Here is a 144179-nt window from a genome sequence, read left to right as displayed (position 1 = left end):
GATAAGCTACACCACTGGGACCTTATGTGCCAGCTGCCCATCCACAGAGCTGATCAGGTAGAGAAGAGAGAAAGTATTTCATGTTTAATTTAAGTGAGCATTTACACTCCTACTTGAGGGAACACAATTAGGGGATTGTTAAAGATCAGGTAGTCGGAACCTGGGTTTAAGATCTCAGCTGCAGGATGGTACCTAATACAGTTGTCCCCTGTCACCATACTGACACACTGGATTGGAAATACGGTCCACTATGCAGAGAGTTTTGACTGAATTTTTGTCACGTGTCCTCTGATTTCCCATGTGCAGGAAAGTCTGATTGCATTTCGAGTTTGTTGGTTCTTTGGCAGTCCTAGCTTCCTTCACACCCACCCATGACATTTGCATTTGGGCACAAGTGAAGTGACTTTCGATGGTCGGTCCCAAAACTACAGTCTTAATGTTATGCTTCCAGTCGTGATGGAATTTGGGGTCAAGTACTGGTGGGTTTACTGATAGAAGTTCTCTCACTTTACTCAGCACAATGACTCTGTGACTTAAGGTGGCTTAAATCACGCTACGGTTACAGCCCACAGAGAGCTTAATTAGGCCCATGTCATCCTGGAATCGCCGCAAAGCTTGATGGCAGGTACAGCTCTCCCTCTTGTTCATACAGAAGCTTGTGTTGCTAACGTTCAGGTTTAAAAATGCTGTGCTTGTTTTCGTAGCCTTTTAGGATGCTGTCGGGAGAATTCAGGCCACACGTCTACACAAATTTGGACAGACAACATGAATCCGCTGTGAGATGGGCGAACTTTGGCCTTGATCCTTTGATGCCCTGCTAGTTTAAAATGTTAAGATGTCCCAGATAATTTGTCTTCCCGCTCTTATACATATTTTATTTGGTTTTCCAGATCTGGGATATTGAATATTATTCTGCCCTTTTTTGTAGTTCATTTTCTAAGCATGCTACTCTTAAAGAAATCGAATGATAGCTTGCCACTATTTACATCTCGTTTTATTTTTTAATTGTTGGCGTCAATGTATACCAATACAATACATTATATTACTAACTGGCATTAAGCCCAGAAATGTCCTATTAGTTTTTAAAATGCAAACAAATCTACATTTGATTTTTTTTAGTAATCTTTGTAAAGTCGTGTCAAAGCAATTGTATATTTGTCTCAGATGTCATAATCTAATATACCCCATCCCCAAAAAGGCAACATCTGGATCTCAGGGATCAACCTGTGCTCCTCTGGGGTTAAGTTCTTGTCTTTGAGCATTGGCATGTTTCAATGCATTTTAAGTATGTTCGCATACCCATTCTCTGCTCTCAAGTGATAGAGAAGATAGTTTGAGCTGAAGAAAGCTACTCTTACTCAGCTTTGTATATAGTCCAGTGTTACCTGTATGTGTGTGTTAACTAGCTGGCAGGTGAGACACCTCATCACAGATCAAGTAGGTGGTTAAACCAGGGCGAGGCCCAGCCATTTCACTCTGGCTATGCTGAACCCTGTGCTTTCCCCAGCTGTGAGTGTCACAAACCGTTTTTCAGGACCCTATGCAGACGGCAGAATCTGGAGGGGAGTGAGATAAACATGGGGAAAAAAGACTAGGATCGGGGCTGGAAGAAGAACAGGGAGGCGTGTCCAAGGTGCGCTGGTGCTTGGGGGGCGTGCCCAAGGCAAACAAGTCCGAAGGGGGTCTGTATGGAAATCGCATGGGAAGGCAAATGTCCAGAACTGGGTGGTCCATCCGTGACGAAGACAAGACGAAGTTAAAAGCCAGAGTGGGATCCGGTGAATTGTCAAGTGAATAAAAAGGGTAACGGGGCCAGGCGCTCCAAGCCCCGGACCCAGATGGTCAGGACGCCGTTGCGAAGCCGATGCCATCGAGCCTCTCCTGGACTCGCTGGTAGGCAGGCTTCCGGGCATCCATCTCCCAAAGCTGAGCCCAGATTGGTAGGAACGTCTGGCTTTTGTAGGAAATCAGCTGGAACAGGAGGCAGGTGCAGGAAATCAGAGGTAAACAAGTATGGGGTGGAGCGTCCTTAAGAGGAGGGGTTTACGGTCGTGACACTGGGAATAGCAATGCTTAACATCTGGAGAGATTACACTGTCGCAACAGCATTGCTCCCATGTAGCTGTATGGTGATAGGAGACACTGTGGAGGTGCCATCGTTTGGATGACCTGACCACATGGTTGTTAAAGATTTCATGACGCTGTTCATAGAGTGTGTGCTCATCATAGGTGTGTTAATCTCCAGGCTCTGGCTAAATTTAACTCTGGGCTTGTGCACTCTGACCTACATTTCCCACTCAATTCAATTGGTAAATCAGTTTCTCACGTCACCACCTGATATGCTGTGTACCTAACTACCCAGGTAGGTGCTGTGTGCCTGTGTACAAAGCAGTTTGTAATCCACTGGCCCTAAACCGAGCTATTTAAATGTAAGCAGTTGTTACTCTTACAAACATCATTATCCACAGTGTGCTGAGAAAAAGTATTCCAATTAGAATCTGGTTTTAGTGCCTAATTCCATATAGTTTCACCATAATTGACAGCAAGTTCATTAAATATAATGAAAATACTAGGTTTAATATGACATTTCTCATAAATTTACAGTAAAAGAAATTAGGCTTTCCCTAAACAGGCTTGTTATATTGCATTAATTTGTTTGCGTAAGTGATTATTTTCAGTGCTTTTCAGTGAGTATTCTGGGCTGCCGATCTAGGATTATTAAAGAGGAAGTACTTTGGGGGCAAGTTTAATTAAGAAAGCCCAAGCTTCTTGTGCCTGTAATTAAGTGATTTATGCCCCATTTTTACAATTTTTCCACCTCAATTTCCAGTCACATCTTTAACTGTAAAGTGCTCTAAATGAAAGACTATAATGAAAATCTGGTCCTAGTTTAAGTATAAAGATTGAAAAAAAAAAAGCTCAGCTCCCACTGAGGGGCTAAATGTTTCCATGTGCTTGTGTGTCTTTGCTTTTTTTTTTCCCTCTGTGCCCCGCTGCTTCTTCTCGTTGCTAAATAGACTATAAAATAGTGCCTGTACAAGGGAGTGACTTAACAAGGTGCACCACTGGAAAAGACAACTTCGTGTTTTAGCATTCAGCTCTCTCACTCCGGCTGCCTCGAGCTCGACGGCTGCAGATGTTCTTCCTTTAATGATTTTTTACCCATTAGCTTAATAGTCGTTTATGGCTGTGAAACACAGGAATTTGGGCATTAAGGAAAGGGATGAAATGGAGGGGGATGGGGCTGTGAGGGGTGGGGGATAGTTTCAGGGGAGAGCCTGCTTAGAAGGTCACAGACACTTGGAACCCTGAAGCCTCTCCACTGAGGAAAATTCCTGTGTGTGCTGAAGCAGTGCTGTAGCTCCTGCAAGCGCAGCGCAGAGCAGACACTGCAGGCACCCGAACCATGATGTTTGGTTTCAGACCTAAGACAGTCCCACAGTAATTAGCGCAGTCAATGCTTGCTGTGTTCTTGCCAGTTTGGCGACCAGAGTGGAAGGAGCAGGGCCGTCAAAATTGCAGTGAAGATTTTCTAGCAAAGGTCAGGTGTGAGTTTTCAGGTGAAATGTTTTTTCAAGTTTCTGCAGTGGCAGAAGAAGACGAGGAGGGAAAAAGAGAAGAGAAGAAGGTGGGACACTGCTGGAAGAGACACACCCATACATACAGTTAATACACTAATTGGAGTTACTTTCAAATCTCCCTTCTCTCACGGAAAACGTTGAAAAAAGGTTTAAAGGATATGGTCTACTCAATGATTTAAAAGGCTGTAGTGATTTCCAAGTAAAGGACTTTGACAGCCACCCCTGTTGTCACTCAACATGTCAGTCCTGTCTGAGAGCCTTCCACATAAAGCTACACCTAAGAGAAAAAAATAAGATTAAATCAATAAAGTCTCCGGCAGACTACTCAAGATAGAATGTCAAAGGCATTACTGAACCTCTACATATTTAACCGAATTGTTCGTCTTAATGAAGAGCATGTGTTTGGAAGAAATGTGTGAAAACAAGAGGAGTTGGTAAGAAATATTGCAATGTAAGCGCAGTCATCCACCTTTTCAGTTGAAAAACCTGTTTTAGCTGTTTTGAAGTGCTGCTTCTGCATTTTATGCGTGTGGCTCTTTTTCTCTCCATGTGCAGACCTACACGTCAAAGAGCATTTTGTAAGCAGTGGGTTAGTCACAGACATGTGAGAGCAGGTCACTCTGAGGGGACTGGAAGTCTCAAGTGTACAGTTAGTAATAGAGCTAACACAAACCTCCTGTTTGAACCAAATTAAAAGGAGCTCCCAGTGGATTTCACGTGCCCCCATAAAACATCACGTACTGTATGATTTTTTAAAGGGTTGTTATCATTTTACCATAGCTAAGAGGGTGTTAATGGAGTCACTAACATCTAAAGGTACCTTTGGACCGATATCTGAAAAAATAGCTGGCACGAACGCGCCATAAAAGATTTCAAGTTCTTAAAGGATGCAGACGTACTTTCTGTGGTTGTGTGGACCTTGGATGCAATTATCTAAACACTGCCATTCAGAACACAGCTGACTTTGTAGCCTTACCTCTATCTCTTCATCTTCAGAAACTCACCTCAGGCTTGTTTTTATGTCTGATTTATTAAAAGTTCTGGTGCAAATTCGTGATCGTTTGAGATTATGTTTTGATCTCTGTTCTGATTGGGACCTGATGACGTTTGAGGTAAAATCTCATTCTGATTTGGAAAACATTCATCTCTAATGAATGAGGGAGCAATTTTTTGAGGATGTGTATTGGAAAATCCCAGCAAAATGATAGGTCCCTGTGGCCTTCAAGGGAATCATAATTTTGGTCAATAAATTACTTTCCTCCAGAAGAAACACTTACCTTGCTATACTAATGGTCAGCTGTCCAAACAATACAGTATTTCATGAGATTCATAATTTGAGAAAAAAGTAAACATACACATACATACACGTCTCTGTAAGCATTTACAATCATAATTTTCCAGGTCAGTAATAAAACAATTTAGTGTCCACAGCTTTTATCTTCATATCATGTTTGGGTACAATGAAGGTGTCAACTGTAGAAAAATAATCTATCACATTACTCATGGAAAGCTTTCTTTTAAACTCAGAATATTTACTTCAAATGTAAATCAGTTTGATACAAGAAACAAATACCAAAGAAAGAAACAAACATTTGTCTTGTGTTTCTGTTACAAAGTTATACTTTTTCCTACAAAGTACCCACAAAATGAAGTTCTTGAGTGTGGGAGGGATAGTGACATCCAAGTCCCTCTTTGCCTCAGCTGTTGTGAATCATAAATATTTCTGACTTCATTTCTCAAAACTCTATATGTCATACACAAACCCATTTTCCTTTCGCATTTTACCTCAAGCATCCCTCATCCATCCCGTCTCCACCTTTTCAGCTCCCCCTTGGTCACTCCTCACTCTGGATGGAGGTCTGACCCTAACTGTCGTATTTATATAAATATAAAAATATTTTTTAAAAACTTCCAGTTCTTGGTGGTGTTGTTCCTTGTGAAAACACAAGTAAACATAAATGATGCCTTGAAAGAAAAAAATAACATAAAATCTAACAAATACGTTCATTATAAAACCTAAAGAAAAATGCTACAGCCCACAACAAATGCCTTTTGAATGAAAACAAAGAGCAGACTTTACTGTATTCCTGCCTGATTATTTGCTAGTTGGTTGGCATGTGTAATGTGTTTTTAAAACAGTGTCTGCTTTCGTTGTCGAGAAGTATTTGAAGACAAAATTGTTCATCAAGCTCTTTCTGTCAGTCTGGCTTTCTTTTTTTTTTGCTGAGTTATGTTTCTCAATTTGGAGACAAGAGTTACACTAGAAAACCACAAATTATAAGGAATTGTAGAATTTTTCTTCACTGTTTCTCTTCTGTGGTATATAGAAGAATGGCACCAGTAGACTTTTTTTTGTTAAAAGTCTTCAGATTATTTTTAAGGAATACCACATTAACATTACAGATACAAAAATGTGCAATTACTGACTGTGAACATGAAAATGCATTTGAAAGAAATGCTGAAAATGTACATTACAATGCTCCTCATAGTTTGCTTTGCTGGTGACTATATTTGGCACTTACACCCACTTTTAGACCTTTCTTTTAGGTCTTTGTCTTTATACGTTCAATCATAGTCAGTAGCCATGTTGCTAAAAACTTTAGAACTAATCATTAGAAGTCATATTTCAATCTCCTTTCTCAAGCTAGTGAAATACCTGTTGAATGGATTGCTGCCATTTCTTCCAGAAGAACCCATGGTGAGAGATGCAGGAAACAGACCAAAGAAAAAAGAAAAAAGAAATTGTGATTGTAGGTATTTCTGGGGAGCACATCTCTGAAATACTATAACAAAATCCATGAACATAGGCTTTTACTCTGGTTGTCTTTTAGATCACAAATCTTGAACCATAAGAAGATTCCACGGAAATAAACAGAGGGGAATGGCGACAGAGTCAAAGACGCAGCTTGTAGAATCTACTGGTCATACAACTACTTCCCTTGCTGGGATTTCTCCCACTGATCAGACCTACTGAACAGCTGCTCGTTTGGCTGAGTGGAGTGTGTCTGAATGTGATCCCAATGCTATTACCCACGGCTTCATTAAATTGAAATCTACCAGAACTGTAAAATTTGATAGAAACATATACTGTATGAGGAACATACATTATTCAAGATTTTGTTTCTATAATGTCAGTCTAGACTGAATCGTGACTCTTATTAATCCTAAAAACAGAGATGGCTTTATTGTCACAAAGGCACCTTCTGGAAATTAAGTAATTTTGTCAGTTCATTGAAGTTTCACTCTCACTTTAAGCTTTTACCCGTTATTGCTTTTGGTTTGTTTCCACACCTGTCTTTCTGGCACGCTGCTCTATTCTTGAGCTTTTTCCAAACACTGTTAGGCCAATCCTACACTTCCTAAGTGTTTATTAAACAGCTAGAAACACTATGGAATAAATCCCTGCAAGAGTACTTGTGTCAAAACAATCAAGTGCTTTTTACAAAAGAGCCATAATGGACTAGAGAGTTAAGAAGACAGGCAAGATATAGCTTCTTTATCACTTTGGAAGGTGAGTGAGCGTGCGTCATCCTCTGAAAGAGGGGGGAAGATGCTAATAAACACAGAGCATATGATCCAGCTGGAAAATCAAATCAATATGAAACTGATGTAGAGGAAGCAAGGGTTAAAAATATAGGCAGGGGGAGGCACAAACACAGTAGTAAATGTGCTCCTGCAGACAGAGAGCAGATAACCAACTGCTTGCTAGTGGAAGTCTCTACTGCTACACTTCTTCCTCCTTCACCTGACAGAAATGACCGCCAGGGAAAAGTTTGTGTGTGTGTGGGAGGGAATGTCTACACCCCTCTGACAAGAGAAGTGGGGTGGTCCTTAGTTACCTGTTATGCACTGATTTATCACATTAATCTTGGGGGGGTCAATTATTAATTAGTTAGCATTAATTATTAATTTAATTAAGTATACTAATTATTAAACTAATTAAGTCTGAATCAATTCTGCTGATAATTAACTGGTAATTAAATAGTAATTAGTGGTAATTAATGGAGGGCTTTCGGGTAACGCATCATTTAACTATTTTATACAGCACGTTCTGGAAGGTCCCCTCCCCTGCCCTTGTGAACATCAGGTCCCCTGACAGCTGGGCGTTGATGAATGAGTTAGAAATCGTGCCCGGATTCTGCACAGCTTCAGCGCAAGCCAGATAAAAAATACCGACACCACGGCCCCCTCCCTCGCCAGCACCCTGCGCTCGTTCTTCCCCTGACACACAACGGTTACGAGAGCGGCAAAGTCTGCTTCAGAATTCTTAATGGTTTCCTCAGGAAAGATCCTGCCCTCAAAGGTAACCATAAACTAATTGTGGGTTTGGAATCCTCGGAGACACAAAGGAATCTAAATTAAACTAAACCTCCTTCCAACTACAGTATCCAAAAATAGCAAGTTCTCTTTAATGCTTAAGATTTATGTGTCACAGACCATATCTATTAGCTTTCCTTTTATGTACCAAAGAGAAACTTATGTATTTGATTTATTCATATAGCAGAGAAACTGCTAGTGTTTTCTGTAAGCTATTGATTTGCATAATTACAGTGTGGTGAATCTGCTGTTGACTGGCACTAGTTCATTCGGGTTTTACAATGAGGTGGTCAGGTTTTTGTGGACCTTATTTACATAACGCTTTACCCTGCTGATCATTGGCCCTGAACACCATGCCCAGGAGTTTGCTTTATTGTACAGTACACATGACTCTGTTTTATATACTGGAGTTCATGTTTTCAAAATAGCGTGTGTGAGGCAGCTCTCAATCTGCCTTTGCAGTTAAAAAAAAGGCCTGCCATCTGTTGCTTTTAAGGACCTGGATGGATAATAAGTAACTTTTCACTGAAATCTCTTTGCCGCACTTGTGCAGGACTGTTGAAACACTCGAGCTTTGGTGTTGTAAAGCTGACAATTTCTTCCAAGGAATTATCTTAAAATGCGACAATTCTATACACTTAAAACAATTTGCCTACTATTTTTTGTTTTACCAAATAATAGGCTTTGGGTTTCAGGTGTCCTGCCAACTTTGTGTGAGCTCTTCAATACCAAAATGTCTTTTACACAATTAGTCTTTTAAAAGACAGCATGCATACTAGACCAATTAAACCACGGAGAACCTTTCAAAGCTGCCAGGAAGATCACACAGCTCTCAATCTGGACTTCTAAACTGAAGTATCCGTTCTATAAATACCAAAGTCTGCTGTTAATCTGTTGCATAAGAGCTATGCTTATTTTTGAAAAAATGCGGGATTTTAAATAAAACCTGAGCTCTGACAACATCTCTTTCAAAGGCCTATCATTTTAAGTCCAGAGAACTATAGTCACTGAAGCTCTCTGCCGTAATCGTGTTTCCAGCGCTGAATAAATATGATACTTGAGAATATATATGTTAGAATTCAAATCTAGGAAGGAACACATTCTTATCATGAAGTGGTTCAAGTAGGTGGCTGCGTCAGCATGCGTCGGCTGCAAAGGAGAAAAAGTAAAGATGTATTCCAGGCTGAAAGAGAAGAAAAGAAACACAACGTTTCGGCTGTAGAACCTTCTTCGGGTGAGTCTGTGGAAGCCTTTTTCACACCCGAAGAAGGCTCCACAGCCGAAACGTTGTGTTTCTTTTCTTCTCTTTTCAGCATGGAATAAACCTTTACTTGTTCCTTTACATTCTTATCATGAAAAGTGGAGAATTCAAGCCATTTTTTATGAGTTTCTATTGCCACTGACCCGAGGACTACAGAGTTCCATTAGTTTATATGGTACTTGCACATATCCAATTGAAATTGCCCTGCTTACAGTTTCTTCTGAGCGACTGTAACAGTGTAAACCCTTTATTAATCACAAAAAGAGCCTAAAGTAGAATGATGACTTTCCTGCCTTTTCTGCTGCAGTCTTTTTATTTGTTTGCTTCCTTTTGTTTTTATTCTTTATTCCAGCTGCTTAAGATGTGATTTTAGGCTCAGGTGACAGTGAGAGCTCCTGTAGTTATAAAGTGGTGCGTCGGACATTTTCTGCCTCTCCCTTCAAGCTCTTTGTGTCGCACCGTGACTACAAGTGGGTGGCTGGTGGGAGAAATCGAGCGCGTCTCTCCTGCTGCAGCAGGGAGAAACAAAGAAAGGGGTGTCTGGTTTCAGAAGGACTTGAATCGCCGTCCAGACGTTTCGCGAAAAGTCTGCATTAGGAGCTGTGGCAGAGGAAGGATCGTGTTATCTGATTGAATATGACTGTGTGCTGTTGTGAGGTGATGAGTCTCTCACAGAGCTGGGGAAGAATGGGCCCGTCACGTGACACAGGCAATTTCCATACCTGCCGCATTTGTAATAGTGCTCTGCTTTCAGGAAGACACAACAGCTGGCATCTCCCATCAATACGGTGGTGATTAAACATAAGTGCAGGGTGGGACCAAAAAATGACACTGTGTTTCATTGCTTCAGGTGGGGAATTACTAGGATACTCCTCTACTAACTGAATAAAACAATCTGGCAGGACCCCATCAAAGATATGGGACATTGAACCTTATTATTCAGTCTAATGCATGTGTTTTTTTTTTACAACAAAAATGTTCCAGTGAAGAATGTTCTTTCACCTTGATCAGTACACATAAAACAGGACCTCAGTTCATAACGCCCAACAGTTCCCAGAGTAGTGTATCTTTATTATCAGCAGTCAAATATGAGTAATTGGTTTTGTATTTACAGTATATACAGTACTGCTATCTGTCCCAGAGATGTCACCTCACTTACCAATGTGACTGAACACTTGGAGAATGTAGAAATCTGTTTTTATGATATTTCTAACATAAAGCCAAGTAAATGTTTTATGTAATTTAATTTTAACACATCAAAGTGACTCTCACTACAACTAAATAACTTACATCTTCTACACACCTTAGCCAGTCCCAATCGAGGGTTAGTTGCCTCAGGTTATTGTTCTACAGAAAAAGGGAAAGGCAGGTGGGGATTCAATTAATTATAATAATTCCTTGGATTCTCATTGCATTTTTCATCCCAAAAGATCCCGAACCACTTCATTGCCCACTGAAATGCAGAACCAACTTCAGTGACGTGTGAAAGGTATTTGTGCACCTAGTATAATTCCCAATTACATAACATATCAGATGGAAAAAGTACTTCACCGATTCAATTTAAAGGGAGTTTTAAGTTATTTTTCCTCAAATGTGGAATTTAACGAGGACAGTGGTTAAAACACCTGGTCATCCGATCAGACCAGCTAGTCGGAACCTCAGTGTCACGTCAATGACAAAGTGGCACTTCCCACAACAGCTTGCTATTGACCTACTGGCATACAGGTTTAGAAATTCTGGTAAATAGGGAAGTATTGTATTTTCTGTAGTATTGCATTTCTTCTGGGATCTGACAAGATGACAATACAAGGTGATAATGCAGTTCTCATGATGTGGGATCTCAAACTCTCAGTGATTGCAAACAAGTATGAATCATCGAGTAAGTTCATTAATAGAGTTTGAGACCTTCAGACAAAGCAGTGATAAAAAATTCCCTGCAGATACGAATTTGGTTGGTGTAATGCCTGGATTTACACACACAAAAATAATTTAAAAAGAGAACCCTTTGGTGTGCTGTGATGGTTTTCTGCTTTAGAGTCACCACACTGGAATCTTACTTTCTGTATTCTGACTGAGCATGCTGTAAGTAGATAGCAGAGTCTAAATATAAACTGTGCAGCAAGAACAGCAACTGAAAATTAAAAAGCAGAGCGAATAGACGCTGTTATTGGTGTGGTGTAAATGCCCCTTCGCGTTTCCCGACTAGAGCTGTGAGGGGTCGAATAAGAAACATCTGGACTAGGCTGCAATGACAGGAGTGATGGCTGTAACACAAACTATTAAGGGCAAGAAGACAGGAACATTTTAAGGAGCATTTTAAGGTGGATGAGAAGCAGAAAATTGCTGAAATGGGATTAGAGAAGATTACCTGGCCAAAGGGAAACCTGTCAGGATGTGGAAGACATTTTCATGCGGCAGTAAAGATGGAGTAGCTGTAGATGATGTTTGTGGCTCCATCCGCTGTCACGCAGGATGCTGGATTAGGTGTAATCAGGGGCCCTGAAAATCGTTCATAATGCTAATGACCTGTGTTGGCAGAATTATCTACATCATCACAAAACACAGTGCTCCTCCAAGGCAAGAGGAGTGTTTACTAATCTCAAAAACAAGGACACAGCTGAAGTTCAGAACTGAAAAGGATAGAGCTTGGAGGTCACAGTGTTCCCCAGCTATTTGTAGTCTTTTTATACCCTTACAACTGTAATGATCATGAACCGTGAAACAAAGATGATGATTTGAAATCTGCAACATGAACATATACAATTTTTATCATCTGTCTCATTTTATTATCGGTGTTCACCACTGTTCACACTCTCCACCTCGTCTCAAATCTCAGTGATTTAAGTTACATATTAAACTGAAATGCTACATCCAGCAATACAAATGAAGGTGTATTGATGAAGGAAATACAATATTTTAAGTGTTTTAGTTTTGAAAGTTCAGCCACCTTAATTTCAGCTAATTATGTTATCTGTGCTTCTGCTGGATCTCACTGAAACAGCTCCAAACATTGTTATTTGGGAATTGTTTTCCAGCATGTAAAATATTATTATTATTATTATTGTTGTTGTTGTTGTTGGAGGTGGTGGTGGTGGTGTTCTAGACAAGACAAGAATCTAATACAGTTTAATTCTAAGTTTAGTCTTAAAAGATCCATTTTGGCTGAGATTCTGGCAAATCGTGTTACTATTCAGTTACAGGCTCACTTATCTGTAAATTCGCTGTTTTTAGCTGTTTTTAGCTTTAGTTCAGAAACAGCTCTTGTTACTGTTAATAATGATCTGCTGACTCTGCTTTTTGATTTACTCCAGTCATGTGTCCCACTGGAGCTCACTGCTGCTTTGGACACTGTTGATCATATCACATTACCAGCTGGATCAGAGAGGGTTATTAGTGTTACTGGGGCTGCTTTGTGTTGGTTTAATCTTATCAAACTGACAGAAAACAATATGTCAATCATACAATCAGTCTCCTCAACAAACCCTGCCACATCTGGTGTTCCACACGCCTTTTCTTGGTCCCATTCTTGGTCTCCATCTTCTTTTGCACCTATATGGTACTATCGGGTCATATTCTTTGTAGGTATGTCAGCAGTTTTAATTTTTATGCTGGTGACACCAACTTTTTTTTACACAAATTCTGACACTAACCAGGTACTGCCTGTTCACACTGCTTGGACTTTGTTAAAAATGGATGCAGCTAAACCTTTTTACGTCTGACTTTTGACAAGACCAGCATGATGCTGACTGACTTTCCGTATCAGCTATAACAAGTGAGATTAGCTCAATGCCATCTTTGATCTGAGCCTTCCAACTGAAGCTCAAGTTCAAAATGCTGTGCAAGTTTTTTGGGGAAAATTGCCCGTATCTGTTCACATTTCTCCCATTAGCAGGAAAGATAATACATGCTTTTGTCTTTTCCATTCTTTTGTCATTTTTAAGTCGTTGCAGCATGTTCAGAATAATCTGCTGAAGATTTCAGTAAAATTGAGTGCAATGTCATGCAACAACTGTTTTAGCTTCTTTGCATTGGTTCCTTATGGATTCTAGACTAAAGTTCATGACACTGCAGCTCACTGCTGCTGATGAGCTTGCGTGGTTTGATTTTGACTAGAAATTTGAACTGTTTAGACGTAGTTTCAGTTCCTAAAACATGGCTCCAAATGTTGGGAAACATTTGCTGTTGGTGCTGTTGCCCCAAGGCTATGGAATGATCTCCAAGCCCATATCTGCTCTTGCAGGTTAGCACTATGTAATCTTGTCTCAAAATTCACTTTTGCACTGAAGTTTAATTCTTTTCAATCAAATGTATTAATTAGTGTATACCTGTGTATCATATCCAAGTAGAATCCAGGACCAATGAAGAACACGTGAGGCAGCAAGTCTCCAACATTACTCCGGGCTTATTCATCTCTTCCTGGATACTAACACTTGCAAATTAATAAATAAATGTGATTTGCGATCATTTCAAGAGATTATGTCCATTTTGTACTATTGCCCTTCTGAGACAATAATCTTTTCAGAAAAAAAACAAGACACTGAAGATTTCAACAGTTCAACAGGCCAAGAGTGGAAGAACGTTTACTTTTTTCCTACATGATTTATTGATTTTTAGCCAATTTCACGTTTTTCATAAAAAGGTTAATTCCATATTATATATTACTCCAACTTAACTTTGCTTGGAAACGTTTTTACCCCAATGACCTCTTATTATTTTCCTAACAGCAAGCTTGCAAACTGAAAAAAACTATAGCATTGAGTTTGTAGAATCACAAACAGTTGGTTTACATTCAGTTTTAACACACTATGTCTTGTGGTTTTAAGCATTAAACCAATCCAGTAGATTATTAAATGGTAGTGTGAGTGGCCTGTCCTGAAGGGTGACCCATTTTCCACTTTATTTTCTAATTGCTGCTCTGTTTCAGCAATGTTCACCCAAGAAAATGGGCATTTTTTGTTCAGTTTTATATCACATATAATTTATTTGTTTTTAAGCAAAGACCTCATGAAAACTAAAAATAGTGAGAAAAAACGTTATTTTGCATTTGTATGCCAAGAATGAAATGGAAAGAGCAGATGAGGATTTTAAGAAATAGGATTGTATGACCATTCAAACCAACCCCTAAGTAACTGTTTGCTAGGAAACCCTTTCCTTATTTTTATATTTTAGATTTAGAAAGAATCAGCATTGATGTGAGCATTTAGTAAAATAAAAGTAATAGTAAAAGTAAAATTTACACAGTAACGTGTAAAACCTCTAATTTATATCACACAATATTCTGCGATACAGAACGAGGCAACAAAACTTGCAGTGAGGTGAAGTGGCCCTGTGACATTGTAAAGAAGCAGGCTTGTGAATACATCTTTTTAAATCCAATAGAAATATTGCTTTAGATTTCGAGATAGTTTTGCTGACTATACAACTTGCTGGTTAACTGCATGCACAGTCGATCATGTTGGAACATTTCTGCAGTGAAATGTCAGCTGCACAGCCTCTACTTATTTGCTCGTACATCGCATTACATCAGTCATTACAGTGACTAGGGAGCAGGAAAGGCTGCATCACATCACAGTTCACACAAATTCTCTCTCTCACCCGTGACGAGACCAGCGGTTTGTGGCAACATGGCAACCATACAGTACTTTTACAAAGTTCACGATGTTGTGCTTAATTTGGAATTTGTTAACATGTTGCGATCCTGTCAATTAATTTATTTTGATAGGGAGATTTAATAAACAGTCTGAGAAATTTGGACTGCAGTTACCTTTTAATTCACACATAGCCGGAGACTGAAACTGAATTCATTTAAGGTGACCAGCGGGAGAAAACCCGACAAGGAGCCAATTCCATTCTCCTTAAGACCACTTTTTGAAGAGGATATTGGCAGTTTCAGGTGGTTGTGTTGATCCCTTTCATATTTTTTGGATTGTTGTATGATCTTCCAATACCAATTGCTTGAAACACAGGAGTGGTGTGGGGTTTTAAAAGAGTTATTGTGCCATTGCAATGTTTAGGGCTCTGCAGTAGAGGTTCGGGCTGTCTGAGCACTCAGAGCTGCCAGAGGCCTTGTGGCAGTCTTCACCAGACCAGGCTTCCCTGCTCCTGACAGTCTGTGCTCTGAAAGAACTGTTTGAAGATAGGAGGGAAGGATGTAATGAAACCATATAGCGCAGAGCCGGCCCAGTAAAAAGGCCGGCTGCAATATGTTTCCTTAATTAAGAATTATCTCTGGATTAAATCAGACAGATCGGGTTACCAAAAATAAGAGCTTTGCTCTTTGAGACTTACAAAAAAAAAGTGAACTGCAATGACACATTTGGTCAAAATTAAAATCTGATTTACATCACTACTACTGCCACCACATTAACAAATAAAATACTATGTAGTTCAGGTGGGTGGCTGCGTCAGCATGTGTAGGCTGGAAAGGAACAAGAAATAGGTTTATTCCCTGCTGAAAAGAGAAGAAAGAAAACACAACATTTCGGCTGTGGAGCCTGACACCCGAAAAGAAGGCTCCACAGCCGAAACATTGTGTTTCCTTTCTTCTCTTTTAATAATAATAATAATTGCTTACACTTATATAGCGCTTTTCTGGACACTCCACTCAAAGAGCTTTACAGGTAATGGGGACTCCCCTCCACCACCACCAATGTGCAGCATCCACCTGGATGATGTGACAGCAGCCATAGTGCGCCAGAACGCTCACCACACACCACCTTTTCAGCAGGGAATAAACCTATTACTTTTTCCTAAAATACTATGTTCTTTACACTGCATTGGTATCTGTAAATGACCAGAAAGGGAGCTTCAAGCTCAGACATGTCCTGACAGGGATACCTCGCTGTTATCTGGTTTCCCTTTAGTGGCAGTGGCTGCTAGGGTAGTGGTCAGAACTATCCAGAGTTCCTACCCCTTACTACTGAACGGCCACTCAAGCAGCCTGCTTATCACTGTTATGCTTCTATTGTGGTGCCTTGTGATAAGAAGAGAATGATGGCACATTTTTGCACATTGTGGAGGAGGTTTACAGCCTCTCATGCACTGGTAAGAGGGTGGCAGCAGTGAAACTACTCCATCAGAAATAACTGAGTCACAAACCGGATGGGAGCATAAAAGAGAATTCTAGTTTTCTATCCCAATTGTTAAATTAAAAGATGAAAAAAGCAGAGGAGAAGCCAAAGACAAGCATGAGCTTAATCAAAACGATTAAAGTTGCCCAGTAAATCTGAAAAAAAAGACATTTTTTATTACCGATTCTGCAAATGCAGGGCTACCATGTAATAATATTACCCGTACCGTACCATAACCTTACCCGTACCATGTAATAATAAACTAGATTAGTCAAATATTGTATACTATTTACATTTTCCATTTTTTCACAAAAACAACTCCAGACCTTGGTGCTTAGATCCAACTAAAAACCGAACATAGGATTGACTACCAAAGTGATTGGTTCAGTAAACGTTTATCTGCACTGAAGGACAAGTCCCTCCGTCTTGAGATCGACAGACTGCTGTGATCTCCAGAGGATAGGAGTTCTTGTGAGCAGTACAAGCCAGTTATGGGTGGCTATGGAGAAGCCTGGGCATTATCAGGAGAGTCCTAAAATACACTAAATAAGAACGACAAAACACAGCCAGACACATTTAATTCACCCAATATGGAACTAACTGACCTTAATGACTTGCCACTCACTTCAACACAAGGTAGCTTATCTATCTGAAACTGCTATTTTGAGCCTTATACTCTGGGATCCTTCAAGGAATGAGTGGACAAGACTGTTAGATTAATAGTTTTCAAACAATCAGAAGCTACAGAATCAACTACTTTTGAACCTTTTTTTATGGTGTAATGATCTTAAGGCCCTAAGGGAGACATGGCTAATAATCTCCATTGTTTCTCACAAGGTGAAGTCAAAAGAGTTATTTAAATATGTCCAGTCCTGGGTCTGAGTCAGAGCTGGTGTTAGTCGTCAGTCATATGGGTTGACTTTTGTTGACAGCTGGCTATTTTCAGTGGGGCAAATGTAGGTTTTTAGCTGCTTTAGGGTCTTTAATCTTAGTAAAAGGGTCTAGCTAATGTAGCCTAGCAATGATGGACAAGTGTTGCCTAAGTGTCACCAGTTGTTTTAGAAATGTTCAAAAAAATTAGTGCCTCTAGCTTGAAATAGAGACGGTTGTGTGGGAACGGGATTTTTGAGTGCACAGTCCTGAAAGCCACTGGAAAGCTCAAACAAAACAAATGCTTTGAGCTCAGAATTGAAAACAAGGACCAGCAGACATAAATGAAAGTTAAGTGTGCATGTGATCAAAACAAAAGGTTTATGTATGTTTGGAAAAAGCTACCTACAGTAAAATGCCTTGTAGAAGGTGATTGTTCAATTGAAACTGATGGACCCACAAGACTCTAGTAACTAAGATGACCTCTCCTGTATTGTAATTATTATTATGTTCTATATTGTTATAGTTGTTTAGCAATACACAATAATTTTACTTTGGCAAATGTAATACTAAGGAGCAACAGCATTGATTCTAACCCGTTGCCCAGTAGGTGGTGATGCTGAGCCAAAAGTCAGACAATAAACACTTTTGTTCAGGAAATAAAACCAATAGCTCTGTATGAGATATGCTACATGTGTAAGCCATTCTGTATGCTGAATTTACAGCAGGATTATTAAAAAAGCAGGAAAACAAGAACTCTGAAATAGAAATCTTCTATTCTTCTATAAATTGTCTTAACAGTAATCTGTAAGGAATGAAGTTAGAAGGTTATCATTTAAAGTGTGTACAGATTCCTGTTAACTCTACACTTCCTGGTTGGCATGCTACGTCTCTGTCATTCCAACAGGTAAACCTGTCTTTTGTTTAAGGGACAGCTCCATGTAGCTGTGAACAAACATATATGTTGCATTTGCCTGACAGAAATGAAAAAAAAAAATCCCCAAAGTTTTTGCTGTAGGATTAGATGAAACATGTTTCTAAACATCCACTACAGCAGCAATATTTGTAGAATTAGCAAATACATTAACCAAGAAAATACAAGCAACAAATGAAAAGGAGAACAAAACAGTGGACTAAAGTAGCTATGTTGATAACAGCAACAGCCAAACCAGAAGAAAACTGACAAACCATTTTTTGGCGTTTTCAGAGACAGTCAACATGGATTTAGAAAGTGAAGATCTTGTTTAACTAGCTTACTTTCACAGAACAAGCAGTAAGGACAGTTAAAAAGCATATGACATGGTGCATTTAGATTCCCAGAAAATGTTGATAAGGTTCTTTCTAAATTTAATTTATAATTAACTTTAATTATTAAATTAAAAGGTGTAGGTGGTTAAAGTCATGTTTGCACTTGGATAAAGAACTTGTTAATGAACAAGAAGAGTCACTCTAAAGGGTAAAATGTCTGATAACAGGCCTTGTATAACCAGTGGTGTACCTCATGGATCTATCATAGTTCTATTCTTGATCAGTATGAATGATTTATATATTATAACTGTGTGTGTGAAATTCAGACCTGGTAAACCTCTAATTTCCTTCATTCAAATGTGAGAAAGATACATGTAATTATGTTCTCCACAATTTGGAAAATGTAGCCTCAAATTTTGATCTACTATGAAAAATATTGTTTGATCCAGGGCTCTGATTTGATACACAAATAAAAGTCATTTGTAAAGTTTCTTACCTTCACCTAAAAAACACTGCCTTTCTTCTTACTGCTACTGCAGGACCCCAGATTCAAGTCTTCATCACATTTCAGCTGGATTACAGTGGTCTCCCTACACGCTCCCTAAACAAACTTCAAATAGTCCTAAACTGCTCAAATTCTAATGGGTTCAAGGCTCAGTGACCACATCAACCCAAATTTGACACGTCCTCACTGGCTCCCCATTGCCACGCAAATTATTTTGAAAATTTTACTTTTAAAGCCCTACACACCAAATCCCTGCAATACTTAGCATAATTTCTCCCCAACAAGTAGGCTTTTACATTGACTAAACCCGCTTGGCTGAGGGCCGACCTCCTGGCCAGAGGACGAGGAGGCCGGGACCCCCCTGCAGAGAGGGGAGTGACCAGGAGTGACCAAGGGGCAACTGCAGGGGTGGAGATGGGGTGGAGGTGGGATGCAGAAAGACGTAGGGAGGGAGAGAAGGGGATCATGTACAGTATTTATAGTGTTTAGGAGAGGGAGTGACATCAGGAGTGATTGCTAACTACTGGCAGCCAAGTCTGATTGAACTTGGTTGTTGTCGTCCCTCCTGAACATTTGTGCAAAATCTGTTTAGTATTTGCCCTTTCTCTTTTTTCCACATTATTTATCATCATCTTTGTTTCTTTATTTCTGTTTAATGCTATTTTGATTTTATTTTTCTCTTTTTTTTTCACGTTTTTAACCTGTGAAGCGCTCCAAATGCTGTTTAGTGCCCATGGGCACTGAAATACATTCTTGTAAATCCTTATCAATATTCTTGTATAATTAATAAAGCAGTGGTTAACAACAAAAGACGTACAACGAGGTCTAGATGAATTCACGAACTGGGCAAACCTTTGGCCAATTTAATTTAACATTGATAAGTCCAAAATGATCCACGCAAGACACAGGACCACATAGTTCACATAGCTTCTGGTGAAAATCATGACCCCGCTCATGAAAGGAATTTGTGTATTTATGGAGATTCTTCTGTGTCCTCATCAAGACAATGTGGGAAAGCAATAAAAGTAGCCAACAGAATGCTTGGTATATAGTAAAAAAAAATGGAATTTAAATCAAGAAATGTTATGTTCAAGATTTACAATGCACAAATAATACCTCACAGTTTTGGTCACCACACAACAAAAAGCTTATTATAGGCCCAGGGAGAGTTCAAAGCAGAGGAAGAATGACTTGGTCTCAGGGGATTGGCATATTATAGACAGGTCAAACAAGCTTAATCACTTCAGTCAATAACAAAGGAAACTGAGAGGAGATTTGATCATGTACATTAAAACCTAATGAGTATAGACTGTATAGAGTCAAACTAGGGGACTATTTTACACTCATGAAACAAACACATGGGGTCACAACTGGCAAATTAAAGGACAGAGAGCTGAAAACACGTCTTTATAAAGAAACATGCATCTTCCCAGCTGGGTTATTGAACCCACCCTGTTCTCTTCTTTAGGAAATAACTAGATGAAATGTTAAATTTCTTATAACTCCAAAGCTACCAAATAACCAAGATAGTCTCCTCTCATTTGTCCATATGTTCAGTTCTTTCTTTTGCCCATGTTTTAAAAATTATTTGTAATTTCTGAAATGTACAGAAAACATATATTTACTCACTTATTACAGTACAATTATGCAGGAGGACTGCAACAGGAGTACAATTTAAGTTTCCTTTCATTTGAATGATTGCAATTCCTGGCAGATGCAGTATTTCCTCAAAGTAGAGCATGAAATGAAAAAATAGCAAAACCGTAGTCTAGAATTCCATATGAATTACTGTCATACAGAAGGTGTCGTCTTTAGACAAGGACTGAATCATGACTCTGATTTAAGTTGCAAACCCAGTCTTCCATGGCAACTGTGACTGTGCCAAAGGCAGCACTTCTAACCAACAGAAACCTACTATCAAGCACAAGGTCTATAGTTTGAACTGAGATTTTGTTATAATCTGGGTCTTGGTTAAGGATGCCATTTTTGGATAAAAGGAACACACAAAGTTGTATTTAAAGCTCTGCAGCCACCAAACCTTTTCCATCAGACTAAAGATTTAATGTATAGATTGTCATTACAGCAGAGACTAACTTTCCAGGCTACTTTTTTAACAGTATAAACAGTATAACCCGTGACCTCAACAATAATTTTTAGAGAAACACATGTGATCCCATTAAAATGTCTGCCCTTATCTGGAAACTGTTTACCACTGCATCTGTCTTGAAGCCTTGGTGTCATCTCCACATGAAATAGCTGACAGATGTACACACAGTCAATAAAAGAGGAACAAATTGTCCATATGGTGATGCTGGAAAGGCATTGTCATTGACCAAAACAAGGGTTTTGTTTTTATTCTTTTAGGGTAGCTAAATTTAAGAGACAGTTATCTCCAAAATGATCAAGGGTGGTTAAGTTCAAGTTATTCAATATCAACAAAAGATAAGAGATTGACTGTTACTCTTCTTCGTACGTCCACCATCCAGGTTCACTGACTGTACTACCTGTAAAGCCTGTTGTAATTCAAATAAGCCATTCAGACTAGCTGTACCATTAAATCACAAGGGAATACCAATTTCAAGGAAGATAAACTAATAGGAGTCACAAATGAGAGGGAGCTGTTTGACACATCAAGCTCGGTTGCGTCCATTTCTCTATAGTGCCAGAGTCAGTGCATGTTGTACTGGGAACAAACTTCCAAAGTATAAAATTCCCTTTGAACCCCATCCCGTAAAAGGACAATTTAGCAAAGGTAAACACACTTAACCTGCATGTCTGTGAGAGATGGACTGCATTTCTTGGCGAAACCCATGCAAACAGGGAAATAACACGCAAACTCCACACAGATAGGTGTTCCAATCCAGACACAAGCTCAGCACCCTGCAGCTGGTGGCAGCTGTGTTCCACTGTCCCAAAAAGAGAATGTAGTACTAGGAGCTGTATGTTTACCAGATCTTGTACACATTACTAACTGATCACTAGCATCTGTATGAGACGGTCTGATAATTACTTTCGTCTGGCACTTTGTGGTACTTTTTTATAGGTCAATTGATTGGGGATCCAAAAATATCAAGTATTTATCGTCACTTTTTTCCATCAGCTTTCTAAAAAAAAAACCCAGAATAAAACGTTCAGCCTTGCCAGTGAGCTGAAGAACGAAAAAGGAAAAAGTTCTAAAATTTCAATATTTGGTTTGTCCCCAAAGCTACACCTAGCACTAGGAGGGAAGAGAGGAGGGTTAATTCTAAACCTGGCAAAAAGCAGACTGTGTATCCAGTTACTCATTTCATAGCTGCAGTCGGAGAGCCATGGCTTCATGCAGTAGCAGATTCCTTGACAAAAACCTGGTGTCTGACCCATAATGTGACCCATGGAAAACTGGTTTTGATCACTACAGCCCTGAGGTAAAATGCATTTCTAGAGTCATTTCTCCATAGTGGCATACAGATAGAAATTACTAAGCCCTTCAGCGGCCTACTTCTCCATCTGAACTTTACACATTTTTTTTGTTTCTCGACTTTTACATGAAGAAAAATAAAATCCAAAGATTTGCTCATTTTCTCATCTTTAGAATTTGGACTCCAGTTGTTTGGCTGACATTATTCAAGCTGGGTACATTATTACAGTGCAGCGCTGTACTGTATGATGGCATCTCAGCAGACTCATTTATACAGTAGGTTTTATATTATTCCCAAGTAACATATAGATGATTTGTCAGTGTCTTTGTTGCCTTTGTTTTGTAGCAAAAGTTAGTTCCCAACAGTGGTTTTCTTGTTGCTGTCTCAACTATGATACTGGTTGAAGGGTAGCAAAATGGGACAAGATCTTAAAAGCATCAGCAAAAAACTAGACAAAAACGTGCAAAATATGGACTCTACTGTATTATTTTTCTTCGTTCCCATTTTACTGACTGCACATGCTGAACTGTAATCTTCGCCAGGTTCTAGGATCTGTTCAAACCCTACAATCTTCCTACACTATAATTATGTACATCAGTTTGAGAAGCCTTTAAATCACTCAAGGGTGGTTTGGCTTTTTAATAAAGTGCAGGAGTAGCTCCATTAGACCAGTCTGAAGGCGAAATTATAACTGTAGTGGTGTTTTGCTGAACCGTCTTTCGATATTTATCATCAGTTTGTGTTATTCCTATAACTCTACGAGAAAAGTTCTTTTTTGCAGTCCTTACAAAGAAAGTTTCTGTGTTTTACCTTTGTTTTGACTACATGGCTTCTACATAATTGCTTTCAGACAGAAAATTGAATAGTGCCGTACTATTATGTATGTGCCTTATGCTTTAAGCAGATCGGTTCGATTGGTGAAGTTTGTAAGATTAATGTGCATACTGATGGATATTTCTAACAGATATCTTTAACATATGATGTAATATGAAAATCCGTACAAACAACCTAAAAAGAGCCATTTGACTTCAAAAGAGGGATGTGAATCCTAAGCAGTTACCAGGAAACCTCATAATTGTCAATTATATCTCAGATAATTAATATGGCTTAAAAAGAACTCATTATTGTTGTTGCACTATGCTAAGATCACAAGAGAAAATGTGTGAAAGAAGATTTTGGTGTACATTTTACTCCTTTTGGTTATTTATTTTATCAATCTTTTGCTTCTTTCCTGGGTTCTATGAAAGTTATATACTGTTCTTGATCTTCCTTAGACAAATTAGCAAACTAGGTCCCCCTGATATGGGAAAAGGCATGTCTTGGAAGCAATGTAGGATTTCTATCCTTATTTTCCAGGCATATGAGCTGTGACTGGTACTGCTTCAGAGACTTCCTCGCATCTCTGATGTTTCATGTATGTGTTTCCATCCTGCTGTACATATTAACTGAATTCAAATGAAAACTATAACCTGCACATAAAACACATAAAAAGACAGAAAGATTGAACAATTTAAGTATTAATCTGAATAATGAAACTTTTTAGACTAGTATGTTTCTTTATTTGGCTTTAATAAGTGCATATTAGTTGGAAGACATGCTAGGAGTGACCAAGAAAAAAACAAGATTGATCCCAGTGGAGAATCAGACAGAATTTCTCACAGCTACAAACATATAAAAGTAACTTTGTTTCATATTTTTGAACTCCCTTTGACTGCCAAACACCAAACATTTGCATATATAATTACAACTCTTATGTCAAAATTCTAGACACCTGAGAAGCATATTGACAAGGCTTATCTTTGAAAATGTCTGTATTTTTTTAAATGCTAACAATAGCTATGTTAAGGAAGAAAACAACACATTTGAACTGTCAAAAAAGCTAAAATAAATATGACTAAAATAGAGGTGTTTTACAAAACAAATACATTAACTAGTTATTTTTTGATTGATTAGAACACATTCAATAGTTGTCACACTCATTGTAGCTGAATGTTACAATGCAATGTATTACAAAGGGTTTGGAGAGTCTTCTTTAGAGGATCACTGTTTCATCCAACCTGCTGGCTGCTCTTGGAAAACTGAGAACCATTTTTGTTTTACTTCAGAGGAAGCTGTAAAGTAGTCTTGGCATCATGAAACGCAACGTTAATGAGTCACATTGAAAGCTAGTTCTAAATCACATCCAGGTTTCTAAAATCCTTTTTATCTTCACTGACCTTTATTTGAATACATATATAAGAAATTAGAATTTAAAACAAAGGCAAAAAAAAACATCTTAAATTCTTTGCTTCTTTTGTTTAACCCATCTTCTTAATTTGAACCAAATGTGTGTACAGGGGAACATTTCGATTACTGAATGGTGAGCTTCTGACAGATCTGTTTAATAAATTCCAGGAAAACTGGCAGTCAATGAGTATGCAAAGCTTAGGCTGGCTGAATTAGTGGTTTTGCTTTAGGAATGAGTCTTGTAGCTGCTGTTGTGGGAGGGCACAACAGAAAGGAGATTTCCCACACTTGCTGAGCCAGGACATGTTTTCATTGTAGATGACACAGTTAAAAATAATATACATTGTGTTTACAGACATATTAATATATATCTCTGACAATACAGGCTGAATGCATCTAGTACTCACCAGCCGGAGAGTTCATTTTGGTGGTGTCTACAAATAATTAGAAAAGAACACAAAACACTGGTAAAAGTTTTAAAATATCAGTTTGAATGACCTTTAAGTGTTAATTAATTGATTAAATTTAATTGGAAAAAAATTATAGTCTTTCTGGCTTTTATCATTGTTATCACCTGAGTTTTGTTAGCTGTAAGGCCAAGAGGTGTCATTTTCAGCTCTAGACCCAAAGTGTCTTTTGGCCCCTGTGATGGCCAGAAAGTAGTACATGGTCTTTTTATCCAAACCTTCATGCTTAGAGTAATGCACAAGAGTTGAGACATGACATTCCAGTGGTCTAAAAGGACCAACTTGTCAAGATGTGTTGAGTGGGTGTGTTTGTAAGACAGGAAACATTTTTAAAATAATCCACGGTAATTATCAAGGTGAAGAACATACACAATATGACAAGGAGATTATATGACATGTCCTCTATAATCACACTGGAATTTTCTGCTGCCTGGGAACTTGTGTTCTGACACTTTATGGTCAACTCTGTGAAAATTGTCCTTGCCTGAGAAATTGATAATAATGGCAATCTGTTCTTTCATTGCTTCTCACAATGATATATGCATCCACATCTACCAGAAATATAAATACACATACTGAAAAATAAAAGCCATGCATGCAACTTTGCAATATCCACTTATTTTGATACCAGCTGCTGTGATTTGGGCCTTAAGAAATCATTCCACTGATCATGCTCCATTGATCTTGGATTTGTACCCCTGATGAGGCACTTACTTGTAATACACTCTTTGCGCCGTTTGGAAAGATACATCTTTGTGATAACAAGAAAAGCAAAAAGAGACACTGAATCTGGGCAAAATATTAACTGCACATTTCTGACATTACAGACGGAATGCATCGATCACCAGGCAAATAACAAGAAAAGAACTGAAAGCATGGAAAATTAAAAATATCAAGCAGTTTGAATGAGCACAAAGATAGATCTGTGATTTGGATGGAAAGAGCGCGGAAGTTGAAATGGCAGTGGGCTGCCTCACTGCGTGGAGATCAGGCAGCTGCAGAAGGGTAGAGTCTGTGGATGGATCCCAAGACATAAGAAATAGCAGAGCAGAAAAAGGGGAAGATGAGATCAACTGCATTGGCGGGAGCGACTCAGAAAAGGAGGAGAACAGATGAGTGTGGTTGTCAAAGGAAATGCCAGTTCCCAGCATATTGACATTTGAAAGAAACAGCTCAGCTCATAATCAAGTTTTACACCTGTGTTATTCAGAAGGACAGTGCCACACCTACCTAACGTTTGCCCTTAACACACTCCGACTGAGTACTATAGCACAAAAGACACTCCGTGACACAATCCATACGGACAGGAAAAAGCACTGCAATGTGCAGCATTTTTTCTGTGGCCTTCTGGTGCATCTGCCCCTAAGCAGTTAACCGAAGTCAGGCTCTTTGGGACCTCAGCAGAGACAGAGACAGGTGGATGGACAGACACACGGGAGGACACATCGCTAAGAACAAGACGAGACACGCTGTCATCAGGTGGCGAAACGCAGCAGCCATTCCTCTTCTGCTTCATGCGAATATTCTGCAGAAAGCGTATCCCTTTGTGACACGTCTGCCAAATTGCTTTTCGAAAAACAGAATTTTCCTCGGCCGGCCTGCAGACAGTATTTTGATTATAAACTCTAAACCCCACATGCTTGGCTTTGGCTCGGACGCACTTCAATCTAAACAGGAGTGGTAAGGCTTATGGTCAGTATAAGATTGCCTCGGAGGCTCTTCTGTAAAGCCCTCGGAGTTTGTGTACATAAAGAGGGAAAAATGAAGAAAGGGCAGGAACGCACATTCCGTCATGTCCTGGCTTCTTTTTACGACGTTTGTTTAAGCCTCCCCACTCGGTTTTCACGACATCTTCCCTATGAATGTGATCCCACTCCAGTGCGCAATCATGCTATTTACACAGCCACAGTATGTGGTACCTGGGGTGGTGAAAGAACTGGGCATAAACACAGTCCTGATCAAAGGGCAAGTAATTGCGGAGTCAGGGGGTTTACACGGCAAATTCTGAAATGGCTACAAGCGCCCCAGTGCATGTCAGTGGGCATGTCTAGCAGCGACCCAGCTAAGGAGAAACTACTGTTGGATGCGGGGATAACGGCATTATATTTTACAATGCCCATTCAAAAGCAGAAGAACAGAGGAGGCCAATGCAATGCGGATTCCATTCACGAGATTGCCAACACAATTTACGCTCTTAGCCAAGCGTTTAAGCACAGTGGGGCAGCTCAATTCCACGTTGAAAACAGACACCTTCGCACAATGTCTTGTAATAGACAAAACAAAGAGTCCGAAGCCTGCATTCTAAACATAATAGCCAGTAATCCATAAATAAACTGTGAATTAGTGAATAAACACTAATCCACAAATGTATAGAGAAATCGTGAAGGCCACAAGACAATTTGCGGAATGTAAAAGAACACCAAAAACAAACTATAATGCATTATAAGGAAGAATAAGAAGTATAATAGCAGATTAATATGACTTATTTCTTCCTCTTCTTATTACATTATTTCCCGGCAGTTTGTCCCAACATCATGAACAAAAAGGGATTTTTGCATCAGAGGCACAAAAAGTAAAGATGTTATAAGTCCAACTGTTCAAGCATTTATTTTTCGAAGAAAATCTACACCAAAAACATGACTGAGGTTCAGATTCAGGTTTACCTTGTCTTTTTATTGTCTTAGTGGCAAGGTGCTGTCAGATTTGTTTGGCTTCTCCTTTCTGCAGTTTGGTATTTTAAAAGGTGATATGTGTAGTCGAATTTAAGAGAGCTGAAGGTCCGAAGGATCTGAAGGAAGCAAGAAACAAATAAACGGGCCTCCCTCATTATTAAAGAAGGCAGCCATTACACATTAAAAGCAAAGAAACAAAAGCATCTTTGGTTAGAAAAATCAAAAATCCAGCCAGTTAGGCACCTGTAGCTTTTGTTTATCTCAGGTTTCTGTCTGCCTCGACCAGACTTAGGCAGCTACAAAATCATCTGACTGGCAGATTTGAGTCAGCCCCCCTGAAGAGCTGTGAGAAGAGTTTTAGCTCCTCAGTGGGACATGACAAACCGGTGTTACACTTGCAACTGCCTGCCCTATTATTAAGCGCACTCCTTCATAATTTCAGTCTTTCCACTGTAGCTGTAATGATAAGGGTCCTGCCGTGGAAATGGCCTTGGAGCGATGACTCGAGAGCACAAGAACGCCGTCAAGCCGGTGTTGTGGAGCCGCTGCCCGGAGTTACACGCACAGAAGGCTGAAGGGACGACCGCAACAATAATAAAAACGAAGCCTCCCCTTCAGCCCATACCCAGACCGTGGCACGGAAGCCTGACTAATTTAAAGTAACTTGCCGCGATGCATCCCACCAGGCATTGCACTTTCATGTCAGGGGGCACGGTCGGATCCGACAGTGCCATGCAATTATCGGGCATGACAGGACACGAGAGGAAACATCTGGTCTGAGGCTGCCGCTTGTCTGTTCAGGAGAGGCTGGCCTTTGATCTCCAGCTGGAGTTGTCTACAGTGCCTTTTGCGGATCAATTAGTTAATGGACCTTTCCTGCTAATAGTCTCATCAGCTGATGGCCTGGGATACTTGAGCAAGTTATATTTAGCAGGCACTTTTCTGCAGAGACCCCTCTACGGAAGCAGGCTCAGAAACTGACATCAGCACTATTGTAATGAGTTTGTTTTACTAACGGCAGAGCTTTAGTGCTCTTAGGACAGTTGTTATGTGACTTTTGCAGTTTCTTTAAAGCACAGGGTTGGCATGTTCACATATGTGGGGTTTTTTTCTATTGGCCTGTGGCCAGTTTGTACAGAGAAGCCTTTGGCATTGTAAATGAAAACAGGTTTAGGAACAGTATTCCATGTCCAAAAAACAACACATTTGACCCTGTTTAGTAGACTCGTCATTTAATTACTCTTCTCATGAAGAAAGGCATTTTCTCAAAAAAAGATTGAATCTATTTTCTAAAAGGCCTCTATGAATGAATGCGTCCAGAATCATTTTCAACTTTTATTTTTAAACTTTGAAGACTTAATTGAAAACAGACCACGTCTTTTAAAGTAAAGTAGTTGGTTCACATCCCTGTTTGTCCCAGTTGAATATCCAAAAGGCCTTATCCTTCTTAATTTTTTATCTGTTCTTGGTTAGCTGAAGTTCCTTACTGATTTAATTAGTTAAGTGGGACTGTTGAGGTACCTGAACAAGCTAATAAATAATACAACAGATGAGACCGACACAGCTTCTTAACAAGAATCGGCGATGTTCACTGCAATCCCTGTGTCAATGCAAAGCCCCAGCTTCTTACTTGGATTCACATGAAACTGGCAATAAGTATAGCAAGTGAAATGACATTGAATTAACAACGTCTATCCGGTGAATTTTACAACTGAAGAATGGAACTAGCATTTTATGCCACAGTTACGCAACTGGAGCTGCACAATTCCAAGTTATGGAATGTTCTCTGGAGGAAAGGCAATTTTCTGAATGGCATGAGCATTTTTATGAATGGTAGGAGGTATCTGTTGGTTGGATGAGGTCTGGGAAAGAATCTGGGATGTGCCAGCTACATAATACAATTCCAATTTTTTTAAGAAAACTGTTTTGATTGTGAAAATCAGTTGATTTACAAAAGCCAGGATCATTTGCATGAGCCAATTACAGTGTATCTGTAGTCATATACTGTATCTCCTTGTGTGCACTTGGAAGCATATCACATGACCGAGGATGGTTTGCTTTAATTTAGCTTAGTGTGCAGGATCGTACTGTATTGTAAACAGATGTTATACTTGCTTGTTGGGGGCACTTTGTTCATGAAAGCCCCTTTGGAAATGAAAAAAAATATATATATTTCTTTTAATAAGAATCACTGGCATGTTTTCAAAGGTTTTGACGGCAGAGGAAAATGAGAAAAAAAGGACAAGAAGGGGAAATTATAGCTTGTGAAATGCCAACCAACGTGCAGTGGCTAAGCAAAATCTTTCTCAATACTTATATTCTTTGAAACAGTCAGGATACTTGGGTTACATTTTCCATTGTAAGATATGAATAGCTCTACAAATACACAATTTTAATGTATTAATTCTACTGTACATAATTTTATTGGATATTGAAAAGACAGATTGTACTGGGCTGTGGGAAAATGTTCTTAATAAAACTCCTATTATTGTTTTGTATTTGTAGGTGGTGCAGTATGCAGTATATAATAATTAAATGTAATTGCCACTATACAGTAGTATGTAGGAAACAATTTGCACCTTTCAGAATACTAAAATGTACAATGTTTTAGAGTTTTAAAAAATGACAAACATTATAGTAACACCAATAATTATGCACAAATTGATACAAAAAAACAATTGCTGCCACAGCAAAATATAATTAGTAACCAGGCTACCAATACCCAACTGATATTATTGAATGTTAATGCAACAGCCCTTCACAGCTCTTTAGAGATTAACCTAATCATTTCGACTGCATTGGCCTGGTTTCCATTTCTGATATCCCCCGTGTGCTTGCATGGGGTTACTCCAGGTATTCTGGTTTCCTCTCATAGCCTCAAGACTTCTGGGAAAATTGGCCCTGGCGACTGGCGTCCGGACCAGAGTGTATCTCACCTTGCGTCCATTGCTTGGGATAGACTCTGGCTCCCCCACAGTGTACCCCCACCCCGAACAGGGTGGAGCAGTGAGACAATGGAGGGATGGATCACAGCTTCACTGGCGCCTGCGCCTTGCAGCACAGCTGGGTGTTTTTGCTCTCACAAGACTGCAAGTCGCTTGCGCAGCACCTGCCGTCTCTTCTCTACATAGTGGGACTTTGGCGCGTTTCATCTGTGACCCCATTCATTTTGAGTTCTGCTGGATTCCTGGAAGTGGCAGGGATCAACAGCCCCCTTTTTTCCACCTGGGCGAGGCTATCTCTGTCAAGAACTTCAGCCCAGCTCCTGCGGGTCTCAAGCTTGACCTTACTGGTATGTTACCTTTGCTGGCCTCAACGCTACTTAATCCTCATCAGCATCTGTCTTCATGATTTTGGGAATATTGTGTGCAGAGATCCTACTTAATAAGGTTCCCTTGGGGCTCACCGTCACCCCACTGACTTTTCAACTCTGCCAGCCAGGTTTGTCCATCAATTGACCATCTTCTGCAGCTTCTATAGCCTCGATCTGGACGGTCCTGAGAATTCTTACTTCATGAATGCCAGCTGTGGGCACATCTGTCCAAGCTGCCTCCCAGGAGTGACCGCTGCAGTGTGGAGCTGTGGTTTGGGTTTTGTACTCGTAACATGAAGGCTGTGTGTTCAAATCCCAGATGCGACACTGCTGTTGGTGCCCTTGAGCGAGTTACTTAACCCAAATTGCCACAGTAAAATACCCAGCTGTACAAAGGGGTGCAAATGTAAGTAGCTTTCGATTAAAGCATGAGCCAAATAAATCAGTAAATAAACTACTATTCCAAACAGCCTCTAAAAGAGAGGTGGAGGCTTTCAGGCTGGGCAGTTGGAGCCCTGTTCTTGTGAACCAGGGTACAGGAGGTCAAGTTCCTTTCCAGGAATCCTGGGTTCTCAAAGGCATCCCAGCATGATCAGTAAGATACTCTATGTGATATTTTTGACCAACATCAGTGTCTGAAAAGTTGCTTGATCTCACTGAAGCTTTGGCTCTCTCTGAAGTGATAGTTTGACAGGTGATAGTTGCAGCTAGACAGTACAGTTGTGAACACACTGGCAAATGATGAAGTTTCCAATGATGTACATTACATGATATTATTTGACTTCTAAATGAGCAGGACTAGTTTCTATATAGGGTATAGGAACAATTAATTTACAGCTTGTGAGCAAAAATAACAACTTGTGGCTCCTGTCTTGTTTAAAAAAACTCACTGTACTGTTCAGAAGATCTCCAGTGGCTTGACAACAAAGTGACACATATGTTGTTGATTTTCTGATTAAAAATCACTTTGCTTTCTCTTAATGTGCTTACTTTTACTGAGAGAAAAAAGAGCAGAGTAAAAAATAAGTATTCAAACTGTATATTTAATTTTTCTTTATAGAAAATTGTTCTAACTTAATATGCTTCTTTCTTCTGACATAGGGAGTGTTTCATGCACTTGTGTTTTCCTCTCTGAATTCAGAGCAGGCCTCTCCAGAGTGTAGCAGGGTTAAGAAGGTAATTGCTAAAGGAAACACAGTCCCTAATGCCTGGTTTATTCAGAGAATAATAGGCCCTCAAATTGCTTTTAATTGGATTTTCTGTCTTCTAAATTTATTGCATGTTTATTTTTCAATTTAGATCCCATTGAGTAGTGTGAGATTAACCCGAAATACAGAAATTTCTGTAGACACATAGAGTATACTGTACATTTGAGTTTTATGGTTGGCGAAACAAACCAAGATAAAAACTTCCACATTTTGAGCATGCTGTGTTTTGTGTTTTATAAACTCAGAACATCTAACAGGTTTTCTAAAGAATAAATATTTTTCAAGTGTAATTTATATGGTGCAGCTACAGTCATAAGTTTCTCTGTTTGATGAGGGCCGTCCACATTCCAAGATAGGAAGCTTTGACTCTCTTTACAGTTGCTCTTACTAAGTACTTCACAAGATGTAGTAATAAATATGCAAACAATATATTATATCTCCTTCTTTGGGAGTCTTCATAAATATTGCATAGTTTATAATCTATATAGTATAAAACCCCTACCCTATACTTAATCAGGTTTTCTGGGAAATTTCCTAGAATATTTTGGAAAACTAGATGCCAGCTTTCCCCAAGTCTTCTTTTGTTTCTGTTGACTGGGGTATTTCACATTCTTACAAATAAACATATTCTGCAATCTGTGAGGGTATTTCTGTGCTTTGCCATGACCGGAGCTTCCCATCAAAATGTAAAACAATACAGCCCCCAGAACCCAACCAAGACACGCTGAAGAGCCCTCAGTCGGGCAAAACTGGTCTCTAGAAGTTAAATGTTTTGACAGCTTGTTAGTTTACAAAGTTACCAAAACAATAAAACTGCTTATTGAAATTTAAATATATATATACACTCTAGCATTTTGAAAGTCAGCAGTGGGATTATTTTGAGCCCTGTCAAACATGGTATTCACATTAATTACAAGACATTGGCTTCAGTGGAAGTTTATCTTAAATGAGAGACATTAAGCTTGGCTTTCAAACAGAGTTAAGTGGCAGGGGCCTAAGGACCATTTGAAATTCTTTGCATTTCTGCTCCATTTTTCAGGTGGTAACTGCTGCAAGCTGAAATTTTGAGAATTCCCTTTCGTGGCATAGCTGAATATAGTATAGCTCTCATCCAGAGTTTCAAATCTGACAAAGTTCCAACAGGATTTTCTATAAGAATCGCCTTTAGAGCTGCATTGCACCCATGCACAGAAAGCGCTGGAAAAATCTGTTACAGTAACATAACAAGTGAAAGTTTGATAAAAGTGTCTCTTGCACGAATAAAGGTTGTTAAACTTTAAGACAGACATTATACAGCATAGAATGATCACACTGTGTTCCGTAAGGAAATATAACAACTTTTAGCTGTTTTCCTTTTTTAACGGGACCAAAGGTTTTATTCCAGAATATATTAACATAAATTCTTTTAATTGCACCTGCTAATCAAAAACAAGCGAATGAAACAATGACAAAAAAAATGTAACAAGCCGCTGAAAGCCCTTGTAATCATCAAATTTTCCTTCACACATTTTCTTTGCACTGCTGTTTCAATCATAGTAATTTCCTGCTCGTTGTATGACGAAGGGATTTTTTTTGTTTGTTTTTGGTTTCTGTCTTTACCTGTTGTTCATCGGTCTCAGACTTTCTGTCTCTTGGGGAAAAACAGGTTTTGCCTTATCTACACAGCACAGATCACAGAGATCAAATACGAAGAAGTCCTTGCAGTGACAGTGGAAACACGACATGTGGTGTCCTTCTTCACTTTGCAAGGTTACAGACATCAACTACGCGATAATGCTAACAGAACCAGCGCCAGAGATAATTCTGGGGGCATGTGCACATTTTCCTGTAATTCATTTATCTTTCAAGGACAGAATAAGTGTCTGGACATTTTCCAAAGTATTGAAGCAATGTTAAGCCATGTACTGTATGTGTGTATATATAAATTTGAAAATAACTTGATTTGGGGTATTTGGTATTGATCAGGTTATGCGTTTTGGCACCTTTTATTTACTATAGTCTTTCTCAGTTTTTCCTTGAAAAACAGGAATCTGCTTTTCTTTTCTATTGAACTGCAGATCCAGGTTAGTGAGAGGTCTGGTGAAGCTTTGCTTTAACAATAAGTTGATGGTTGCTGTCACTCAAAAATTGGGCATAGTTTTTTTTTATTTAAAAAAAAGGCCAACAAATGGAATTACTGGTCATTGCAGGATCAACGGCTAAGGACAGCCTTTGTAAAACCCTCAATCAGATGAAGTGGGCTGAGTAAGTCGTTGACATCTGTCAAATCCAGCACTCGGTTACACAAAAGGTGTTTATTGTTAGGGAACTGAAATGAAATGTTGTTGGGGAGCCAAAATATTTTTTGGCTCTGGAGATATCGGCACATTGTTCAGCCCAACTGAGATGCCTAGCCCCAAAATTAATAAAGACATTGGTATCCTTTTTTATTTGTGTAAATGTTTGCCTTGTTGCATTTTTAAACTGTAGAAAATGCCACATGTACATTCACTGAATGCAGAGTTAGGCAGGCTGGGGATTTTAGAAAGATTTCTGGGGTCTGCTGACAATGGAAACTTGGCTGTAATTACTAGACAGCCTACCGTTCAGCAACAGGTTAACAAGCAACTTACAGTGAAAACCTGAGAGACAACCAGTGGTTCTGGAACCGACTGTTTCCCCCCTTTTAGACTAAGTTGATGAATTAATTGTTTCTTTTTAAAAACAATTCTAAGCAGTTGTATTGTTTTGGTAACAATCTTTTCAATAGAGGAGATGAGTAAAACTTTCAGGGATGCACCAACATAATGTGACTTTATTTCTTACTTCAAAGCCTTCAATATTAACAGTAGAAATGTGTCCAGTTTTTAAAAATCTGCCACACAAATCTGGTCAGTCCCATGATGTACTAATAAACAAGATAGGAGTGATTAGTTTTCTTAAACACACACAAGTTTACATAACATTTTTTTCTGTTTACATTAACAAACAGAACAAAAAGTGGTTGAAAACAATGATTTTTGTTCACATAAGACTATAAAGGTTTCTTTGATTTGTCAAGTGTTCTCCTGGTTTTAATTGTAGAACTACTTGTTATGCAGGCAATATTTTACTGTTAGCTTAACATGGGTCTTAAAAATGTTGAAAGGAACACTTCAACACTTCAGGTGGTTTTGTTTGTTTTTATCATTTTTTTCTGTTTAATTGCTGTTTATTTTATGTTGGAAAATGCTATTTTTGTGGGGAGGGATTTTTTTTTTCTTTGCTAGGTATCTGGAGGGAAGCACATTTCTTTTTTTTCTGACTAAAGTAAAGTGAATTCAGCAAAATACAAGGTCACCGGGTTATATGAAAAGATCTGCCAGCCCCTTCACAAGCAATGAAAACTTTCGGTATGCATCATAGCAGTGAAAATTGTAGGTTGCACATTCTGTCCTGTTTGATCCATGGCACCCTGTGAAATCGTAGAAATATCACAACTGACCACTCCACTCCGGTGATCAAAAGAGATAAAACTCTATCAGCCTTCACAAAGCTACAGGCAGTCAAACACAACTGTGTCAAAAGATAAGGGGAGCGTCTTAAGCACAATTGTCAAAGAGTCAAAGATGCTTTTATAATCAGCAGCGTCCCCAACTCCAGACACCATCTTTCCTGACAAATCAATCATTTTCATATCTAGAAGCTCTTGCCGGTATCATGAGGGATCTGGGTTATATCACGACTGGCTTTCTTGAGAGCAGGAAGCTGGACAAATCAACATCAACTACTGTATGGGTGACATCCAGGCAGTGTGGAAGGCACAGTGCAAAGAGAGTTCTGCATGCTGCCAAAGGAGCATGAATGAGACCTCATCCAGGAATGAAATCCTTTTCTCAGTCACAATGTACTGTGTCTGGGCATACAGCTAACATCTGTTCACTAACCTTGAGTCTGCCACCCTGTTAAAGCTTCAGTGTCACTCACTAATGACACAAAACTGTTGTTGCTTGATAAAGAAAAGTATTTATTGAAAAAGAATTTACACTATCACTTAAAGACACTACGAAGGGGACCCTTTTCTTTCATGGAGGAGGATGAAGCACCCTTTGCAGCAGAAGTTTCACATTTTTTAAACAGAGTTCCTGAATAAGCACCTTGAAATGCCTGAGCAACTGACTGGACTTCACTGAGTATTTCTTGGCCACAGACATACTCTATACTGTAGTGCGAGCTTCAGGATATTGAGAGCTGATAAACCGGAGGAACTTTCAGAGGAGTGACTGAAGAGTACTTATCACCAGATGTGCGTATCCTCTTTTTGAGGGTCTTTATTTACATTCTTCTGTTTGCATTCGGAAGAGAATAAGACTGTTTGACTATTCATTTGAGAAAATATAACAGCACAGAGAATATGCATGTCCTGATGTATCAGTCCTGTTTAGATTGTCGCAGAATCGCTGTCCATCACTAGCGATGGAAAGTACTTCTCATCTTCAGTTTGTGGTCCTGTGTATATCTTCTGAGGTTTGTAAAGTTCATTATTCTATTTGTACAAAACAAGAGTTACCCAAGATTATTGAATCCTTTCAGCAGGTAGGATTTTAAATAAAATTATGGCCACATAACACTACATACCAGTTCAATATTAAATATACATTACACAGCTACAAGTGAAATTCTACAAAAAAAGAAGTTTGCCTTCCAGATTCCATTTTATCATGCACAGTATAGGACTACACAAAGAAAATATTGCTATTATCCAAGTTGTTTCTGAAAATCTGCTTGAAAGGCACATTTCTGCTCTGTAACATGCCAGTGATCCAGCCCTCTGGCAGACAGGTAACTAGATAATGTTCACTTTTCATGGCAAATACACATTAAAGTCTGCCAGCATTGTCAGCATTTAAACTTAACATTTATCATTGTAAAGACTGTTTCTTTTTCCTATAGCTGCCTTGCCTTGAGAATGGATAACTAAATTGTATGTCATTTAACAAACAACTTCACAATTTTTCTCTTGCAAATCACATTAAAAATGTTCAAGAACCTTTTCATTTTTTTCAGCATGCTAAGACACATATGGCTATCATAAATGTACAATCATTTTGAAACTTAACTGGGCTGTGTACTAGACACCAGTCATGATTCGAAAAAAGACTTCCATACATAAACTGGAATGTCATATTTGTCTGTGATCTATTGTACCCATCAAAACTGCCAGATGTTGGTGTTTCAAGGTCACTAGCCACATTGTTGGGTAATGGATCTGACTTTGTACTTCAAAGATTTTTCATACGCTAAAAAAAATATTATTATAAATATTTTCACAGCAATAAGGACCAATAAAGTGTATATCAATTGGGTTAGTTATTTTATGTTGTATATTAAATTGTATTTCTAATACACTCTAACATATGTCATTATATAGATTCCCATTTTGTTAATGAATAGCTGTCAGGCAGATAGTTTTCGAATATATTTTTCACTCACTGGACCATGATACACTTCAACAAATGGTTGTACACATTTATTGCCATTACTGTCCACACTTATTTGGTGAAAAGATGAAGATTTCAATAGCTGATATATTTAATCGTTGTAGCTGTAAGAGTGTGATTTGTGTAGTTAATAAAACAGTCAAAAGAATATAAGAACGGCTCTTTATTAAGATACACAACAACCGTTTTAAACTGAATATGTGAGAATTTCGTTTTTATATTTGCATTGTCCATTCCTCCCCCCAGTACCTGAAAGCCACTCTACCCAGTATGGGCTGAGGTAACCTGGAATGCCAATCCATAGCAGAATAAACACACGCAGAGACAGTGTGTCTGCAGAGTGCTCAAGGGAACCAGAGTGCTGGGAGATCACCCCCAGGAACACAGGGAGAGTAGGGCAATCTACACCCAGAAAACACCCCAGTCCAGAACACAACCCAGCACCCAGGAGCGGTGAAGCAACTGAGCTAAGTGCCACTCAGTAAATATCATGATTCACAGCTTTTGTACATATCTGTGTACTTTAGAGTATATCATTGTAATAGAACGTGTGTTTTATTATCAGATAACGATATGTCTGTAATGGGTATCAACTACAGGTTATGAAATATATTTATTGGACATCACAAAATACCTCTGCTCCTTTGAGCGTGTCCCCGAAATGTAAAATTGTTTTGCAAAGATGTAGGTCTTGGTGCCCGATATCTTTTTTGTGTGAGTGATGTTCGATGTTCATTTTTGGAGTACCGTTTCTTATACCAGGCCGTTCTCGTCTTCTATCAGCTGGCTTGGCTGTGCAACGTGACATGCAAAATGTAGAACATGCTCATAAAGAACGCATAGGAAGTTCATCCAACTTGCTTCAGAAGTAGAGTTATAAAAAACATGCAGGAAGACAAGCTGCACTTTTAGTCTTCAAAGGAGTCATTTTATTGCCTGTTAAACCCAAACAGATTTAGTGCATACAAAAAAAAGAGGGTATTAAAATAGTTGGAAGAGTTGTACACTGCATGCCACCACCAGTGATCTCCTCAGATAACACCAGCTGCAAGTCCCATCTTTTAACCAGATCACGTATTGCATTTCTTGCAGCATCGGAAACCTATTGTTAATGACAAATTTAGTTTTCACATATGTTTAAATTGGTGGACACAGTCTAAAATATGATTCATTTAATGTTGCAGCACAAGATATGGTCTCAAATTATCTATTTCTTGTGCTCTTCCATGATCTCTTGAAATTGAGAAGGATTTCGCCCACCGATCACTTACAGGACCTGATGCTGTTCTGAAGTCAAACCACAGAGCCGCAGATCTGCCCGTATACTATAAGTTGCAGGTGGGTTGTCTTCTGACCAGGGACTGGTTCTTTCTCCTCTTTGTTCTCAGTTTTGAAGGCAAGGCAGTTAGGCAAGGCACAAAGAGGGCATCCACACGACAGAGACTGTATTATCTTTGAGGTCAGTCAATGGCCTGCTCCTCCCTACCTGAGACATCCAGAACTGTTTTCTTTCCTGTACACCATCAACGTATCTCTCAGTCATCTCTTTTGATCACCTCACTCTATTAGCAGCAAGCAATATCATTGAAGAGTACTTGTTTCACGAGTCAAAAAGGCAGGCACTGGTACACAATGTCCAGTCCAAGGGATTTGGTGGTGTAGGATCACTGCCTCAACGCTATTTTTTTTCCAACAAAAATGCTGGTATTAGCACAGTCATTGCAGAGAAGCTTATAGAGGTGTCATTGGCCATGTTTCTGAAGTAATGCTGGTAGTTCACTCACGTTTGGGTCCCCTTACATAATGGCTTGTGTGTCTGAGCAGCTTCACAAATGAGACAGCTGCACACTGGATCCTGTGTCATGTCATTCTCTATCTTCACTTTCAAGAGAGGGGTGGCTACAAAGTCAAGACATCTGTAGACTTTTAGACTATTATCTAATGAAGATACGAGCTCTTTCTTGGTGTGTTTGAGGTCAACACAGTCACCAGCACCCTGAAGGTCAAAGAAGAATGCTTTGAGTACCATAGTGTTTAGAGACAGATGACCAAATTGAAGAGCCCTGCATCTATTCTGTTGGCACTCCATGTCAGTTCCACTGGGAAGGGGGTCTTTGATGAGAACTAGATAAGAAAATAGAAGTGGACAACATGATGTCCACGTGGGACTTGTTCCATGTGGATAACAAAACAGGTTCAGAATATGGCAACATTCACCTGATCATGAAAGAGCCTCATGATTCCAGTGATTTTTCAGGGAGCCTAAATTTGGCTGGCAGTATCCACAGGTCTTCAGCATTGACAGTCAAAGGTCTTTATCAGGTCAATTAACACCACAAATGGGTGCGATTTTATTCATAACACTTGACATTCTTGAGTCCGACTAGCAGTAGAAATTGTCAATTGTCCTATAGATGGTATGAAACCATGTTGAAATGTCCTCTTTACTCCAAAATTGGAGAATGGAATAGTGGAAAATCAGAATGTCTTCTTCACCTTTGACCTTGAAGGCTTGGGCCAACATATCATCCAGTCCTACAGCTTTGCCGTTCTTGAGCTCTTTGATGGAAGGGAGGGCTCAGCAAGTGACCTTTTTGAAAAGGTGGAATGAATTTGACTATGGCTTCCACCACAGTTGACTCGCAGTTCAGGATCATCTTGAAGTGCTTCTTCCATCTAGCTTGACAGACTTTTGGGAAACACAAATTTGTCGTGTGATCAGAGTGGAGTGTAACAGTAGGTGCCTGGCTTTGATGACCTACTAATAATTGATCCCTGCTAATGCTTATTAGCAAATCCCAGATTGTTCTCGTATGTAAAAGATTTATTAATTGACAGTTTAGTGTTAATTATTCGTCTGTTATAGAGCGACCAACTGACCTTGTCTCTTCTGGAACCATTCTTATATTCGTATGCATTTCTAGACTGTGACTCCTAAACTGTTCCTGAGCCTTGCATGATCTTGGTGCCATTTGAATCCCCCACACCAACTGGGAAACGTCCATCTGGCTCCTCTATCTACCCCATCTCCCTTTGAGGCAAAGGAAACACAGAGTGTCCTGGACGAAGACCCTGCATTCCCATATGGAGGACAGACATGGCTCAGATGGAGTCTGCTCCATCCTGCGGGCTTTCTGCCACAATGTCAGTATAACCTAACGGGTCAGGAATCCTGGTTTGAGTCAGAGCGTGATTCTGAGCAAATGATCACCAGGACTTCTCCTACACTCCGGGGGGAACAGATGCAAGAGCCCAACAAGACTTTTCATTCTTCCCACAGTCCCATCTTTTTTGTGGCACCACTCGCACTCCCTTATTGTGGTTGCTTTGGAGATTTTGTACTAAAGTGATGTATAACACATTTTTCGCACTGCTTTCAGGCGACATTTACTGGAAATAAGGGAAAGTGTGAAGGCAGTTTGTACTTAATAATAAAAGATTTTAGTGGCAAACAGCTACTAAGTTGTCAATACTGTCCTAACAGTTACATTTTTGCTTTCAGTGATTTTGTGCTAGTTTATTCATTTTCTCCCAATGCTGGCCCACAGCTTTTTACAATTGGCTTATTAATAGCCATCTCATTCATGTGGAAAATTCACAACAATATAATTGGTTCTTTACATTCATTTTATAGGTGACCAAAAATGAAATGCAATTGAAGAACATAGGCAGGGTGTTAATTTGGCTCTTCTGTGGTTACATGTCTATCAATCTCATTGAATTGTTACTTAAGGGTGAAAGGGATTGTATTAATGTTGCATATGAAAAAAAACCATAACATTCAACATGGCAACAAAGAGATGATTGTTGTGATATGTTTGACAGCATCTAGCTTTTATACTTTTAAAACTTTTTAGACAAGGAAAGGCACTATGTTAAATGTTATTGTTGTGGTTACAGTTGTGTAGACAGGTGCCACTTCCCTCTTTGAAGGTATCATAACAGATCTACATTTCTGTTCTGTTGTCTGTTGAAAAAATAAGAGTTTTTGGTATCCATGTACATACTGAATCCCAGTGACTTCCTGGAGAATTAGTTTGCCACACTTATATTTCTATGTTCTTCCAAATAGAATGAGTGATGACGTCTGCTGAATTTTCTGCATGTGAGGCGAGATGCCCAGTATTTTTCCTCACATCCAACACACTGCACTTTTCCCAGACACCTGTAAGAAATGTTGCTTTTCCAGCTGCTCTCCCAGATCTGTATAACATCAGAGACTGTTCGTCTCTCTGCCTGCCTCCACTGCATGTTGTCACAGTTGCCCCATATGACTGCAATCACCCTGCTGTGATTTCTGTCTATGGCATGAAAGCCTATCTTTTCCTAGACATTTTCAACTACATTCTCTTATTTATCACATATCCACCCAATTTGGAATTGCCAATTGATTTAAGTCTCGGTTCTCCTGCAACGAGTCCTGTACCTGCACAGGTGAAAATAAGAGATGTAGACGTGTTTCTTTGAGCAACTCTGGCATCTGACAGTCAAGTCAAATTAGAGCCCAGTCCATGAACAGTGAATCTCTCACTGATGCTCTTGTCATCCTGCTGCCACCTAAGAAGTGTCTCACTGAAAGCTGTCAGGATATTGGCCAGCTCATACCAGCCCTGCCCTGTCAGAACTCAAATAGTTCTCCAATTATTTCTTATTCTCCAAAAAGCTCTTGAGAAGCTCCTTTCACAGCCACCCACCTGAGGCAACTCTAGGGGGTTCGACTTCCGGATGTCTGGGCCACAGAGCACAATCTCCGCCCCTCAGTCCTGGAAAGCATGGGCATCAGTCCTCTTACCTGAAAATACTTTAGATGTCTCCCATTCAAAATACTGTACTTCCCAAGTGACTCAACTAGTAAAGACTCATGCTTGCCTGCAGCACCGAAGGGCTGGCCTGGGACATGTCATAAGCTGGCTTGTCCAGTGCGCAATTCAGAGGTCTGCCAGAGTGGGCATTGGTCAGCTGGGGCCTCCTTGGCATTTAGCAAAAGAGAGGCTCTGCTTGAAGCACGGAATGACTTCATCCCCATGATAAGCACTGGCCCGAAGCTTTTGGGTAAACAATGTAGGCCAACAAAAGGAGAATGAAAGCACTTCATAAAAAATGATTCAATAAAGAACAACATTAAAGAAATGGAGATTCAATAATTATAGACACAGGTAAATAAATATTACAGAAGTCATGAGAGAACTACATACATATTTGTACATTCTTAGCAATGTAGGCTCAATTAATTTAAAAAAAATCAGTTTTACAAAAGATAAAGAACAGGACAGGATGAAGAAATAATGGAAAACCTTTAAAGAGTGAAAGAGAAATAGCTGATATAAGAAATTAATATCTCACGCAGGCACTGACAGTATGACCCAGGTGGAGTAGGCAAAGGTCTGTATTAAATAATGCTGGTATAGAAGAGGCAGTGCTGAGAGATTCTACAGTTAGTAGATGCACTCTTTAGGATTTACTGGTGTTCTACCAATTGTACCTAAGGAAACAAAAGTTTTTATTCAGGCTGTTACCAAAACTCTTCCAGTAGTCACTCAACAGACAGGGGTAATATCTACTGACTGCTTAATTGCTGATGTATGGTAGCTCTGATCCATAACAGGGTGACAAAACTGTAATTACTGACCAGCGGTGCACAGCTTCACTCCTAATCCATGGATTTAGAAAGGGTAGGTTTAAACAAGTTGCTAGAATTCTTTGATGATCAGTAACGGAAAACAAAAAGAACACAAGATATGACATATTGAGATTTTCAGAAAATGTTTGATAAAATTCCTCAAAAAAGATTACCTCATAAATTTCTTATACAGTAGTAGACATACAGGTTTTGGATGTCTTTAGATTAACAACTGGTTCATGGATAGAAAACAGAGACTACAAATAAGAATTGAATGCTCAAAATTGGATCATGTAAATAGTGGAGTGGATGGATCTATACTAAAACCACTTCACTTCCAATATATCAATAGCCCTTATTTCTGGAATTGTCACCAAAATCGAAGAAAAATAATACACAAACAATGTTAAAGCCAGAGATGATTAGAAAAACAACTAAAGACTCTATCACAATTGAATAAAGTCTTCGTTAAACTGTCAACATCAGACAAAAAGCCTCCATCAAACTTTTCTCAACAGAGGCCAGAGGTCGTACATCACTGTACAATGAATATTCAGAAATGTGCTATTTGAGAAACAGACATTCCAATCAAGTGCTGAATAATATACTTTCAATTGTGAAATTGGACAGAAAGAACAAAGTATAAAAAAGCTGAATTCAGTGTTCATTCCAATTTTTTACATGGTATGTTTCTAATTTTTTTAGAAACTCAGTTTAAAAAATGATACCCAGTTAGGGCAGCAGTGTGGAGCAGAATTTACAGTGCTGGTCTTGTAGCTGGAGGATTGTGGGTTAATATCCCAGGTGAGTTACTGCTGTTGGTGCCCTTGAGCAAGGTACTTCACCTGAATCATTCCAGCAAAATACCCAGATGTGCAATTTGGTGCAAAGGTAAGTTGATTTGGATAAAAGTGCTTTATTCTTTAATGTAAAACAACAGAACCTGAAAAGGTGACACAGTGTGACCAGAGTTTGCTTTATGAGAGCAAATGCAGCTACACAAACATCCGAAACAATAGGAATCTTACTCCATCAGGACTAGTTAGGAATAGGAAGAAGACCTATAGTCTTATGAAAAATGGAAACCCACCAGATCGCAGAGGTTGTGTGTTATGTTTAACAGCATCCTGCATTACAATGTTTAACCCAAATCCCTGAATTGTTTCTAATGCAAGTAATGTCCATTTGAACAGAGGATCATAAAGAGCACAATTTGATATGGTACTACCCCAGATCACCTGTTACACTACATATGGAGTTGTGGAATATGTATCACCTCTGCCTTTTTGTCATAAAGGGAAAAAATGTTCCTCCCTCCACCCCTCCACCAAACTCTGGCATATTTCACTGCACAAAAATACAAGCCCAGAACCTTGTTCTGACACACAGCAACTTCAATGGAGCCCAGAGCCTGAGCAAGAAGGTAGAAAAAAAGGCAAACTCCAGAAAATGACAGGGTGACTGACCGACAGGCTCCATTCCCGATGCCATTAACTTTGCAGAGTTCCACTCAGCTACTCATTTGTGGTGAGTGTGCGACCATTTTAAGCATGGACGTCATTGTTTATATCTTGCCAAGAGATATTTTAAACTGCTGTTTTTGGCAATCAAAGAAAATACCAGTTTGGCTGTCTTTTTTTTTCCTTTAAACTTCAAGCCATAATACAAAAGACTAAGGAGATGATGATGATGATGATGGTGATGATGATGAGGGATTTCAATTGTTAAAAAAGCTGTATATAAACTCATAAAAAATGCTAAAAACAAAGCCAAGGCAGGAAAACAAAACGAATCAATTTAGATTTTGAGGTATGTAATCCTAAAATTCTTATTTTGTTCATCATCCGCACTTTCCTCAGAAAGAACTCCGTTCATAAAGCACTTCATTTCAGAGCTCTCCTGCTCAGTTGTGGATCTTGTGACATCAAGCTCTATGACAATATACAGATAATACTTTGTGAAACCCTGACTCCTCTCTTTTCTTTATGACTTGTGGAACTTTTGGATAGTTTGGCTCACAAAATATAAGACAGGAGGAGTCGAAGATTGTTCTGTATGACAGAAGAAGTAATGACTATTCTCTAAAAAAGGCCCAGCAATCTCATTGCTTTCCAACACATGCTCTCCTCCCTTGGATAAAAGTAGTACTAAGCTCACAGATACTGTATTTAATTAAATGTATCTCTGCAAATGAATTTACACTCGCAATTGTCAGATACATTGCTCCTCCCTCACATTCTATCTATTCTACCCTTAGCCCGTTTATGAGGTGAAGCGTACAGTATAACCTTTTTACAGAGCTCTGTTCCCATGCTGGCTTTGTCTGTAGATTAAACAACATTAATTATTGTTTTTGTAATTTTTCTACCCCCGGTCCTCACATGTAAGGTGTATGAATTATGAATGCGACAAAACACATGGTTGTATGAAGGATTTTTACTTTTTAAACAGATGTTGAAATTACACTCTTTATATAAGCATGTGGTATGATTTGTTTTGTTTTTGTCACAGAGTAACTTTAGTGTTGTGTTCAATACCCATTTTGGATTATTCTCTATGTGAAATAAACATTGCCTCACAACACCATAATTAAAAACTGTTGTTTATTTAATGTAATTGAAAAGCTCTGTGGATAAATTCTCTCCAGAAGCTGAAAAGGCTATCGAATGGGTTGATTCCCTGCATTGGTAGGCTGCTGGCTGTTGGGTTGGCCTAGAGAGCTAGGATGGTTTTTGTGAACTTTAGTTGCTCTCTTTGTAGCTAAGTATCGATTCCTCTCTCACACACCCCATCTTTCCCCTGAAGAAACACAAGAGTGCAGACTCCAATGGCTTTCACATTCCCAGTTTTTGTTCTTTCATTTATTTATTTTGTTTTTAACTGAGTATAAAAGAGCCTTTCATTTGGATGGACGCCCAAGACAAGAAAGAGAGGTCCAACAGCCTGCATGCTGAACTCACTTGCATGTTTCACGATACATCTCAGCCACCTACGGACACAAGGACTTGAGACTGCAGTACACAACAAGATTGATATAATGAAAGTTACCAAACTTTTTCAAATTTGATCAAATAATATTAAATATTATAGACTGGGACAGAAATTGACAGCAAGAAAACAGCAAGAGACAGCAAGTCTCTGTCTCTCTCCACCCAGTCCAGCACTGCACATTCAGTTAAAAACATCATTAAATAAACATAAGCAGAAAAGCTTCCTATGAAATAAAAAAAAAACACACACAAACTATAATTGCATAATTCTAGTCTGATCATCCATATGTGATCAATTTGGGTTTTTTTAAGGGAAAAACTGGAAGGATCTCCAGTGTGTTCTTTTCAAAACAGGGAAAAGGAGCAATTATGGTGATGCTGTTCAGTCAAGTATTAATGAAGGCACTTGTCCTGGTGAAGACTAGTATGTCAAAACACTGGCAACTGTGTTGTGCTCGGGTGACCAGTGTCCACTTACTGCTTCTTCTCCCCTGATGTAACTAGAAAAGGGCTGTATTGTCCCATTAAACATGTGGCTAAGATTAATTATCAAAGTTTTTTTGTGCTGTGTTCCAGCAAACAAAGTGTAAAAATAGTTCTCCTCGGTCTAGCGGAGTAAAGGTAGGATCACTGGATAACAGGTAAAAAGGTAACGGGGGAACATTCTAGAAGAAAACAGCTTGGTGTATGAATTTAAAATGCAGGAGTGAGACCTTCTAAAAAAAATTATGCATTCTTCTCCATCATGCCTTTAACGTGTTCTCAATATGGATTAAACATATTTTATGTTGTAAGGGAAAGTGTTTGAATGAACTGAATCACATTCAGTTGTAATTACAAAGCTGAAAATTGTATCATAGTAGTGGTATCCACCCTCAGATTAGAAAAAAAAGTGATGCAAGGCTCTAATTGAGAGGGTGGCAGATTGCTTTATAATTAAGGCTTCGCTACAGATCTCCAATTTGACAAATTCCACAGGGTTCTTTACAGGAGTCAGCTGTGGCCTGTGCCTCCTAAGGAGATGACATTTTTAAAATGAAAATAATGATTTGATTCAATTACACCCTGCTCTATTACATATAATTTAGTTGGAATTAAAGAAACAGGCAATTTTTGTTTTGTTCCGCTGAACGTAATCTCACAGTCTGCTAGTCTGCACTTCTCCAGACCTGGCTAACATTGCCTTAAATAGCCTTACCAAACACAAAATTAACATATCCAAAAAGTTCAATTCATTTTCTTGGAAAATTAACATTTGTTTTCAGTGTGTTCCACCCATTTTAAATTCCTGACACAATGTTTCTAAGGTATGTAATATATTTGATATATAATTATTTTAGCGATGGTAACAAGAAACTCCTGTGGGTTACTGCAAGGACATAAATCCAGTATTTAAATATTTGTGCTTGAGGATTATGTTAAAACCCAGAATGCCAAATGGATCATGCCAGCTATAATGGAATTAGTTTTTGTTCCTGGATTCGTCAGCAACTAATCCATAAAAGCTGATCAGCAGCACTTACATTCAACTCTAACAAAGCCAGCATAAGCCAAAAACTACAGCTGGGCAATTTATAAGTTACCCTATTTTCACATTCTTTTAAAAGTTTTGCCTTTTTCAGAATAACTATACATATAAGCATTTTATCTGACAGTTTTTTTCATTTTATGTGGTTTCATAAAATGGAGTTCTTAACAGAAGTTTGGGAGGGTGTGATGACAACCAAGACACTGTTCGGCCCAGCTGTTCCAAATTATAATCATTCCCAACGTCATTTCCTAAAAGTTATAGATATCATGAGTTAAGTACCATAATACCATAAGTATTTTCAAATTCCTCAAACGCATGACTCCTCCACCCCATATCCACTTTACAGCCACTCCTTGGTTAACTCTTCACTCGGCCAAGCAGGTTAAGACAAACCTTGCAACAGCTAAATACTCAGCAAACCTCAAACACACCAAGATCCTGGGTGTCATTATTCATTGTGAATTTTTCCTTGCCACTTTTTCTCCCTGAAGAAACTTCGTTGAAACACAAGGATTTTCATCTTCTGAATGGTGGCTCCAAGTACTTCCTGTCTCTTCCCAGTGGTTGTCCTGCTGAGCCAGTGGGTGTTAATGACAGGACGAGCAGAAGATTGCTCTCATTATCTGAAGTCTCCAGGCTCACATGGCAAAAACCTGCTTAACAGATAAAAGTCAACATTAATACTTCTTCCTTTTTCCTGAGTGCCTTTATCTCCCTCACATTTCTTTGAACCCCATTATATACCCCCATTTATTATTTGTTAATTTTCTTCCTCTCCTATTTTATCTTCTCATTATAAGCTGTCTCACTAGGTAGTCTTCATTCCAACAGGAATTAGTGTGAAAAAAAGAACAACAAGTATTTCTTTGGAAACCAGTCCTGTACTGTACAGCTCAAGACCTTTTAGAATAGGTCACATGCCATGTGTTATATATATGAATCACAGGATTGAACAGAAGTTGGTTTAGGTACATGTGTTTCCACACAAGAAGGACTTAAATAAAATCTCAGAATGATAAGAAGGAAACATGTAAATACAGAAATGGATAAACACAGACGAGAATATTATATTTATTTTCCTCATGTTTCAGAGTATCTGTAACATTTATCAAAACACTTGACATCAAAAGGAAAAAGAAAGCTTACATTAAAATGCAAATCACAAAGTTTCCATTTCTCTCCTTTCAGATTCCGGCGCAGAGCTGTGCTGGCACTGGTTGTGGGTTTCTTGTCTGTATAGACTTGACTGTGAAACTGAGTGAGTGAATGGAGCCCCCGGTTGTCTTTTGCAATGCCATTTGTGGAAAGGCTTTGAAACAATGCATCTCTCTTTGAATCTTTGACTGAATGCGTCAAACAAGCACGGTGCATAAACTTTAAAATAACAGAAAAATCCACTTTACAACGCACAGATACGTTTTTGAGAAAGAGGCAATTGTCTGCTTGCTCAAGGGTTGAAAAAGCACCGTCGCCCCAGCCGAAGCTCCCGGGTCAGAAGACTAGCCTGAAGAGTAATACAGTGTGTATCCCTTTCACTGTTCACTGTTAAACTATTGCCTTGAATAATGATTCATTCAGCAGGATCTTTGGCTGCCACTTTTGCCTACAGCTAGAAAGAGAAGTGGTGAAGGAACACGGTTTTATTTTTCTTTGTTCACCTTTAAATGCATTGAGTGAGGGGCAAAGACAGTTATTGTATCACATTTCCTCACCGGTGAATAGCCTGTGAAGACTGAAAAGTGACAAAATGGATTCGTTTCTAAGATAGAACATCAGTTTGTTCTGAAAAGGCTGGAGTTATACTTCAATTTTTTATTCAGTAAGGCCTAATTTACAGTAGGATATAGTGTACGTTTTCACCTTATTAGAGAAGAAAAATATTTCTGTTCTGGAATTCACCCAAAACAGAGCAACCAGATACATTAGGGGGTTCAAGGAATGTTCTACAGTGACAGGCTGAAGGAACTGAACTGGCTTAGTCTTGAGCAGAAAAGAATGGGAACTGATACAAGTTTTCAAAGGCAAGATTTCTGATTTCTTCAGAACGATACAGTGAAACACAAGCCAGAGGGCACAAGAGGAAACTACATGGAAGTGTGACTGAAACTAAGAAGATCAGCCTTGTCTTTACCCAAAGAGCTGTGGGAGTATGGAACAAGCTACCCAGCCGTGTTTCTGAAACCAATACCATGGTTTCTTTCAAGAAATGGCTAGCAGAGATCCTTGGATCAATTCACAGCTAACCACCAAAACTGCTAAATGGGCTGAATGGCCTCCTCTCGTTTGTGGGATGCTGCACCAGTGTGCAAGAGCTGCAAAGGAACAGGAAGGATAAGTTTTCTCTGCTCTCCCCTAATTTCCGTTATCTGGGGTGTGATTTCCAGTGAAGACAAAGAAATTCTGCCAGCACGAATTCATTATTTTATCAGAAGACAAATGTTTGGAAGACACTGTCAGTGTTGCAGCTCTAAAATGGGACAACAATAGCCTTTTCGGGATTTATGACTCATTTCAGCACGGAGGGTGACTGCCTGTCATCACCTCTGCACCACTAATCAAATTGCATCTGTTTCCTGTTTGCAGTTTACAAGGCTCCCTCACTTCACTCCCTCTGCCTACAAATAGCTCCACATCCAGTTGCCTGCTTTCGCTGAACATCAGCTTTGCATTCCTTAACTAAATAAGTTATCAAATGTAATCCCATTAATGAGAAAAGCATGGAAACCATCGGGCATTTTATTGGCATGTAAGAGTGGAAAACAGATCCAGCTGAATGCAGCTTCACACATGACCATTTTGGAGACACAGACAGGTCTGATGGCATGGCATTTTTGCTGTCACTCAGGGATCAGGATCGAAGACAATTGCTTTATTGAAAAGCGAGATTAAGTTAGTTGTCTGTTTTGAAATGGTATTACAGAACGTAGGGGGGGAAAGACTGATATAAACGTCTGGATTCCCTCATGAAAAGCAAAGCAGTATACCTTCAGCCTGCCAAGAAATTATGCAGTACTCGTGTTTTGTTTTGGGGGAACCGGAGGGTTCCTGTAAGAGCTGAAAATGCCAAAGCCCTTTGTCAATGAGGTTGCTTTGGATTGACTTCAGACATCACACGAAACATGAGTTGGTGTTTGTTTAAAATAATTCATTGAGAAGTTCTGAAACAGCAGAACGGCATTAGTAAGCGAGACATGAAAAGAAGTAGTAAGTTCAAGACCAGGGCAATTTAGCAATGATTAAGGCCAAGATAAATATCATTTTCACTTTCCGAACCCTGAAATTAAACTAGTGAACTTGTTATATATTAAAATAAAATGCTGGAGAGGCATACAGTTTTTAACAGGCTAGAGCATTGATAGTGGAATAATGACTACAGGTACAACAGCAGTATCCAGTCCTTTTCGGTAACCACACTGTCTTTAAGAGGGTCACATTGACGCAGGGCTGAGCTTGGCAGGCTCAGGGAGCATGGCAGGACTACACTCTGGAGGGGATGCCAGTTACTCACATACTGGGGGGGGGGGGCATTTTAGAAATGCCAGTTAACCTGGAAGGTTTGTCTTTAGGCTGTGGGAGAAAACCAGTGAAACCAAACAAAACCCACACAAACACAGAGAGAGAGCAAGCAAACGCCACACGGACAGAAACAGATTCTAACCCAGGACCCTGGAGCTGTAAAGCGCACAGTGGTAGTCACCGCGTCACTGTGCAGCCCACAATCACAGTTGTAATAAAATAAGATTCAAAGCTTTTCTGCAAAAGGAAAACCAATTAACCACAGTGCCAGCCTACCAAGAACCCCTTATGAAAAGTCCCGACAAAAGCCTACCCTTGCTTCATCAGAACAAATGTTGGCTCTAGCGAGCGGCTCCGGGATTAGAGCTCCAAGTGCAGGCCGAGGTCTTCTCCCAATGCCTGGGTCCCGACTGGGTCCTTAGTTCCTGACGGCACAGCACACAAACGGCTCAGCTCCGCTGGGGAATCGGGATGGGATCGGGATTCTTCAGCTAGGGTTCTCTTGGCTCCAACATACCCTCAAACGTCCCAGATGCATTCATGCTTGAGGTGACATCAGTGAGGACTCGCCTCTCCTCCCGTCTCCTCCAGAGTGCACAGAGTGTCCAGAGATCAGATGGATGGGTGAGAGGGTATCCTCTGCATTTCCAGCAGTCACTGCTGTGAGCCATAATGTGAGGAGACATGCGGTGACTCCACGCTGCCTGTGTATGTGTATACACCTGTTATCTGAAAGTGCAGGGGGGGAGGCAGAACCTGAACGAGCACATAGGGACTAACAGTGACACATCTTGAGACTCCAGTCCACCTAGGCAGCATGTCTGTGGAAGGTGAGAGAGCACTGGAGCACCTGGAGATATCAAAACAGAGCTCACAGAGAGAAAGACACGCAAACTCTACATAGAAACACAGAAGGAACCCTAGTCCAGATTCTAACCTGGGACTCATGTTCGGCAGTAGCACTAAATGCCACGTCATCACGCTGCCCCAAACGAGCATGCAACAAAATAACTGGTGATCCAAAATTTATTTTCCAAAAGTCAAACTCTTCCTCTGTCCAAAACACAAAAAATAAGCCACTACTTTACAAGGGGAACGTCTGCTCCAATTAACTCTTGGTTCCAAAAAAAAGTATTAAAACCAGAGGCTCTTAAATGTACAAGAACCCATGTTTCAACTTGCAACATGAACTTCAACATTGTACTAATCTGTAAGTGATCACACTTGAAGTGTTTATGGTACAATTAATAAAGAAATAATATGTGTCAGTGACTTGGCAAAAGCTCTTTTCAGCAGACTCTGAAAACCACAGGAATTGAAGGTTATTTGTGTCTATCGTTATTTAGCATTATGAGAAATGTAAACACAGAAAATATTTTCAGTATTGGCACCGTCTAGGAATAAAGTCGCGTTTGCCGTCCAGAAATCACACACACATTTAACACTGAATTTATGAGAATGTCGTTTTTATGATGAGAGTGTTTTTATGATGAGAGGGTGAGGGCTGAGGGGGTTGTAAATTTGTAATAACTGTATTGAAGCTGCAGCAGTTTTAAAGAGGTACAGCACCACCCAATAACTACATGTAACCTCTTTGAAGAAAGTTTAAAGGAAAGATTCTTCTTATAATTAAAGATATGAAAAACAGATTTATAGGGCATTTTGTGTATTATTTCCCATAAAAAGATAAATGCTTAATGATCAGATTGTGAGTTAAATAATTATATTATTTGATAGTGTATCAAAGCATTAAAGAGAACAATTTTAAAAGAAGAAATGTGAGACTTTCCTTCTGCTTTTCTAGGTTAATGATGCAGTAAATACAATATGTGGCTTGAATGTTTGAATTTAAAATTTAAAATACTGAAGGACATCATCTTAAATTATATTATCTTAAATAAAGACTGACAAGAATGAAAAAAGACTTTTTGTTAAGCTATTGAATTTCTATTGCTGTCCGTTTGCCTTTTCACTGAAAAGGAAAGCTTATTACACATGAATACAGCCGATATAAAAAACATTCACTAATGCCGGAGTCACAATACACGACTTTTCCTGGGATTTTCAGTCGTAGCCTTCATTTCCATAATCGTAAGAAAATCACAGTGAGTTGTAGAGTCGCAGCGCATGCCCATTACCATCAGTTGAGTAGTGTGAAACCCCCAGCGATTCGTAGCGCTCTTAAAATAGCCCCTACGACTGTCTGCGACTCGCAACGATAAAATCAAACTGGTTTGATTTTGTCGTAGCGAGTCGCAAGTCGTAGGGGTGGGCTGTGAGCCAGATGTGTACTTGTGAGATAATGTACCCGTTATATTACACATTATAGCGAAATACTAATTTGTTTACAATATTTGTTTTAAAGGTGTTTTATATTTTTAACTTTTAGTTTTGTAAATTTTGTTCTATATTTATAAAGAAGAATTATATTTTTGAAAATTATTATTTGTGGAAAACAATGCCTGTGTTACATTTTTCAAGATGTTTACGTGCTTGTTCTCCATTTTGTTTGTTTACTTTCATGCAGTGCTCCTCTTCCTATTCCCGTGTGCTCCATGTTGATTGGCTGCCAAAATGAGGCGACCTCGTGGTACTTTCGCAGCGCAATACGAGATTTGGAACCGTGATGAAAAGTAGTGAGGGAATCGTGTAATTAGACACCCCCTGTGATTTCTATTCCTACAATTTGACACCCTCTAAGAAAAGGCAGCAAGATTCAGCAACAGCAGTCGAAGCATTTAGAATAAAGTTTATTTCCAAAGTGTACGTTGCATTTTCAGTAGTTCTTCACAGTAAAACACTTAATATAAAATAATTAATCATTTATTATTGCATCTAATAATTTATATTCACCAACAGGGCAAAGTGACTAGCTTTGGATTCAAGGTTCAAGTGGGTTTCTTCCTACAGTCCAAAAACATAATAGTAGGTTAATTGGCTTCAGGGAAAATTGGGCCTGGTGTCTATGTCTGTTTGTGTTTGTGTCTGTGTGCCCTGTGAGGGACTGGCGTCCCATCCAGAGTGTACCCTGCCTTGTGCCCATTACGTTTCAGGACAGTATCTGCCTTCCCAGCGACCCTGAATTATAAGTAGTGGATAGAAAATGGATGCATATTTTTTTAGTAGGTATTGCGATCATATGGCAGCCATATCACCCAGCAACTCACAACTGGCAACCTACTGAAGCTAAGCAGGTGTGAGCCTGGTCAGTACCTGGATGGGAGACCGCCTGGGAAAAACTAAGGTTGCTGCTGGAAGAGGTGTTAGTGGAGCCAGCAGGGGGTGCTTACCCTGTGGTCCATGTGGGTCCTAATGACGGGGACACTATACTGTAAACAGGTGCCGTCCTTCGGTTGAGACGTAAAACCGAAGTCCTGACTCTCTGTGGTCATTAAAAATCCCAGGGCATTTCTTGAAAAGAGTAGGGGTGTAACCCTGGCGTCCTGGCCAAATTTCCCATTGGCCCTTACCAGTCATGGCCTCCTAATAATCCCCATCTATGAATTGGCTTCTTTACCCTGCTCTCCTCCCCACTGATAGCTGGTGTGTGGTGAGTGTTCTGGTGCACTATGGCTGCTGTTGCATCATCCACGTGGGGTGAGGGGAGTCCCCATTACCTGTTAAGCGCTTTGAGTGGAGTGTCCATATATAAGTGTAAGCTATTATTATTATTATCTCCATTTTCACTCTAATGCTTAGAGCTTAACATTGTGGGCAACGTTAGGCAACTGGTATCGTAATATCCTGGAAACAGGAGTGATCTTGCAACATTTTCCCTTGATTAAACCTTATTACACGACCCATTGGACATAAATGCCCCAAATTAACTTGGATGCTTAAAAATAATGCACAGTCCACAAGTTCTAACAGACTTTTAATGTGTTAGGTTGCTTATATTATTTCTTCCACTACATAAAGAAAAATAAAATATATTGTTTTACATTGATACCTCTTCTTCTTTTTTCCTCTTCTTTTTTCAATTCCATGTTCTGGATTGAACTTCTGTAACAAACCCTAAAGATTTCTACAGAGGTCCCTAATGGCAACAGATAAAAGAATCCAATCCATTGAATAGACATATGATATGATGCCAACAAGTATGAAATGAGAAGAATTACTGTAAATTACTAGAGTGGTGCAGAAGGGAGGCAAGGAGAAACAATATTGGGTACAGATATACTTACAGTAAATGAAAGAGATCAAGTAATGTTTAGTCAGTACATCAATGTTTTGTGTTTGATTCCAGTGTGAGAAGCTGATAAAGGCTTAAAACAAAATTTATCGAATTGAGAGGCCAATGCAGAGTTGTGTGGTGTCTTTTTTCCTGTATTTGTGAGTTTTCCAGGCCTGCAGTGACCTTGCTGTCTGTCTGTGTTCGTCAGGTTTCTCTGCCTGTCCTAGCATTGATCAATATTTTCTGCTTTCAATTCTTTTCTTTTTTTTATGGACGAATAAAATCAACATAAAATTGATTTTTTTTTTACTGCGCATAGAATAGATTCCAGGAAGAGACACATTGGAAATTCTAGAAAATACCTTTTGGAGCTCTTACCCTGTTATCATAAGCAAGTGACAATAACCCCGACAAAACTACCTTTATAAAACTGTTTGTCAGATACTCAAAGAGTTTCTCACCAGGAACACACAGCAAAACCGACCTGAGTTCGTCACAGACTTTGAAAAACAACAGCTCTGAACCTCAAGACATTGTTATGGTTTCATCAACTACCAGCAATAGACCTGATGTAAATCTAAAAACGCATACAAGCTTTGTTTCAGCGCCTGTAAAAGGAAAACATGATTTATTTTCTAATCCAGCCATGATGAAAGAAAGTGAAATTAGTGCCATCCATCCCACAGCTATGCTAAACAGTGCCTGTGTGATACAACAATCAATTTGACGAGTAACAAGACTTTGTGTTTCTAGCCGTGTACATTTCATTCCAACTCCCCAAAATTCAAGCTTTATTAGACATTCAATTTATTTAGTAGAAATATAGGCAACCACATTCAAAACTGAAAACAGGGGAGACTACTTTTCGCAAAGGGTTATGGGAGTATGTAACAAGTTGCCAAGCGTAGCCATGTTATTAAAGCCCATATCCCGGACTCCTTAAGAAAAGGATGAGATCCTTGGATCAATAAAGTGCTAAAAACACTATAAATGGGCCGTTTGTAACAAACAGTATGTTCTTGTGTAAAAGTAAAAGAAATGCATTTCGGAACAACAAAAGGAAGTGGATTTATCTTCTCTTCCTAGTGTACTTTTGAGGAAATAGAATGTCTTTGAACTCCCGCCGTGGTAGACAGCAAGAGGGTCTTGTGTTGCTGGAGATAAATAAGAATAGTCTCTAATAAATGAAAGCTACCACAGCTCTGGAGAGAAGCACACGAGCTTCTTGTCCCCACTTCAAATAGGGCCGTAGTTAATACAGCACTTCCTGTCTGCCAGCAGGAGTCTCAGGTTGCACTTTGTTGCTGCCTCTGGTCTGAATTATGGACGTCTCTGCCATCCCAGTTCACTCCCAGTGGTCCCAATGACTGTTACTTTCTGATGTTGTTTTGAAAACTTTCCATTGTTGGAGAGACAAGGCTGATATTCGGTAAATTCTAAGTAGGCTGAGGGCTTGTTTCGGTCCTCTCCTCAGGCTCTCAGTTAAAGCCCTCCATCGTGGCGCACTGTGGAGAACACATTCCTGGTCATTCAGGACTACCAAAAAACCATGAAGTATCATGAATGCAGGAGTCCAAAATGCAAAGAAAAGCGAAGCAGAGAGGGTAAAAGATATTGATACATGGGAACAAGTAAAGGTGTATTCCATGCTGAAAGCAGAAGGAAAGAAACACACTGTTCTAGGTACAGAGCCTTCTTCATGTTGATACAAGAAAATTTAGGACAAATTACAAAAACAGAGAGGGCAATGCATGGGTAAATCAGTTACCTAATTCAAAAGAGTGAAATAGTTACAAAGCCCCCAGTAATTTTTTAAACCATTTGCATTTGAGCAGACTCTCAAACTTTATAATAATAATAATAATTATTATTATTGTTGTTGTTGTTGTTGTTGTTATTATTATCAATACCAATAACAGTGATTTGGAGTTCAGAAAGTCTGACTAGTGGAGGGAATCTTTTGTCAGCAAGCTGTAAACAAACTAAATTCCTAAGTTATGTCTGTTGTCAAAGATGACCACATTCCATAACTCCTACTTTTCTTTCCCATGACTCAGTGATTAAGCCGCGGATTTAGAAACATTTACTTCCAACCATTCAGAGAATTACACTGGCATTTGGCGGCCCTCAATTACAATCCAGTGTATGTTACCTTACAGTAGTCGTGTAACAGTAGCAATTCATCAAAGGTTTGCTGTTCAAACTTACACAGTCATTTCTGTTTGTTGTGGGGCAACTCGAAATCCCTCTATGTCTTGCCTCTAGGTGTCTGGCAAACTTTGTAGATGAGTGGCATCGCAGCTTTCACAGGGTGAAAAATACTGTTCTACTCATTCAGTCGAATGCAGTTATCAGCCATGGGAAAGGAAGAGCAGTGAACAATATCTTTAACTGGAACAGTGGGTAAAAATTAACAAAGTGTCTTTCCTGAGAAAATCTATAAACACGTTACTGGAAACCCTTGACCTCTCGCAATTAACAGTATTTGTCCATCATGATATATTGCAGCCTTGGACTAAAGGGCACGGAAGATGTCCCCTTTATAGACGTTTATTGTTTTCTGACATCCAAACCTCCACTGTTACGGTGGTAAACCAGTAAGACCAATGTAAATCCTCTTTCACCCTTTAGTTCTAATTGGAGCAATACAGAGTTACCAGAAAGACCACCTCATGTCTTCCCAAAGCCAATTGTCAAACTTGTATCTGAGTTGCAGGAAAAGGTACCATTTGTTTCTACTAAGCGTGTTTATGATTTGCAGGAAAAAGCTGTTGTTTTTTTTTGCTGTTTTCAAGGACCTTCCTCAGTTGTTGTGATGTAGGATCTTGTTTAGAAAGTATAAATTCAGTGGATTGACCTTTCAAACACTACATGAGGGGGACAGTAAGAACAAGAAAGCTCAATTCAAAGACAGATGTTTTCCTTATCGCAAATTGTCAACGAAGAATTATCATCAGTCTAAGGCCAGTTAATCACTTAGCTCAACAGGAGTCGCCAGAACATGTATTCGATGGAGCCAATGTTTGTTTCCGAAAACATCTTATAATGTTTATTTTAGAATGATAAAAGACGTTTCCAAGCATGTATTTGTTTTGTTGGGTTATGAATGTGAGCCTGAATGCAGCTGTATTTATAGAAATTGTTGAACTCTATACTAACAGCTAAATAAGGAAACTTAATGTTGCTTTGACCTTCGCTGTTTACTTACGAGAGTGTTAATACAGTTGATATTGTTAATGTCCTTGAGGTTGTTGAGAATGTGAATCACGTTCTGGGTGGTACGGTGCTGGGGACTTAGGTTCAATTCCAAACCTGGGGTGCTGTCTATGTGGAGATTGTGGGTTCTCTCTGTGTTTGAGTGGGTTTCCTCCGGGTGCTCCTGTTTCCTCCCGCAGTCCAAAGACTTCTAGGTGAACTGGCCCCTGGGAATAGGCTCTGAAGTGAGTATACAGTATGCATGTTGGGTCTGTGTGTGGCATCCGGCCCAGGGTGTAACCCGCCTTGCGACTGTTGCTTCCCAAGATATGCTCCAGCTCTGAATTGGATGAAGAGGTTAGAAAACAGAAGAATGGACGGAACAAAGTTCTCTTGTGGTCCTCTCTGTCCAAGACCAAACACATGCGGAGGCAAGGCTGAGTCAGAACTGAAGACATCTGTAAGAACACAAGAACAATTTACAAACAACAGGAGGCAGTTTGTCGTATCCGGTCATTTTAGTAGTAAATACCGAATTAATCTGAGAATCTGTTCCGGGAGTTTCTTGTAAGACACCAGGGTAACCATTTCAGCAAAATGACTGGGCAGCTCGTTCTAAACTCCCACCAGCCTTGTGGTAAGGCCATGTCTGACGGAAGACCAAGTCGTTAACATTTCCGCTCATTTCTTCCCAAAGAGACATGAAGAGGTCCCTGTAAAAGAAATTCAAGGCTTACCTGTTGTGCTCTGGCAGTGTCTTCTTTCACCTTTGTTGGTTGCATAAACTCACATTAATATCAGTTCACTCCAGTAATCCTAGATGTATCCCGGAGCGTTGGCTCTGTGGCTAAGGATCTGTGCCTCTGGCTGGAAGGTTGCCAGTTCAAATCCTGCAGCTGGCAGAGGAATCTTACTTTGTTGGGCCCCTGAGCAAGGCCCTTAACCCCAAGGGTGCTGTACAATAGCTGTCCCTGCGCTCTGACCCCAAGCTTCTCTCCCTGTCTGTGTGTCTCATGGGGAGCAAGCTGGGGTGTGTGAAAAGACAAATTCCTAATACAAGAAATTGTATAGGGCTAATAAAGTGATGTTATGTTATGTTAACGAGCTGACTTAGCTACTTTTTCTGATCTGTGCATGGCCTTAAGTATTTGGAAGAGCATAGTATACATAATTATGTTAAGATTTTAATAACAAAAACATAAATCCGATACAGTCATTGACAAAGTTGACAAAAAAACCTTGTTGCTTACTTTATCCAAACCTGGAAAATGATTAATTAATAAGCTTTTATGGAAAGTTACATGGTACCCCTCTGAGAAGCATGTCTTCGCCTTGATTAAAATTGCAGAGAAAACATAACAAATGAACACAAATACATTGTTTTTATTGTCACAGACCTTTGTTAAAGTCACTTTTTCTATGTACTGAAGACACAACAAATCTGTCTCAGGATGCTGAATTTCATTGCTTCAAAGCATAATGTAATCTAATCTTCTTAAAATTTCCACTCTTTCTGTCCTAGAGTGACAGCCAATGACTGGGGCAGGTATATTAATTAGCAACAGAAAGAGTCAAAGTCTCCAACATTAACCATGCTATATCAGTGCCTGACCCCTTTAAAATACGGGCAGAAATAAAAGATAGATCAACAGGAGGAAGGTTATCACCTTACAGTCAGCTAATCCAAGGTTCCTCTTACAATGTAGATACATTATTTCTTCCGAAGAATCCTGAGGCTAGACTCAGCTGAAGGTGTACAGTGTTGTTAAAAGCTGGCTAGGTTCCAGCTTGCTTCATAAAATCCATTATTAGTCTTTAGCATGCACGCAACCCTTACTTTTTTATTTTAAAGTATTACACTTATTAGCTCATGTACATTAAAGGTGGTCATGGACGTTAAAGGTGTTCATTTAATAGATATTTTTACTAACGTCACTGTGCACCTCAAATAACCTTTATGAAAATCAGTATTAAGACTTATTCATTCTGCACACAAAGTGCTGGGTCTCATTATGAAGGCCAGAAGACAGCAATATCTTGACAAAAGTCATCCCGATGCTGTCAAAGAATCATCCAGCTTTTAAAAACTGATGGGATGGGTGATCTGTTCTCATCCAAACAAATCTCACGTTCCTATAAAATATTAAGCATGGAAATAAACAAGAAACCTCACAGTACAGAGGTTTCTCATTTAACCTACCCTTGGTTGCAACATACTGTAACCAAGGGTAGGTTGAATCACATTGTAACATCCTTCGGGGGTTATACGGATGTAATGTAATATTGCCGATCTCCGCGCCGTAGATGAATCTAATCCTTTGTCTCTTCACATAAACTCTAAAGATGTCACTTTGCTTAGGACTGTATTACAGAGATGGATAAGCCAGTGGAACCTGTGACTGACACCTCAGTTGTTCTTTAATTGCAGATCCGTCTTAAAGGTGAGCTTGTATCTCTTCTTTTGGTGTTTAATTCCTACGGTACAGCCTTTCATTTTGAATACTTTGATTTGATTTGTTCCTACATGTTGAAATGTGCAACAGTTCCCACTTTTAAAACCAAAAACCTATTTACAGATGACGACATTTAACTCAGAGCACTTAACTGGGTTTATAAACATGGTGAACATCATTATTTTTGTCTTAAAGAGATCGATATCTAATGTTAGCAATACACAGAGATAAATGTTTAAAACGGAGAATGATCAAAGACTGTTTAGCTTATATTTGATGGAAAAAATAACATTCTAAAAATGTCTAAATATTTACATCAGTTCAGGGCTATCCTGAAAAATAGTGACATCTGCAAACATTTGATTATACTGTGTCTCTTACAGTAGAGGCTCTGCTTGTGGAATTCTGGTACTCTTAAATTGTTCTGTTAATTTGTTGTTGTGATGCACTTTTTAAAAAATACTTATGTTAGCTAATGAAAGTAAACATCCCTAGTAGGCAATTTGTGTTTTTTTTTGCACAGAACACCATAAACAGAAATAAACACAAATGAAGACTTGTAATGGGAACATTCTGTTTTTTTCAATATTTAGAAGCATTCTGTTATTGGGTCCACTTTAAAAATAGATTTTCTGGGTATATGCTGTGGAAGTGTTTTTGCAGGAACTTTTGGAGTGTTTTTCCCTTTTTCCAAGAACAGCAAAACCAGAAACAAATAAAGTTTAAACATGCATGTTTTAGTGTCTTATTTTCCCAATTACAACATCTCCTTTCAATCCTAAATTAGGCTCCGCTCAGCTCATCAACCGGAGCCAAACATCTCAGTGGTACGTATGATCATGTCCAATTTTGTCTGGTCATTAATTGATTTCTTTAGGATATACTTGTGAGAAATTGACTCACTGACTAAATTAAGTAAAACATATTTTTTTCATTAGTTAAAAGATATACTGATAAACAATGAGCTGGACCAAAGGAAATATTAAATTTACTTTTATCAAATGGTTACCTAAGACATACTGTATTTCTTAATATGTTTTAACAACACCCAAGCATCCTGAAAGGATTATGGAGTGTTTTAATCACAATTTGGCTGAATCTGCTTGGCTGAGGGCCGACCTCCTGGCCAGAGGACGAGGAGGCCGGGACCCCCCTGCAGAGAGGGGAGTGACCAGGAGTGACCAAGGGGCAGCTGCAGGGGTGGAGATGGGGTGGAGGTGGGATGCAGAAAGACGTAGGGAGGGAGAGAAGGGGGTCATGTACAGTATTTATAGTGTTTAGAAGAGGGAGTGACATCAGCAGTGATTGATAACTACTGACAGCTTGAACTTGGTTGTTGTCATGCCTCCTGAACCTTTGCTATAAACTCCCATATGAGTTTTAAAGTAAAATTCTGAACATATACAGTAGAAAAATACTACCTTTTAAAAATTTCACAAAGTCTAAAATAATAATGTATAAATATAATAAGCAAGTATTTATTTTTCTTCCACATTAATTTTTAAAATAATATTTTAGTACTGTTTAATATGTAGAAACTGAAATCTCAGGCTCTATTAATGGTGAAGTGAAGCAGAAGGTTTTCAATACTAAGCTCATTACTCTATTGAAAAACTCCTAAAATTCATTGTTACTCAAAACCAATCAAATCAAAACTCAAAACTGGGAAACGTCTCTGTGTGACCAAGAGTAATACAGACATGTTAGGTCGTACTCAGGGAGCTCAAGTGTTTTTTTCATTAAAACTAATGGCAGTTACGCCATATCCCAGGTAGTCTGGTAAACTGAAGGTCACAGCTGATAACCACGAAAAGCAGGTTTATAAATCTGCTGCAATGATGAAACAAATGTGGTCTGCAGTCACTGTTCAAGGAAACCTGTAAGACACCAAATCATATTTGCATGTCAATACAAACAGCCCCACCACCCATTGCCAAACAAGATGGCAGATGTAAATCAGCTGTGGTTGGCCTTTAAGAGAACAGCCCTAAATGGAGCCTCTCAAAGTGGCGAGAGACAGGCGTCTGTCTAGTCCCGAGTACAAGGAAGACGTCAGCCAGGCCTTGCAAATCGTGGTCTAGTGTTGGTGGGCGTTACCCAACGTTGAGAACGCCATGTTAACAAAACATTGACCACATTAGTTGTTTAATTTGAGGTGGCGTTGATATTGTTACAGGACTAGTAGTCCCAAAGGGATTTGAAGTGCCCAGGTTCAGGACTGTTAATGCAAGCATTACAGGCCTAGATAAATTGTTTTTTAAACATCCTTCTTGGCAAGGAATGTTTTATGAGCCCTCACAGTGCAGTCAGACAACAGGCAAAATTCAGGCGGTACAGTGAGGCTTCACTTCAGGGCAAGTGAAAGCAACTTTCTAAATAATCTGTTTTGTTTTGTTTTTTTAAAAGTAGAATTATTTATTTTAACCAAATCTCTCACGTTGACTTGCAGAGAAGCAACAGGGTTAAAATTCAGATATCCACTCCTAAAGATTTCCTTCTATACTCAACATGCGCTTCTAACTCTAGTTTAGACTGCAGTTTCCCAGATATTTCACCAATTTGTTTGGATATATTTGAAATATATTAATAAACAATAATATGTTTTGAGATATATTATCATTATTGTTATTATGTGTGAATATTACTGCCATCTGAACTCGTAACACCTGATACCTGATGTTGGCTTGCATATAAGTGCATTTCTGTTTCATTTTTTATTGCTTTAAATCAGTGGTTCTCAACCTGAGGTGTGAAGGTTGTTTTAGAAGGTAAATCAATTCAAACACAAATTAAGCACAGGCACATAGGCACAACTACATTGTACCATCAAACCTGGGTATTTTAAGGTCAACGTAAACAAAATGTGCAATATTGCATGAGTTTCTGACTTTTCTGAGTAATTGAACTAAATATATAAATTATATCTCTATCATTCCACAGTTATGATACATCTTGGGTTTAGGAACCTGACGGACTTCAGTGATTTTCGGTGGGAGGTGCAAGAACGTATTTGGAGAACCAAAGGACTGCAGACCACAGTACATGCAAAGAACCGCCGCACAGCCCTTGACAATCCACCAGCCAGCACCTTTGCACAAAACAGGAAGACTTAAGTCTAAGTGTTCTCAGGGTGGTAACAATGGAAAAAAAGAGGCGCCCCGATTAAAGAGCTACAGGAACACAGACGCACGTTCTTGCCTTCTTGTTCTTGCTCAGTTCTTCTCCTCTCAGAATTTGACAAAGTGGCGTATCCCCGTTTAGTGCTTTTTATCTGGGACGGGCTGGATTTGAGGAAATGTGGGCCAGTGTCAGCCTCTAAAGCCAGTGGAGAACCACCTAAAAAATATCGGGATACACTGAGGAACCCCGAGGAAGGACGGGGTGCTCTTTCTTCCACGGTCAATACCCGCAAGCGGACAAAAAACAAGAAAAATCAACTCTGCTGGATGCAGGAGATGTGTGCGGATAACCACCCCAACAGAAAAGGGCAGCAGCCCGTGCTAATCCTTTTGCGGCCGACAAAAACAAGTCAGGTCATACGGCGGGGCTTAAAACGCAACGAACACCAAAAACGCGGCACAACCGAAACAAGCTTCCAACGCTGCCCCAAAGGCAGCAAGCTAATGGCTTCAGGTGGTGGTGCAGCAAAACGAGTTTTTCGAGCCGCGGGGAAAAGGACAGGACACACGGGTCTCCACCTGAGCTTTATCCACAGGCCCGAGCCCAGCAGGCGACGAGAGCAAACAGTGGCACTGCGTCAGAAACCCACTCTGCGCTACCCACCCCTACATGGAAGGACAATGGCAGAAGAAAGGGAAAGCTCCCCTCTTTGTACTAAGAGCGCACATGGCTTATGGTGCAATTGGTAAACTTGTCTAGGCTGGCCGCATTGCTTTGACAGTCCAACTAGCTGGTATCAAGGCTGGTACCAGTGTCCAAGCATAACAGGTAAAGCGTATTAATACACAGACGTGAGCCATTTTCCTGTTTGGCTACCCATGTGTCCAGACACCCCAGCATTCTATAGTGCAGAGGCAAGGAAAGACCTTGATTTGGGAGACCAAAAAAAAATCGATTGGAATGGAAAGCACTATGACGGATAGAAAATAAATACTACTTCTTCCAGGATAAATCCAGCTGTTGCCTCACAAAAGCTGTTTGAAGTACAAGAATCTGACCTTTGGAGGTAGTTCAAGAATGAGTCAGTGAGATTTGTAGAGCTACTGTAATACAAGGCCCCACTGTAACAACTTCAAATCTTTGTAATGCCTCCAGAGCCACTAATGACTTTGTAACCTGGCTTCTTCACAATTTGTCAAAGCTGTGTAAAAGCAGTGCAGGCCTGGGACACAACTGGCACTGAAAGCACAGAATTACAGATACTATATAACATTTTATCAATTTCCCAGCAGAACAAGACAGTTATCAACATTTTGCCAAATGTATACCAGAGAAATGTAGATATTGCTTATCCGGATATGTTGATTACGCACAAACAAATCTGCCAATTAGTCTGTCTGAAGGGTTAACGTGTATAAATCTAGAATCCTTAAAAAAAAAATCCTACATTTCATTTGAATGAGGCCCACACAACATTAAGTTACTTAAAACCTAAATCCCTGACTATTTAATCAACTTCTATCATATCACACGTTGATTGTCAACCCTGTCCTATGTGCAGTGTGGAACCTCAAGATGCACTCTCTTCACAGCGCGAACCCGAAAACAAAGTAAATCTCCCAGACAAACAAGAATCACGCCACATCAGCAGGTTATCAGACAAAATATATATTTTAAATCTTTACAATAAACGGAATTGAGAAACATACACGGAGGAGTGTGCACAACTAGACAGTCCATTATTACTCCTCAGTTTCCTTTTGTACCCTGGTATCAGTGTGAAATCGGTCTATTCAGCTTCCTTTAAAGCAAAACAACCTAAAATTTATACAAATGTGCAAATCAGAAAACTGGGGAATCCTTCAGCGGTCGGCGACCAGTCCAGGATTCCGGGAGTCTGCACAGGGCCGCCCCTCCCACCGGTCCTTCAGTCTCACACCACAGCTCCCCGTGCGATGCGTCTTTGTTTCAAGTAAAGTGCTCCTCAAGCAAAACCAACAAGGCCCGCGTTCCTTTCGAGGGGGGGGGGGGGGGTTCTGTCTGTTCAAAAAACAAAAACAGCCCCCAGAGGAATAACCAGAACAGCAACCGAGCGTCCCAGCTCGGCCGACCGGGGCGATCATACGAACTCCAGCTTCCCGTGGCCGCTGTACATCCCCCAGTGGACGAGCGAGAGGATCCTGTCGTTGCCGAGCTCCGGCTGCCGCATCTTGTCGCAGGTCAGGCAACAGTTCTCGTGGCCCGTCACCGGCACCATGCACTCCAGGTCCAGCTTGGCCACGTGGCCCTTCCTGGCGTGGTGCCCGTGGAAGCTGTAGTGCAGGCGGGACAGCATCTGCTGCCGCTGGTCCCGCAGCCTCCGGTTCTCGCTGCGGAGCATCCGCAGGGCCAGCATGATGAGGAGCACCAGGATCAGCCCCCCGGCGATGGGCACGGCGATCACCGCCGCGCGGAACCACACCTCCTTGGCCGAGGCCAGCTCCTGGACCCGAGTGATGAGGTTCTTGCCGCTCTCCGGCGGGTACCTCTGCCCGTGGTCTGGAGGGGGGAGAGACAAAGAGGCGTGGAAGCAGGCTGCACGCGTGGACACAGTGAACTCTTCAGGGCGCGAACCTCAGTCACGTCACGCACTCAAAGTAAACGGGGGTCTAAAGGCACAGAGGTTGGGCAAACTCGGATTTGTTCTGCAACCACATTGTGTGGCATCGATTAGAACCACATTATTCCCCCATCTCGACTTAAAGCTGCAAAGGGGTTTTTTTGGGTCCCAAAAAAAATACGCCTGTTTACAACACACTGGCTTTAAGGGTGCTACCGCCATCGAAAGTTGAGTCTTCACTCTCCAGAAATCTTTTTTTTTTCCATATTTGGGATTACTCAAAATGTATCTCCTTTACAGAAAAAGACTTTGAGGGTCATACTGAGAGTTAATATTAATAATTGCTTGCACTTATATAGCGCTTTTCTGGACACTCCACTCAAAGTGCTTTGCAGGTAATGGGGTCTCCCCTCCACCACCACCAGTGTGCAGCCCCACCTGGATGATGAGACCGGTACAGCTCTCAGTGGGGAGGAGAGCAGAGTAATGAAGCCAATTCATAGATGGGATTATTAGGAGGCCATGACTGGTAAGGGCCAATGGGAAATTTAGCCAGGCCGCCGGGGTTACACCCCTACTCTTTTCAAGAAACGCCCTGGGATTTTTAATGACCACAGAGAGTCGGGACCTCGGTTTTACGTCTCATCCGAAGGACGGCGAGAGCTGTCCCAGCACTGCACTTCCGCACTTTCGATGAACAAAAAGTACCTACAATGTGGAAAACTTCACACTACGTGCAAAAGCATGCCAACGGTCCATTATAAGAAACCACTGTTTCATGCCTCATGTTACTGTGCCCCATTAAGTATCAATGAGAGTGCCAGTCAGGAATTAAATAACGACTGCACTCCTAACTGCTTCAGTGACACACTGGAGACTATGTGCTAATAGCAGATGGATTATCACAATGCAAACAATGTGGATAAGCCACATAAACCAACCTAGTGTTAAGATAAAAACAACATAAATTGAATTCTGAAGCTGCGCCTTGATCACTGCTTTCTGCAGCTGTTGTACACCCCTTCTGAAAGAGGTTAAAAAACAATTGCTAAATTAACATATTTTTACATTTTTTTAAAATATGAAAAAGGAGGTAGGCGCGTGACTTCAGAATCAGAATAACTGTGTTTTTTTTTTACCTGATGTGACTCCTCTGGTATGCGAGAGATCATGCAGTCGCCTGTAATTGCACATGTCTTCGTGACAGCACTCCAGGTTGTATGAGCCGCCCGTGTGATCCTCTGCGGTCTGGGACCGGCACACATCGGCCGAGTTCGCGAAGGAGTCCAAGCAGCCGTGCGTCAGAGGCGAGTTCGTGTTGTGAGGGTCAAGCACCCTGGTAAAGCAGGCGTTTAATTCCGATTTGCACATGTAACCAGTAGCCACGCACTGAGGAGCATCGCAGTAACACCGTATTTCTCCTGAAATGAAAACGTATAATAAAAGACAGGTCAGTCAAGGTACTGCCATTTTAATATAAAGTACAAGTATGCATAAGGCCTTTTTATTAATCCCACATTACCTTTCTGCAATTTATTAAAATCACCTTTAGCCCGATAATAGTAAAAGATGTGGTTTTATAATGAAGATCCCAAACACCTTTAGAAAAGCCCTTTGCAATATATATATTATTTTTTTCGGATAAAGTGTAATGAACTTATTATGCATGATTAAACGGCGGTGTCTGCAAACCACAATGATTTTCGCAAGACATTTTAAGATCTGGAGGAGAGATGTGGAAATTCGCCAGGAAGAAAATATTCATTGAGTTACTGGTTAATGTCTATTTCATGACGCCTCGGACTTAATACAGAGAACAGTCCGCAGTTTTAACCAAACTAGTATGCTGATCCGCAAAATACCGGTAGATTAAAATAATAAAAGCTATTAAACTGGTTTCCTCTCTTGTTTATGTATAATATGGAGCCACACACAGTGATGATGTCTGCCAGAATGAAGTTATTGGGATTTTTTTAAAGCTCTTAAAACTTCAGCCCGTGGTGTATTCGTCTATCGGAAATCGACTTAGTATTGTAATGTCTTACCTACACTTGCCTATTTGTAAAAAACGGGAACAAATCTTGAGACGTTTACGTCCAGTTTCACAACGTGAAATACTGGTATGAAATAATCGGCTTTTCACAACTTTAAAATAAAAAAATCTTCTCATTTTAAGAGGTTTCCGTGAAAAGGCCCCGTTCAGTCAATGTTCTAAAACAGGAACCGTGTAGCTCATAATTAGTGGTTTGTTTGCCAAAGTCAATTTCTTTCAGCCCAAATGGAAACTCGTAAAAAAAGGGGGTGAAAGAAGTGCGCGTGAGTCTCCGTTTTCAGTTTGCACGCAATTTAACTTGCGGTCGTAACGGGGGAAAAGTTCAGATTTCAAATTCTTATTTAATACACACACACAAAAACTAACCGCAATTACTGTGGAAGGAATGCCAGATGCAGAGGACCCCGTTTTGGGAACCGAGGCGCTCGATGAGTACTGTACTTTCTTAGTGTGGTGTATGACATTATTGACGACATAAATGCACACGCTCCCGACTCCATTAATAAATACGACTGCCGATTCCATTCAACAATAAAACAAAATGAGACCCAGGCAAGCTGCTGCGTACTCAACTGTAAACGTACGACCTGCCTTTTTTTTCCTTTTAACCAGTGTCGCCATGTGAAGAGCGTCTATTGTCCGTTTAAGGCTAATGACCATTGTGCTTGGACATAAGAATTTAAAACGTACACATACACAAACACAGGCTTTTATGTGTAAAAGGGGGTTGCTGGGGGCAGGGTATGTTTGTATTAAGAGGCTCGGGTTTCAGGTCATGTTAGTTTTCCTTCTACAAGACAAACGCCAGACAAAAGACTACTCGTATTATAGATACGGAACAAGATTAAAGAAAGCAGTATGCATCATACCCTGGGTGTAATGATTTCTAATTAAGCAGAAGACGGGTTTGATACAAGGTAGCTTAATCCTAAAAGCCGCGCTAAACAACAAAAAAATAAAATGGCTATAGTAGAGTAATAACCGAGGTTAACGAAACCAAGACGAGAAGGCTACTAAATGCGTACATACATATACTGGCATTTTTTTTAAATGGAAATTAAAATCTTTTTTCTTTTAATAAACTGGAAAAGCCTCCATAGGTTTAAAAAAAACTACCGGATTTAAGTTCGAATAGTAGTTTTGGATCCCTTAATTACATCTTTATCGGGCACATAGTTCCAGTATCCCCGACTTCACATCAGCCACTATCTCTCCGTCTCGAACTGTGCGTCTTTGATGAGACCCACCTCTCCAGCGCCTGCAAATCTATTATTTAGGGCTAATTATATACTCCATTCCCCCAAAAAAATAAACACTGCAACACATAATTGTGATACAGATGATCTCTTAACCTCATATCTTGAGAGCTTAATTAAAGGATACCTCTCGCACTGACATGACTTATACAGGAAGCTTATTATTGCAGCTCGCAGACTCTGTACGAAATTAACTTCTGAACACTTCATGCTAACTTTCCGGCACTTCTCCCTCAGCACGATCATCGCATACAGATGTGAAAACCTACCCGATCCATTAAGAAATAAAAAAAAAACTGCCCGGTTTTTAAAACGCCTGCTCATCACCAGGAAGCGACCACCGTCTTAAAATTCTCGATCTGAAAATGGGCATCTCCCGTCTCCAAAACGCTGATGCTGCCGGCGTCAGGACGGCCCCAAGCCCGAGAAGTCAAGTTCATCATAAGACCGAAACAAAAACATTTTGACAACCACTTGCCCCAGAGAGGTCCAGAGCTTAAAATGAAAGGGGGGAAGGGGGTTACGGAATGCATTAAGCGAGAACTAACCACTTTCTTATTTTTTCCTCGATATTTAACAAAGAGAAAGGAGTAAACATCATTTATAGAGATTCATTATTTATATTACTAATCGGAGCAGAGCATGATTAACGGTTCCACTAAAAAGGAAATGATTTAGGCTAAGGTAAGACCACAGCAGGTCCGAATATGCTTAAATCGTTTTTGTCATTAGACTTAAGTTTTTTTAAGAGTATCCGTTTACAAATATTTGACCCCAGGTACTGGAAATCACGTTATATTAAAACATTCCGCAACCGTTCAAAAAGGGAGCAGTCATACCGCATACGACGAGACAAGAGGCGAGTGTACGACAAGAAGCACTGGAGGGTTTTTTTTCCCCCCTTCTCCTCAAAGGATAATAAACGAGATCGCTCTTACCTTTCGTAAGAAGCACTGCCATGGCACACAGCTCCAGTTGCAGCCAAATGGAAATGAAACTGGAATGGCGATCCATTGGAGAACCAAAAAAATGCTTTACATTCAAGTCCCACTTTTTACGCTCGCCCGATCCTCAGCGGAACTCTTGATTCTCAGCGGCGCATGAGTCGGAAAGAAAATGCATCGGCTTTCGCGAAAACTACTGGCGCTATCCTTCGAGAAGGATGCGAAAAGTAAAATTACACAACGGAGAAACTGCCCCCGTCTTTAAAACTACATCGAGATGGAGATTACACTCCCCCCCCCCCAAAAAAAAATAACTTCTCCGCCGTTCAGTAACCTAAAAAGTAGCACCAACTACAGAAACGCATTCATTCTGAAACAGGCAAGCAATGTTGAAGTTTCTCGCATTTAAATATTTCCCAACAGAACCAACCATTCCTTTCACGCGATTCTGTGTGGAGAAAAACGATTATAATCCAAAAACACAAACCCCAGAAGCACAGCAGACACAATCCGGTATTGCTACTGCAACACTGTTGCATTGACTCTTTGGATGAGCGCCGCAAATATCTGCCTTCACGGCGCAACCTAACTATAGCCCCGCCCATCACGCCACCCATTGGTTCGAATATATTGGGGTTTTGCATGTGTAAGGATTTCGGCAATGCGATTGGTTCTCTGTGAGGCCAGATAGGCCCGTTCCAGATTGTCCCTCCTACCTAAAACCCAGCTTCTGAAATTCTGAAGCCTGTGACGTCGCGTAGGCATAATTGTAGTTCACTGTCCTGGTTACTGTATAAATGAATAATTCCTAAACCTGCATTTAAATCTACCGTCTTCAGCCTGAATTTAAATATACTTTCCTAAACCCGTGCTCACGACAAAACGCATTGATCTCATGCATAACCCCGTTCTTTTTAGAAAAGGTTACGTTTTCTATTTCAAAAGCTATTTTTTATTTACTTATATTTGTACCTGTTATGCATACATATAAGTAAACAATTACATTCTCTCTAAACTATAAAGTTTTTTTCCGTAAAAGTAAAGGCAACAAATGATTCATGATATAATTCTTCTAAAACAGAACATGATTAAGTTTTCTGAGCATTTATTGTAAATATCTGTTCTGTTTGTATAACGTTCTAATATCTGAACTGTAGGCATGTTGTTTAATTAGTTATTTCCATGTAATTATTAGTGAATGTTGAACTGTTTATACCGGGAGAGGTTCTGGAGGAGATTGTTCTTAAATCTTCACATTGTAAGAACTTGTAACACATGTGGGTTTTGATCAATTTATCCAACTAAATATGGTCAAGTTTGGCCACATGTGACACTGTGGTCAAAACAAGATTTTGATCGTTTCAAATGATTCACAACTGCTTAGTTCAATTGAACAAATCACCTGCCCGTCCGATCGAAATGAGACACGAATGAACACATTAAATGTTTCTATACTGATTTATAATACACTTTCACAATCATATCTTCTCACTTCACTCGGGAAGAACTCTGTGCACGTCAGGTAAAATTGAAAGCCGACGTGGAGCTTGTGAAACTAAACGTCTGATAAAGAGATCCCTTTTATCTGCTGTGATCAGCAGTACCCCCTCCCCAACACACACACAGCTACAGGATGCGCACAGTTTAATTTTAATGGACCTCAAACTACGGAATTGTACGAATCACCGTCCTAAGTGGTTAAAATGAATTTGTCCTGAGTGTTCAGCAGTCGGTGGTGTATAAGGGTGAGCAATAAAGCTTGTGGCTGCCAATGAGCTGGCCACCCCTGGTATATATTGTATCATAAAATTAAAACCATCGTTTCTACACAGGCGTTTTAAAACCAATTCGCAGTTGTCACCCGACTGAGAAAAGGCGCAGTGCACTTCAAGTAAAATGGGAAACAAAATCTGAAAAGGAGACCCCCTTTTGTCAGTTGGAAAGAATGCAATAAAGTGTTTAAGTATTTTTGTCACATACGTACTAGAACAATTTGTCATAGAAAGAGAAATTGGTGGAGGGTGACGGCCACATTTAGGTAGAGGTTAGCAGGTTGGCTCCACTCTCGGCTATAGGCGAGTTCCCTAGAAGGAAGAAGCCCGGTGCTTTGAGGATCCTGTTGACTCTGGAGTTGCTAGACTGGATGTTGTAGGCGGAGCAGCCGGGCGGTTAGCGAAATTAGCAATCCAAAAAAGCAGTTGGCGCCACCGAGACGACACAGACAGAGACTGACACTCAATTATCCCCAAAACAATCCCATGCAAAACACACAGAAGTCTGATCGATATCACAACCAAGCCCGATCTCCTTTCTGATGTTAGTGTACCGTCTGCAGTCTTGAGAAGAAGCTTTCCTGCATTTGCTCATTTGAAACAGAAACCACAGAAAATAAAAATAACCGAAGAGATTTCACAGATACGCAGAATTCTACTGGTTAACCCAGAACTTTATTGGTTTTTGTTTGAGGGCGTGAGGAGCAATCAATTTAAAGTTGGTCACTTAAAAAAGAATAATGTTTTGTAATTAAAAATATAAATGGTATTTTATTCTATAAATCAATCCCCGGATCTGACTCTCTTCTCAGGCCAAAAGTAAAATTCCACATTCTCTAGCAATTTAAGTAAATAATAATGAAACTGCAGACTGTCAGGATTTTAAAGGCGCTATATAATTTTTTTAAATTAATTATATATTATATGTATTAGAGGACCTTAATATATTACAAGGACTTATAGCTTTAGTTATTTTAATTACCACGGTTGCATTGTTGCTTTTCAGCAAATATTAATTAAAAAATATTTTTGAACGAATTGGAAAATTATTTTATTTTAATTTTTGGATACAGCCAGACATGAACTGGTGTTGTTGTTTTTATTTTTAATATTACTACTTCTGCTGAGCAGAAGTCCTTTTTTCCCCCCGTTTTTCGTCGTTTAAGGTAGCCCAGTAGCACTTTAATTGGCTTAAAGTATGCGACGTAGATGGTCATCAGTAGTGTCAGAAGGTGAAGAAAGCAATTTCCCTCAAAGGGACATACATGCATGTATATAAAAATAACTAGATAGGCGGTAATTATTGTAATTGTAGGTAATGATGCCGAGGCGCCAGCCCAAAGATCTGCTTTGCATCATCCACCCTAAGGTTTCCTAACTATACCACAGTCCTCATGTCGCTCTTGCAAACGCTGGGCTGCTTAATCCTTAATTACATGTAGTCTGCTTCTAGCTTCTGCCTTGCTCCGTGTCAGAGCACATAATACACGTTTATCAGCAGAAATCTTGGTGCTCGCACACAGACTGAGAGGGTAGAGGGTTGTCAATTGCTGATAGTACAAAGATTCTTGTCTGGTGAAATTACATGTCCTCCCTCCCACAATTATCTCTCCTGTCTTTATCAGCTGAGCTTGTGTTTTTTATTGCCATTATGAACCTGGCTACAGACAACACTTGCGATCCCGTCCTTTAAAGGGGCCCTTTCAAACTGCTAGTTTTCGTTCACATATATAATGCAAGTTATGATTATGAGGCTGAGCGTCCGAATTCCTTCTTTTTTTTAAAATGATTCTTAAAAGTGCTTTTTTCCCTAATACAAACATTATGTCGAAAAGTCTCTCTTGTAAAAATTAAAACGTCTAAAAAACATTAAAAACGGTACAACGTAACCGGAATTTGCTTGAAAAGAAAATGCTTGTTAGTGCACAAAAACTAAATGTTGATATAGTGTTACGAAGTTATAAAACGGAGGCTACCCTTTTCTGTTTGTGCATATATTACGAAAACGATTTATATTTTTAAAGCAAATTAAAGTCTTTATACATAAGGTTCGTTTGTATTGTTAAAGGAGTATTTTAACAGTGAAGAGAAGTTAATGACAAGAATCAGAAATGAAATATACCACAATGAAATGTGTTGCTGCCCTCTTCTGGCCTCAGAAGGTATACGCCTGCCACCACGCACTTGGCACCAATACGAAAGTTATCATTTGCATGTCTCAATTGCAGTAAGTCATTCTCAGGAAAAAGGCCAGATCCAGAATCCTGGATACCGTGAAAGCCTCAGGCTTGCTGTACAGATGGGACACATGTTCTTCACCAGTTTGCAGATGCTGTCCTGTGAGCTTCTGCTCCATTTCACTCACAGAGCCCGGACAACGAAGATCCTACCCGTCATCCCGGCCGATTCCGAGATTTTTAGGGCCTGCGAAGGAGGGAAACACTAGTGACTAACGGAAAACGAGCTGAAACAATATTGTAATGCTTACGGCCACCATTGAGTGTGAAAGCCGGCTTACCAGAGCGGTGACGTCACCGCCCTTCCCTGTGATAGCAGGACCCACAGCCGCTGGGCTGGGAGGGAGATCTCTCTTTAGCTCAACAGGCAGGGTCCCTGTTGAGTGATGCCGGAGGCCTGGGATTGAGTCCCTGACGGTGGGGGGCCGACCAGATGTGGCGGCGGCAAGGGCGCCCCCCTGAACCCCGCAGCGTTACAATATGCTTGCGATCGACTCTAGGTGCTCATAAATCAATAATCATACGCTCTCCGGTGGCTGTTCGAGAAGCCAGCAGTATGGAAGTGATGGTCGCTCATCTCGCTCCATCAATCACCTGGTTTAGCAGGAGAATAGTTTAAAGTGCAGCATGTCAATCGACCTCATTCAATTGGTGTTTACCCCTCTCTTTTTGCACATTTCGGAGTGAAAGCGCCCAGGGGCCTACGAACACCAAAACCCGGCCCTGACGACAGGCACTGTCCTGCTGGCATGCTGTTCACGTCGAGATGGGCCCCCAGAAAGGGCAGCAGGTGAGGTCCCAGGTCCTGCCCAGCGCAGGCCCATGCACTCAGGCGGCCATCAATCACTACAAGCGGAGTTCTGGAGTTCTAATGTCTGGCCAGGTTATCGACACCCCCATGAGCAAGCCTGCCGACTTTGACCAGTCAATACAATGACGCAAAGAGATCGATTCCTTGCGGTTGTTCAGGATTCTTACCAGGCTTGACATTCAATAGATTATATAACCTCATCATCAACGTCCAGTCAGCTCTCTCACTAATGAGGTGACGTATTGTTGATACGGCACTCAAAATCACAATCCTGAATGATTCATCACAATGATGCCCAAAACATTTCATCACTATCCCAAATCTGTCTGCTTTGTCTACGACGACATTTGCATAGGGATAAGACTTAACTCGATCGCTCCATTTTAATTATTAATCCTTGAGTGGAAACATGCGCTCGCCTCTGAGGTTTTCGACGTTTAAGAAGATCGTTTGTGTGAAAGTCTGGAACAGATCAGCTGAGTGCCCAGTCCTTTTCAAATGGAAAGCCTAACTAGCACAGAGAGAGTCATCATGGCTCCAAGGTGGAAGAAAAATCAAGTTTAATGAACCTGTATCCATTCCAACACCCCCCTCTCCTCCAAAAAAAAGGCTAAAAAGAAAATTGAAAGAAAGAGTAATTTTCAATAAGGCGTGCAGACCACAATCAACATATCAAAAAAAAATCCTAACCAGGCTGTAACGGATACAAAAATAAAAAGAGCCAATTGAACAAAAAGTCTGAAGGGCAGCTGTTCCCTAACAAGCACTCAGCTCGCTGCTCGTATCAGTGCCTCATTAAATACCTCTCTAGCAAACGAAGTGTACAGAGCAATTTTCAAGAACCGTGAGTACTGGGAGAGGTTCAGATCACATGTCTAATCAGCTAATTGGATAAAATGCCCGCAAGGGGCACGGAAGCATAATGATTTATACAGGAGAGAGGAGAAAATGAAGTCAACCTGCCAACCTGCAAGAATGGCGTGCTGAAAACATCGAGGCAGGCGCTTAAGACCTCAGGGCCGTTCTGCTCATGCACAGACATCGCAGACGCACCACTGTGAGTCGGCTGTTTTTGTGGGTGAGTCACTTGTTTCCCAACAAGATAATGGTCTAGATACAACATTGAACACACTACCCGACTGCAGTAAAAGTAAATTATTGTAAAAGAAAATCAAGAACTGGCTTCAAAACTGATGCAACACAACTGCACTGCAATCACCTCGACTCCACAGAAAAATAGACTGCAACCGGCATCAATAGAGACCAGACAGACACAAACACACGTCCGAACACAGCAAACGTACTTCTGTGCATACGTGATGCAATAGCACACAAGAGGGTATTTTGAAGAGGAACATTTGCAGGAAAACGGCAGCATACGCCACAGTACTGCACACTGGCTTGGCAAAGTTTCTATGAAATCATTGTCTGTGAATCAGTAAATGTTTTCAGACCCCTCCCTTCATTTCAGCTACCAAATGAAGCAGCCATATCACCCTGCAGCTCACAGCTGGCAGCCCACTAAAGCTCAGCAGGTGTGAGCCTGGCCAGTACCTGGATGGGAGACCTCCTGGGAAAAGCTAAGGTTGCTGCTGGAAGAGGTGTTAGTGGGGCCAGCAGGGGGTGCTCACCCTGTGGTCTGTGTGGGTCCTAATGCCCCAGTATAGTGATGGGGACACTATACTGTAAAAAGGTGTCATCCTTTGGATGAGATGTATGCCTGAGGTCCTGACTCTCTGTGGTCATTAATAATACCAGGGTGTTTCTTGAAAAGAGTAGGGGTGTAACCCTGGTGTCCTGGCCAAATTTTCCATTGGCCCTTACCGATCATGGCCTCCTAATAATCCCCATCCTGTTCTCCTCCACACTGGCATCTGGTGTGCGGTGAGCAGATTGGCACATCATCCACAGGGGGGCTACACATTGGTGGTGGTGGAGAGGAGTCCCCATTACCTTTAAAGTGCTTTGAGTGGAGTGTCTAGAAAACTACTATATTAGTGCAAGCAATTATTATTCAGTACTATTATTACCAGTGGGCTCGTAATGTGCAGGAGCACAGAGGCTGTGGACATAAAGGAGCCTGTCGCCCTACCAGGCAGGTTAGTCTTTTTGATGATGCAGTAGTGCTAACGCTGATCCAGGCCAGGACAGTCCTCCCCTGCCGCATTTATATTTGTCGTTAAATCCTCTTCGTTTCCAGATTGACTCCCATCTAAGTGATATGTAAGTGCACGCGTGTAATCTTTTACATTTCATGTTGTTCTGACACGTGGTCAAGTCCTGTCCCGAGTATGAAATCATACAAAACCGGTAACCAAAAAAGCATAATCATACTATTCAGTAATAAAAGCTATTCCCTCTGCCTTGATGTTCATTTTCTCATGGGTAAGTGGTTTCAGGCTTTAGAACTCCTTTATGCTTTTGTTTTGAAAAACATAAAATGAGACAAAGACAGGTAGCAAACAGAAGAATGATTATTTTGTATTAGATCATCTATGCCGTCAGACAATGAAATGTCTCTATATGATGATTTTGAAAGGAGCTTAGCAAGGTGTGAGCACTCCTGTAGTCTAGTTGGAGCCCTGGCTGTTAAATGCCCCCTGATTGTTTTGTGCTGCAGAGACACTTTCATGCATTGACTGGTGGGATTATAGAATGCCCTGTGAGAAATAGCCCATTGTTTAGGATATAAAAGATATTTTCTCAAAGGCTTGTCAAATAACTGCTAATGGAGACACTACACCTGAGACAGAATCTCCAGAACAGACAGACATTGATCACTCACCTTTGGTGACTAGTTGAAAGTATTAACACCTACAGAAGAGTTGATAGACCCCAGTATATAATAGCTTCTTCCTGCCTGGCTGTCTCCTTCCTGGAACTCACCAAGCACATACTCATTTAGCTTGAAGCACAGGTAGAAATCTGTCTGTGCCAGGTTTCGAGAATAGAAAGGATGCAGAAGTTGTTGAAAAGCTGCATTCTTTACTGGGTGGTTTTTCCAACCCCTGTAGTCTTTGTTGGGCTTTTTCAAATTCAGGGAAGGGTTCATACACATTCATCTCTACTGGTTACCTTTGATTTGTGCCGTCGAAAGAGCAAGCTGATATTTACTTCTGAATTTAGTACACCCCCATACTTTTAGGATAAGCACGATACTTCTTGATTGGTGGTTACCGGGCTCTAATCTGGACTCATAACGACCAGTCCTAGGTCTCGTCACCAGTATGAAAGTCATCACTTAGTTATTCCAATATCTCAAAAATGAACTGCAAATTTCTTATTACGTTTAAAATCTTGTGAACCGTTATGGTGAAGACAATGGTAAGGACATAGGAATACAGAAAACCATCCATTTTATTTACTCTGTAGAGGCACTTTAATGGGCTTTTACCCCATAGCTTCATTTTTGGTGAGTAATTATGGCTCAGCTAATTTCCTCCAAACCTGAAAGTTTTACACCACTATGAAGGCAGTGAAGACTTTGAAGACAATAGCTACAGAATACAAGTTTGTCATGGCTTCTCTAGTTTACTTGTGGGTCACAAAAATATCAGTTTGCTTCAGTGCCTTTGGCAAAACACCCAGTATACGGCTGCCTTGTTTTTGTCACTTCTCCTAGGTTCATTCACAACAGACAGCTATTTTTTGCAACAGACAAGATCTCCGAACCTCTGTTGCATATTTAAAGCTTAATGTAGGTGTTTACGTCAATGCCTATGCCAACTTTAACTCACCACTTCAGAAGTAGCACCATTAGTTTAGATTGCCTCAGGCACAAAAGGGGATTTGAATTTGCACCTAACAAGTATTTAAAATGCAGATTCTTGTAAATGACCCCTTCAGCCAATCTCCATCAACAAAAGCGTCTGCAGCAGTCAGCCTAACACACACCTGATGTGAGTAGCTTGTGGTCAAATCAGATCAAAGCTCGTGTCACTCCGTCCATTCACCTATCTTATCTCATCTGTCCATTTTCTAATCACTTCTTCCAGTTCAGGGCTGTGGGGGAGCCAGAGCCTATCCCAGCATGCAAAGGGCGCAAGGCGGGGTTCCACCTGGACAAGGGCGCCTGGCGCAGACACACGCACTTATTCACACCAGGGCCAATTTTCCCAGAAGCCGATTAAGCTGCCAGTATTTCTCTGGACTGTGGGAGGAAACCCATGCAAACACAAGGGGAACATACAAACTCCACGCAGACAGCACCCAAGCAACTGAACCCAGGGCTCCGGCGCCTTGAGGTTGTATTGCTAAACACTGCACCACCCGTGCTGCCTACTCATGACAGTCCTCAAAGTTGAATGTAGATTGATTGGTGTCGGGTAGAAAATATTTGACAAATTAACAAGTAAAGGTTTATTCCATGCCGAAAAGGGAAGAAAGGAAACACAACGTTTCGGCTGTGGAGCCTTCTTCGGGTGTCATTTTCATTTTACAAATTAGTTCATTTATTGTTACCTATAAAAGAAGCAAAGGGTTTGTGGTACAATAGTGCCCCTTGCTGGGTGATGTGAAAACACAACCAGGAACCCTCCTAACCCTCCAAAAGAGCATGAAATGATGGAACAAACTGATAAAAAAAAATCATGACAACTAGAGTTTCTCAGGTCCAGTTCTGTTCTGTCACACCAAATCTTATTTTTTTTAAACTATACCAGTGACTTCATAATTTAAACAGCTTCACCACTGGTGCTACATTTAAAAAGAATGAGAGATGTTTTATTCAATATAACGCATTACTGATAGCAATACATAAGACTGGACTGCAGGCGGATAATAAATGAAGCCTGTTAGCACAATTCATGGTTAAAGGAATGAAATGGTTTAGAAACATCCATTTTAATCTGTGATGATACTCAAAGAAATGCTAAATATGAATCTTTCACATATTAAAACATTTTGCCCTAGTGAACATGAAATAAAAGTGCAACAATACATGCATGCTAAAGACAATGTGTGCGTAAAATGGAAAGAATGCATTCTGGGGATACAGCTGGGAAGAATAACACTCTTGTCACACACGTTTTCAGCGTCTGTCATCCACTATTACTAGAATTCAGTTGACAGGAAGCAACCACGATCAAGCAGACTGGACCATTCAAGAGCTGTTGCTTTCTTATAGCAACAGCTGTGGCTGCCAATGTTGAGCTGTGGACAGACATTGATATACTTCTCAGGCAACTCTGGGAGACAGATAATTGCTTAATCCTTCCACAAAACACTCCTCCCCACAGAGCCAGGGCCTGCTCCAGACTCTCTTACAGGCTGTGTCCCTGGGTCTCATCGAACTGGACTTCATGTGACGCTCCTTCCAGTACCATATCCAGGAAGAATTTTCTCCATTTCATGTCAAAAAGAACCGAAGAAAATACCAAATGTCAAAGGGCCTGGGAATTAAGCACTTAAATACTAAGAAAATTTGGAACAAAGTTAAAGAAACAGAAGCCGTTAAATTAGCATGCAATTATGTCAGGCACAGCCAACCTTGTTAGCACTACCCCATGCCATGGAGTAGATTATGGGACTCTGAATCTTTCAATACATTGATGACCAAATTGCTCCTTAATTGTTTAATTAACCCAGAGCTGAAGATCGCTTTTAAACTGAAAAGACCAACAAATTCAAGTATCAACGGAATCGCCTTATGTAATTCCATCAGGAATGCGTGAAGGAGAAAGTGGCTGTTCTATTTTTCCTCACACTGATTGGGGAAAAATCCATCCGTGCTTTTTCCACCTCTCCCACCTTTTCTGTCGCTCTAGAATGTTAAAGGGATGCATGCTCAACTGGGAGCAATATAATTAGTGGAGATAACAAGGATCTGTATTAGGATAACCACTTTTCCTAATCTACATCAATTATCTATATTCTAGTATGATGTACTTAGCAAACGAGCCAGCAGGCATGTCACCCTGCAACTCACAATTGGCAACCCACTGAAGCTAAGCAGGTGTGAGCCTGGTCAGTACCTGGATGGGAGACCTCCTGGGAAAAGCTAAGGTTGCTGCTGGAAGAGGTGTTAGTGAGGCCAGCAGGGGGCGCTCACCCTGCGGTCTCTGTGGGTCCTAATGCCCCAGTATAGTGACGGGGACACTTTACTGTAAACAAGCGCCGTCTTTCGGATGAGACGATTAAAAATCCCAGGGTGTTTCTCGAAAAGGCCAAATTTCCCATGCCTCCTAATCCCCCCTCTATGAATTGGCTACATTACTTTGTTCTCCTCCCCCTCCAACCCCGAGGTTGGAGTATTCTCGGTCAGATTTAATGTCAAATGCTCAAAGATTTGGTTCAAACTGCCGACAAGCAGACCCTGCTGATGCCGGATTAATGCTAGGATGAGAGAGAGATGTACTTAGTTAACAGCAAAAGTCTCACAATATAACAAAATAGGAGGATTAGTAACCTGCACAACCTGCAAAAGAAACTAAAAGGGATTTAATGCAAGACTGTACAAACACCTGACAGCAGGTATTTAAAACAGAGAAGTGCAGAGTGCTGTATACAAGAAACACCAAGACTGAAGAAGGTGACATAACATTGTAATGGGCACATGATGTGGCAAGTAAGATATTGCTTCTCTGGCAATCGGTCCAGAAAAGATCAAGATCAAACCAGTACACGGCCCAGCTAAAAGCAATGTCCAACACCGACAGGCTAAAATAAGTTGTTTTCTTTTGAACAGAAGATTGTGAGGGACTTTATGAGTATTCACAATCCTCAAAGGCATTGACAAAGTCACACTGGAGAACACCTGTGGAAGCTACAGAGAAGTGCATTTAAAACAGAACAGGAGGCACTTCTTCACTGAAAGGGTAGGGGAGGGGGGGTCTGGAACAAGCTACCCAGACATGCTGTTGAAGCAGAGATCACTGCTTCTTTTAAGAGACAGCAGGGTGATGAAATGCTAAGATCAGTTAGCTACTTGCAATCAAACTACATGGGCTTGCACAGCCTCCTCCCATCTGTAGCCTTTTTCATGCTTCTCGTGTAATTCAGTCGTCACTGAAGTCAATATCAATCGCCTACAAATGTCACTGGTTCAGTAGCCGCTTTATGGATTTAAGGAAGAAACATTCAGGTGCATTATCTGCTGGCCATCAGTATGCAAGCAAAAGATGGACAAACCACACAGACATATACAGGATTAGCAACCCATTACTTCCACACCATACCGCACATGACTAACTTCCCAGACAAACCTGTTCACCAATAACAAAATGTCAGTCAGAACACCTTTATTCTGACCATCTAATGTTAACCTTTTCGCAAAAAGCTTTTCTAAAACGTTAAATGTCAAATGTGTAGGTTGTGAATAACCCAGATGTATAAAGCTGCACGACTTATTCGAACTAATCTAACACATTCAACTGCTAAGGATGAGAGGGAAAGCTCCTCACTCAAAAGAAAACAGCTGAAGAACTGTGGGGCAAAGAAATGCGATTCCGGTCTTTGCGTTGTCATTTACTGCTAAATTCAGTTTGCACAAGCTGAAGTCAAACTGTACCACGAGACAGAGATGATTCAAATACATCCCAATATCGCAAGCTGACATAATTAGGAGCATAAACGGTGCCATTATGGGTTAATACAAAAAACCCATTTAGTTAACCACACACAGCTCACAGTGAGGATAAGACCAGATGAATAATGATAAACTTAAAAACCAGGGATAACTACCTATTGAGCAGCAGTTTAAAGATGACATCAGTTGAAAGTGTATAGTGAGTAATACACCCCATTATAGCGTTAGTTTACATACTGAGGGGAGTTTAGAGAACTTTTTTATACAATGAACCAAAGCAAACTGAATACCTGCACACTACTATATAAAAAAATGTGATTTTGTGTTAATAGTTTACCATACTGCAACAGAAAACCCCTACTATCTAAAGCCTTAAAGAACAAACATGTAGAATTTAAAGAACAGCAAAATAAGAACACTTTGAGAAAAAAAAACTTTAATGTTTTTATAAAGTTCACTGAAATTTTACTCACATGTACAGTCTTGAAAAGATAACCAAGAAATATAGTATATACAAACACTGCAAGTTATTACACAGGAAAGCAAATGTTGTACATTGAGGGATCAACTCCATGTACTGATTGGGAGGTCAGAACAGAATCATCTTGGTTATGAATATCCAACCAGAAAGAGGGCATTTCAGCAGAAGAATCTCTGGGAAGGCCAATGACTTCTTATCGGGTGGCATCAAGTTGCAGCAAACTCACCGTTTTCACGTTCGAAAGACTATTGCTTCAGTGAACTCAACTCTTTTTGAAATACAGTGAGAATTAAAAACTGCCCAGCCGATATAAAACCCCCAAAATTTCCAGCTTAAAAAGAGTATTTCACAGCAAACACTTTTGTAAAGTGGAGCTGACACTTTCACCCAAGAAGTTCAATGCACTTTGGAAACAAAGCAGGGAAAAAAGTACTTATACTCGTCCAGTTTTGTCAGCTCTGACTACCTCTGAGGAAGCCAGTATTGGATATGACTAATATTTAAGAAGTGTAGAATATTCAGTGTTGATTACTGGCTGATACAGGAACCATTCAGATAAGTCCAGATTTCATTTCAGGTTTTATCATTTGTGCCCAGGCCCTAGAGCTACAGAGATCCGGCTTTTCCACAGAAACCACGTCTTTCCCACAGGCATAGGTCCACATCCATCCAAACCCCTTCAAATTGAGCTTGAGCTCGTTTTAAATTCTGAAATTGACAGATGACTGTTAAATGCAAATTCCCCACATCTGTAAGGTGTCATAAATGTAATGGAGAATTCAAACTTTTGCTGCAGGAGAAAGAAAAATGCCAAAATGAATCAACAGATTGTATCCAGTCTGCAAACGTCTTAAGAGTTATTAAATTATTCGGAGTATGTTAAGAAAATGCAAGGGTCAAAGGTAATCTAGAAGTGATTTTTTTTAGTCTCCAGATGTCGTGCATGTAGATCTGCAATTGTTTCACTTGTACCCTCTTGCTCCTGTATGCCTATCAGAGGACTTAATGAATTTAGTCCACAGGACCACAAATCAATGCATAAAGATTTGAAAGTGGATTCTCAAGTCAATTCATGTTACCGACAGCTCACGATTTTCAATGATCAAGAAAAAACTGTTGAAAAAAGTTGTGCCGCACATTTTGGCTACCAGCTAATAGAATAGCCCCAAAACAATTGGGTAACACTTTGAATTGTGCCCATGTATCAGCCACAGAATACACACTCATTCACTCTAGACTAAAACACAGTGTAACAAGATCACGGCACTTACATCACCTAACCATGTGATTGGTAGTGCTGTCTCAACCCAAATTTTATGTTTGGCATTTTAAATGGCCTACAGTAAGCGGCTTTTAATTCACGTCTCTAGAACGTTCTGCTTAATGCACGCTTACAAAATGCTCTATTACCCCAGATTTTTAGAGTCAAAGCCTTTGGAAGGTCTCATTTTCTTTTCCTGTAAATAATGATGGCCTAACCCGAGACGGCCCTATACTGGTCCCACCAAGCCATGAACACATACTTTCCAGCACCCCCGATATGCATATCTGGCTCCAGTCCCTTCTGAGCTTAAGTGCTGATTGCTGCTCCACTCCCAGCTGCTCCTTTCTCCTCTGACAGGCTGACCTGAGTGTGAGCAGGACTTCCTTGGGTGCTATTTTGACATGGAAATCCCAGAGGGCCAAATCCATAGCCTAGCTCTAGGGAAGGAGACAGCACCCTCAATTAGCCTAAAGCAGGGCTACAATGCCTCTTTATGACAACACTTGGCATCAGAAGTTTCCAACAAAACTTGAAATGCAGGCATTTCCTTGTAGCAGCACATTGCTTCCATCCTAGCAAGTGGGAACTGAATCTGAACGCATTCAAATCCATTTTATACATGGATTTCTAGAGCTTTTTAAAAACCAGAAGGTCCATTTGCCAGCAAGGTCTTTACAATTTCGACACCACAACTCTCCACTACCAAATAAAAAAGGCAAATGAATCCTGTGGTAGCATAATTTTATTTTTATATACTTTAGGAAACAATATACAAAGCTGAGCTCGCCCACCATTTCTGACCAGTGGTGTGCTCTAGTTACACATTGTGATGGTGGAGAACAGCAGGCAGCACCGGACTTGCACAGTTCGCTACAACACATACAAACGACCATTAGAAAGGAAAAAATAAGCCAAGACAACAGGGCAATCACAGGAGAGAGGTCCGACTCATCCTTGTTGAATTTCCTTTTCCTCCGGTTATAAAAATTAGTACTGTCTCTTAAAAAAAAATAAGCGAGGTTTAAAGATTTTCAACAAGGATAGTTCAAAATGAAGTATTCCCTGGGCATTCCAGCTTCTTAAAAAGCAGTAAAGAAAATGAAAAATAACCAGTGCTTTTTTTTTTAGCATATTTATTACAATACATACATTTTCACATTTGACCTTTTGTCTTCTCAACACCCCCTACCTTGCTGAGTGGACCTTTATCACCTAGGCTCCTTATCAGTGCCCAAAACAAACCCCAAAAGCACTTCCATTCCAACCTTACAGGATGCAAATGAAAATATGTAGTAATAATTTATGTATACAACATATTGGATATACTAGTAATCACTGCAACTTTAAAACTTTATTTTTAGGAACTGTACACAGGAATGAAATCTTGGGTTGACCCAAGGTGCCTTGAAAACAACCTCAAAAGTGTTAAAATGTACAGTTTTTTTTTTAAAAAAAAAGACTGAAGAAAAAACAAAATGGGGGGGGGGGTTAAAAAAAAATTTGCCCTGCAACAAAGATCCGGTATGTAGCGCTGTTCTTACAAGGCGGCTGGAATCGGAATATCCCTTACTCGTGTGTTCTTGGACCACACTGTTCAAGGTGCTGCAGTTTTAAATGCACACCATCAGGCACTGGTATTAATTCTAGGAAATACAGGATCACTGGATGGTAAAAATAGATCCTTGAACCATTGCAACCCCACCTGCTAGATCTTCCAGAGGTTTCCTTGAGGCCTCCCATCCTCCCGTTACCTTCCTTCGCTCAAAACCACCTCACAGCTTACTCAAAATTTACAGAAGTATCCTGCTTTACAATGCAATCAACAGCTAGCATGTCACCCCCCCCCCCCCCCAATATTTTAGTTCCACCCCCATCCCACTGCAGGTTCTACTCAAGCTAGAGGCAATGGCTCATGGATCTATTCAGAAGAAAGCTAAAGTTTGCAGACAGGTTAATATGTAAAAGGCTAGGTACGTAGCCACCTCAGAATTGATTAGTTTGGATGTCAAAGCTCTGATCGCCACGGATTCCCCATGGCTTCACTCTACAAAACATATTTACAACATGAAGGATACATCTACAAGAAATCTACATGTCGGGCTTTACAAATCTTGTATTACCCTTTAAATCATTTCCCCCCTCCCCTGCCTCACTTCCTCGCCCAGCCCAACGGTCCAAAGCCAACTGAACTGCAGCTCAAAAGTGTTAAGACTGGGCACAGAAAAACAGTTCTTGGGTTCCAACCATGTGCAACGTGTTTCTCAAGTTCTCAAACCATAAAGGAATTCTGATTCTTCAACTTTTCAAGTTCCTTAATTTGTTGTCTCAAAAATAGTATCCTGGAGGAAGAAAGAGAACAGATTCGCATGAGCTAAAATATATATACCTTTAACAGAAGCAAAATCTTAACTGGAGAAGCATTTTATGTTAAGAATGCATTTTGACAGGTGTGTATTTTAGATTCGTTTCAAATTTAAAAAAGCAGGCAACAGGGATGTACGCACAAGACCAAGGACTGAAACAACTGAACAAGAGATCCTACTTCACATCAGAGGACAAACCCTGCCTAAATTGAAAACAAGCAGTTTTTGTAATACAGGAAGCCAACAGAAAATGTATTCTCTGAACAGAAATTAATTCTTACCACAAATTCATCTAACCTGTCTGAAAATAAGACAATGAGAGATTTGCTAAGTGTGTGGAAAATGTTGAAACGCCCAGCCCCCTTACTGAAATCTTTAATATAGAGCACAAATACGACTGCCTAGCTTTAATCACATTACAACAATAGTTCAGCTAAAGACAGGGGAAGGGAAGCACTCTGGGAATGCTCCAGATGTACTATTAACTGACAGAAAGCACCTATGACAAGTTTAACCCAGTCAAATGCATGTATCAACCCCACTTTTTAATTTTAGATATAAAGCAATTAGCTAGCTGACAGTTCATAGCAACAGTCACTACAATAGTGGCTATAATGCGACTATCCAGTCACACTGTAAGAATCCTTCCATTTCAGATAAGTATGCAAAACCCCATTAAGGGTACTTGTCAACTATATTATTCCACATTACACCCAAAATGTACAAAAACATATCTAAATTAGTGATTGTAGCCTTTAAGCGTTTTTGCATACATACTCTGGAGTGATTCAAGAGAAATCCTGAATGAGTGAGTACTAAAAAGCACCAGTTCAGTTTTTTAAGTCATAATCCACACAGTTTCTCTTTCCATAACTATTTCACTTCCATGCTAGAATGTAAAACAAAAAACAATAGCTGTGGATATTTAGCAATCACAATTATACCACTATCTAAACTTACCTAAGACAGCATAAAATTTAGCAAATGAGAAGGACCATTAGGACTGTCTAGCTAGTTGGATTTCTAGCACATTCACAGCGTTTGTTTCAACATATTGGCCTGTTAATGTTGATATAGTATAATATTGATAATAAAGGTTTCTGGTCTTTTCCCAACTTAAGTTTTACTTTTTATCTCTGTCTCCATAATACGTACTCGTAAAAAATGATCTCTCGCGATGCATACACTATTAAGACAATTCTTACCTTTGCTCACGCAATGTAGCTTGAATTTCACATACTCGAACAAGTGATCTAAGATTTTTTAGCTCGGTACAAATTTCTGACATATAAATGCTTCCCATGTTGTGGGCCTCTTCACGTAATCTTGATGCCTGAAATAAAAGTCATTCATCATGTTTTAGTTCGACTGGCTGGGTAACCACAAAGCAGAGCGTCTGCTCGCACATACTGAAAGTTGGAAAGTCAGCATCTACTGTACCTGTTTCTCTGCGTGGTCTGCTGGCCACCCTTGAACATGTTTGATGAGATTTTCATTGAAGTGTGCTGCTAGCGTGGGCGTAAATGTACACGTGGGCCTCGCAGGTGCACTAGGTGGAACTGAGGCTGTACTCGATGATGCATTGCTGCTAGAGATGTGATTTGGACCTGGTGAAGGACTCCTCTGACTACTAGGAGAAAAAATAAGTATCAACATAAATGAAGGAATTAGGTTATGAAGAATGTCTACATTTTGAGAAGGTAAGAGAGGGAACATGTAAAAATGGTAAATCTACGAACATATGACAATACAGAACCCAGAATAAGAAAACTTTTTTAAAACAGTATACTTGCTCTGTGGACACGTGTTATTGATCATATATTTTAAAACGTTTGGATAAGTTACTGCATTAGAGAGTGATAGATGCTTATTAAAGTACAAGGACAATTATGTTATTTGAGTATGAACACTTGCAAGATGGGGTTTCTTCAGATTCGTCAATCTAAAAGGTATGAAGGATTGAAGCTAAGTGAAGAACGTCTACTGGGCACATTTAACTGTGTGCAGCTCAAAAGTGTACCAGAGGGTGGTGCTATAACACAAGACTTGAGATATTGAGGCGATTAAAGGCATTCTATAAAATCATTAATACAAACCAGAAATAAAAAATGCAGAAAAACAATTAAGTACATCTATCAAACCAACAGTGAGAAAATAAGACTTTTTTGGGAAAAGGCCCTTTTTTTTGTAAAGCCAGCATTTTTTAACACCAGCATTAAAAACAAGTGCTTTGAGAACCTACTTTTAAAGGCAAAATATAAAGTTTATTTCTTCTGAGACATCCTCTTGACATTGGTTTGAATAATTTTAGTTTTTTGTTGAAAAGTACATTGACATTTAAAACACTCATATTGGTTCATGGTTAATATCACCAGATGAATTTCTGGAGTGCTACGCACTAACCTAAAATGGTAACAGTAACCCATTTTACCTTGATCTCTGAAGACTCCGAGGAGAGACGGGTTCGTGCCCATGTTGCTTGTCAGCAGGAATAGGCTGCTGAGGTACTGGCTGTGGAACTGGTCCTGGTTTCACTACTGGTGTACTAACCTGTACCAAGACAAGAAAACTGTATTTCTACGGCGAAATACTTCAATCGAAAGACTCCTAGACAAAAGTGATTAAGTGCACAATACTAAATATGTGGAACACGGTCCCTTAACACCGTTGAGACCATCGCATAAAGCAAAACGTCTAGGATCATAGAAAAACATCACAGTTTGGAATTTCCGAATGTCGAGAATGCCTCACCTTTGGCTGTGATGATACAGGCGGTGTGTTTATCAGAGGTTTTAAGGGAACTGTATTAGTCTGTGGCGTGCTTATTCTTGGAGACACGTATGACCTTGGTGATGAGGCATCTGACGTTAACGACATTGGGGACTGATTAGATTGCTGGGCTGTTTTTTGGATTGAGAGAGAAAAAAAAACAATTCAGCACACCTAAACAACTTTTTGTGTCCACTCTTTAACACAGACCACCTGTGACCCCTAATTTTAAAGAACTGTTGTTGTTTTTTTTTTACCAGAGATGAGAGAAAAACTACACTTCAAACAGTGCTTATGAATGTTACGAGAATGCTGTTTTTCTTCTCATCAACTAAGTTCTGGATTGCTCTTTTACACCACACTGCAGAGAATAGAAATTAAATGGCCAACATGCCCTTCTGTGTTAAGTGTGATTTGCTTGATTAATAGAAAGGGTTAGTTTTGTTAAGTAGCCATTAGCTGCAGCACTAACTTGAACAGGGCTTTTCTGTTTAGTTTGGCATGGAGTTCTCAGACACAAAACTGAAAGTCCTACAACTTGTTTGATTATTCAGTCTTCTGTTAAAAGTCAAACCAATGCAGCTTTAACACGTTGCACCCATTAAACCATTCAAAAAGTGACTACTGAAGAAGTTAGGGGAATAGGGGCAAGAATTTTTTTTGTAGTTTAAAATCCTACACAATGTGAAACATGCCATCCAACAAAAGCCTCAATTACGCACGTAGATCTTTTTGGGGGGAGAAAAAAGATGTACAAGGATAACAATATGTACAAAGTCTCATTCCAGTGCTGGACTGTTTCTGCAACGGAGTAAGGACAGTGAGTACTACAATTTAAATGTGAACAATTTCAATGGCAGCCATACCTTGTGTAGACAGCTGAGCAGCTTGGGAAAGCAAAGTAGTGATGTTGAAAGCAGATGGTCCAGCTGTGAGAATCTTATGAAGCATAGACTGTAATGAAGCTTGTGTGACAGCAGCTGTAAGAACTAAAAGGGGGAAAAACAAAACACAGAAAAAAAAGAGATACATAAAGTAGATTGTGCTTCACAGGTCAAGCAGCCTTCTACATTACAGAGTTATTAGCTGAGAACAGAGTTTGGTTTACTAGATTTAGACGGCATAGATTTTCAACCTTTATCAAAACGTGAAAATTGACCCTTACTGCATTTCAATAACCGTAATCAAATAGGCAAAAATGTCATTAATTAAAAAAAATGTCCTTGAGTGTTTTTAAGGACTAAAATTGTTTATCGCAACATTTAACCTACAGAAAGCAATGACGACTGTTCTGGTGTATATATATAAAAAAAAATCTTTCAGCTAGAAAGTGCTGACTGGGTTTTGCTGCATGATCTGTGTTCGCTTTTGCCCCAAGGCTGTCCAGGACTCAAAACTGTGAGCTGACAAGGAAAAGGCTACTGCTGCTGGGATGCTGTTATCCAGACACAGCCAGGAGCTTTTCTCACGAGCGGTCAAAGTAGTACATGTTACACAGTCTTTGAAGAGAGCAGCTATCCAGTGAAACGGGACGATTGTTTGGACTCAACCCCAAGGCACTTAATATTAAGTGCATTTTTGCCTCTTCGCCAAAATGTCACATTGTAATAAGACCAAAACCAGCCTCAATTCATTTGTGAAAAGTGACTGGCTAGAATTCACTTCCAAGGACGAGACAAAACTGGAATTATTTTTAAAAAATTACTTTAAAAAGCTAGTGATCGGATGCTCTTTAATATTCAGTTTTGCAGTTTAAAGCTGTGCTGTATATCTGCTTTACTAAAACACTCCATGGCAATCTCTTAAATGTTCCTGGTGTTTAGTTTCAAGTGAACGGTCAAGTCAATTAAAGAACTCAGAAGCATTTCCCAGGAGTTCCTGGCAGGCCTTTAAAAACAGCTGGAATCCAAAGTGCTCATTTTCCAACATTCATATATTAATAATGCAAGTACACTAACATTTGAGAGACTATCTGCTTCAAACCAACAGGTTCACTGTACTGTGACAAACAGAACCTTCTAGGTCATGATGCCTTGGCAATGTCTTGCCTTCAAGCAATCCTTTATCTCATGATGTTTTAGCACTAACTGCAAGCCTTCTGAGGTTTGTCCTCTATAGATCATTAACTACAGATGTGTTAATTTCTGTAACCTCTGCAAGTCCGTTAATACGTACAAGACAAAGCTTTACAATTCAACCTTCCACGTGATGTTCAGATTTCAACCTCTCCAGATGTGTGCCAGTTACTGCTACACACTGAAATCCACACAGCAGCAAAGTACATCTTTAAAGATCTCAGTCTACCAAGTCCATTAATAAACTTTGCTGTCCTGTTTCGTAAATTCATCCATTTTGACTGAGTCATCCCTCTGGGGTATCATTCAAGTTTCTATACCTCTACACAAGGCCCAATCTTTCCACCACCACTGCTTGTGAATTCCACAATTTCATTCCACGGTGCTTGCAAAATTTGAAACAGAGAACACATTAGTACTTTGTAGGGTTCCATCATTAGCACAACAGTACCGAAGTTGCTCAAAATTTGCCTATAATGCATTAACTGTATTCTTGACAACTTACATTAACATTAAAGTAATATTCTGTTGTCTTTCTTAAGCTGCTGTTGCACTGCAATTTCCCTCACTGGATCAATACGGTATCTATCTAAGTACCACTGGGTTTCAACAATAATAATTATTCCACAAACTGTAACCTTCAATCACCTGAGAGACTAAAGATCAGTTTTCAAAGGGGTTTTGTAATGAGTAGATCTGATGACAATGATAAATTGATGAAAATGGAATTTCAATGCACTGATGAACGTAACTCCACTTCCGTCCGTGTGCCAATCTCTTCACCTGATTACAAGAGGAGCAATACATGATCAAATAGCCAAGATAAGCTAAAGACTTCTAGGTACAGAAGTACAATTTCTAAGTTCCATTTATACTGCTTTGATACAAATTTTCTTCATATTCAGCTTTAACAGCTTTATATTAATCAAAACAATATATGTATGCTTACTCTCATGCTCACAGACTAAATATACCCCAGCAACTAAAAATTATTCAAAGGACTAATGATTCTGGCGACAAATCAAACGACACTCCTGCCCTCAATGTCCAAAAACTCCTATGCCAACAGTTTTCTCTAGACAATGATCCACAAGGAAGAGAGGACTAAAACACAAGGAAAGGGTTAAGGGTGGCATGCTTTTAATTGGGGGGAATAAACACACGCACTGAGCACATTGCAGTAGCGGCAGGAGAAAAGAAAAGCAAGCTGCACTGAGAGGCAGACAGAGCGCAAAGATGCAGAGCTGCTGCTGTGCGGACGACAGCCCGCCAAGGAACAGTACCTGGAGAACAGTTTTCAGTTTCCCTACTGTTGACTCTCAGTGTAGGCACCTCCTCCTCTGCAGTCAACATACATATTCTAACCAGGTGCCAAACTTACTCAGAAAGCAACTTTTATGTGCAGCCTATGTTATTTGCATCTCTCACTCCACGGGCCCCAAAAAACACTCTTTTCTTCTACTGGAGGCAATATGAATCTAAGAATCGTCTTTTTCATGTTGAGTTTGATTCAGACATTGCATGTTCACATTGACACAGATGTTTTCATGAACTCAAGCCATTCCACATTTTCAAGTAGGCAGCCGCGTCAGCATGCGTAGGCTGCAAGGGAACAAGTAAAGGTTTATTCCATGCTAAAAAGAGAAGAAAAGAAACGCAATGTTTCAGCTGTGGAGCCTTCTTCAGGTGAAGCCTGAAGAAGGCTCCACAGCTGAAACATTGCGTTTCTTTTCTTCTCTTTTTAGCATGGAATATGCCTTTGCATTTCTTTGCATCTGCACCTGTTCCTTTGCATTCCACATTTTCTCCACTTTACATGTGAAACAAACTATACAAACTATCACATAACTCTTTGCTTTGAAGTGTCCCTAATTTTATCACTTTCCAGTACTGTTAAAAACTACATATATAACTAAACCGTCTGTAGTCAATAGCCTTGCCATACAGTCAGCTTACTTCAAAGAAAAGTCACACGTGAAGATCTGGTAAAAACACAATGATGAAAAACACTGAAATAATTCAGAAACAATCCTTTCATCTTAATATTTTCTTTGGGATTAAGTTAGGATTGTAGCATCAAGTATAGCTGAGGCATGAGGGCGTTACTGCGCAGACACTCCTTCCTGTGCAAGTGCTCATGCCCAAATCCAAGATCAGATCACATGGCACAGACATTACACATGGCCCAGAGATCTTCCTCCATGAAGTGTGGACAACTGCCAGATCAGTGGTGTCATATGGTGGTGCTGACCTAGGGGTTAAACAGGTCCTGGCATCTCCAAAAGCAGAACCAGATTCCTCAGATAACAGCTCACAGATAGAATGCACTTCCGCAGCCCAGAGATGCTCAGACACATCCTCACAGCTGTATGGATGCCAAATGACAGTCTTTAGGCTTAATAAGTGCTCTCTGATGCCCAGTGGTGTAAGCAGCATTACTTGGTGCTGTGGAAAAGTGAGCCCTCCGATTCTCATTTTGTCTTGGGTCATTCAATGTAGCTTTCTGTCAGCAGATACCATCCCTGATGCATCTCGAAGGCTACATTAGGGTTGTTCACATTGCAACATTCTCACCTGCAATGTCCATATTCCCCTTCAGGTCAGCTAGGGCTCGTTACAGTGTGATGCTAACCAAGCAGATGCATCTCTAATGAACACGGGCACAAAATGTATTCAAACTCCCAACCACATCTCTTTCCACACAGAACAAAATGACAAAAATAAGTGCAAGTTCTAAAAGGAAACAAGTTGTACATGTTTCTACAGGCTTATCACAACTGTCTAACCTTAAGAAAGTAGCGCTGCAATCCTTAGAATTTGGGATGAAAATGCTGCAGTTCTTAAGTCTTTCAGGATCTAAACGGATATAAAGGAGTCCTGTTTTCTTTAAAAAACTATAGGATTTTTCAGTTAATTAGTTTTACACGATACATTTAAAGGCTCACTAGCTCACTTTGCAGTAACAAAAACAGGAATAAAGTACATTTGCAATCTAGTGGTCTGCAGTGTCAATTCACTACAAGCAAACTGTATGATGTAATCACAGGAAATATTTACTTAAGAAAGTCATTAACAAGTATAACGAGCCTCAACACAGTTAGTGCATCAAATACGAGGAAAGGCTATTAGTGTTGTAGACAGTACACAGCCGTGTTTAAACGGCAAAACAGTCCCCTTTTAAAATGTACTAAAACTTGCATCTCAAAATGACCATTCCTGGAAATAAACTGTCCATGAATGATTAATATGAATTATGTCAATTACTGTCATCTTGCTTGTTTTGTGATCTCTAAGCCTAACCTTTCACTTAGTCTTAGAGGCCTATGGTGGTTTGTGTTGGTCAGAAGCCTGGGCAGGTAGATGGACTCCAGTGCAATGATGCCATGATGAATGCAACACCTTATCTACATTTAGATGTACGTATGCACAAAGAATTCTACACGTTCCAGGGTTAATTCAAGGAATTAACGTTTCCTTTAATGGCTTAGCTACAAGCTGCCCTTTGCCTCAAATAATTTTGTACTAACAAATATTTAACATTCTTTGCTAAGAAAAAAAAGGCATTCTCAGCACATTATAACTCATTTTAAAAAGCAGCAACTATGTTGTGCAATCAACATTCACAAGTTCTGTAAGACTCCATTCTACTTTACCAAATAACCCTGAAAATCAGCTATTCAAAAAAAGATTGAGATACGTCAGGAATAATCAAAGTAGAAGCTAGTATGCTGCAAATTTCTGTATATTTTAAAAGACAGATAGGCTGGTGGGTCACTGAAAATAAAAGTAATTTTAGAAGATTTTTAGCTGGAACTTAGAAGAGATAAACCAACAGAAGTTGCTTACTGGTGGGGGTTCAGGTAATGATCACTGCTATGCTAACAGAAGTACCAGAAAGCAGCTTGTTATTCATCAAAATGAATGGTCCTTATCCAGTTTTATCCTCTTAAGTAATCATGAAATCAGATGTTATAACTATTATTGACCAGCTATACTGTACAACAGCAAAGAAGCTCAATGAAAAGGAGAGAGGGTGTGTGCATGAGTTGGGGATGTTTGTGTAGTGTATAGGTTCTGTCTATCCCCACATCATGTTTGACAGTCTTCTGCAGATGAACTCCCAAAACGCACTTAAATGGATACTACAGTATTCCTTTAAGCTGGTATGTGTAAGTCTATATGCATGCAGTGTCCACAGCAAATCAATAAAAAACAGAACAGCAAACCAATCTACTGCTGCTCTGAATCTGGACTAGAAGACAATTTGTTCAACAGTGAGAATCACTTGCATCCTTACCACATGCACTCAGGAGTAATACACATACTTTAGTACTTGACAACTCGTGCTCAAACCTTAAATGGCTTATCTTCAGTCATTCAGATGTTTTTTAAGGCTGCCCCTGCTTTGAATTGCTTCATCCCTTGCAAGACTACACATCGTCTTACTGGATTTTTAAACAAAGCCTGTGGGATAAGACTACATGTAGCAAGCTCATCAAGGCACAGGGACGTAAGACTATGAATGTTCTACACGACTACTGGGCATAAAGAACTCGAGGACAGACAGGTGGCTGAAGCGGTAATGTCTAGCTGTGTGAGCAAGTCTGATCATGTGTGGCATGTACTGCTGATTGATCAGCCGATGAAACCAAATCCAATAATTCAAGACGGCTAACACTACATCCATCACTAAATGAATACCTAAAAAGCCCCCCACTACCCTGTGGAAAACAAAACCAAACCTTTAAGCAGAGTCCTTTTCTTTCGGTTGGTTAATATGAATACATCTAACTGATCAGGCATAGACATCTTGCAATACATCACTTTAAAATGTATCTGGGATCAGTTGATCCCCCGTTTTCTACGCACAATTATTCTAACCATGAAGAATCCGCATATAACACCATGAACATCTTCAAGAGCGAGCGAGCGAGCAAGCTACCGCTTGGAAACGCACCCTGGGTCTTACCTTCATTTATTTTGGACATGTCTACGTTGGCATTATTCAGCTGCAGCGTGGCCTGAAGTGCTGGGAGCAGCTGTCTCAGGAGGTTGGGGTCCTGCAGCAGAGGGGGAGCTGGGGACTGGGGTACAGGGGAGACAGGAACTGTGGAGGCCGAGGAGGCCTGAGTCCCTGAGGGGTTCAGCCCCGAACTGGAGGAGGAAGAGGAGGAGGAGGACTGCGAGGTACAGGAGTGGGGAGCAGGCTTCTCTGCAGAGGCAGACTCTGTGGACAGAGCAGAACAGCCGGTGTTAAAAATGTCAGCAGTGCCCATGAACCACTATGTAGGAGCAGCAGCACCACCATGAAACAGCTGACCATTACGTAAAACATTACGTCTACATTTCAGAGGAGAATACATAAAGCTGCTGTAAAATCACTAAAGTCCTGCAGTGCAAAACACACCTCGCTTATATGGAAACAAAACATTTTCACAATACTTTAACTCACAATGCCCAATAATGAAACTATACTGAGCATCAAAAGAGACTAATAACTGCAAACAAATCAACTAGGTTACAAACAAAATGTCACTTTTTTATAACGGGGACACTGACTTTATTGAACAGACGTACTCTGGTTTCTCTTCACCTCATGCAAATTGATTAAGCTGAATGAAAAACCAGCGGGTTTGATCAAGAGGGCATCTACGGTGAAGAGAGGTTAACAGAATGTGGCCACCGACTGAAGCAAGATAAGCTCTACATCTATGATGCATGTCTTGCACCTGGTTCTGGATGCTCTTTTCTGGGAGTCTGTCTCATTAGTCTTGTAGAGTCTGGACAAACATGAACCTGCTCACTGACCTCTTTGCTTTAGATGCCGCACATTGTGCTGGCTCAGTTAGCAAATGTTGAAAGGAAGCTCAAGGGCATCCGAGACGAGTCTTAACGGCGACAGTCTCGTCTCTCAAGAGAGCCACAGTTAAATGAGCAGCACAAGGATGTGTGCTGTCCTACTTGAACAGTATCTTGTTGAGATGAGCTCGCAGGAAAGTCAGGATTTTCCCAGAACTTGTTCAATGTAACAGTGCAGAGCCAGGATGCTATCAGTCACAACTGAAGCTTCCTAACTAGATAACCTCACTTGTTTGGCTAAAACATCAGCCCAGCCAAGAAATCACTGACTGCGAACACCCCAGATGGCAAGACACAGCATGCTCATCTAGGCCAGGCTCCAACATACTGACGGCACGTAGGGTTCTTTCTGGTTCTCGAATGTCTGACCTGCTGAAAATCAAAAGATTAAAAATCACTCCTTCCCAATCAACACTCACCGATGAGGTAATTTAGTGCTCATACACTAAACATTGCAATCAGGTGTAAATGTTGAACCAAAATGATCAAATATTTAGTCAATAACCAAAATATATATGCTTCATATGTCTATAAACCTATAGTTATAAATAGCCTCATGTTAGTAAGAACAATGATAATTGTCCCTCTACTGAAAACATCCGTTTCCAACAAGACTAAATCATGGCCTGCAGTAACAGCTACAAGGACAAAACAATCACTATGCTTGTATATGGGTTTATGGTGCTGAGCTTCAAAGGGAGACAACTCTCTGAGGTTGTGAACGACAATTTTAATTAAAATCACAATTGGCCAGGCATCACCTAAACCAAGCATTCAACCAGTCGTACCATAATGTTAATATTTTTAGAAGGGAACTTTGGACCTCAACATAAAAATGCCACTATTTCACTTTTCATCTTTTTTTGCACAACCTGGTTACTTTATTTTTTCACCATATGCTTAAATTGCCCCCCTCTGGGGATGAAGAAAGGGGATGAATTAAACCACATCGATCAAACGAGTACAAATCTGTACTTTTCAAAAAGGCTCGCATGCAGAAAGTGCAAACCGCATAGGACTTGCCAGACAAAAGATTTCCAACAACTGCCCCAACAATGTAAATATTTGGGTTGCATTATCTTCTGATGCTTAAATTTTTTCCGTCACAATAAGAAAAGTTAATTAAAAACTGGCAGTCATTTACCAGTCATTTATCTCTGCTTAGTGTACTTGTTTACAAATTTACAAAACAATCTCAGCTTCCAGAGGTATTTATGAGAATTAATCTAACATTTGACTGTACTTAGCTTATCACTGACCTTCTCTTGTTAAAATTCTTAAAACTGATTCATTTTCATTTGGACCTATATTAAATCTCTAGATTGATTTTTTCAAATCGGAAATTGTCATTCATAAAAATATAACATTGACAATTAACGGAAATGTCAGTTGTTTCTTTAATGTAGATATCCAATTGAACTTTATATGGTGCTTACGTTAGTGTCTTCCTTGAAATGTCTCCCAAATGATGCTTTGCTATGCATAATCTAATTCCAATACATATAGAACTCCTCTAAGTCAAACATACAGTGCCTTGCAGAAGTATTCAGACCCTTGACCAATTCTCTCATTTTACTGAATTACAAATCCTACACTGAAAGTTTGTTCTCTAGAATATTTTAATCTTAATTGAACTGAAACTCAAAATTAGGGTAGCTGTTGGAAAACCTTTGTCTGGCAAGTCCTAAGCTGTTTGCACATGAGCCCTTTTGAAACATAAAACAATGTCACATTAAAATAATTAATTTTGAGTTTCAGCGCTTAAAAATAAAAATATCAGATATCTAAATTTCAATGTAGGATTTGTAATTCAGTAAATTGAGAGAAATGGTCAAGGGTCTGAATACGTTTGCAAGGTACTGTAACTAAGCCTCACAATGAATTCCTGAAAAGGTCATGTATACTTATAACACTCCACAGAGTAAAGCTATTAGTTCTGAGAACCATATGCTTAAACATGATCATTTTAATCAACCAATAATTAATGATTATAGAAAGGATGACCACTGATTTAAATAAAGGGAGTTCATTAAGACTATCATTATTTTGAATTAAAATCTGCAAAAAATGTCTACATTAAGTCAATTTAAAGGGGAACTGCAGGCCAGAGTTTTCAGACTGTTATTGAATGTCGGCAACAAATTAATTGATGGTATAGAAAAAATTTACAAATTTCAAATAAAGCACAAAATTGTGAACTTTGTGAAAGTATTGCAAGTCGCCACATTGTCGCAAACTTGCATCGAGTTCCCATAAATCGTGACCCACAAATGAGCGGCCCTTCCTGCTCATTAGTCGCTGTAATGACAAATGTAACACGAGGTATGAGCAAATTAATACAGGTGGTGCAGCTGACATTTCACCACAGGAAAGTTCCAACATGATCTGCATGCAGAGTTACTACTTATTTGTCGGCAAAAGCATCTCAATCAAAAGCAATATTTCTATTGGATTAAAAGACATGTAAAAACCTTCTTGTATGCTATATCATAGGGCTGCACACGTCATATGAAGTTTTGTTGCCTCATTCTATATCGCAGAACATGGAGCTGTGCACCCCTGGAAATGTAGTCTGTGTTGTGATGTGAATTGGATGTAAATTTTACAAGCTAGTGTGTGCATTTCTCTGTTATTGCGGTTTGAAATGCTCTCATTAATACTCATTCCTTCTAACCCCTAAATATGAAAATAGCAATGCCGTTGCCCTTTAAAAGCTGTTAAAACGTGACAAAGAAAGTCTGACAGTCAGCAGGGCTGCCTTCAAGAGCAGATGGTAAATATTTTGGTGCACTTCAAGTCTATTTTTATACTTTTACAACTTACGGTGGAAAAGTTGTGTATCAGATTTGTTAAAACTCCAGCTGGATACACCAGCGCTCATTTTCATCTTGTGCTGAGGTAAGCCTTAGAATTGTCAACGAGTTACGTTCCAATTAATTTTCCTCTTAGTGCTGTGTTCTGAACTCGGGGAATGTTAAGACCATTGGAGAGGAGCAGTAAGGCACTAATTGATTCTCAAAGCTTGCATCCAAATAGTACATCAATTAAAGCAATGTTTGGATACAATGTCCCAGAATTCAAGTTAAAACTACCCCAAACAGTTCCATTAACGCAAACTTATGCCTTTTAGAAAACTGTCCTTGTCTGAGGTGCTATTAGATAGATAGATAATACTTTATTAATCCCGTAGGGAAATTGATGTAAATTATTGATGTAAATTGATTGATGTATTACTACAATTGTCTGAGCATTTCAATGCAACGACAGCCCATCCATTCAGCATCAGAGCTACTCATTCCTGGTAAGGGACACGGCAACCTGGAGAGGCTGGAAATACAGATCACACGGCAGGGATTCAGCTTTGGAAAGTGAGGGGAGACCAGAGCACACAAAATATACCCATCACATCCAGGACCCAGGAGCAGCCAATCAGCAGTGCTAAGTGCTATGTCACTGTGCCACCCAGTGTAGCAACAAACACTAAAGACTTATATTACAATTTCTGGAATCAAGTTAAGCAGTCACTAAACTACAGTCCAGAAGGTGGCAGCAGAAAGACTTATTTGGCCTACAGAAGCAGTACTAAAGGAAATAATTAGACTGTCTGCCGATCCCACCGTCGACCCAAGTGAAACAGCATGGTTTGACTAAGCATTGTGCATCTTTCAAACATATTCCAGATCATGTAAAATGCCAACAGTGTAATTGTGAAGAGAGAGAAAGGCTAAAAATACATCAAGGATGGCAAGTTTTTCAAGATTACATGACACGCTACAGTAACGCACCAACACTGCGGAAATCTCTGCTGGAGACCTGAAGCTTCTCATCCGTACTTAAAAGCAATTAAAAAATTTCTTGAGGCTATTGCTTCCCAACTTTTAATATGGACATGTTTTTTGTGTCAGGTTTTCTACCAACATTATGTATATTTGTTGCCTAAACTGTAATGTGCTCAGGTCTTGACACAAATGGTACTATATAAAACCAAGGCATTGTATTAAAACTTTGCTGGACAGAAAAAAATATACACATTTTATACACACTTTCAAGCATCTTAAATGACAAAAGCTTAAGCCATTTACAATCCTGAGACACATTTCAATTGCTCTCAGCATTTAGTTTCTTAGCAGACACCCTTCATCTGAGTGACACATTTAGTCAATGCAAATTTTCTGTAAGTCTCACCCACAGCCTTAACCTTGTCCATTTATATAAAGTTTAAGTGTATATTCAAAAATTGAAGTTTCCTCACAAATTTCCAGGACCCAAGAGCAGGCATGTCACTGTGCAACCCAGCGTAGCAGCAAACGCTAAAGATGTACATTAAAATAACTATTTTAAATTTCACTAAGAAATATATTAATTTAAACAAAATTTAATAATGAACAGAACTAATCAAATAGTATTCTTGTCTGAATAAAATGCATGGCCATCTTCAGTCTCAGTTTTTTGGTAAACAGTTTTTGAAGTTCATCAGCTATAGATCAGCTTTGTGCATTTTTTCCATCCTTGACTAAGGAGGCCAGCAAACTAGGACACAAATGGGTTCAATTAATAAAACAAATAATTTTAATACAGGGCAGTTCACGGACAACATTTAACCTTCATGTTTTCACAAAACCGCTGGAAGTTTCTGGAAATACTGCATACACCTCACAATACTTGCAAACAACTGATTTCTGGGTGTTTAAAATCCCACCGATTAAATATAGGTAACAGCTTTATTTGTACACTAATATTATTCACAATTTTATATCAATAAAAAAAGAAACAAATCAACATTTTGTTTTATTAAGAATCTTATCATGGAAGCCCCTTAATAGAAGATGTTACACACTGAGCTCTGCAGCACTCTGGATAAGGCTTTTTTCCCCCATTAAAGAGTACAACAGTGAAGGAGAGTACTGTTCTTGTTTCATTACAAACAGTGCCTACAAGCATATGTTGGATTTTGCCATTAAGGTTAATGCAAGCTGAAAGCAGCAAGTCTTGATAACAGGGGAAAATAAAGAACCGGTGTTCATGTAACAGAGTGGGATGTTTTCCAGGTTGCTTCCCACGTTCCTTCACAAATTAAAGTACACCAGCGCGTGCACACAGTTTCACTTCCCTTTACTGCAGTTTGCCTTTCCATGACTCTGTAACCCTCGGGTATGATAATGATCTTTCAAACATTACATTGTTTTCAACTTGCCATTCATGAGGCTGGGCATGTGCGCAAGCAATGGATTTGACACGATAACAGATTTTAAGTATCCAGAATTTCCTGAGAAAGATGCCGTTATCCACAGTATCTCACAATGTGCAATTAGACTGCATCTTAAAACGCGAGCTCAAAATATAACATGGTTTCCTGAAAACAGTTTGCATCAACCCCATCTCTCTGTGAAGAACCCAGTGCCTTTCCACCTACATTTGAGTTTCTAGCATTCCAATTTCAAAACAAAATGAACACCCTCCATCCGTGGTTCAACAAGCATGATTGAAGACTGATGGGACAGCTACACAACTCTAACATCACAATTTTCAAGAACAAATTAAAAATAATTCCACTTAACGCAAGGTTTTAGAACAACTTTCTAATTCATGAAGGGTGACTGAACCAACCAACTAGTTTGCTACAGCTGGACAAACTTGCAGGGAATCAAACAGTTTATGCTACAGGTCTAAAAAAAAAAGCAATCTTCTTAAATAAGCACCTTTCTATGAACTGTTAAAACAGCACTGTCGCATGCAGTCACTATATTCTTTCCTTCTTTTACGCAGTAACTAGTTTATTCAGGGAAAAAGAACTTGCTGACATTTCAACAGACTTTGGGGAGATTTACAAACAAGTGAGCAATCAAACCCTTATATACATTAGGAAACAAGCTGCCGAACACCCTGTAATGGCTTAAAACCTTGAAATACCGACATTTTAAATATCAGTTTGACTGCATCTCGGAAAGTAAAATTCTCAGTCTGGGTTTGAACACAAAAAAAATCATGCTAAGCTAGTCTACCCAAGTGAAAAATCATCCACTGCATTTGTTATGCCTTAATATAAAGCATTTTCAGAAGTCATCTTTATACATACCTCTGTTTTCAGTTTTCAGTACTGGAGTAGGTAAGGAGAATGGTGGTAGTTTCAATAAAACAGCAGCTCCATTTGCAGCAAAGGATTTGTTTGTCTGGCGGCCAGGTTGTTGAGTAAAAGCATTAGAAGGAATAGCGCTTGGGGCAGCAGCTGCTGGGTGAACCACTGTTTTGCTGGTATTCTGTACTGGAGCAGCACTACTGTGAGTCTCTACTCTGGTCACTCTGTAGTCTCTGTCACTGTGTCTGCTTGTCAGGGGCAAAATACTCTGAGGGTGCGCATTACTGGCCTCACTGGAATGCTTCTCTTCCACTTTAGTTCACATTCACAGTGACGTTGCATTGAAAATAAAGGGGAAACATTACCATTAGGACGGTATTTAACTGGCGAAGGCCTAGCAAAAGTAACATGCCATCTACTGCTGACTTATTTTTCCCTATTAAAATGCACGTCTTACATGTTGCTATTGTTGTACTGGATGCTTCAGATGTCTACTATTTTAGACATAATGGACAGAAATCTCAATACACTGACAAGAGATGTGCAAAGCCTACCTGTAATCAATAACAGTAGCATCAACTAATAAGCAAGGCTACTTTTACAGATGCCAATTCCAATAATTCAGCTACTCGGAAAAAAAATCACATCTACAATCTTTTCCCACTTGTACAGTAACTGCTCAGCGTCACACACCAGTTCACCAGTTAACACTCGATACTTACTTGCTGTGGAAAACCCACTCGTAGCTGTAGCCTGCATTGCCTCCCGTCTGTAATCCCTGTCTTTCGGGAAACTGTTAACGACTGCCATCTTACTGGCTTCCTTTTGTCTCTGCTCTCTGAAACATCAAGACAGAAGTAGATTCGGCATCAATTTAATACTCCAAAATCAAACTTATGGCATAAAAATAAATATAAAAAAGTGACGTACCTCTCCAGCCACTCTTTGGGTTTTTCCCACTGTGAAACCTCTGTTCTGCAGTTGTAATAGTATTTCTTCCCAGAAGAGCTAATGTGTTCAGACCAATCGTCTGCAGGTTCATAAGGCTGTAAAAATAAAGCACTTGGTTACAGATGACTAAACAAACAGAGTAACAATTGGGGATAAAAGAAGCTTGACGCTGGTACACTCAGTATGCTCTGAACTGGGGTAACACTTTTATGAAGTTTGGGGGAAAAAAAAAAGATTTGAATCATTTACATGTACTTATACAAACATCCACAGAGAAAAGTCATGCTTTAAAATCAAAAGGGAATTAGGTGAAAGCTGAAGATACACCGTGAAAAACAGGAGCATATCATAATTTAATCTTCCTAAACATAAAAAGGAATCTTTAATTTTAAAATAGAAAACGTATAGAACAACAGCTATCCTACTGCTGCCAAGGGCTCATTTACATATACTAAGATGAATAAACTGAAGAATAACCTTGTTACCAATTCACCACCCGTAAATCTGCATTAAAATATATTATATTGTAAGCCGTTTTACAATTTGCTCCCTGAAGACAAGTTCTCTCAAAAGTACACAAATTTGAAGGATTTTGCAATACTTCAATTTGTAACCTTTTACATTAATCTCCAATTAAAATACTGTTCTAAAAGGGTAAAACAATGTTTAAAATCTTTCAGCAACTGTTAAGTTTGAGTTGACCATATAATTTGTGAATAACATTTATAGACTATTTAAAAATGTTATGTCAATTATAAACACTGTACAGACATTCTCACCATTTTATCAGCTTCAACAGTTCACAGAACAAACCTGTGCATATCTCCAGCTATGCTACAGGGAGCTCTGTAGCCATAAATGATGCACACGAGTCACAAATGGCAAATACAGGCCAAATAGTCTCCATACATGTGTGCTCATATACCATAACAGTGGGCTACCTACCAAAAAATAAAAAAACCCGTAATTTTAGAACACCGTTCCATACACAATCCTAAAAAATAGCAGACAGGTTCTGTTTATAAGAGTCACTTGAACTGACAACTGAAAATAACCGGTTTCCTATGTTAAGACAAACACAGAGAACACCAATTCTGTAAAAATTCTGGAAGTTTTTCACATAAAACCCTGAATGATTAATTTAACAGCTTAACTTTATTCCCCCCCCAAAAAACAAATGCTTAAACGGCTGTTCTTGATACTTATTGAAGAATCCACAATGAAAATCGTCATTTTTAAAAACCTCAAACAGAGCCACCTTTACAACATTCTAGAAATCAAAAATTTTTTGGAAGGCTTGAGATGCTCAAGAACGTTTCGCTGCACAATTCACACTGTATAATTTCTGTACACTGCACAGAATTCACCGCATAAGACCTTTGTCAGTTTATTCAAATGTATTAGCCAGTCTACCAACCTGCTTGTAGACTTAAAGAATCGCATAGTTGTGTACTAATAAGGCAATAATGATATTTTGGCCATCTGTTTCAATTACCACGACTTTATTCAGTTGACATTTTTACCCAAAGCAACTTATACTTCCTCCCATCTTGTACTGGAGCTATCTGAGTGAAGCACCTTGCTCAAGGGTATGATGACAGGAGTCCCCCACCCACCCCCCAGCCTCGAATCTGAGCCCACTGTCCACACTGTGGCCCCACACCACGGACAGCCTCTTACAGGCTACAGGCTTTATTGAATTTAGAACCTCAGCACGCAAGTGAAACTGAATCACTTCAAGATGTCGGTAGAGCACTTCATAAAGGCTAAAGGCTGAAGGGGCTGCCGTTTCATGTGGCGGTTCACATCACCACCATGCCTTCAATCAAAAAACATTCAACAGAAATCCGCCGTCTCTCTGCTCAGCCAGAATCTTGCTGAAACAAGCTCACATTCATATACAAGTGCAACCAGAGAAATGAAGACCAAGACAGGTTACCTGTTGACTCCTTTCATTTCCAGTTGAATTCCTAAGTGCAGGGCCATTAATACAGGCACACGTATTAATCTTTAAAGGCCTGGAGCACGTCCGCAGGAAGCTTCAAACCTGTTCATAATTTTCTTAATTTACAGATTGAACGTTTTACTCAGATTCCTATTAAACTCTATTAGAAGTAGATCCTATAAATAAGGAGAAAACCAAACATGTGTTTTCTCAAAAAGTATGTAAATCAATTACATTACTCATGAAATATTTTAATTTAGGTGTTATTTATAAGGCTTGGGATAAAACAATGCTGCTAATCTACAATCTGCTTCTTCCACAAAAGAAAGCAAAAGGTATGAAACAGCCACTTTCATAAAACTTTGCATTTCTGTTAGAATGCAGAAGAGGAGTCAAAAAATACTACAAGCCAGTGGTTCCTCAGAGCAGAGGCTAGACCAGTGTTTCTCAATCACCAGCCCAGGGACGGCAGGGGTGTGCAAGACTGAATTCAAGAAATTCAGGAGAAAGTGGCTCACGTTTATTACATTGAAAAAGCTGTCAGTTTCACAGAATTTCATTCACTGCTCAAAGTAAATGGACGTGCTACCCAGTCAGCTCCATTCTAGAGTGTTAAGTGCAGAAAAAGAATCTATCCCAAGTCCTCTGCACACATTTGGTACATCTTGCCATCATTTTTTGCCTAGCACACAAGAAGCAGCACGCTAACTGATCAATGACCTGCTTATCCATCAGTCTGACCAGTTAAGGTCAAGTTTGATTAAAGATGTTTCCCCACTGTTGGTTCCATCTTGGTAGATAACATAGCTTCACTATTACAGAAAGCACCACAGACATTTAAATACCAAGTACAAAACATTATTAATTTGCTGAAGTTAAAATTAGGATATTGCTAAATGTATTTATCCTGTTATTTCATAGCTACAGATTGTGTAACATGCCACACATTTAATAATAAGTGTTTCAGGTATGTGTGACTCAGCCTCATGTAGAAGGCAGTGCGTGGTGGAATATACAGAATGTTAAAGAATGACGATACACATCTGTGCATGCAGTTTAGTCAGGTACATGTCAGAGTCTTTCTACTTCAGTACAACGTGCACAGGCTATTTAAGGTGGTCAACTAATTTAAAACATTTCACTAGGAGTTAACCAATGAGAAAACTGTGCAAAAGCACTGACCACCTTACCTGTATTGAACACGGTGAGTTTCAGATTTGTGGAAACCACAGCTTGCACACTTTCATTTCATGTATATTTACATGCAGGCCAGCCTAATTAAAAGGTTATGTAAACAAATGTAAAAAAGGGTAAATCATGACAATTCTGAAACACAGCCAACTGGTATCTGGCATCAGAACTGTTGAGAAGCTCTGCTTTAAACAGCCCAGTTAATTGTTTCATGTAGTTGGCAAACAGCTAATTGAATACCATACTTTTCAACACCCAGGCCGCCTCAAGGCCCGATTGCCTCTAGTCTTGCAAGCTAAGCAGCAACAGGCTGGCTCCGCTGTTCAAGTGAAAGGGGACACTTGTTCCTATGGACCAGGAATTCCAAACCCAGCTAGTGTCTAGGCGACGGGGGTGTGGGAGGTTCCACGTTCTAGATGGAATGATCACCTAACATCTGGTAATAAAAGACGGCAAAAAAAAATGTCTTAATGAGCTGATAAGTCCACTGACTCCATTCAAAATCCTCAATGGCACTGAATAAAACCAGCTGTGAGCCACAAACCAGAAGATGAGAGGAAACTACATGGAAGAAAGTTTAAAAACAAGAACAGGAGGCACTTTTTTACAGAAAAAGTTTTATCATCTGAAATCTTATTTTGATTGCATGTGCTACAAATGCCCAGTATCTATACCACCATATACCTTGCTACTTGTACACTTAATGTTATTCTTTGACTGCACAGTTAACGTTCTGAACAATTTGTGTTCAGTAACAAATGGATTCGTTTGTGTAATGTATTGTTAGTGTACTGTAAAGATCATGCAAATTTCTCCACATAACTGCTTTAGAATACATTTTAAAATAGCTCACATAAAGAAGTGTTGGTAATTCTTACCTGTTATAGCAATTTATCATGCCAAACTAGTCTAACATTACCAAAATGCAACAGGTCTATGTCCAGTTACAAGCACTTGCAATGAATGAGACTTACATTTTTAATGGGAGTTTAGTGTTGTTTTTACCAATTTGCACCTCTGAGTGTAAATTTCAAAACCAACTATGCACATCTATCGAGGCATTTACTTCTAAAAGGAGAAAAGGCGCACACCCAAGATCAATGAGATGCTATCCAACAGAAGTTGATTAGAAAGTTAGAGGATGTATTTTCTAAATGTCATTACATCATGCATAAAAACTGTCAAGATATCAGCCCAAAACATTATGCAAAACAGTTAATTTGATCAATCCATTTAACACGGGAGTTGGGGACAATAGCATTTTTAAACTAGAAGTGTAGCCATTTCTCCATTCACCAGCAACAACACCAGTAATTTCATATCAATTAGCATATGAAAAGTACAACTTTTGCAAACTCTAAACGTCACAGTCTTGGTTAGCATTGACTAAGTGTAAAAATATAACCAGAGTATCAGTCTTCCAGAGCAATAATAAATCTAGTGAAATGCAAGTACTAATTTGAGCTTTCAAATGAGAAAAGTACAGGCACGCATTGTAATGAGCAGAGATGCCCTGGGCTGCTAACTGGTATTTCACCTCTGCATAACTTAAGTGTAAGAACATGCTTTCCCCCCTGTAAGACTGCTCGGATAGCCAATTGAAAACCAAAAGGCTCATTCAGCTCTTATTTTAAATAAAGCCAGGGTATTGGGTTCAACATGGCTGGGCAGCTCATTCCAGCCACCCACAGTCTTATGCTATTTAAGCTATATGCTGTATTGGACTATGGATAATGAAAGTGTAGTGTTTATATTGAATTATTAGAGTTATTGTAAGTCTTGCTGAAAGCAATAGGTATTCTTGCACAGAATAAGAATACAACACTTAGACAATTTACACATCAGCCTCTAAAAATGTACTGATACCCTTCTATCTAATACCATTACCATTTAGTGAATACCATTGGCTGTCTGGTTTTGAAAATCAGTTCATGGCTGGGAAAACAATTACAGCTGGTCTGTAGCACTAAAACACGGTTTATCATAACCCACTGGCACAAGAAAAATGTTGTGGCAAAACCAGGCTGCCACAATACAATAACAGCTAAGCAGGACGACTCAGGTATTCCTATTAGCAGGGAGATACATCGGCAATACGCAGATGTGTACACATCTCAGTTTTACACATTACATTTTCTTTCATGTGTAACAGCGCCCCGGTTTACTGTGTGCAGGACAGCAAACAAGCCCACATCTCTCACTTCTGACAAGTACCAAAACATTTCCTACTACTACTCAAGAGGCACAAAACGTCCGATTAAAATGACATCTTTTGTTGTTAATATTGGAAACAGACCAAACAGATGGAACTAAGAAAGTTTAGGCTGCAACAAAGGTCTATAAGTGACTGAATTGCCAAATTTTACATCAAAACAGGAAATCACATTTCAAATAAGAACGGATTAAGCCTCAAAGAAGCAGCAAAACTTGGTTATATTACTGGATAATCCAATTTATGCGCCAGTACAAAATATACCCCCTACCAGTAACAAGCAGTGTCAACACAGTATATAGAGAAGACTCAAAATAATTTTAAATAAATCCACTTTTCATCACAAATATGAAGGAAATAAAGTTACAATAGACATTTAATTGCACAGCCAGAGAACTGTGTGGTCATTTGGAAAACAGAACACACTTACAAAAGAACGCCAACTGACCATTTGTTTTCGGAGTGTTTGGAAATACTTTCATGTATTCAGGTTTTGTCAACAAAACGTTAAAGCAACTGCTACAAAGACTTTCCTGAATGTTTTTCATCTGTGATAAACACTGATGTCCAGTATGTAATGCCAAATATTACAAAATGTCATGCCATGTCAATATTTTATGAAACAAAAGCAAAACTATAAAGCTCACAATCTCGACAAAAACACCCAAAAAAACCTGAAAATTTAGGCACCTGTGGAAAACATTAAATATTTCCAGTTTGTGCATCAGACCTGCAATCCTGCAACATTAAAATTTACATGCCTTTTACGTAAAAGGGTTACCCTCACTTAACCTAGTGTGATGCTGATAATCACAAGTCTCAAATTATGCTGAAACGATTCATCAGCAGTTTAAGAGTATCCTTAAAGTGTCGAGCAGCTACTTCCATGGTTTCCACATCTATTAATTGCCAATTAAAACAACTCTCCAACCACTCATCCAGTAAACACCCTCTTCCCCAACCATTAACAGGAGGAGACTCCCACTTAAACACAAACTCCCAATTGTTCAGGTTTGGCAAATTACACCTTCACTCCTTTCTATTTAATAATATCAAGAATTATTACGCTTATATAGCGCTTTTCTGGACACTCCACTCAAAGCGCTTTACAGGTAATGGGGATCCCCACCACCACCACCACCAGTGTGCAGCCCCACCTGGATGATGCTCCGTCTGCTCACACACACCAGCCATCAGTGGAGAGGAGAGCAGAGTGATGAAGCCAGTTCAGAGATGGGGATTATTAGGAAGCCATAACTGGTAAAAGCCATTGGGAAATTTGTCCAGGACACCAGGGTTACACCCCTACTCTTTTCGAGAAACACCCCGGGATTTTTAATGACTACAGAGAGTCAGGACCTCAGGCATACGTCTTATTCAAAGGATGGCGCCTTTTTACAGAATAGTGCCCCCGTCACTACACTGGGACATTAGGTCCCACACAGACCACAGGGTGAGCACCCCCTGCTGGACACACTAACACCTCAACCTTAGTTTTTGCCAGGAGGTCTCCCATTCAGGTACCGACCAGGCTCACATGTACTTAGAGCTTCAGTAGATTGCCAGTTGTGAATCGCAGGGTAATATGGCTGCTGGCAACTTCAGTTCCAATGACAACAAGAGACTCACATTCCTGATCTGATTTATCACAGGGCACCCAAAACAATTACAATACACTGGATGGGGATTTGCATTCATCTAAAATGTGTGCATGTCCACTGTGATTATGCCTGTTGCTAATTGAGTCCCTGCTCCTTTATCAATGTACCTTACCCATCAGTCATGAATCCTGTGACATTGGGGGATATGAGACTGCTTCTTATTCGGAAGATCTCTGTTGTCACACTGGAATAAATTCCACTCAAGCTCACTTTCATTGTTTCTATACTCAAAATATATTTTCTGCATCACAATTCTGCTGTATTAAATAATTACAAATTTTCGTAGACACAGGACTGCCAGCATCGTCAGAAGCTTCATATTTTGATAGGTTTGTTTAAGCCATAACACAAGCAGAAGACTCTGCTCCCGTTTCGCCCTTGACAGTGAGAGGAAGTCCTTTAAAATTTCCTTTCTTGTGTGAGCCGACCCAAGCTGAGTTTCCGTTTACACTGCAGCTGGGAGGGCTCCGAGCCAGCTCGGGGCTGCTTCTGGAGCTGGTCAAATGTTTGGATGCCTCAGGGATGTCTGCTTGCATTTACACTGCTCTGGCAACCTCAAAGCACCCCGTCTGAATGCAGCTCATGTTTCACTGTCATTCTGAAGGAATCTGCCGGGCTGACTTTCTCAATGCTTTGGAGGATTTTGAATACTATTATCAGTTCCCCTCTTATAATCTTCACTGACAGGCAGAAGCTGCTGAATCGTTTTAGTCTTGAATAGTGTGGGGCATTCCCTAAAGAACCTAACTATATCTGGAAGCCCTTCTCTGGAACAATTCAAGAGCATCAGCAACTTTTCTATAACATGGTCACCATGATGCATATTAATAGCAATAACACCTATCAGCCTACTGATCCACAGATGTATATTGATCATTTGATGAAATTGCTTAACCTCAAAGCACTGATTTTGCTTGGTAATGTACAGCATTACTTCAAGTTTATTAAATTCACCCCTATCTGCTTTAAAGGGGAACTGCAGTCCCAATTTCTCAGACCAGTTATTAAATCCCGGTAACAAAATAAATGTATTGACGTTAAATAAAAATGTTACAAATTTTGAATTAAGCACAAATTTATGAGCTTCGTGAAAGTACTGAAAATGGCCATGTTGACGCAGCTTTTGTTCCCTTCCCGCTCACTAGTCCCTGTAATGACTCATGTCATGTGATGCGCAAGCAAATTTCACCACAGAAATGTTCCAATGCGATCTGCATGCAGTCACTACGGCTCAAAATCGAAAGCAATATTGGATTCAAAGAGAGGTATTCATAAGCCTGCTCGTTTACAATGTCATGGGGTTGTAACATGTCACCGAAGTTTTGTTGCCTCGTTCTGAACCGCAGAACATGGCGCTGCACATACCTGGAAATGTAGTCTATTTTGCGATGTAAATTAGAGGTTCTACAAGTTACTGTGTGCATTTTACTGTTAGTGCAGTTTGAAATGCACTCACCGCCAATTCCTTCTAACCCCTCAATATGAAAATAGCATTGCTGTTGCCCTTTAAAAGGTTAAGAGCCTCTAGAAATGATCTAAATGAGATGTCGCTGTATGCTGGCTTCATGGTTGACCACAACAGAGAATATTTTGAATATTTTTTTAAACCACACTTGCCAAGCCGACAGAATACAGTAGTCTTATAAAGTAGATGGTATTTCCAGTCCTATTAACTCCGGTCCACTGGAAAATAAACCCTTTCAAACTTGCCTGACGTTCCGAGCTAGAGAAATTACAGCAGCCCTAGTGTAGACCATCATGTGACAGGAGTCATTGGTTTCATTTAGAGGTCTCGCCGCGGTCAGCTACAGGGTCCTGGGGTTGCCCTCATCGCCATGGGAACACAGGAAACACGCACTTCTGGGCAGTTCTGCATACAGGCTCATGTTATGCACTGAAGTTCTGCACAAATCCATCCCCCATTTCCAATTTAAGTACTAATGAGTTGATCAAACAAGGCACTGCATATAGAAAAAAAATAATGCATGCTACCAACATTTACACAAACATTTCCTGTATATTTTTAAATGTTATAGAAAACCTACATTCAAAATTACTTCATATATGTATTGAAAGCGTTGACTTTAAAAGCTTCAAATCAAAATGGTTGAAGTGATGCAACAAATGATTTCCTTGGTTTTAGCAGCAGTACAGACAACTGCAAACAGGCAATCAGGCTGGAACGCCATCATGGCAAACAAAACGAGATTACAGAAGTCAAGACTGAGCTCGGATTCAGAATCAGCCAAGGAAACCCATAGATAAAAACACAGACAAAAGTGTACATTTCTCCAGTGAAGGCAAATGGGTAACTATGGGATGCCTGATTTAAATGTTCAGTCACAAGCTTCTCAGATTTACTGTAATAATCTGAGAAAGCTGCAGCAGAGCAAGAAGGGGAGAATGTGCTCTGCAGGTCATACAACGTTGTGCCAGAGTACCACAGAAAATCAACTGGTAACCATTTGACAAGTAACCGATGTGCAATAAGAACCATAGCTAGCATACATTCTGCCTCCAAACAAAAAACTTACAATTCGAATGATCTCTTTGTGAAAAGGCACATCATAAAATATCACTGGTTGGTTATTAAAAACTGAAAAGAGAATCCAGAGTTTTCATCATGAACCTGTCAAGCATAATAGCAAAATAGATGCTTAGTGAGCCTGGTCAGTATCTGGATGGGAGACCTCCTGGGAAAAGCTAAGGTTGCTGCTGCAAGAGGTGTTAGTGGGGCCAGCAGGGGGCGCTCACCTCGCGGTCTATGTGGGTCCTAATGTCCCAGTATAGCGACGGGGACACTATACTGTAAACAGGCGCCATCTTTCGGATCAGATGTAAAATCGAGGTCCTGACTCTCTGTGGTCATTAAAAATCCCCAGACGTTTCTCGAAAAGAGTAGGGGTGTAACCCCAGCCTCCTGGCCAAATTTCCCACTGGCCCTTACCAATCATGGCCTCCTAATAATCCCCGTCTATGAATTGGCTTCATTATTCTGCTCTCCTCCCCACTGATAGCTGATGTGTGGTGAGCGTTCTGGCACACTATGGCTGCCGTCGCATCATCCAGGTGGATGCTGCACATTGGTGGTGGTGGAGGGGATCCCCATTACCTGTAAAGCGCTTTGAGTGTAGTGTCCAGAAAAGCGCTATTTAAGTGTAAGCACTTACAATAATTATTATTATAGTTAAATCTACTGCATATTTGTGTAGAAGAGCATTTAGTATTAATGTTATCATTGAGACTTCCACCTGAAATGTTTTATACACTCATCTTCCAATGATGACCTTATGAACCCACTGTATTGGAGGAAATGCTATTACTGGCACATGCCACTTGTTGGAACAATTGTTCATGGTGCTCCATTATTGTTGTTTAACAAATGAACTCCTGAATGGTAAACCTGTAGAAATAGCTAGAATATCATAAAGCTGGATGAACAAAATAAGCAGTATTTAAGAAGTTATGAATAGGACAGGAACAATGTATCAATCCATCTACTAATCAAATTGAGTAAGGACAATCATTATCAAATCAATCCATAATGGAGAGAGAGCACAGAAAGGAAAAAGAACTGAGATCGCAGGTAAGCATGGCTCAGCTCATTCCCAGAATAACAGGGCTTCCTTAAATGCAATACTAAAAGACATCCTCAAGCGCTACTCACACACATTTCTAAGTTAACTTGTGGTAGTCAACAAGAGCAAAGCTTTCTATTCAAACTAACCTTTAAGACAAATGAAAGTTGCCTACTGATTTCTACAAATGACATTTGCCTGTTGTGGCACTGTACCATCTAAAAAAACTTGACAGAACTACAAAGCATAACCTGTTCACTCCAAGAGTGAGGACTAGAAGACGATCAACCTAGAGTGCGCCAGAGGGAGGAAAAGCACCCATCTGACAAGATATGAGCCTAGTGAGGCCCAGAGTAGGCTTGATTACTGGCTTTCCCCACAGCTGTGGCCCAACAGGTCGAGGCCTGCGTGTCCGATACAGGCTTCAGCCCGGACTAAGGGAAAGCAGCACATGCAACCCCCCACAACCATCTCCCCTGGGAAGACCTGATCAGTTGAGAAATGCCCATCTGTTTCTTGGAAATGTTCCCCACATTTCCAGTAAACCCAGGTAACATACAAACCACCTCAGGATACTGAATAAAACACTTTAACACACTCATGGATAGTAAAGGCATTAACGTTAACAAGCAGGTGCACCATCTGATCCAAATGACTTGGCTCTTCATTTGCACACAGCTACAATGAACACTGAAAAAAGAGAAGAGACGCTCTACGGCGTGCAAGTATGGCTCTCAAAACCATTTACATTCTACAGCTTGCTGAAAAGGGGATTAACAAGTGAATGACACACGTGTCTTGATCAAGAAAAATTCACTGAGCATCAAAACCTTTTCACTATGCATGCTTTTCTTCCTAAAAACCGGCATAATTAGGCATTTCCATAGTTTTGGTATCACAGGAGTATGATACTTTTGATTTGTGTACATCAAACCAGCCGAGGAGAGGGTCAAAGTATAACTGTGTGGACTGGGGTATCTAGTTACGACAAAATCCCGCTTGTAACAGTCATCCACCTTACTGTATGGTGCTACATCGAAGTCCTGGGAATTATATTTTCCTGACAATTCGGTGAATTTGTTGCATTAATAAAAGGATGACTTTCGTACTGTGTACACTTCAGTTTCTGCAACTGTCAAGGGCACATTTTTTTTATGCTCATGCTTTCAATTTATACACCACGGGAGGAAAAATGTAATTACCTGCATTAAAAATGCAGATCAATAAACATCTTAACAGGGACCATAACCTTCTCTCCCACTATAGCTAAGTAAAAGCACTGTCACCTGAATAACAAATACATCTGCAGAGAGCAGAACCAAGGTTGCTGTATAAATTCACTTCTCACAAGTCTTAAAATTTCAAATACTACTAAAAACCCCTTTCACACTCACCCACTTAATCTTGACTGGGCTGTCCAGGTAAAGCTCAGATCAACTGAGCTGCTTTTACTCTGAAAGTGGGACCTCAGCAACTGAAGACACATGTAATAATGAACATGTGGGCAACTGTACCCAAATGCTAGCTAGAGCCAAGTAAAAATACTGCAGTGTCCATATATCTGCTATATATATTTTTCATGGCTTTGAATCTTTCTCTTGTAGCCAGAATCTTTCAGACTCGCATATTGTTTTCAGTGTTACAGTATTGCTGACAAGGACCTAGTAGCACGTCATTCATTATTGCAGCACTGCCTTTTAAACGTGTTAACTGTCCTCAAAAATGATTTCCAAACAGCTAAAGCAGATGAGTCTGACAGCTTACTCTTGCAGCTTCTGGTTATTAAAGCACTGCTCTGAGGCTGCCAGGGGTTCGTTTGCTGAAACTGAGGCTGTACTGTAAACACGACGTGAGGGCATCAACAGAAACAACGGAGCTACCTACATTAAGTTTATAGATGTCTCCGTTTATTGGAAACCTTCTGGAACGTAAAAGGTGACCCAGAACTAAAAAGGAATTTTTTTAGGCAGCCCCACATGACAAAAACATGTGGAATGGGTTATGGTAATAATGCAAGCTCATTTTAAATGACATTTGTGAACGCACAAGCAAATACATGTCCATCACCCAGATTACTGAACTGCACGTACAACGCAAGACTTGAGGACATCTGCCAACCTATGCAGTGGCCCTGGCCCTTTCTTGTTAATGAACGTTTGGAAGTAACCTTTTGAACGAAGGCCCACCGACACACTTTTCCCTTGTTGACTTGCTAGTCCGCTTTCCACACAGGTCACCACTATCTCCTGATTCTTAGCAGGTGCGGCTTAGCAATCGCAGTCTGCAGCATCTCAGCAATTCTGTACAGAACTGTACTTCAAGAGCACAACCGGCCAGGTCTCACCACAAGCAAACAACCTATGCAAAACAGTTTAGAGTTTGGGATTAATAAGAACACAGCATTCCTATGTGACACTATGTTTCCCATTTTTTCTTCAGCAAAAGCTCTGTTTACCAGTACAGGCAACCTACCTCCTGATTAAGAAAAACACTGTTGCTGTATTTTACCCAAAAGTAGATTATCAACAATATTAACCTAGCCATGACCTGGTTGTTAAATTGAACAAGCCAAAACACAATTCAAATATAAACATCTTACACTGTTCTTTGATAGCAACTTGGTCATAACATCCACTAAACAAAAAGCAAACAGTTTTTAGCTTAATTTTTATTTACTCCACAAAGAAACATTTCAAGCTGCACAAGTAGTCAGCCTTAATCCTAAAGCAGTTGATGTGGGCTACACTGCATCAAATTCATCAGCAGACATCTGATAATCTGTATACTGATATGTTGCTCTGTTCATACTTCAAAGTGCTATAATCCCCTAAAACTAAAATCTGAATGTGCTGAGCCATATAAATCCAGTCCAGACGCAGACCTTCATTTAAAGCCTGACTGGATATTCTCTGTCTCTATACTGGTTCAACTCACATGGAAATTTAAGGACAAGCATTCAGTCAACAGTAAAAGAACTGCTTCTCTGCACGCCACTTGAAGAACCATAAAGGCTCCTGGCAAATGTCAACCAATTTAATCTCAGATTACAGTCCCATAATTAACACGGATTTAGAAGTATTTATGTTCTGAACATATGCAAACCATTAATAATGAAAATCTCACTAGCATTCAAGCTCACAATACCTACACGGGCAAGAATAACTGCTTCCCAAGCAAAAATAAAAACTTTAATACTACACAACTGCAGTGCAGCCAAACAAAACAGCTTGCATACTGAAATTAGCTCAAAAGATGAATGTTAAACCACGTGCCACACAGAACCCAAAAGAGAGAGACATTCACATGAGCATTTTTCAATGAATTTACATGCTTTAGAAGTGGTTTGCGTTGACTTAATAAATCCAAGCTGTTAACCATGCAGACCTTCACAGGTATGATGTGCAACGATGTTTCCTATTTAGTGGTAACTTGCAGCAATTGTGTCGCAGTTAATAATCAGAAAGTAACGTGTAAGAAAGTGTAAGTACTTCACACATTGGGCAGTTAGCTACTACAATATGTCACCAGTAACTCCACGCTAATGAACTGCATACACATCGGTGCAGATATACATTTTACCTCGTCAGAAGCCAATGCTTGCACAAACTCTGATGCCTGTATGCAGTTAGAAGATAAACTTAATTGCAACCTAAAGACTATAGGACTATCATTCAATCAGCAGTACACAGGAGATGTGTGATCGAGAAGAAATTTAATTTAAATTGTTAACAGCAATTCAGAAACTCACAACAGGCATGCTCATCTTGCATTCTACATTAAAAAAATCTGTATCTACTTTTAAGTGAGAAATTCAAAAATCAAACCAAGATGAACTTCTAAAGGGAAAACTGTGAAAGCCACAGTTAAGCAGTAGACCTGTCACCGACTGTAAATTAAAGTCGGGTTTTAAGAAGCAGCGATATAAAGTGAAGCACTTTTAGTTTCAAAGTAAATATTGAGGAGATAACTGTGGCCCACATTCATGTACAGGTGCCAAGTCGTTTTACCCACCAATATTTTCATGTTTATGTCAATATTATTTTGTCTAAGCTTCTAATATTAGCTGAAATTCAGACCAGCTTTTCTGTCCAGTATGAACACACCAAGCCACCCTCAAACACAAAAGAGTAAACGTCTGACCTAAGAAACAACCTAAATTTGAAGCAGCCAAAGTCATGTTTCAGAAAGGGGTCTTGGACAAGATGAAGAACTGGACTAGGGTAAAGCTTCGAAGGCAAATTAACCAAAGCCAAAATTGAGAGCCACTGAATCTCTTTATCAAGACCATGAAGAGATAAGGGAGGAATGGGCCCAACCCTAACTGTAAAAGCTGCTCAGAAAAGGGTCCGTTTTTCTTTCATGGAGCACTACCACACGGAAATATGACCTGCATTTTTATTCTTTCCAGGGGGTAGGTTTGCCAAGTTCCTGCAACAGAACACCAGCATCAGTAAAATCCTATAAAAAGACCAAATCAGTAAGTATATGTGAGCAGGAGAAGTCCTAAAGCAGGAGTAACCCTGAGGCTGAACCCAATACTGAGGAAGGAAGAGCACATCAAAGCAGATTTACAAGCTAGAACACTAATGAAAATAAATCAGCCTAAAAATCTACAGCACTAATTATCCTTGGGTAATATCACCTTTTTTTTTTTAAACCAACCAAAATGCTTAACACTCCTCCCCAAGACTGAACCCCCACTTTGTGTTAAATACCAGCTTCTTCAAAAGAGAGCAGATCACAGAAGACCATTCCAACAGCAAGCGGAAGCAAAACATCATGATTCAAATACTTTGCTTTTCTAATTAGCTAGTAAAGGTAGTTATCAATACAACACAAACAATAGGTCCGTTACCCAACCAGAGGTGTGAACTCCTACACAAAAACAATCGCACAATGATTCTTGTTTAAATAACCGTAATGTCAGCTCATCTAAATTAAAGCTTTTTAAAGTTGATCGATTTAATGTAAATTAAGACTGCAAAATTACCTTCGGCCTTTTTACTCGAAGTAAAATTTCGAATATTACAATTTATCCTTATCTAGGTTATTTTTGCCAATTACAGATATTTATTAGTATTATTTGCAATTGTGAGCTTGATTTATTTTTCTATGTGCACTGAATTTCTTTTCAAAAGAATCTGTAAATGTTTTCCCACAGTAGGCTGTTCTAGGTTTTTTATTTTAGATTTTAAACAATGTACAGACTAAGGCAGCGCCATTCTCTAGATTCAGCAATGGGGAAATGAGAGGAGATGTGGTCTGGCTGGAAGAACAGGGAAACGGGGACCAGACAGCTGGTTGGGTCTCACCCACACCATGCTGTGAGCTTGCCTGTTGCTGATGGCCCCAAGCATGTTGTCTCTTTGTGGCTTGAAACGGTTTTGTGTAAAACCCTTTCATAGAAAATCTCCAAAGCGTTTACTTTGTAATAATAATAATAATAATAATAATAATAACAACAACTTTATTAGCCCTATACAATTCCTTGCATTAGGAATTCATCTTTTCGCATACCCCAGCTTGCTCTCCATGAGACACACAAACAGGGAGAGAAGCTTGGGGTCAGAGCGCAGGGTCAGCCATTGTACAGCACCCCTGGAGCAGTTGGGGTTAAGGGCCTTGCTCAGGAACCCACCAGAGTAGGATTCCTCTGCCGGCTGCAGGATTTGAACCGGCAACCTTCCAGTCACAGGCACAGATCCTTAGCCACAGAGCCACCGCTCCGCCACAGAGCCACCGATCCGCCAGTAATGGTACACTTGCAGGCAGCAGGGCTTAGAGGTCCTGACAGGACGGTGTCTCCCTGCACCTATGCCGAATACACCCAGACTGAACATTCTGATGTTGTTAGGTTGCCGAACAACTGCTGTACAGGAGGAGTGGAGGTTTTATTAGGTACATAAAAATGCCCGATTTACACATCTTCCAAGGATGAGGTGCAAGATTCACAGAAGAATAATCGTCACCATGACTCGAGAGCTCAAAGAAAAAAAAAGGTAAAACCTAAGAGGGCAGTTTTCATTTTGCTGAGGAAAACATTGCAGTCTGTGCGCCTATAATGTTGCTGAGATTCATTTTTTTTAGCACCCTTGCAGGTGGCAAGAAGCCCAGATTCAGAGTTCAATTTTTCTTACTGTGAAGTTCTGACAGGCCATAAAGGGTTAAAATGAGAACTGAGAGCTTCAGAAATTAGGTGGTATGTACTCTTGAGACACATTAAACCAAAAATGTTCAGTTTCACGTTGCGGAAATTGGGGCCTAACTAGGATTTAGTTTTGCTGCCACAACTATCATCTTTGGATGCACCAGAATACAGTGCTGTTCATGGTGCACTCAAAACAGGTCCTCATGTGCATGTCCTCTTCAAGACTCACGATTTTTTATTTGCCATATACAACAAGTGTATTGGAATGCTTACTCGTTCAGCTGTACCCAGTAACAGTAGAGAAAAAAATAGGCACAAATGACAAAAATGGCATGGACAATAAATTTAGACAATAGATGTTATAATACAGCCAAGACAGGACATAGTGCAAACTTAGTGCACAGTGCAGTATCTTAAATTACAGGTGCTAATTTGAGCTGTTTATAATGCGGACTGCTTGGGAGAAGAAACTGTTTCTGAATGGTCAGTGTTCTGATACTGCGATCCCTCCTACCAGAGCCCAGGGGTGAAAACAGATCGTAGCCAGGGTGAATTGGGTCCCGAAGTATAGCTCGAGCCCAGCTGTGGCAGCTGTCGAAATATCAACAGTAGAGATTTAAATTACTGTTTTTCCACATTAGCAAGCTACAGTACCTACAATCATAGATACTAAAATCATCTCCAGTGAAGCTCCCAAATAAAAGTAACCAGCTCATAGGGACACAGACAGCTACACATCTCTGAGACCTGAAAGCTGTGCCGCAGGACCTTCAGAGGGTTCACTGCCACTCAGTTACAGACATGGTTAAAGTTACAAATATGACTGACAACTTTTCATGCAGTTTTAAGATGAACTTCCTTTATTTTGTGTGAAGGAAAATAGCAGCTCAAACTCACTGAAGCTTAAGAAACTAAAATGTTTAATTCCACAAACCAATGACTGAGAACTCAGTCACCCTGATTTGGACACACGCAAGTTGTGAAGTCATAACCTTGAAATTTGCTTAGCTCTTAAAAATGACTTTTGAGACAACGTAACGATAGACTTTTACAGTCCTCCTCACAGTTCTGAATGACAGACTCCTGATGTGCCACAGCAACGAAGCAGATTTACTAATGAGTACTGTAAAGAGCTGCAGAACATTTAGATTGGGGGAATGTTTTGCATTCCTTTGTGGTTCTACAAATATTCCTGCTGCACAACCACAATAAAGAAAATCTTTAAAGTTAAGCCATACAAAGGTCGAAGTCTGCCTACAGTGGTTTTGAACAAAAGAATCTTGTAAAAGTAATTTTGCCTAAAAAATTAACAAGACTGAAACACTGCTGTTAAATTAACATACATCCACTTCCTTTTAACAGAAATGTAAACCAGATTAAAAGGACTTTATATGCATAGCACTGGTTATTGCCTATTTGACTGTGATTTGCCTTACACTTTGCAAATTGTGATCTACAGGAATAAAGGTTATGAGTAATGAGTCATGCATTTTGATTGCACTTCTGAAAAGTTCATAATTAAACAAAAATGAGCAAAGACATTAATAGTCCAGTTAAGACATAAATCAGTAACCTGATGTTGAAATTGAATAAAGAGCTGACATCATCCCTTCACTTCCAAAATGAAAACTATTTCTCCAACTACATACATTTTTATAAAACTTCAGTGAGTAAAAATCTTAAACCAAGAAGAACACTGGACATTCCAGCATGCCTCAGAATAGTAGTGCTAGACGAGCCTTTTGGTTTTACCCTTTATTTATATTGTCAGCTGGGTCGTAAGATTCTAATGTCACACTCGGGATTACAGACTGCACTCTAAGACAGCATACTAGTGTATTACACACCACCTATCGAATGGGCAAGAAAGACATTCAGAACTATGTGCTGTTAAAGAAGCTGTGTTTATGCAGGAGGTTTGTATAAAGCTCTTTATAATTCAGCTCTTAAGTCACAGCCACCACTCAGGATTGCAAATAATTCATTTAAAAATCCTAAAACGTACTACTTCACTTCTCTAAACAAACCAAATGAAATGAATGCTCAAGTTTGTCATATGCGCATGCACACGTTAACCTTTAGGAGACTGAAAGTTAGATTATGAACCTAGAGCCCCGATATGCACATTTTTTTACAACATAGCAATGAATCAACCCTTTTTATTGGGTATGATGTCCACATCATTCTGTAATCAAATTATAGAACCACCCTTGAAAACAGGTTTTTTCCAATCACTTAAATATTTAACACACAAACACAACTCAAGTTTAATTAAAAGGCTACTGCAGTAACTTCAAAACCAGTGTTGCTTCTAAATGCCTTTACTTTGCACCCAGTACTACTGTCTACACATTACATTCTGGTACAGAACTGGTCTCAAAATACAGCTTGTTAACAGGACACTTAAAAAATATACAGAAGCTACTGCATTTGTATTTCATATCCTCCGAGTACATAAAATCATATTTAAGACTTTACAAGCAGTCACACCCACACATGAAATGAAGTCCAAGAAATCCACAATTACTGATTTTCAGGAAATTGAAGATCCACACCAAGCTGGAACCAAATCTCCAGTGCTTTTGAGGACAGCTAACTTTATGGCCTCCCCATCCAAGACTAGTGCAATACTAAGGACATCACATGATTAAATGAATTGTCATTAGGTATCAACTATTTATGTCGTATTCCAAGAGCTTGTGACATGGGTTTAAGTCCCTAAATGCTGAACCAAGTTTTACTACCAACTGTCTCCATACATGTGATTGTCACTAGATGTCAACCAGTATAAGCACCTTTGTAAAAGCATTAGTCAATTAAAATACAATACGCCAATCGCCTGAAGTCAGTCTGAAGACTTTTTTCAAATTCTCTTAACTGAATCTCTAACTGAAGTATGGACTATGAAAGGCTCCACTTTCACAAAGCAAAGAAAGCCTTAAAAACAGATACAGTAGACATTGTGTAAACAGAACTTTAACCTAAGAATAATGGAAAACTTTAATAATGATTAACTAGGTATATTTTATGGAAGGTAAGAAACATGGATTAATTTTTGTAGCGTAGTTACATTTGGCATTTTCTTCTGAGCAATAAAGTTATAAAACAGAAATGAATATTACATCCATCTTTTACCTCTCTATGTGGTAAAAGAACGTCAGTTAACAGGAAGAGTGAAATACAAAGCTATTTCATGAATCAGTCACATACAAGATTGTCCAAGATCAATTACACACAAGCACATGGTCAACTGTCACCCTCCAGCCAAGCTTTAATGGTATGAATTAAGGGCAGCTGTGTGTCACTAAAGCCATCAGACAGATGCAGAAAAGACAACCCCCCGGTGTAAAACAAGCAACTTCAAAGTCACAGGTTAAAAGGGGCAGATAATACTTACTGCTTCAGAAGGTTTGCTTGGGTTACTGCTTGGATTAGAAGAATGTGAATTTGAACTATGAAGAGCACTGTGATTGTGTGAATTTTCTTGTGGAGAATAACTGGTCCCTGAAAAAAGAAGAAAGAACAATTAATAGGAAAAAGTTGAGTCCCACATTTTGTGATTTTGAAATTTTGCAAAGTGTACATTCGCCAACATGAACAGTAAAACCTAGTAACCAAAGGAAATGGCTGAAATAGGGATCTGGAAATAATGCTAATAAAAAGCAAGGTAAAAGACGTAATAAAGGTTTCTGCATCACCTTTCATAATGCGACCTTCCCCCTGCTCTTTGCAAATGATGCTTCACTATTTCCAAACCAGAGATCCCAACACAAAGGTAAGAGAAGTCCTATCTCAGAGTGGAAACATGAATGAGGAAGTAGAAAGGTGAGGCTAATGACCATGACAATGACGGACATCCATTTGTGAACATTTCACACTCAACCACAGAAGACAAGAGCGTCTGCTGCTACATGCGAATATCAATAATAATGCCTGGTATCTATATGGCACATTTCATTCTTAAGGTTCTCCAAGAGCTTCACCTACAGGAGGACAATCAATTCATCCACCATAAGTCTTGCACCACCTGAGTGACGAGAGGCAGCTATTATATGCCAGCAGCCGCACAACATTTACAGAGGAGAAGTGAAAAGATTATATACCATTTAAAGTTAATGGGGAAACTTTAGGCAGGAGAAAGTGCAGAAGCATAAATTTGACATTAGCCAGAAGTCGAATATGAGGTGTATGTTATTTTTAGCTTTATGTCTGACCAGGCCAAAGATGCCAAGACCGGAAACCTTCCGGGAGCGCTGGCTGACCATTGATCTGGGTGCCATGAATTACACCAAGCTTTCTCAAGCAATAATTAAAACCAGTTTGAAATATGGAGCCATCCAAACCTTGCAAAACGCACTTGGCACTACCCTGAGTCAGACATCAGATACACAGAGGGAACCATATATTTCAAAAAGAAAAAGTTTTATCAACTTGAAACGAAGTCAAGCACAGCTGCAGGATACTCTATGCCAGCACTACCACTTAATTAAGGTAGCGCCTGTTTTACCGACGTTACCTAAACGCTTCTTTAGGAAAAAGTGTATTGCACATACTGAAATTTAAATTTTTAAAGAAGAAATCTGTTAGTTTACTTTTAAAAAGGGGGAAATTTAGAATCCACTAAAAGTAACAGTGAATTTGGTAGGGGCATAACTATGAATAGTCTTGTTTCCTTGTACACATTTACATTTCTGAAGAATAGAAAATACTGGAGTAAAACACCAGGGTTCACACCTCTACACCTGCGTGGTATCTTTAATGATCAAGCAGCAGGTGCACAGGCTCACTGTGAATGGGAGAGAGAAGTTGTACGTTGGACAATGGAGATAGTGGAACTATAATACGAGCACAATGCATAACCTCAGTGCAACACACTTTCATGCCACTATCGTTAACATTTTAACTAAATTTTTAATTTCACATACCCTATTCTTTTGCCATTAGAACGCCTCTTTTTGAAACATTTCCAGTCTGCTGAACCGGTCACAAGATCCCCAAGGTTTCAGAATCTATCATCTTGCACTAGCCAAGAGCAACCGTATTACCCAAAACAGTTTAAAGATACAATTCTCAACCTCTGATTTTCCTAAAACAGTGAATAAAACATGTTTTAAAAACATGGGAGCAGGTATACAACACTATTAAGACACTTTTTCATTCAAATAGCCTCATCTATCATCACATGGATTTTAGGAGGGCAATGGGGAAGTGTTGTTGATATTTGAGCGTGAAACACTGTAAAGAAAACCTGTACCCTATCAATCTGATTTAGTTCTCAACAATCTACACTGGCAGCATGTACAGCGTGTCAACAGTGCAATAATGGACGAGGCACTATGTCCTGTTCTGTATTTTTACACTTCCAAGTCTATTTTTAAGGCATTCAGCATCAAGCGAAAAAGATTTTTGACTAACAAAGTGTAGGAGTCAAGGAGACAAAACGTTTAAATTGTAAACACGTTAAACTTGTCAAGTTACAAGGAGAGGAGGTGCTGGAACATGTTTAAAGAACCCAGAGTGCCCACAGAGCCTCAAGCTGAGAATCACTGCAGCTGAGCTCCAGCACAAACTGAGCACAGCCAGGCATTTCAAGACCTCAGCTTAACAAACCAACAGAAGGACAGCATCTGCAACAGCACAGCTTCCCTCAACACCCTTCTCCAGCGCTGGTTTGGAAATACTTCTCCAAAGGGAAGAGCGCCACCTCCTGATCCACAGCACCACATGCAGTCTAAGAGGTCAACTGTCTCCGTCTCGACCAGGTTCAGCTTTGCTTACCTCAGACTTCTAACAAGACATCACACATGGTGGCAGCTGCTGTCTTTACCAAGTCCAAAACATTACAACTATCGTCCTTTGATTTTGCATTAAAGTTTCTAAAATCATAACACCGCCATTTAAGCTTCTGTGACCTAAAAACTAACAAAGACTAAGGAGTGGTAACATATACAGTCATGCATTTAGTACCCTATATTTCACCAATGCTATAAAAAATATACATCACCCAATGTAAATGTTGTGTGCCACTTACACCTGTACGTAGGAAAAATGGCATGTAATTGCATGATTTTTGTTAGATATTTAAACAAGCTTTTGTGACACTGACGCTTCAGCTATCTTTAGTGTACGGTTTTTCCACTACTACTCAACTGTGGCATTTATACAAGGCAACTTCAATGACAAACAACTAAATATTGTCCAAACCTTGGTTGCAACTTCAATTACTCGATTATTGGTATGGGAATCCAGCTTTTTAATTTTTACCTCAAAGAGAGGCTTGCATTGGACCCATCTTTTACTTACGTTTGCTTTAATATATAGGAGGATTGGCCAAACCAGAAGACTGCTGTTTGAATAAATCATTAATACTTTTTTCATGTTTTGCCCTCTCAGTGAAATACAAACAGAATACAAGTCCCAGATGGAACACTAGAACCACACAGCAGTGCACAAGGAAGAAGAGCTGTAATGTAGGTCTTCCTTTTGAAGTCATCATGTCAAAGTGTTGTTTAGAAGCTAAAATAAATTTTAAAAAGATTACAATTTGTAATATCCAACTTACATCAATACAATATGCAGAGCTCTCAACACATTTGAGATTTTATTTTTTGTTGTGCTAGTTTCGAAACCATTTCACACCCAGGATAAATATCCTACCACACCTGTTGAACACCTTCCAATTCTTAATTTCTGAGGTATAAACATGGCAGCCCATAGATTCATAAAATCATAAAATTTTCAGATTTAATCAGATACTGGTTAAGTGATAAAACTGTTTTTTGATTTTTTTTGAAAGAACAAATGCTTTATGACTAAAAGCATTATTCCAAACCAACATTAATAATAAAAATGTAATATTTTGGCTAAGACTCAAAGTCTGAAACTTGTGTTCACAGTAAAAAATGTTGTCCACAGTTCCTGCTCCAAAAAACTTTACAGCTCAATCCCAGCTGTTTCACATGATATGCAAAAAATCTGAACATGGGGTTTGTTAATAGCATTGTAAATTTGTTAACAATTTCATGCAAGAATCTGTAAGAATTTTCCAAATGTTTTATATTAAACGGTTCACTGACGCCAAAGTTTAGTAGTCATACTAAACTGATTTTTAATCAGCAGTAACATTTTAAAGGGATGGACTATTTATCGTATTTAGTCCCTGTAAAGCAGATTTCTAGACAATCTACTGGACTGGTACTTTACATAGGTCAACATGAAGATGAAAATTTGATGCTAATGCAATTTGTGAAAATGCAGCAATGGCATCACAGCCATTTCTGCAGGCTGTAACTTTGTGGGCAATACTTCTGGCTACTACACAATGTTAAAACTTCAGTTCAAGAATTACTTGAGCATTTTTAGTCAAGCAGAAGACAATTTATACAACTCTTTTCTTGGATCCAGAATTACATTTGCTCTACACGCCTCTTATGATGGAGATCACAAGAGATAGCGGAGGTTTAAGGCAAGGCAATTTACCTGACCCACAACTGGCTGCATTCACTTGGTTTATACATTTCATGAATTCAGCAGGTAAACAGTTTAAGCCACTGAAACCTGATGAAAAATGCTTACCAAACTTGCCTTTTCTTTTATCAAATGTACAAGTTAGAATACTACTTGAGCCTTAGACCCAAACGCTTAATTGTAGACTGGGCATCGACAGAAACTTCTTTGTATGCATGGTTTTGATAAAGGATTCTGAGCACCGATTAAATGTTTCTGGTGTCATTTTGATTGAAAAGTCTGTGACTGACCCACTTGTGTACAAAACCACCGCATTTGCGGGAGCAGATGTATACGCATCATATATGTTTATGTTCTGCTGATCAAGAGAACAACGCCTCTAAACCTTCGCCATGTTGGAGGTTGGACTAAATCTGCAAACTGTTAATCACCATTCAAGTTAAGAAGTTAAGAGTCAGAAACTTTGGTTGTCTTGCCAGGTTAGAAAAGTCCAGATTCAAGTGGATTTCCAAGAGTGAAGGTGAGGGCAGGAGTGCCCTATTGTTGCAAACCTTATGATTGTACGGTACTACATTCATCAAGTCTCTGAACCTCAGTTGCTGCCTTTCCTGCAGACCTGGCATGTTGTCACACGAGGACAAGAAAACGGACACCCTCATTTTGCTTAGTAAACAGCTTTTGTGCGAGATAGAAATGTTAAATTATGCTGCAAATGCCTCACTCAGCAGACTTGAGCCCCATATGTGGGAAGAGCTAGGATGACCAGTAGCTTGAAGAGCTCATGGCTGTCTATGAGGGACAACCTGCACAAGCTGATAAAAAACCCAGATTTACAGAGGTAAAGTTTGTCCTGTTTCAAACTGTAGTCTCACAGGTTGGCCTTTAGAGCCAGTCAAACAGCCCTGCTGCTGGGACACAAAAAACATTATTTCTATGTCGTTGCACCTGTTAGGAAAATGTTTACAAGTCATACATTTCATTTTATGTTTAGGATATAGTCACTCACACAAAATAGGGCTCGGATAAACCAGTTACTCAATCATGAAAGCTTTGCATATACTGCGCATCTTTCTGGCATTTTAGTACTTGCAATAATACACGTATTCATCACTGAATTTTTTAAAAAGTATCCACAAACAAAAGTGTTTGTGCTTCACAACCACAATAAAGTGAGAAAATTGACAATTGGAAAAAAAACTAATGCAACAGGATTTTCTTCTGAAGTAGCCGATTATAAGTATCTACAAGTTACCACTTGTCAGTCAATTAGCATTATACAACGAAACAAGAGCATCCGCCAACTACCATTCTATAGTATGAGCCAAGGCTACAGGCAAATTCTTATTATAAACCTAAACTAGATTCGTCTTTACCAGTGAAAAGTTGTAAACTAGCCTTTTATCCGTTTCGAGGATGGGATATATTCCTTGACGAAACGTGTTCTGAAACACTTACTGTAACAAACTCATATATAGCTAATCATAGGGCTGCCTTTCAGCTTTTTTCCCCCAAGTGTTAGATGGTAGCTTTTTTGAAATTTTGTAAACAAAAATATCCTTTCCACATTTTAGATGCACAAATCATTAATGACAGAACAACCCTTTAATGCATTTTAGCGGCTTAATTCTGGCAGACAAAGCTTTCCTCTAGTTCCCATTTTACAAAATTACAATGATGCACATGCTTTTTTTAAACATTTTATTCAAAACCAGAATGCTCAAAACTGAAGACTTCTAAGAAATTAAAAAAAGATGTCTGCAAAAACTACAGAGAACCTCAATATTTGGTGGAAGCACCTTAGGCAGATCCTTTATGGACAGCAGTTTGCAGGTCTTTCCACAGATTCTCAATATGATTCAAGTCAGGACTTTCTCCGGACCACAAACGGACATTCTCTCTTCCCTAAACTTCAGCAGCTTCAGCTACTTTTCCTGCTAAATAGTGCATTTTCCCCCCCAGTTTAAAACCTTTAGCCGACAAACAGGTTTTCCTCTAGTATTGGCCTGTACGTTGCGTATTTCCCCCTCAGTCCTAACAATCTCTCAGGTCCCTGCTGAGGAGAAGAATCCCCATAGCAAGATGCTGCCCCCACATGACTGTAAGGTGTGCTGGGATGACACGGCACCGAATCAAACACGTAGCGTTACAGACCAAATGTTCCAGTTTTGTGCTGTCCGACCACAACACCTTTTGCCACGTTTGCAGAATCACTCGGGCACTTTGATAAAAACTCCATGAGAAATCCAAAACCTTTTTTTAATTTTACAAAGGGGGCTTGTGGAGTGATTTCGCCTATCAGAGCCACTGAACTCTGTAACTCAGCTACATCCCTCACCAGTACCGCTGAGTTCAGAGGAGAGCCTGATCTAGGCAGTGTCTGGGTGCCTTTCACTCAATGATCAACTTCAGATCTTCTCCTGACCTGTCCTTTTCTACAGCCTTATCCCTGAGCTGTTTTGAAATCTCCTCAGCCTTCACAACTGACTCTTTTGATTGAAATTCGCTACCAGACTAAGCACCTCTGTAATGTTATATATCCATTCTGAAATCATGAAAATCACCATCACTGAATAGAGGCTTCTCAAGTAACTGTGTATCCTGTTTATGTAATTTACACACCTAAATTAACAGATATGAAAACTATAGGTTTGCATACTTATGCAATTATAACTTTTCAATTTCTTTCATCTCTTATGTTTTACTTTGTGTTATATACCCAAACACATCTACACATTCAAACATCAAAGTGTCATGACTAGAAGCTTAAAAGCGACAAAATGTAAAAACTGTACAAGAGCAAATAATTGAGTGAATATGAGGAGAAATATTGTACGTTCACTTTTAAAGTTTACGATTACCGAAGAAGTATTCGTAGAAATGGAACTACACTGTAACATTACAAAAATACAAAACAAGTGGTAAGGCACCAGCAATAAACCACACAGCTTCAAAGGAAATTAAAAGACTACCATTTCTAAGAATAAAAGATCCAAAGAGATAAGGAACTGAACTACACTGAGCCTTTACCAACTAGCCTGTGTGTAACAAAAGCTCTCTGACAAATAGCAAGTACACTAATTAAAGAAATGTGCTCAGGTGTACTCATACCCAGGCATGCATTACCTACTGAGCACTTCACAAAAGAGGTAGTGTTTTTGCAAGGTTAAAAATTTGCTTATGCACAATTATTTTGACATATTACAACGCAAAAAATCTCAGAAATGAGAGGATTGTTGATAAATCATAATTGTAAATGGTCACGTGTGTTTCCGCAAGTTCCCACCGCCACTGAAACGTCAGTCATGCAGGATGAAATAGGCGCATAAATTATAGAGTAGCTGAGACAATCGGCATGATTTCATCTAACATGTAAAGAACAGGAACATGAAGAACGTAATTTAAATCACAGCAAGGAGCTCAACCATTTCCGGAAGGTGGATATATAATTCCAAGGATGCTTCAGAGTAAGCTTTCTCTAAGGTAACAAAGTGGCTACCGGTTAAACAGTCATTTGGAAGAATGAGACTTTTCACCCAAGGAGAAAACACTGTGGCGAAAAATGCAGTGAAGGAATAACCACTCAAAAATTTCCTCAGCTCATCCATTAAAGAGGGAGGCTCTTCAAGTTAGTATATTTGACCTCTACTGTATTTATTGATTAGTCTTACCAGGACAGTGGAGTTATTCTTCATTTCAAATCACTGCATGGAGTTTTATAAAGAGAGATTTCCAAATTTTACATCTAAATGTTAAATTAAGATCCTCACGAATCTCCAAGATCTCTCGATTTTCTACTTGTAATGGGCTTTCCAGCCTCAGCTATAACCTGCGAACATGGATTCTGTGCTGAGTATTACAATGAAGAGTGACCTCAGGCAGACCTCGGTGAACAGCTACAATTTAAGTAACATGGCCATTTCAGGTACAGGATGCTAGGCCTAGGATCTCCCAGAGAAACAAAAGGGCAAACTGGGAGAAAAGTGCAAGGGATGCTCACAAGTTCAACTCATCTGAGCCTGCTACCTTGGGCAATGCCAAATAGGAATGTACAGTTGACAGGGCAGGTCTGGACAACCGTAGCAAAGGAATAATGTGTGGCTTTCTGGATTGACAGTTTGAACTGAATGCAGCCTGGATTTTAAACACTATTAAGTTAATTCTTAAGTCTATATACTGCTGAAAGCCCCACTTCAATATCAATGTTTCAGAAACTGCTGACTCTGCAGTATTTGGCTTCTACTGCAGTTTCCTTGACATACAGTGAGACCAGAGTGCAAAAAAAAAACTAAAGTGGAATGTCTGTGTGTAACAATTTTAGGGCTTAAGATTAAATCCACAGCACACTCTCAAGTGCTGGGATCTGCTGCGCAGTCAGGCTCTTCCCTGAATTCCCAAAAGAACTGGAACAGAACTCTACCCAACCTATCCCCTAATCACACATCGCTCCAACCTTACACCCAGGAGCTTTGTGCACATCTGGTTCAAAGTCAAATCTTTCAACAATCGCCAGAAAAGCCCTTTAGTTCAGTAAATGAAATGACACCTCACATCCACTTTCCTGCTACATCATGTTTGACCACGAACAAGTGCTGATGCACATGTAAGTAGAGTTAAGTCAAATCAACAAAGGGGAAGCAAAAATATATATTTGACCCTGAAAATACCAACTAGCTGTTTGTTTATAATAAACAATACAAAAATACCAACTGCAAAACTACAAAAACCTTAAAAATCCCCAAGAGGTGTTCTACTTGTGCCAACAGTCTGCCCCAAGATTTCCACCTATGAATGCATATCTACAGCAGAAAACATCTGGTTATACCAAAAAAAATAATTCTAGCATTTAATATTTCAGCTCACTTATATAACTCTAAATGTGATTGAGATTCTTCATCTGTTGCTGAGGAGCAATTTTTTTCCCCACCTACCACAATTCAGGTAGGGCCCTACTACTAGTACTTGTCAAAATCCAAAAAGATATTTTAAGCTCAGAACTGTCCCCAAACCTCCCTTTTTACCAGCAGAGGAATGCAAACAGGACAGCCCTGCAATGGCCTTGTCCCCCTTGCACTTGCTTCCTTTCTGCTAGTTCCCTTCCACCTCCCGCTCATCTCGTCTCGTCTCTCTGCCTGCAGGAAAGCAGCTCCATGGCAGCTGGGATACCGAGGATACTACTCGTGCTTCCCCCCCTTCAAAACATGCACAGCTCCCCCTCCCCCACTACAAGTTAACCACACAAAAACAGAAACTGCACAATTTTTTTAAAAAAAAGGTTATTTTGTCTTAAGAACAGGAGCGCCAAGTCAGACTTGGAAACCCGTTCACAGAGGCCCGACTCCCATGAGCCCGTGGGGCAGAAGTCAGCTCCCATCTTGCAGCGTGAGACGCATAGCAGGTGGAGCTAAATATTCAGCGCTGCCACCAGAGTCCAATTACTATGGAAACTAAAAGGGTACGCTAAGCCTTAAGGACACCAACTGTGTCCCTGCAGATTAACCTCATCAACAACCATTAACTGTGAGACCTCAGGTCTGACTCACTCCCCATACCACACAGAAACAGAAGAAAAAAAAAACACCAGTGCCACCACATGTAGGTTAAACTGGCGATTTATAGAAGAATTCAAATAAAGACCTTCATCACCTAATCATATTAAACCACGACAAACCTACAGTCAATACAACGTACGCTTAAAAGCTAACCTGGGTTGGCATGTATCTCATGACAAGCCCCTGAAAAGTCAGCCCGTCCCCACTGCAGTTTCAAGCGCGCCGGCTAGCCTGACCTGCAGGACTGCTAACTGGCCTCATTAACAGCCAGAGCACTATAGGTGTTAATAGTGAATAGCTGCCGGTTTAGAGACTGCAAAGCCTGCAGGTCTGGAGTTTAGATGGGTGATCCCCTCAGCTAAACAGTGTGAAGTTTTAACTCAAGAGAAATCCACTTTGCTACAGCAAATCCTGCATACAACAAAAATACCACCGATTTCAAAATGCAATGCCACACATTTTAACAGTCATTGAGGGCACATTTACTGTAAGGTTCCCTGGTAGAGGTTGTCCACTCACAACTATGTGCCAAGTGAGGTCACAGCATTCTCCTTGATGTTTTGTCCACGTCCTTCAGTAGAGAATGTAATTAAGGAAAACAGGCTGATCTTTCTAGTCCTACATGATCTTGATCGTAATATTTAACATATTGTTATAAACAAGTGAACACTGAGTACCAGCTCAATCCTGCAAGGTGTTGTTTTGCAGCAGGTTCAATTTCTCACAAGCCAACAATAAGTTACAAGGCTTAATCCTCACAGCTGTTAAGTAGATTTTAGATTACCTTTCAAATTAAGAAGACTGCACGAAGCTGTCCGTACCATACCAGCCTCGAATTAAAAAAGCACTAAAAGTTAACCTTTTTGAAAGTCAGAACTATCAGTTCACTGTTTAATAACTACAGACAAGGTTCCGATATAAAAAACAGAGCTGTCCAGACCTATACATCTATACAGGCAAATATCCTGTATATTTATACAGAGCACAGAAAACTATTTCGACATTTGAAGATGAAACGGTAGAAGTCTGCGAACTGGAGTGATAAGGTCTATTTTGCTGAATTTTAAATGACCTAATTGGAGTATCTTAGTGTGTTTTTTGAGGTCTCATTTCACTGACCATATAGAGCAGGGTTTGGCAGACGTTTCAGAGCATTGGCCACTAAAAATTCTTTACTAACCTTGCTGAGTGAAACCCTCTATCTAGCCGATGAACTCGCCGACTGCGAAGAGGCCGCGTTTCTCCGGGCACAACTCCTCCGCGACCACTTGCATACACCGCTTAATAAAGTCACCGTCCGTGAAGGGTTTGCCTGCTGCTGCTAGAAGCTGTGATACTTGATAACTAGCTCGGGAAGCCACAACATTTCCTTCGACTTGAATAGTTTTTGCTGCCCCTGAAGCGACTTTTTCAACTGTTTTTCAACAATTTTCCCCCCTCCATCCATGTCTTGTGTATTATGAAAACGTAGTCTGATGTTTTGTCTCGTAATGCCTTTTTATGTTGTATTCTTTCATCACATTGTTTCCTGACAGACCAGACACATTACCTTTTCTTTCCAAGGGACACAAAAGTACTCTTCTGACCATTTGTCGTTGAATTTTAGACCCTCTGCATCGATCATTCTTTTTTTCGATATGGAAGGAATGACTTACAGTTAGCCTCTTGTCAGTTATAACTTTCAGAACCGGTGGAAATCATTACCTGCTTTCACACAAGATAGCATACACTAGACATCATTTGCGTGACCGAGCCAATCACAGTAGGCAACAAAACTCCAAATGAATTAACGGTAAGAATCAGTTGCAGCACAGGCGTATGTAACCTAGGCTAAAGCTGACGTCTGATAGGCTAAAAGTCAAACGCATCGCGCAATAGGTGTTGTTCTGCAACTGACCGTTAGTGCTGAGAGAGAGCTGCAGAGCTAACAAGTAGAGGCCATTGGCGGAAGATTTTCAATATCTGATGCAAAAAGTAACCCTCGCGATTCAAACAGTAGTGAGCTGTGGGCCACTCAGAAAAGTTCAGTGGGCCGGATTTGGTTTGCCGACCACTGATACAGAGCCATAAACCATGCCAGACCAGAGCTGAAGATCCCTACCCTAAGACCAAATGAACAGAATGGCTTTCAGAGAAGCAATGCTTGATAGCCTGTGAAACTAACAGGGTTAGGCACTCATGCCACATGTGATAGCTCAGATTTTACATCTGTCACTTGGGCAACAGACTTAAAATCTGGGCAACAGAAATTACACTACTGCTACTTTGGTGGAATTTGTTTTCCCTCAGATTGGCATTTTATGACACCAACCCAGCAGGGCTTAAGTTGACCCTTTTCCCTTACAGGTTATGGTAGATGCTTACATTACAAAAGATATGGTACTTTTGCAATATCTTTTATCCAAAATGCGAGAGGCTGTTGCACCGAGTCAGTTCTAAACTGAATTTTCAGCACAGCTAGATAAAACAAAGTCCTGAAGCACTTGCAAAGACCAGTGTCATCTTTCCTGATCGAGGAGGTGGGGAGGTTGGACAATTTCTGTAGGGCCTGATTTCTTCAGGTTTTTTGCTCCAACCGAGCTCTCTGTTACAAACGTGACTGAAGTAACTGAATAACACTTCTAACCTGCTTCCTAGCCATTTATGTAACTGTACCTTTAAAAGTTTTGAGCAATCAAATACAAAAGTACTTAAACGCTACATTGAGCTATGAAAATAATTAGGTTAAGTGACTGCTGGGGTTGAAATAAAAATCGGAAGACACCAGACACTCCTGGATGCGAGTTTGATGCTCCTGAACAAGCTGATGCCGGTAAAGCTAAGAGCAAGTGTGGCCACAATCAAGCACGTTATATGGGTCACTCTGGCTAAACACCTGGAACAACTCTGACCACTGAAGCAGATGAATTATTCAATTAGGTGGGTTAGACCATTTTAAATCCAAACCCAACACCCTACTGCTGTCAAGGACCAAAACTGACCATTCTTCTTTTTTCTTCATTCATCCTTGCCAGCAGCTACATCACCCACTGCAGGTCACAGTCGGCAACCCACTGGCCAGTACCTGGATGGGAGACCTCCTGGGAAAGCTAAGGTTGCTGCTCGAAGAGGTATGAGAGGGACCGGTCGAGGGTGCTCACCCTGTGGTCTGTGTGGGACCCAGTAAAGTAATGGGGAACCATACTGTAAAAAAGGAAGAGACCAAAGTACCAACTCTCTGTGCTCCTTAAAAATCCCAGGGCGTTTCTCAAAAAAGTATAGGGGTGTTACCCCAGTGTCCTGCCCAACTTTCCCCTGGCCTTTACCAGTCATGGCCTCCTAATTATCCCCATCTCTGAAGTGGGTTCATCCCTCTGCCCTCTGTGCTGATGTGTGGTGCCACTTTGCCTGCCATCGCATCACCCAGGTGAGAGCTACACTTTGGAGGGGATGGGAATCCCAATTACCTATTATGAGCTTTAGGTGAAGTGGCCAGAAAAGCTCTATGTAAGTGTAAGGATTGTTACTCTTCGCTCAAAATAAACCAATTAACTTTAGCAAACTGACCAAAACCCAGGTGCCAAATTGATGACCTGGCTCAGTACTACTAAAGTTCCAGAGCCCATGTTATCCTCTTCTTAATGCAATTAAAATAATTAATAGTATGAAGCAAGCTTCTTAGTTCTGCTGTCCCTTCAAGAAAGATTGCAAAGAAAACATTTTGTACAAGATCTGAAAAGTACAGACCTACATGTTTTTGAAGTTATTTTACCACTACACCTAGGCAACGTCAAAGGAAAAAAAGCACAGTACTAACTGAAAACATGTCGTTCTTGCTTTTGTTTGCTTGTCATAATACCACATTCCCATACATTACCCAGCTAATTATTGCACAAATTCTAAAAGCAGTAGCAGGAAAGTGATAAAACTTATTTCGCCATCTGGCATAATGTGTTAAGCTTCAGTATCCTGGCAAAGATATGAAATTTTGAAATGACCCCAATTATCTGTGCAATTACCCCAACAAAAATAGTGAATGTCACAGTTATGCCGAAGCAACAAAGACCTCTGGAGGTATTTCAGAAAGTGCAGGTTTAGAAAAAAGCTACTGCAGGTGACATTCGCAAGTCTTTAATCGTGATGATCCTCACAAATCTTGAAGGAGACACTTGTAGAAATTTGTCAAAGATTTTTACCACACAACAGGCATTGGAAAATACTTTAAAAAACTCAGACAAGAACTTAAAATAAGTCTGCATTATTTCAAATAATTCAGAAACTTAGAACCTGTCTGAAGGGTGCAATAAATTAGATACGAAAAATTCCCTTTACCTGTATATTGAGTTGACTGACTTAGCCAAAGCATCTCACATTTTTAACCCTATTTACACTGATGCAGCTTAACACTGCTCTTTCAAAGTGAACCTAACTGTTCAAAGGTACAATACCAGTGCCCCAACTGGGATTTCACTCTACAACCTTCTAGACAGAAATTCAGAACACTAACAAACTCCCCACTGCTGCAGAGGTGGGCAATTTGCTGTAAACTTTGGTGCATGAAACCAAGTACTGTAAAACCCGATTTTGATGCAAATGTTCACAACTAACACAACAGCAGACCAGGGTTTTATTAATCTAGTGTGGGCTTTCGTTACAGAGCATTTCATGTTGAAGACACATCCTTATCTACTACAGATCATTACAAATACACAATACTAAACAAGGGGTCTTGAAAGGTAACTAAATCTGTCTGTCACTATGACAGTAACCTAGCATGGAGTTTCTATCACATGAAACAACACAAAAATGGTCTGGGATGACTCACAGATTTTAAAAGAGATTCGATGAGATGCTGCCCAAGACAGCAACACCAAGTGCTCAAATATAATAACTCTGATAGCAAGGTGTAATCAACCTTGTTCAGCTTGTTGCAATTCACAAAATTATGGAAACGAAATAATGGAAAAAAATGATGGAACATAGAAATGGTTTCTCACTATTTTAATGTTACCTTGAAAATTGTTAAAAAGCAGTGAACCTTCCATCAAATATAATACCAGCATATAATTCAAACTCACAAAAAACACTGTTAGAACCACAATGTTAAAAGTGAGAGGTCTGCAATTTTACGTATGTGATGCTGACTACTTTAAACAGTAGAATATGATCTACATTCAAAAACACTATTCAAGTTTGTTTCTATTAGACAATTTGTTCTGGAAAACCACCCGTCTTGAATTGATTTCATTTTGTTTCACTCAGTTCCCTTGTTTAGTGTGTGCCATCCAACAAAAAAGGAACTTTGTGAGCATTCTTGTGTGATCTTCAATCTCCAGAGTTTTAAGTGTCAATTTAAAGTGTTGTGAAAAGAGCATGTTTTACGAGATTCAAAGTAAAAAACATTAAAAAAGGAAAAAAATCTAGGTGTGAAAGTCTGGTCTAGTCTCTTTAGATTGCTAATTCTGAACGCATAACAAATTAAAATACTAACCAAAAAAGTTTAAAAATTAACCACTGAGAAAACTTCAGAACATCCAGATGTTTGCAAGTTATTGTCAGGTATATCTAATGTATGTCAAAAAAAATCCTGAACACACTATAGAATGCCTACTGATCTTAACTACTCAAAATAAAAGTAGCTTTGAACTGAAGGACAACATTAAACAAAAACATAAGAATAACACCCAAACCATAATCATGCACACCAACGTGCAACAGGTACATATAAGTCTTGTTTTAGAAGTTAGAAATCAACCTTATTCAGGATGTTCTGCTACTAAAATCCAGTGCGATTTAATTCAGGACCACCCCCCCCCCCTTAATGCCTACACTACATTTTGTTGTTCCCCCTTCAATTTTGATCAAACTCAAACTCATCTGAAAATATCTACACATTTTGTGACAAAATACAAGTTTCCTTACCCCCCTATCCCAGGAAACAGTACTAAAACAAGAACCCCACAAGTCCTGAACCTGCTGAGCTGTTTGTTTTGATCAGGTCCAGCAACTGATCTGCCTAGAATCACCAAAAGTGTTACACTATGCTCTGAACAAAATGATCAAGAAGGTTATTTTTATGTCCGTGTACGAGTCAAATGCTATCCTATCATTTGAAATTGCTCTTGGGGTTCTCTTTTTATTTATACAGCTCACTCGTATACAAGGTGGTTTTAGAACATCTATGGCAAGATCGCCTGACAGTAACAATTTCGAAAGGAAAAAAAGCAGAACGTAGTTGTACACACATCTACTTTACAGCCAGAACAGGCCAAGGCTGAAATAGGTCAAAACCTGAAAGTCTTGGCAACACCACTAATGAAGTGATATGTGATGCAGCAACTTTACTCAAGAAGTTCAAAAACTGACAGCTGCTTATTTCAATTTGAGATCGCATTCATATTTTTGTCCTCATGATGATCACACACCAAATGCTGCCGTGCAGATGCAAAACAGTGAGCAGTCGCATCCTTTGAACTTGGTCAGACCACACTGTCAGCGGTCTGCCCAATGACAACACTGGGAGCCATCATAAACTCATTAACGAGCTCCCTGTCACTTAAGCATTTTGGTGAAAAGTCGCACCTTCTCTAACCCCACTGGGGATGAAACACGGGGCAGATCACCCAGCCTCAGAGATGCTGGCAGGAGTGCCTGTGTGATAAAACACCACCACGTTTCTGCACTGCGTGGAGGAAGGTGTTCTAAACGTGAAAACTGATAACTGTTCAACAGGACAGCATGTTCTTTGCGCATTATTTTTTTTACTCTAGGAAAAGTCCTAACCCATGAGGCAACCTGCGACTTGGACTGGAGCCTTACCTCCGTCTCTCTCTCTGACCCGGTGTGCGTGCACTGCTTTCGCCTTGTTGTGGCCCATGTTGTCGCCGTGCTTGTTTTCGGGACTGTCGGACCGCCGGAGCATCTTGCAGGGCGGCGTGGGGTCGGCTGAATCTCGCATCTTCTCATGGCGGTGGTCACCGCCGGGGTGACTCTTTGATGGGTATTTAAGAGTCTGGAAATGTAAATTCAACAGTTCTTAAAGCACTACGACAACGTAAAAAAAAAGTTTGCAACCCCTACTTTCCGTCCACACCAGGCTATTGCACTAACTTGGCTGGCGGAAATGAATGACATTGTCGTCGTCTATGACAGCTGTGAAAACACCAGAGAAAAAAACCCGATCGATGAACAATATTCCATGACTACGTACTTATTAATTACGGTTTTTGTTTTCGTTGGAAAGCAAACAGTAAGCCTACTGGACACTTAAAATATGCGTGTCCTAGACGTTTAAGTTATATATGCAAGTTTATTTCGAAGACATTGTACAACATTCGACGAAACCACCATCTCCAGCCTATAAAAGTTTCCAGTGTCCTGAATGCGTCAAGTACGTTGAAATTAATTCTATATTGTTTTCAGAAGTATGACAGTACACACGGAATAATACCTCGTCCATGAGCAGACAGACTACCGTTTACTCCCGAATAAAATGTGCTACAAACTGCCTTAGGAGTTCAACGAGAAACTTCTGATCATTTCAGCATTTCGGGTTCAAGAGGAAATCTTTCATTTTGGACGGATCATCTGCCTTCATCTCTGCCACACGGGCCTTGCACAAAACGAAAATTTTGAAGAATTCAATTTCACTGAAATTCGACGTTTAAAATCGTCGACGTCCCCTATCGATCATAAAGTACACTTATATTGCCAACAAGACCCTTTTTTACGCATCTTCGTGTCGAATTTCCTACTTTTCGTTTGTATTTTCCGCACCGAGGCCTGTAGGTGCTCCGAAAGCCTGCGCTAGAGTATCCCCCCCCCCCCCCCATCTTAATCTTGTTTCTGTTTCTTATACCTGATAGGGTTGGGAATCCCTTCGGTCGTTACACCTAGAAAAAAAAGAGAAAGAAAATCATTAAATAGCTGCCAACTGGAGCACAGATGTCCGTATGCACAAAATATGAAAAGCCGAAACAGCTTCCGTAAGTTTCTACTTATTTTGGTTTACAACAAAAATGGCGGATTTGTCAAAGCGGAGAAGGAAAGGGAGGAAAAAAACTGAATAAAAAATATTCAGCTGTTTACCCATCACTGAGTCTCGGTTGTTTCCTTGCATACATTACCATCAATGCCGTGTGTGTGTGAGTGGAGTGGATGTGAAAGATAAACTAGTTATTCGCTTTGTTTTGCTTTTTTTGTTGTTTGTTTTACTCGTCCCGATCCCTGCTATTATTTCAATAGTTCTGGGTATGTGAGTTGCTTTAAGGCTGCGCTAATCGGAAGAGCGCCCTCGGTCCATCTCCCACTCGCACACAGCGGACTGAACCTCTATCTGCGAGACAGACGAGCTCAGCCCACAGCCCCGCCTCCCCTCCCGCAACTACATCCGGGACACTCGGCGCGGCGACTCGGCTGCGCTCGGGCAGGCACTTCCGGGAGCCGAAGGTGAGGGCTGTGCTGACAGGAGCGCGGTGGGTGTCACCGGTCTCGGCAGGCTCTTCGCGTCTTCGGAGTTGAGCTGCGCTGCGCTGCTGTTATCGCGCACTTCTCTTCGCCTCGGAGTGACGTGCCGACAGTCCTGCCTACGGCCTGTGTTTTCATAAACACCGATGTTGTGATTTCTTGCCCTTTTCTTTTACTTCCGGTGCAATATAACCGGCAGATGTTTTCTGCAGTGTAGCTATAAAGTAAGCATGGGCGATGTCTCTTAAGTTTCAGTTCTTTGCGTTGTAAAATATTATTACCAGGTTCTGGGGAGAACTGTTTCCTTGTATTGTACGATTTCCGACTCTAAACTACTGTATGTGGAGGAAATCCTCTTCATTTAATAAACGTATTTCATGTGTCTAAGAGAAAGAGGGTCAAGATAATTAGCTCGTTAAAAACTCGGTAAGGCGATAAAAATGGTAGCCTGCAGAAGTGCCGTTTTAACAAAGAATTGTAAGAAATTAAACGGTTACAATTCGCAGGTTTGCCTGCAAATATGTCCACGGGGTTGTGATTGTACAATAACAATGCCGTTAACGTTCATAGAGCACATTCTTTAGTTCAAGAAATGGTTTAATAGTGAACTTCACCTACCGCGCCATCTGGTGGACCGACACAGCATGAAGCGTGACTAGTGTGTCAGGAGAGCAAGCCTCGCTTTAACCTGCTAGCTTCCATTTTGAAACGCATGTTGTGCAGTAGGGTTTAAAAGTGTGCCAATTGTAAGGAC

At 39.9% G+C, this 144179-nt stretch overlaps 2 protein-coding genes across 6 annotated transcripts; both read right to left on the bottom strand.

The window, feature by feature from the left end:
• Window positions 1–65840: 65840 nt before the first annotated feature.
• On the bottom strand, window positions 65841–71598 carry bambia (BMP and activin membrane bound inhibitor a). Its single transcript, XM_088918969.1, has 3 exons — window positions 71041–71598; window positions 67933–68214; window positions 65841–66732 (listed from the first exon to the last, which is right to left on the bottom strand). Exons 1-3 carry the CDS (start codon window positions 71114–71116, stop codon window positions 66314–66316), a joined length of 777 nt encoding a protein of 258 aa, XP_088775095.1. The 5' UTR covers window positions 71117–71598; the 3' UTR covers window positions 65841–66313.
• A 14268-nt stretch (window positions 71599–85866) lies between these two features.
• On the bottom strand, window positions 85867–143299 carry waca (WW domain containing adaptor with coiled-coil a). Of its 5 annotated transcripts, none has more exons than XM_088918901.1 (14): window positions 143048–143274; window positions 142818–142851; window positions 141779–141971; window positions 125362–125468; window positions 105209–105324; window positions 105001–105116; window positions 104279–104590; window positions 97313–97570; window positions 91135–91257; window positions 90251–90399; window positions 89931–90049; window positions 88940–89129; window positions 88705–88832; window positions 85867–87475 (listed from the first exon to the last, which is right to left on the bottom strand). In XM_088918901.1, the coding sequence occupies exons 1-14, from the start codon at window positions 143086–143088 to the stop codon at window positions 87406–87408; spliced, it is 1956 nt and encodes a 651-aa protein (XP_088775027.1). In that variant the 5' UTR covers window positions 143089–143274; the 3' UTR covers window positions 85867–87405. The 5 variants fall into 5 exon arrangements, with proteins under 5 accessions (XP_088775027.1, XP_088775031.1, XP_088775030.1 ...); XM_088918902.1 differs by having other exon boundaries at window positions 86253–87475; window positions 88940–89126; XM_088918905.1 differs by lacking the exon at window positions 104279–104590 and having other exon boundaries at window positions 143048–143299.
• Window positions 143300–144179: the final 880 nt, after the last annotated feature.

This window comes from Atractosteus spatula, chromosome 6, assembly GCF_055471065.1.
Source record: "Atractosteus spatula isolate fAtrSpa1 chromosome 6, fAtrSpa1.hap1, whole genome shotgun sequence".
NCBI lineage: Eukaryota > Metazoa > Chordata > Actinopteri > Semionotiformes > Lepisosteidae > Atractosteus > Atractosteus spatula.
The sequence above is the reverse complement of the archived record's forward strand: the minus strand, read 5'-3'. Positions and strand labels throughout refer to the sequence as shown.

Bases quoted from the DNA above. Each gene is read 5' to 3' on its own strand.
- bambia (XM_088918969.1), bottom strand. From the start codon at position 71,116: ATGGATCGCCATTCCAGTTTCATTTCCATTTGGCTGCAACTGGAGCTG. The intron at 68,215-71,040 runs GTAAGAGCGATC...TTTTCATTTCAG, and splicing joins GGCAGTGCTTCTTACGAAAG to GAGAAATACGGTGTTACTGC. The intron at 66,733-67,932 runs GTAAAAAAAAAA...TCCCCCCTCCAG, and splicing joins TACCAGAGGAGTCACATCAG to ACCACGGGCAGAGGTACCCG.
- waca (XM_088918901.1), bottom strand. From the start codon at position 143,088: ATGGTAATGTATGCAAGGAAACAACCGAGACTCAGTGATGG. The intron at 105,117-105,208 runs GTACGTCACTTT...TTGATGTTTCAG, and splicing joins CCCAAAGAGTGGCTGGAGAG to AGAGCAGAGACAAAAGGAAG. The intron at 88,833-88,939 runs GTACAGTAGATG...CTTTTATTTCAG, and splicing joins CAGACCACGCAGAGAAACAG to GCATCAAGATTACGTGAAGA.